The sequence below is a fragment of the Pipistrellus hanaki genome (genome assembly GCF_964339955.1).
Source record: "Pipistrellus hanaki genome assembly, chromosome: 3".
Classification (NCBI taxonomy): domain Eukaryota; kingdom Metazoa; phylum Chordata; class Mammalia; order Chiroptera; family Vespertilionidae; genus Pipistrellus; species Pipistrellus hanaki.
Window position 1 is genome coordinate 25452663 of NC_140505.1, and position 144179 is coordinate 25596841.

Sequence of the window (144179 nt, forward strand, 5' to 3'; positions counted from 1 at the left end):
CTGCCCGGTATTCTATCCATTATTGAAAGTGGGGTATTGAAGTCTCATATTGTTGCAGAGCTGCTTGTTTCTTTCTTCGATTCTGTCAATGTTTGCTTCATATATTTAGAAGCTCTGATGTTTAGTATACACAGCTGACCCTTGAACAATGTAGGGGTTTGGAGTGCTGACCATGTGCACAGCCAAAAATGGACATACAACTTAAGTTAGCTCTCTACTTATGAGGATTCCCAACTACTGAGTTGAACTTTGAACAACATTGGTTTGAACTATGCAGGTCAATTGAACTGTACAGTCAAATAAAATAAAAATCCATGTAAAAGTGGACCAGGGCAGTTCAAAGCCAAAAAGAAGACAAACAATCCAATTTAAAAATGGGTAGCCTAGCCCTGACTAGTTTGGCTCAGTGGATAGAGTGTTGGCCTGCGGACTGAAGGTTTGATTCCAGTCAAAGGCATATGCCTAGGTTGTGGGCTCAATCTCCAGTAGGGGGTATGCAGGAGGCAGCTGATCAATGATTCTCTCTCATCATTGATCTTTTAATCTCTCTTTCTCTTTCCCTTTGTCTCTGAAATCAATATATAAATGAGTAGAGGACCTGAACAGACACTTATCCAAAGAGGCCAAGAGACAAAAGAAAAAAGGCTCAACATCACTAATCATCCAAGAGATGTAAGTCAAAACGACAATGAGGTTTCACCCCACACCTGCCAGATTGGCTACCATCAATAAATCTATGAACAATAAGTGCTGCCGAGGATGTGGAGAAAAAGTAACTTTAGTATATTGCTGGTGGGAATGCAAACTGGTACAACTACTGTAGAAAACAGTGTGGAGTTTGCTCAAAATCTTAAAAAATGGAACTGCCATTTGACCCGGTGTTCCCACTTCTAGGAATATATCCTAAGAAGCCTGAAACACCTATTGGAAACAATATATGCACCCCTATGTTCATAGCAGTGTTATTTACAACTAGAGACCCAGTGCATGGACTCTTGCAGTCCAGGAGGGGATGCCTGACTGGCAGCTTGGGCCCACATTCTTTTTTTTTTTTTTTTCTTTTTTAAATATATTTTATTGATTTTGTACAGAGAGGAAGGGAGAGAGATAGAGAGTTAATCGATGAGAGAGAGTCATCAATCAGCTGCCTCTTGCATACCCCCTACTGGGGATATGCCCGCAACCAAGGTACATGCCCTTGACCAGAATTGAACCCTGGACCTTTCAGTCCCCAAGCTGACGCTCTATCCATTGAGCCAAACCGGTTTTGGCATGGCCCACATTCTTAGTGGTGTTGTGGAGGCAAGAGAGACTCCCTAGCCATAAGCCCAGCTCAGGGCTTCTGGCTGAGCAGCTTTCCCTCTGTGGGAATGCACTGACTACCAGGGGGCAGCTCCTGCATTGAGCACCTGCTCCCTGTGGTCAGTGCACATCATAGCGACTGGTTGTTCCAATGTTCTGTCAATTTTCATTAGTCTTTTATTATATAGGACTAGAGGCCCGGCACACGAAATTCGTGCATGGGGGCCGAGGGGAGGTGTCCCTCAGCCCAGCCTGCACCCTTTCCAATCTGGGACCCCTCGAGGGATATCTGGGCAGTCGGACATCCCTCTCACAATCCAGGACTCCTGGCTCCCAACTGCTTGTCTGCCTGCCTTCCTGATTGCCCCTAACTGCTTCTGCCTGCCAGCCTGATCACCCCCTTACCACTCCCATGCCACCCTGATTGATGTCTATCTGCTCCTCTGCCAGCCTGTTTCCCTCCTCTGCTGGCCTGGTCTCCACTGCAGGGATGATTGCCTCCAACTGCCCTCCCTTGCAGGCCTGGTGCCTCCCAACTGCCCTCCCCTGCTGGCCATCTTGTGGCAGCCATCTTGTGTCCACATGGGAGCAGGATCTTTGACCACATGGGGGCAGCCATCTTGTGTGTTGGAGTTATGGTCAATCTGCATATTACTCTTTTATTAGATAGGATAGAGGCCTGGTGCACAGGTGGGGGCCAGCTGGTTTGCCTTGAAAAGGTGTCTCAGATCAGGGTTTGGGTTCCCTTGGGGCATGAGGCAACCTGAGTGAGGGGCCTGTGGTGGTTTGCAGGCCAGCCACGCCCCCCAGTGACCCAAGCAAAGTCCCTGGTATCTGGAATTTATTTACCTTCTACAATAGAAACTTTGAGCCTGGAGTGGAGCCAAGCCTCCTGCTCACTCCCATGGCTGGCAGCCATTTCTATTGGAATTTACTTACCTTCTATAATTGAAATTTTGTAGCCTGGAGTGGAGGCCTGGGCTGGCCAGGGTGTGCGGAAAGCTTTGCTTCCTCTGCCAGGGCAACCCTAGCCTGCTCTCTCCAGCTCCGTGGCTGGTGCCATTTATGTTTGGATTTGTGTATCTTCTATAATTGAAATTTTATAGCCTTGAGGGAGGCTTAGGCTGGCAAGGGCAGGCAGAAAGCTTGGCTTCTTCTGTTGCCTGGGAAACCCAAGCCTCTCTCCTGCTCTCTGTGGCTGTAGCTATTTTGGTTGGGTTTATTTGCATACTTGCTCTGATTGGCTGTTGGGCATGGCTGGTGGGCGTGGCTGGTGGGTGTAGTGGAATGATGGTTAATTTGCATATTGCTAAGTAGGATAGCTAAGATCTGGAAAGTGCTCATCAGTAAATAAGTGGATAATAAAAGCTGTGGTACATTTACACAATGGAATACTATGCAGCTATAAAAAGAAAAATCTATTACCCTTTAAGACAATATGGAGGGACCTGGGGATTATTATGCTAAGTGAAATAGACCAGTCAGAGAAAAACAAGTATCACGTATCACATAATCTTATTTATATGTGGAATCTGATGAACAAAATAAACTGATAGCTCATTTCTTTTTAGCAATGAATAATATTCAATATCTAGATGTACCACAATTTACTCATCCATTCATCTACTGAAGGATATCTTAGTTGCTTCCAAATTCTGATGATTACAAACAAAACTGCTATAAATATATATATATGCATATTTTTGTGTGGACATGTTTTCAACTCATTTGGGTAGATATCAAGAAGCATGATCACTGCGTTGTAAGATAAGAGTGCTCATACAACTCAAAGTGGCTGTACCATTTTTCATTTCCACCAACAATGGATGAGAGTTCCTGTTGGTCCATATCTAAACCAGCATTTGTCAGCATTTTGGATTTTCACCATTCTATTAAGAGTGTCATGATATTTCATTATTGTTTTAATTTTCTAATGTCATATGCTTATTTGTTATCTGGGTATCATCTTTGATGAGGTGTCTGTACAGTTCTTTTACCTACTTTTAAAATTGAATTTATTTTATTGAGGTGGCATTAGTTAATAACATTATATACGTTGTAGGTGTACAATTCTATAATACATTATTTGTATATTTTATTGTGTGTTTACCACCCCAAGTCAAGTTTCCTTCGCTCACCACTTAGCCCTCCTTTACTCTCTTCTACCTTCTCCCAGCCCCCTTCTTTTGCTCATTTTTAAAAATATATATTTTATTGATTTTTTTTTTTATAGAGAGGAAGGTAGAGGGATAGAATCAGGAACATCAATGAGAGAGAGACATCGATCAGCTGCCTCCTGCACACTCCCTACTGGGGATGTGCCTGCAACCAAGGTACATGCCCTTGGCCAGAATAGAACCTGGGACATTTCAGTCCGCAGGTTGATGCTCTATCCACTGAGCCAAACCAGTTTCGGCATATGGTCTTTTTTAATCCTCACCTGAGGATATTTTTTCCATTGATATTTATTTATTTGTTTGTTTGTTTGTTTGTTTGTTTGTTTATATTTTTATTGATTTCAGAGAGGAAGGGAGAGTGAGGGAGAGAGAAACACCAATGATGAGAGGGAATCATTGATTGTCTGCCTCCTGCACGCCCCCCACTGGGGATCAAGCTCACAACCCGGGCATGTGCCCTTGACTAGAATCAAACCCGGGACCCTTCAGCCCCTAAGCTGATGCTCTATCCACTGAGCCAAACCAGCCAGGGCTCCATTAATTTTTAGAGAGTGAAAGAAAGAGGGAAAGACAGAGAGAAATATCCGCCTGAGAGAAACATATCAATTGGTTGGCTCTTGCACGTACCCTAAACAGGGTTTGGGCTTGGGAGGAGTCTGCAACCGAGGTATGTACCCTGACTGGAATCGAACCTAGGATCCTTCCATCTGCAGCCGAGACTCTATCCACTGAGCCAAACAGGCTGGACCATATGGTCTTGATTACTGAAGATTATAGTAGGTCTTGAAGTTGACTAGTGTCAGTCCTCTGACTTTGTTAGCCTTTAGTTTTGTATTGGCTTTTCTGTGTCTTTTGTCTTTCCATGTAAACTTTAAAATCAGTTTGTTAATATCTCCACCAGGTCTTGCTGGGATTTTCACTGGGATGGCACTGAGTCTATACATCAAGTTAGGAAGAACTACCATCTTGGCATAATGCTTCCTATTCATGAATATGAACTGTCTCTCCATTTATTTAGTTTTTCTTTGATATCTTTCATCATAGTTCTGTAGTTTTCTTTATGTACATATTTTGTTGGGTTTATATTTAACTATTACACATATTTTGTTGGATTTATATTTACCTACTTAGTGTTAGGGATATTGATGCAAATGGTATTATGTTTTTAAATTCAAATTCTAGTTGGTCATTTCTGGTATATAGGTAAGCGATTGACTTTTGTACAGGGTGGGACAAGAGTAGCTTTACAGCCAAAACCGGTTTGGCTCAGTGGATAGAGCGTCACGTCAGCCTACGGACTGAAGGGTCCCGGATTCGATTCCGGTCAAGGGCATGTGCCTTGGTTGTGGGCACATCCCCAGTAGGGGTTATGCAAGAGGCAGCTGATCGATGATTCTCTCTCATTGATGTTTCTAACTCTCTATCCCTCTCTCTTCCTCTCTGTAAAAAATTAATAAAATATATATTTTTAAAAAATAGATCATATTTTTTAAAAAAATGAAGAGTAGCTTTACAGTTGTGAGTACCCAAAACGATTTTCCATACAAGCAACTGTAAACCTACTTTTGCCCTACCTTGTATATTAATCTTGCTAAGATATCCTGAAAACTTGCTATAATTATTAGTCCCAGAGGGTTTTATTTGGCAGTTCTGTTGGATTTTCTCCATGCACAATCATGTAATCTGCAAACAATGATACTTTTATTTCCTTCTTATCAATTTAGTACCCATTTAAAAAAATATATTTTATTGATTTTTCACAGAGAGGAAGGGAGAAATAGAGAGAGTCAGAAACATCGATGAGAGAGAAACATCAATCAGTTGCCTCCTGTACATCCCCCACCGAGGATTTGCCCGCAATCAAGGTACATGCCTCTGATGGGAATTGAACCCCAGACCCTTGAGTCCACAGGCCGACATTCTATCCACTGAGCCAAACCGGTCAGGGCTTTAGTGCCCTTTTTAAAAATTTAAATTCTTTATTATTGAAAGTATTACGTATGTCCTCTTTTCCCCGCATTGACCTCTCCGTGTCATTCTCCCCCTCCCCCAGCACATGTCCCGCCCCCCTACTGTTTATGTCCTTTGGTTATGCTAATATGCATGCTTTATTTCCTTTTTTTTTTTGTCTTATTACATTAGCTTTGACTTCCAGCATAATGATGAAAAGGTTGAAAAGGAGTGGTGAGAGAGGACATTTTTGCCTTGTCGCTGATCTTAACAAGAAAGCTTTGAGTTTCTCACCATTAGGTACAATGTTTACTGTACATTTTTGTAGTTGTTCTTTATTAAGTTGAGCAAATTCTCTTCTATCACTAGTTTGCTGAGTTTTTTTTAAAATCATGAACGAGTGTTGAATTTTAGAAAATGCTTTTTTCTGTGTCTATTGAAATGCTACTGTGATTTTTCTTCTATAGCCTGTTGTAGCTTTTAATACAATTTCTTCCTAGAATGTTTGGTAGAATTCACCGGTGAACCAATATGAGCCTTGTGCTTTCTGTTGTACGAAGTTATTTATTATTGATTCCGTTTTACATATAGGCTTACTAGGAATACCTATTCCTTCTGAGTGAGCTTTGGCAGATTGCATCTGTTATGTCACACCCAGTTTATGGGCAGTGATGCTCTCAGTTAGAAATGGGAGGCACGCCCTTGAGCCCATATGACTCATAATAAGCCCACAGGAACATTTTTCTCACCGGGGCCAATATTGAGGCTGAACTGACACTTGTGTCTTATTATGGTCACAGGATACAGTTCAGCAATAATCATTAGGGAATTTTGAGAAACAAGAGTTCTTAACTCACAATCCCTGGAATGTACATGGCATATGCAAGATCCACACAGCAAGGTCACAGGTAGAGAGCATGAATCTGGGGCTCTTTCCTAGGTTCCCAGGGTGGGGTGTGAGCCCAGGGGTGAGAGGCAACCCCCATGCTGTTTGGTGGGGCAACAGGGGGTACACCGTATGAACTGTGAGCAATGACAGTGCAGAAGTATCTTGACATTTGTGCTGTCAGCCAAGGGCTGGACGTCAGAGTGATATCCAAGGAGTTCTAGGGAGCAGGATGTCCCAAGTCCGAGGTATCAGAGCAGCCACCCATTTGCAGAACCCGTTCACTCTGCCTCTCCCCTTCAGCCCCTTCACCTGCCTGCTTCTGGAATACCTGCCACTGCTTGTTTTCTTTTTCTTTTTTTTTTAATTAAAAAAATATATATTATTATTGATTTTTTTTTTACAGAGATGAAGGGAGAGGGATAGAAAGCTAGAAACATCAATGAGGGAGAAACATGGACCAGCTGCCTCTTGCATACCCACTACTGGGGATGTGCCTGCAACCAAGGTACATGCCCTTGACCGGAATCGAACCTGGGACCTTTCAGTCCACAGACCGACGCTCTATCCACTGAGCCAAACCGGTTCGGGCACTGCTTGTCTTCTTGAAGAGCCATCTGCACCTGCCTGGTGGGGTCTGCCCTCATGGTAATCACACCTGGCTCCACACACATCCCTGCAGGTGAGCCTGAGTCTGTCTCATCTTCACCCCTCCTGGATTCTGACACACCTCAATTGGTGTTTTAAAATATTTTTATTGATTTTTTTTTTTTCCAGAGAGAGGGGCTGCCTCCTGCACGCCCCCTACCAGGGATGGAGCTACAACTTAGGCATGTGTCCCAACTGGGAATCAAACCGGCAATCTTTCGTTGCACAGAGGACGCCCAACCTGGCCACACCAGCCAAGGCTGGACTGTTTTCAATGCAGGAAATGTGTCCGAAGCAGAGGTAGCTGTCACCTCCATGCCCTGTCTCTGGAGAACTCTCACCGCCAGGGAATGTGTCCCGCCGCACTGCTGCTGTCTTCACTGTCACACTACGGATTAGCACTCAGAGGAAGACTCGGCTCAAGGGGCCCCTTCAGGCCCTCTGCTTTGTTCACTTCTCTCACCTGCTGCCCTGACACAGCAGAGCCGCACCCCTGCAGTGCCATGGCTCTTCTCAGGCCCATGTGTTGTTGGCAACGCCCTTCCCGCTCACTTCCACACTGACCTCTGACCACTGCAAATCCAGCCCACACGCCTCTCCCAGGAGGCCTTGAAGACCACAGTCAGCATTTAACGCCTCCTGCCTGCTCCCTGGCTCTCCCGGTCTACCCGGTTTTGGCTTCTGAGCAGGTCCCTTTTGCTCCATTCATTCATGAGTCTGCTACACCAGATCACGGGTTCCTAGAGGCAGTAACTCTCTTCTTCGCTTCTACACACCCCTCCCCTGTTTTGTGCATAAGCAACGATGCGTTAATGTTTGATTTTATATCTGCTCCTTAAATAAATCAGGCAAGCCGAAGCCGGTTTAGCTCAGTGGATAGAGCGTCAGCCTGCGGACTGAAAGCTCCCAGGTTTGATTCCGGTCAAGGGCATGTACCTTGGTTGCGGGCAGTTCCCCAGTAGGGAGTGTGCAAGAGGCAGCTGATCGATGATTCTCTCTCGATATTTCTAACTCTCTTCCTCTCTATAAAAAAAAATCAATAAAATATATTTTTTAAAAATAAAAAATAAATCAGGCAAGTTTCTTTCCTGACCTCCCATGAAAGATTTGCTCTAATAGCTGCTACTCCCACCTTAATCTTCTACTGTGTAAGTAGGTAGCTACCTGGTATTTGACATTCTCCTCTTTGATTCCTTTAGGCCTGAGTCAAGTTCCATAACACGTGGAGTGCGATGCTCCAAGCTGTGTGAACCAGGGAGCTGACTTGCTGTGAGCCTGCTCTCCGCACCCTCAGCAAAGCTTTAGACCCACAGGAGGGGATGGCCCTGCCGTCAGAAGTGTAGGAGATGGAATTCTGACCCATGAGACAAGGAGCACCACAGGTGGATGCTGACAGGTGTGACAAGTGTGGGGACTTGCCACAGGAGAGCTGGGGCATGCGGTGGTTGTGGAGGTTTCAGGTTAGCGCTCCAGGTAACCTGGTGACCTGACCACCCAGATGAAGGGCTTGGGGGACATCTGTCAAAGGCACTCGCGGTCAGCTAGTACTGCTCAGTTTTTGTTGGTGTTAAGGCCGACACACCCTTCTCCCATCTGTCTTTAGAATTCTCAGGGCTGGAAGTTCAATTCTCCAAGCATGTCAGTCTCGTAGGAATGGAATCAAACCTCTAGACACGATTTTAAATTCAAGATGATGATGTCACCACCGAGCTGGTCAGCAAGCACACGTTTCCTTTGGCAGACATATCTACAATAGGATTCACTCTACACACTTGTCACACACACACACACACACACACAGGAAATGCTAGAGAAGCCAGGCCTATGGAGGGTGGGGGAGGGGGGGGAAGGTTCGGTTTGGTTCAATGTTGGTATCTGAGAGGCAGGTGGTCTGCAGCTCCCAGGTGCAGGGGTTTGAAGGGGTGGAGACGAATTCCCTGAGCCTTCTGCAAGTCTGGACGAAAAGGGGCGTCAGGATGGGATTGAGAGAGGGCTTTGTGAGTTCAGTATGGGGTAGACTGAAGCAAATTTATAGATGCAGAAGACACAGCCGTGCAGGTGAAGACACAGGTGAGTAAAAGGTAAAGAATCCAAGTCCTGGGGCTGGCAGAGGGTGGGCCCAGGTAGGTATTGAGGAAGGAGGGTGGGCCCTGGTGAGAGTGAAGGTAGAGCTGTCCATGGCTTCATGGTGACCTGATGACTTAGGACTCTCCAAGGAGCATTCTCCACAGGCAGAGTCTTCTAAGGGCATTCCCTCTTGTCATTAAGTGTGTATTTTTATTTATTTACTAGAGGCCCGGTGCATGAAATTTGTGCACGGGGGGGGGGGGGGGGAGGGCTCAGTGCAGCCTGCACCCTCTCCAATCTGGGACACCTTGAGGGATGTCAAACTGCCTGTTTAGTTCCGGGATCAGAATACCATAAATCTTTTATGGGAGGTCAGGACAGATACTTGCCTCAACAGGCAGTCAGACATCCCTCTCACAATCCTGGACTGTTGGCTCTCAACTGCTTGCTTGCCTACCTGCCAGCCTGATCACCCCCTAACCACACCCCTGCCAGCCTGATCGATGCCTAACTGTTCCCCTGCTGGCCTGGTTGCCCCTAACTGCCTTCCCCTGTCAGCCTGGTTTCCCTTAACTGCCCTCCCCTGCCAGCCTAGTTACCTCCAACTGCCCTCCCCTGCAGGTCTCGTTCCCCGCCAAACTGCCCTCCCCTGCAGGCCTGGTCCCCCCAACTGTCCTCTCCTGTAGACCTGATCACCCCCAATTGCCCTCCCTTGCAGGCCTGGTCCTGCCCAACTGTCCTCCCCTGCTGGCCATGTTGTGTCCACATGGGAGCGGCCATCTTGTGTCCATATGGGAGCAGCCATCTTGTGTGTTGGAGTGATGGTCAATTTGCATACCACTCTTTTATTAGATATATTTTTAATATATTTTTATTTATTTCAGAGAGGAAGAAAGAGGGATATAGAAACATCAATGATGAGAGGATCATGATCAGTTGTTTCCTGCACTCCCCACACAGGAGATCGAGCCACAACCAGGGCATGTGCCCTGACTGGGAATTGAACTGTGACCTCCTGGTTTATAGGTCACCATCCAACCACAGCCATGCTGGCGGGGCAGTGTGCATCTTTATTTACTTCATTTTCAGAGTGATGTGAACTCCATTCTTTGTTAAAAACTTGATGTAAGCACATCAAATGGGTTTCACTCAGTTCAACAAAAAATGAACTTCTGGATCTGTTGGGGTGCTGGCGATACAAAACAAAATGTATCTCAGAAGCCGTCAGCCTGTTCCAGCTTGCTGGATGGAATAAGGTAGTGTTACAGATGGGATAGGAAGGCCTCAGCATCATTACATGAGGGCCAAGCCAGGATGTCTAGCACACTGCTGTGTATACACCCAATGACTCAAAGGGAATGGGCAGGACCATCTGTATAATTTATTGTAGAAATGAATATGACCAATGCTATTTTCTAAAAGTAAACACATGTTTGTATCATTTCTCCATGGACTTACTTCAGACTAGATGCAATTTATTTCATTTTAAAGTGTTTTAATTTATATTACTGCAATCCATAATTTATATCTGCAATACATAATTCCACCTAACATGTCTGTCCAAATATTTTGGTCAAATATTTAGGCTCTTAAAGCCAATATTTATAGAAAAACTGTAGCTTAACGTAACCCCTAGGGAAATCTTTATAAGGATCAGTTCGTCATCCATGTGGTTTTCTAAAATGGGGCACATAATCACCAAAATACACTTTTAAAATTGAAAGTTAAAACTTAGGTTTTGCAAATAGCACTACATTAATTTGGCCTCTTGAAGAATAGGGTGGTAATATTCAAATCACAATAACAACAAATTGATAAAGATTAGTAAAACACAAAAATCTTATTAAAATAATTTTCAATAAGTTTCAATTAGTTATATTTTGATCATAAAGGATCTTTATTAAAGAATCCCAAAACCAAATATTTTAAACGAATTATATAACCTAAAAAACTGACATGAAAAGTGTTTTATTTAAAATTGTTATAATAAAAAAACAAACACATCTCATTTTAGAAAACATAGGCTTTAAGGATTAAAAGCAACTTTTCAAACACATTGCCAGAATTAAAACGTCACATCACAGAAATGTTTTAATAACAAATACTGACCAACAGATTACAACACCAAAGTTGTACAATAAATAAAAAAGCTTTCTAATTTTTTTTTTTACCAAGGTATCATGAACTGATAAAATAACAATAGAAAGTTAACATTAATTTCCGAAAAAAAGGCACATCCAGGCAAAATAGTCAAGGCGACTTATAAAATGCAGCGTAATGTTTATATTGTGCATGATCAATTGAACGCAATAAATTACTCTGGAAGATTCTAAAATATGGCAGTAATAGATTGGAAAGCTGGGCAAATAAGACACCCCACTCCTTAGTAGCATATTTTGCTCCCCAAAGTGCAGTCACAGAACTGTCTAAGTATCAGGCTTCCCTGCACACAGGCTTCGCTTTGCAAAGCTGTTGATCGTCTTGATGCCCTCAGAGACTTGAACGCCGGTCTGGCCGTGGCACGCACTTTGTGATTGCAGCTCTCCACAGCACCGGGGCCAGTAAGAGGCTGAGCGTGGTCACGCTCAGGATCAGGAGGTACACCTGCAACAGGTAAAATTGAGCATCATCTCAGGATTAAGAGGTGCACCCGTGCCGAAACCGGTTTGGTTCAGTGGATAGAGCGTCGGTCTGCGGACTGAAGGGTCCCAGTCAGGGACATGTACATTGGTTGCGGGCACATCCCTGGTGTGGGGTGTGCAGGAGGCAGCTGGTCGATGTCTCTCTCTCATCAATGTTTCTAGCTCTCTATCTCTCTCCTCTCCCTTCCTCTCTGTAAAAAATCAATAAAATATATTAAAAAAAAAAAAAAGAGGTGCACCCGTAACAGGTAAGTCTATGTCCAACTCAAACCACAGATACTCTCTCAGGTACACCCCTATACAGGTGCCTCTACATTTGGATGTGAGGCTGACAGTGGTTGGCAAACTGCGGCTCACGAGCCACATGCGGCTTTCGAGCCACGGTTTGCCACTCTGCTGACTGACTTGGCCTACCACTGACCTAGACTCTCGATTCCAATAATTACAGGCTGTTATTATTCCTTGTGATTAAGCCCCTGAGCATCAGTGGAAACTAGTCAGGGCGATGTATCACTGGTGCACACACTGGAGTCTGTGCAATCATAGTCACCAGTTACCGCTTGGGCTCACTAGGCAGTCAGACTGACCCCTTGGGCATCACTCAGAGTGAGGATACAGCCTCAGGGCAGGTCTCAGATGGAGCTCAGGCACAGATTCCATTTTTCCGCAATTGTTTGAAGTGCTCTTTAGTAGTAGGACTTACTTTCCTCACACGTGTGGACATAAGGAGACAACCACTTAATTTTGAATGCCTACCAGCATTTCACGTGAACCAATTAGAACTTTTATATTCATCCAGTCCACATTTATTAGGGAGCAGGTGTGCAGGTCCAAACACCCACAGTGTCACTTGGCTGGGTGGACTTTACTGACACCATCACAACTCAGGGAGGGACGCTGTCAGGAGAGGCAGTCAGGAGTTCCCTTTTGCCCTGAGGAGCGGAATGAGAGCAGGGCAAACCCCCTCAGGCCCAGAAGTTCAACTGTGCTGACACAGACATCAAAAGGGGCAAAGAGTGACACCTAGATTGCAGAAGAGGGCTATAGAGTAAAAAATGATTATAAATAGAAGTTACTATTAGGAACTTATGTGTCTGCAAATCCATGACTTAAAAACATCCTGAAGTTAACTGTTTCTACCTATTTATTGAAGAGAACAAAAACAGCTGATTTCTACAGTCTACATGGTACGCAGTTTTCCAGCCCGGCACACATGTGATTTCTTAAGTGAGCTAGCAGTTCAAAATCAGGGAATTCAAATTCCTATACTATTACCCAACATTTTATACATTCAACAACAAAAAAACTCCCTTTGATCTCCATCTTGTTTTCACTGAAACAGTAATGCTCTACTTTTAGTTATGAAATGCTTTCTATAGTTACAGCATCAATTTGCCCTTAGCTCACTCAGGGCTAATACTCAACTCAGTTATCTGGTCCTGGAAGCATATTCAGGTTTTAAACATTAAACTTTTAACACAGGGAAGCACAGAGTGCGGCGTATTTACCCATGGGATTGGGAGTCCTTTTTTCATTTTAGAGCCACACCCCACCACCCATCACAAAAAAAACCCCAAATCTCCTTCTTATCAAATGTAGTGACAATTATGGATCATCAAATAATACTTATCAACTTCTAGTTCACAGCCAGTTAAAAAAGGACAAATGATAGAGGTGGAAAATGCAGAGGGAAAATGTAAGTGCAAACTCACCTGCGCACACACGATACTCACACATCAGCAAGAGGGGAGTCTAACAGGACACTGACGAAGCACCTGCCTGATCAGAACACTTATAGGAAGTGGGTGGAGACTCACCTCCCGAGAAATGATGCCGGCTCTGCGCGCTCTGCTCCCCAGGACAAAAGAGAACTCGCTGACTTGGGCCAGCCCCGCGGCCACGATCCACTTGATGTACTGGCTGGTTTTCGGCAAGAGGAGAGACAAGACCAGTGCTGCCAGAACAAACTGCGAGAGGGCCCATGTTATTGCTTCATCAGAGCCCCGGCGGCCAAGCACCCAGGACATGGAAGACACAAATGCCGAGGCAGCCCTCGAATAACACACAGAGGCACTTCTATGCTGAAGGCACCAAATAAGCACAAATTTGTCTGAAATAAAACCACACAGAACACCAAGGCCAAATCCAGGGCTTGGGTTCAGTTGCAGAAAACAAAACCTCCCCAGCCCCCAGAACTAAATGAACAGCATTAGATGTTATATAGCGTTCCAATAGGAATTTTATTTTTAATAAGAGAGAATGTATTTCTCTCATGTAAGCAATCTCCAGAGGGGTAAGCAGCCTGGAGCCAATAGGGCAGCTGGACAATCATCGGGGATTCTGGCTCCTTCCAGTGGAAATATTTTAAGTCAATTTCTATAACCCATAAAGCCAGATAGCTACAGAGCAGGTCAGGGCATTAAAAGTTAATAGAGGCAACGCAATGATTTGTAGTCTTGGAGGACAGACACAGGAGAGTGGGGAAATAATTCTTGTGACCGGGAAGATGTGTATCTGCAGGCATCACAAGAGCAGGTTCTATGGTTCTTCAGACTCATTTAGAATTAAAGTCAAATTCTACTGCAAGGACTTCTCTGGAAGATCAGAGAGCTATTTCTCCCATTCCAGCTTTCTAACTCACACTTTTAAACATACTCAGTTCTGATCAAACAAAGGAAGACAAACCCAAACCACCTGTATCCTAACCCAGACCTGTCCCCAGGCGGTGGGGTAGCAGGAGGGGGAGGAGGGGCGTCTCACTGACGTTGTTCCAGGTAAGTGGCCCTGCTGGGGGCTCACAGACTCGGCATCCATCTCTGTGGGCAGGCTCTCAGGCCCAGGAGGAAGTATGTGTGCTGTGTGACATGCAAACCCCAAGACAACCAGAATTTTACCAATCACCAATGACTGAGAGGCTCCGTACCTTCATGATCACCACCGCCAACGTGAGGACCATCAGGATGGTGAGCTCGTACACCACGAAAGTGGGAAACACGTGGAGGCCTGTGAGGAAGAAGACGGGCACGAGAATTCTTTCAGGATCACACAGCCGGTCTCCGAACAAATTCACACCAGTTTCTCAATGATAAACCTATTCACTCTCAAACTCCTCAGATGTGTTTCAGTAGAAGGAAGAGTTCTTGTAAGCACCGTCCTGTTGTGCTGTCTGTTTAAGCGCTCTTCAAGCATTTGCCGTGGGTGGCTCCTGGGCCCCCAGAGTCCCTCACCGGCCCAACCACCAGTGGGGTGCTCGGCACAGGCCAGATGGCAGAGGCCTTTGCTCTGAGGGTGGAGGCTGCTCACGCCCCTGACTTCTGGCCGTGAGCAGGGCCCTGTGCGGAGAGGAACGCTGACACCAAACAACTGGAGCCAGTGCTTAGTGACATGAACAAAGCGGAGTGAGATGAAGCCCATGTTACAATGTCTTTGCCACACAGAACTGTGACAGGAGAGCTAGCAAGCTATGCTACAGTTTTTCCACTCAAAGCCACTCATTCTTGCAACAAATACCAAGTGCATACCTGGAATAGCACAAAAGTAAACAGTACAGGCTCCGGGCTAAAATCCCGGATCTACCACTAACCAATTGTAGATGCTGGCATGCCTATTAACCTCTCTCTGCCTCAGCTTCCTCGCGTGTAGTTGTGGATTTGGGCAGTGAGTGAACACAGCATGACATGTAAAGCAGGTGCCCGTGTTTATAAACAATTGTTCTCACGGTCACTGTGAATACACACCAGGCCACAGATATGAAAGTGAGCAAGGGTCCAGGGCTGCAAGGTGCTAGGTAACACTGACATGTGACACCTGCCTCAGGGCACCTTCAAATTGGGATTCTTGATTATCAAGAGCCATGCTTTGTAACAATAACCATTTTACATATTTTTGCTTTGGTTATTCACACTCAATATATATTCACCTCTTTGGAGTGATGGATTGTGGGACTCCCCTACTGTGACAGGGCACAGGCCAGGCTGCCCCCCCCCCTCCCCCCCCCCCCCCCCCCCCCCGTGCACTGGGCCACTAGTAAGTATATAGAGATTATAGAGGTAATCTGCAAGTGTTTAACAAACACAATTTAAACATTCTGATGTAAAGCAGAAAATTACCTATGGATGCAAAGAAAATGATAGCCAGGAAGTCGCGAATCGGCTCGATGTAAGACACAATCTCCTCGGTGACCATGTGGCCTTGGGAAGAGATGAGCGCTCCGGCCAGGAAGCAGCCCAGCTCCATAGAGACATCCAGCAGCTCTGTGACCTGGGGAGGAGGGAAAGACCACGTCACACACACAGTGCCACCAGTTACCACCGGCTTCTACCAAAGTAGGATTCACACCCAAAGACAGCCTTGTTAGGTCTAGCAGAACCATCACAATAAAGCTGTGAAAATCAAATCTTGCTGTACATCTGTGAGATCCCCAGCGGTGCCTCTGAGAGGATGACCCAGAGAGACGACATGAGAAAGCTAACATGAGTTGAATTAACCATACAGGGAGAAAAAATTAATTTAAAACATTTAAAACAATTCATGTAGATAGCTGTGAAATTTTTGAATTAGAGTATTTTCCAAATTTTATTTTAAATATTTGTGATACATTTTCTTTACCCTGAATCAAGGAAGAGCCTTACTCTGGCTTAAAAAATGTATTATAGCCCTAGCCAGTTTGGCTCAGTGGATAGAGCATTGGTCCTCGAATTGAAGGGTCCCAGATTCAATTCCAGTCAAGGGCACGACCTTGCTCACAGGCTTGATCCCCGGCCCTGGTCAGTGTCCTGCAGGAAGCAACCAATCGATGTCTCTCAAAGCAATGTCTCTCTCTCTCTCTCCTTCCTACTCTTTAAAAATCAATGGAGGATTAACAGCAACAAAAGTATTGTAGTCCTGGCCAATGTGGCTCATTTGGTTGGGGCATCATCTCATGCACCAGAAGGTTGGGGTTGGATTCCCAGCCAGGGTACATACCTAGGTTGCAGGTTTGATTCCTGGTCTGGGTCCATATAGGAGACTACTGATCAATGTGTTGGTGAGGATACTAAGAAACTGAACCCTAACACAACTCTGGTAAGGGTATAAACCAGTATAACTACTTGGGGAAAACTAGCATGGAAAATTACTAGAGATAAACACATGTATACTCTACAACCCAGCGACTCCACTCCTAGACATATATTCATCAGACGTGAAATCACATGTCCAACAAAGAACACATATGAGAATATACAGCAGCTTTATTCATTAACAGCCCTAAATGGAAACAAACCATAGTAGCTAACAACAGAAAGGATGAACTGTGAAATATATGATGGAATATCACCCAGCAATAAATGAGGAGTCTCACAGAGAATAAATACCTAATATGCAAAATGTTCAACACCTAACACCATGCCTGGCAACTATAGCAGGTGCTCAGTAATTATAGTCAAATGAAGAAAACAAAACAAACACTAAGAACCAATGACTGAGGAAACAGTAAGGAAGTCATCCAGGTAAGACAAATGTGCTGGATGCTATTTTCAAAGAGAAAAATATTCTGGAATGGATAAACCAATGAAAAGAAAATTTCACAAGTCATATACTTGAGCAGCTTTGAGCAGAAGCAAATCATAGTCTTCTCACAAGATTACGAAATACTAGCAGGCAATTAAATCATATATAAGGAAGTAATTTTTGCTAATTTCCTCTTTAAAATTAAACTTTTTATTTTGAGATAATCATAGATTTCAAGTACAGTTTCCCTAATGGCAATATCTTAACAAATCATAGCACTAGGTCACAGCCAGGATACTGATGAGACACAGTGAAGAGAGGTAGAACGTTCTGTCCCCATGAGGATCAATCCCACCCACACTCCTTCCTTAATACCTGGCAACCAGCAATCTTCCCTCCGTTCTGAAATTTTGTCGTCATAAATCTCACAGAAATGGAATCATACCTTATGCAACCTTTGGGGTTGGCTTTTCTCATCCAACACAATTCTCTGGTAAATCATGTACCAATAGTTTTAAAACCGGGTAGTCTTCCTTCATGTGGATGGACCATAGTGACCATAGCTGGTTGAAACATTCACCTGCTGAAGGACACCTGGGCAGTTGCTGTAAACATTAGCACGTACGTTTCTGTGTGAACCTAGTCTTTATTTCTCTGGGATACAGGCCAAGGAGAGCAAATGCTGGTAGTGTAGTGATGCCATTAGTACTTAAGCCACTTAGGAGGGGGTCTCCCAGCATTTCCCCCATTCTCATGTGATACTTATCCTTTAAATAAGGAGAAGGCTGCCTCCAAAACAAACCTTTTGTTTTTTAAAAATATATATTTTATTGATTTTTTTATAGAGAGGAAGGGAGAGGGATAGTTAGAAAGATCAATCAGCTGCCTCCTGCACACCTCCTACTGAGTGTGCAGGAGGCAGCTGTCTGGAATTATAGTCTTCATTTGACTATAATTACTGAGCATGTACCACAACCAAGGTACATGCCCCTGACCAGAATCAAACTCGGGACCCTTCAGTCTACAGGCCAACGTTCTATCCACTGAGTCAAATTGGCCAGGGCATAAGCCTTTTGTTTATAACCTTTCCCATTTATGGCAAAAGAAGTTCTTTTGACTATCTTGTCATTATGGAACAGAACTAAAATTTGTTTTTAAATTGTTAATCTTTTTTTCAGGTACAAAGCTGTTTAAAAGGGCATGAGTGGGGGGGATAAGAGGGGTTGTGGGGGAATAAGGACATATATGTAACACATTAATCAATAAAGAAATTAAAATTTTAAAAAAGAAACCCTAAAAAAATAGTTTAAGACAAAGTAAGGTATTTGACACTGGTGGCTTTTCATTCTCACAGGTTTGCTTTTTGTTATTTCTCATTTGAAGATACTGTTTATATTGATTTTTTTGAGAGAGTGGAAGGGATGAAGAGAAAGAGAGAGAAAGAGAGTAAGACAGAGAGACAGAGAGGAAGAGAGAGAGAGAGGAAGAGAGAGATCGGTTGCTTCCTGAACGCATCCTATGGGGCATGGGCTGGTGCTCTAACAGACCAACCAGGGCTAGATTTGTGTGTGTGTGTTTGGCAGAGCAGTGTTTCCCAAACTTTTGACATATGTGTACCCCTTCTATAATTTTCGTAACGCTGAGTACCCCTCGTACTTATGAGAACGTAGAATTAGGCGCAGCTAAGCACGGTGCAGTGCATATCCCCACCAAACTCCGGTGCAACGCGTACCCCCACCAAACTCTTCCCGTACCCCTGGGGGTACGCGTACCACACTTTGGGAAACATTGGCGTACAGGATGATGCTCCAACTAACTGAGCAGCCCGGCTAGGGTTAGATTTGTTTTTTAATGCAGCACTCCACAAATACATTTTTAGCAAAATGCTTAAGATATGAGTTAAAACAGTTAAATAGGTTTAACTTATATTAATATTGATGTGTAGCATGATAACTATGTATAAAATAAAAAAATACTAATAAGTGTTTAAATATTTTAACTATTATTAAAATAAAAAGAAACTGATCACAAGCTTTCAGTGAACAGGTTATATAAGTCAAATTACATAAATAACAAATATGAGAATTACCGTTAACATTAAAAAGATGAAAGCCGAGATTCCTAAGATAAGGATTTCTTTGTTCCCTTTGCTTTCCATATGTAGCTTTCGATAATATGGTCCTATAAGGTAAGTCTTTATAACAAGACATAACAGAAAAACAGCAGCCAGCGAAAAAAGAATCTGACCAATCAAAAGCAGTATTCGTAGTATTTCCATGACAATGCTGGGAAAGGAAAAAAAAAAGAGACAAGTTATTTCACCTCTAAACATATTTTTCTAAAACCCAATAAAATGATCTTCCACTATTTTCTAGCATGTGGTAAAATAAAGGACCCAAATCACATACATTTTCATTTCCAAATATTAAGATAAAAACAATCAATCATATTAATCTCAGACATTTTTATTTGAATCAATAAAGAAGCTCGATTGCAATCAATTCTTTGAAGCAAATGCATTTTATAGGATGTAATGATTCTTAACTGACAGCTTGTATATCTCAGCGATAGATAATAAAATTCTTTCTCAGAAAATAACCCCCATTTGAAATTCTTTATAAGGCCATAGTCACCCTGTAATATTACACTGCAGGCTCACATGAGAAGTGTAACTAAAGAATTCCAGTGACTTTCAGCAAAATATTCTCTTATCCCAAGTCAGAATTCTGAATTTTATATCTATTACTTAGTCATAAAGAAAAGGATTCTGTACTAAGCTCACAAAAAGGCACTACTGTATATAGGATGTCCCCAAAAATGTCTGCACACTTTGAATAATTATAAAGTTAGTATTTACTAACAGTTCATTTTCAAAATTTAATGTGATCTACAGAAGTGAATAATTTTTTTTGGTCAACACCTGTTTTCAAACTGATGACTCTTAATGTTTCAGGCACTGCTGATAATGTGAAACAATGGAATCACAAGCATTAAGAATATTTATGTTTGGTATTTGTGTGCCCTCAATTCATCAACTGTTACCATTTTTTTTTTTTTTTTTTTGCCATAAACTTTATGTATCCCCATAAAAATGTCTTGTGGATAAATTTTCTTTGTTCAAAGCTTAGTCTGGCTTTATCCATTATTTCAAATCAGACCTGGAAAAGAGTGAAAATTAAGTGAGTTATCAGCTGTTAAAGTGTGTATCCTTTTTTGGGACAGTCTGTGTCCCAAAAAAACGTATACACACTTTGAATAATTATAAAGGCAGTGTTTGTATTTCAACTGCATTTTCAAACTTCCAGTAGCATTTTAGGATGAATTTCCTTTGTTCATTTCCTTTGTTTTTCAGCTTAGTATGGCTAAAAAGAAAGAAACATCCACTGAGTTATCAGCTGTCAACATGTGTATATATGTGTTGGGACACCTTGAATTTCTAGCATTTACAATAATATACATATTTTGGTTTTTTAATATTTTATTTTTATTTATTGATTTCAGAGAGGGGAAGAGAGATAGAAAAAGAGAGAAACATAAGTCAGTTGTTCCAGTTATTTATGCATTCCATTGGTTGATTCTTGTATGTGCCCTGACCCAGGGATGGAACCCAACACCCAACATCTTTTTTTTTTTTTTTAATAATGTATTTTATTGACTTTTTTTTTTTTTTTTTTTTTTAAACAGAGAGAAAGGGAGAGGAATACAGAGTTAGAAATATGGATGGGAGAGAAACATTGATCAGCTGCCTCCTGCACACCTCCCACTGGGGATGTGCCTGCAACCAACGTACATACATGCCCTTGACCAGAATCGAACTGGGGACCCTTCAGTCCACAGGCCAACGCTCTATCCACTGAGCCAAACCGGTTAGTGTAGAACCCAACATCTTGACATATCAGGGCAACAGCTAACCCACTGAGCTAGGGCTACATATTTTCTGAAACTTGGCCCTCCACCATATTTAGGAAACCATTCAGTCCAAAGTTCCTGTTTAGAAGGTCTCAATGGAAGAATACAAATCTTATTTTTGTAGTCCCCCCTCCCCCTTATTTGTGGCTTCCTTTTATTGGTTTCAGTTTCCCTACCGTCACCCATGGCCTGAAAATATTATATGGAAAATTCCAAAAACAACAACAATATAATTCATAAGGTTTATGTGCATTGTTCTGAATAGCATAATGAAATCCCTCACCATCCTGCTCTGTCCCGCATGGTATATGAATCATCTTTATCCAGTGTCTCCACACAGTATACATTACTGTTAGTCTCTTAGTAGCTATCTTGGTGATCAGATCAACTGTTGGGGTATTATAGCCAATGTAACCCTTATTTTACTTAATTATGATCCCAAAGTGCAAGAGTAGTGATGCTGGCAATTCAGATATGCCAAACAGAAGCTGTAAAATACTCCCTTTAAGTAAAAAGATATGTATGCATAGGAAAAAATATAGCATACATAGGGTTCAACACTATCTGTGTTTTCTGGTATCCACTAAGGGTCTTGAATTGTATCCTACAGATAAGCAGGGTCTATTGTACTATGAGAGAATTCATTATAGCAGTCAGGCTTAAAATAGCAGCACGGGACACAAATCTCAAGTTGCACATGATTACTTAGGGGAATCTGAACAGAGCTGGGATGGCAGCAAAGAAGCAAAGTCACTGTGAATGACTCCACGTCTTTGAAGTGGGGGAGCCAGGGTGAGAAACCAGGGTCTGCAGCCCAGGCAGGAATGGAAATGTGCTCTCTGTGACAGTCTACCTCAAATTCCTGACCAGCCTTCCACGTTACATCAGTGATAATATCCCTGCAAAACTGTGATGACACCCTCCTAACTTATCTCGTTCATGCTTCGGAGGCCTAAACAGCATGCTGGGAACATCAATCAGAGGTCCAAAGCTCCTGTGACATTCAGATGAGCCCAGACTCCTTCACCCAGCAGCACCTTCCATTCTCCCTCACCTGCAAAATAGCTTACACCGGCCTTTGCTGATGCTGCTGCTGCTTCTTCTTCTTCTTCTTCTTTTTTTTTTTTCCAATGTCTGTATAGCCAAAGTTACTGCACCAATTGTTACTTTATCAAGACATCACATGTGGTATGACCTTTTTTGGGGAAGTCATTATTATTATTATCTTATTGGTTTCAGAGAAAAAAGGAGAGGAAAAGAGAGATAGAAACATAAGTGATGAGAGAGAATCATTGATTAGCTGTCTCCTGCATGCCCCCCACTGGGAATCCAGCCTGTAACCTGGCATGTGCCCTTGACCAGAATCAAACCTGGGGCCCTTCAGTCTGAGGCTGATACTCTATCTACTGAGGAAACCAGACACGGCCGGCCTTTGCTTCTTGACAAGCCATACTCTCCCCAGCTGTGGGGCCAGTGCACCCCACCTCACCCCAGGTTCTCCTCGCTGACTGGCTCAGCTGTGTCTTTCAGAGTTCAGCCTCAGTCAACTGCTCAGATGCCTTGCCAATCTGAAGTGGTCATCGTTGTTTGCGGACTTATCACCCCATTATAATTCTTTGCATAGCACTTACCTATACTAGTCATTTTCTTGTTGACCATTTACTTGTTCATCATTCATTCAGTATCTTCCCCAGACATCATGGCAACTCCCTAAGAGCGGCCATCCTCCCCTGTGCATGGCATGTTACAAGTGTTCTAATCTCAGTCCAGTTTATTTAGCTGATAAAGAGATTGCAGCCACTTTAGAGATTGCAGCTACAGCCAGACAAGCACTGTCACCATCCCTATCTTACTGACAAGAAAGTGGAGGCAAAGGCCAAGCTATCACTCCAGGTCATGTGCCAGGTGTCTGGCACCAGGACCTGTGCTCTTAGTTGCTGCACAGGCTCTGCAATCACCACGTCCAGAGCCTGCATCCAGATCCACCTCCAAACTGTCCAGTAAATGCATGATGGTGCGGATAAAATAGTCAAACAGCTCAGAAAGGTACTATTCTGCATCTTCATTCCTCTGTTTATCAGGTTTTGGCAAAGTTTCTATGCACAAGCCTCACTCATTTCAAAGTTGAGTCAGCATTCCATCACGTATCTATGTCATCATTTTCTCAGCCAGGCACCTGAGCTGCTCTAGGTTCTTGATGTGCTGAATGATGAGCTTCTGGGAGCATATTCATGTGCAACAGTCTGCACTTGACAAACACTGCCAAATAGGCTGACAGGAAGGCTGCTCCAATTTCCACCCCCAACCAAGACCCCAGAGTGCCGTTCTGCAATCCTGCGCATCATCCCACTTCTAAAAGTTTGCAATCTGACAGGTAAAAGAGCCATTCCTTTTCCATTGTATGAAGGGAACAGCTTCCATTTACTCATTTCTACATTAGCTGCTTATATTACCTATTTTTCACATTGGGTTATTCAGAAATTCATTAATTTGTAGGAGATTTTGATGAAATAAGAAACTTAACACCCTGTCTTTAATATGTGTACAAACATATTTTTCCCATTTGTCTTTGGCCCGCTTACCAAATGAGTATATGTACATAAGCGTGTGAGTATATGTGCACATATGTGTATGGGTGTTTACATGTATATGTGTGTCTTTAAACAACTTTAATGCAGTAATACTTATCACTTTTCTTGTCCTTTATGGCTTCTAGAATTTGTGTTCTTCTTGAAGCAGAAAGGTCCTCCCATCTTCAATATTATAAATTTATCCATACTTTTTTCTAGAACTTCCATGGTTTTGCAAGATTTTAATTCTAATAGGTCAAATCACTTTGTTTTTAAAAAGTATTCTTTATCATAGTCTCTGTGCTCTGCTCATTACCCATTAAATATTTGGGGTATAGAAGTTAATTCTTCCCTTTAGGGTGGCTCAGTTGCTTAGAGTACTGTCCCATACACAAAAGGTAGCATGTTCAGTTCCCAGACAGGGCACAGACCTAGGCTTCGGGTTCAATATTGTTTGGGCATATATAGGAGGCAAATGATCAATGTTCCTTTCTCACATTGATGTTTCTCTCTCCCCCTCTCTCTAAAAATCAATGAACATTTCCTTGGATAAGGATTTTAAAAAAGATTAATTCTGAATAAAGCCTCCTAAAGAGGCAAAGTTTATATTAATATTAAAACTGATTTTATTTAAATTTTTTACTGTAAATTTTCTCTGGTTATCAAAATTGGAAAAGAGGTTTTTCCCAAATTATATAAGAATGTATGTATAGTAAACAATAAAAGTACCATACTCTATTACTCTACTCATTAATACCTTGTTATATACTTGTTATTCATATATATATATATATATATATATATATATATATATATATATATATATATATATATCATACACACACACACACACACACACACACACACACATATATATATATATATATATATATATATATATATTTATGGTCTCTTCATGCAGTTTTCTTTATGTAGTTTAAATAATATTGCAGCCAAAACCGGTTTGGCTCAATGGATAGAGCGTCGGCTTGGGGACTGAAGGACCCGGGTTCGATTCCGGTCAAGGGCATGTGCCTTGGTTGCGGGCATATCCCCAGTAGGGGGTGTGCAAGAGGCAGCTGATCAATGACTCTCTCTCATTGATGTTTCTAACTCTCTATCTCTCTCACTTCCTCTCTGTACAAAATCAATAAAATATATTATTAAAAAAATAATAATAATATTGCATATAATTTTAATAGTTTTGAGATATAATTCTCATTCCATACAATTTACCAATTTAAAGTGTACAATTCAATGGTTTCCTGGTATATTCACAAAGTTGTGCAACCACCACCACAATCAATTTTAGAATATATTTCCACCTAAAAAAGAAACCCTGAATCCACTCCTTCTTCCTCTGGCTTGGCAACACCTCATCATCTCCTTTCTGTCCCTATGGATTTACCTATTCTGGATGCTTCATAAAGATTGAATCCTACAATATATGGCCTTTTGTCACTGGCTTCTTTCCCTTAGCATAATGTCTTCAAGCGAAAATGACCTCAATAAACGATCTTTAATAGTTACATATACCAGCGACTGTTCTAACTGCTTTATGGGATCCTCTCCTGCAGCCCTCACACGGTGCAAGGGATAAGTCCTATTTCCATATTGTCCCATTTTATAGGTGAGAAAAGCTGAAGCCCAGAGAGGTTTGGTAAGTTTCCAAAGCTGGCAAGTGGCTGAGCTAGAACTCTAGGGAGGTCTTGCTCTAGGACATGAGCCTTGACCTCTGGAAATCTCAGTTAAAAGGCATTCATTTTTAACATAGCTGAGTTATCTGAGAGCAGAAAAGAGATCTTAATCATTCTGGGATTCCTGAAACTTATTGTAATATCTGGCAAAGGTAAATACTAAAAAACACAAAATAATTCTAACCAACCCATGTGCAATTAGGTAGGTTTGTCAGTTTGGGTAAAACCTAGCAGGCAATAAACACACATATACAATGTCACATCATACCTCAATGGGGGACTGCTTGTTTTAAAAAGTATGATGAATAGGATCTAGATACTCATACTAAATGTCCAGGATACAACTGAAAATCATTTATCACCACAACAATTTAAAAAACTACACCACAACTTGAATGAGAAAAGATAATAAAGATTCCAACATAGAGATGAATCACTGTTAGAAATATCTGACAAAGAATTTAAAGCAGCTATCATACCTATACTAAGCATTTTCTTGAAATAAATGAAAAAAAGAAAATCTCAGAAAAGAAATAGAAGTTAGAAAAAGAAGAGCCAAATGTTAGATAAGCTAAATAGTAGAGTGGAGATGACAGAGGACAGAATCAGTAAACTTGAGGACAAATCAAAAAAAATTTACTCAGTCGGAACAGAAAAAAAATAAACTGGGGGGAAAAAGGAAAAGTCTCAGAGGACTGTGGGACAAAAACAGACAAACAAATCACTGGAGTCCCAGAAGGAGGAAAGCAAATGAAACTAAAAAATTACATGAGGAAATAATGGCTGAAATTCCTTAATTAGGCAAGAGACATAAATCTACAGATTCAAGCAGCTTAGCGAACACCAAATATGATAAATCCAAAAAGTGTTATGGACTGAATATTTGTGTCCCTCCAAATTCATATGTTGAACCCCAATGTGACAGTACTTGGAGGTGGGCCTTTGGGAAGTGATTAGGTTTAGGTGAAGTCATACAGATTAGTACAGAAGAAATAAAGTAAATGAGAAAGATTTTAGCATTTCAAAGTGGTTCTAATAGAAATTTCAAAATCTACTAATTTTTGACCAATAGTATCATTATTGTAAGAGGTAAAAAAATGTATCCTCTGGAAATATTTAAAGCACAATATTTATATGCATATAGTATATTTGCTTAAACAAATTCAAGTTTATAATCCTAACCCACATGCAACGTACCTTGAAATTGTACAGGGCACCCTATATTTTGCAAGTGTATTTATTTTCTGGCAGGTATTCTTATACTATACTAGAGGCCTGATGCACGGAATTTGTGCATGGGTAAAGTCCATAGGCCTGGCCAGCGATCAAGGCCAATCTGTGGGGTGACCGGTGGTGTCCCCCTCTGGCACCCACCTTGGCTGGCCTAGCACTGCCCCCTCCTCAGTCACTTCCTGGCGCCAGTCACCTCCTTACTGGCTGGGCCATCGGGGGTCAGCACTGGCCCCACCCCTGAATCACTCCATCACTGTTGCCTGTCACCTCCCTCTGTGGGGTGACCAGCAGGGCAATTGTGGGGGCCCCTGCTGGCACCTGCCTTGGCTGGTCTGGGGGTAGCTCCTTCATTGAGCATCTGCACATCATAGCAACTGATCATTCCATTGGTCCTTCTGCTGTTTGGTTGATTTGCATATTAGGCTTTTATCATATAGCATTATATGTGCAACCCAACCTACAACTTTTTGAGTAAATTTATTTTTCCCATTTGGCTTTCCCAACCAAAATGAACCTAAGCAAGTACAGTTTGGGTTCTGGTATTATTTTATTAGAAGACTAGGAAGAAGGATCAGGGAAAATGGTAATGAAGATGACAATGACAATGATAATCACTAATGATAGTGTGGACACACATACACACACACCACTATGTTCCAAGCATTTTATATTTTAATTCTTTTAATCCTAACTATTCCATGAAGTAAGTACTGATATTATCCTCACGTTCTATATGAAAAACCTAAGGAAGAGTGAGGTTAAATAACTGGCCCAATCAATGTCCATACATAGAGCTAGGGTTTGAGTCTGGTTATTCCTGAGCCTGTGCTATACAAGCTCCGAACATATCTCTGGAAAACGTATCAAATAACATTTTTATAAACAAATGATATGAAACCAGAAAAACAAACCATGAAATAAAATAATATAAAAATGTACCTAGAGTATGTACTGGCTCCTGCTTGGATAAGAGTTGGCATGACAGCTATGAATAACCCCAGCTGTACATCCTGCATCACCAGCATTCCAAGCAACACAGCACTATAGTCAAGGTCACCTGTTTACGAAAACAAAACATGAAAAGCAAATCTTTCCAGTATTTTAAATTGTCCCAAATCAAAATAAAGTCATCATGCATATTTCCAGAATAATTAAAATAATTTTGATCCTTTAAATGAGAATACAAACTTCAAAATTTCTTTGAGAGCAAACACTGTAACATTTTTAAGATTAAAAAATTTTGTAAAGAAAATCTCCCAAATATTTCCATGTTACTGCTTAATTATAAAATTACAGAAAAATGACATTATGACAAGATGGCATGGCAAATAATATGATAGGCCTGGATAATCATACCAATTTCACTGTGACCCAGAAACACATGCAGCAGCAGTCTCCATCTCTGATCTTTATTGCTTCCCTAAGCTATTCAAGAGAGACCTGGCCCCATCCTTTTCTGGTCACATATGCTGAGCAGAGCCTGGTGGCATGGGTCACTTTCCTTTAAACTCACCATCATCACCACACTGAAGATCCCTTCCCTTTGAGAATAATGCAGATTTGGTATAGAAATACTGACTCATGTGGACAGAATAGGAAAGCAGTAACCAGCACTGGCTTAAGGGACTACACAACTTCTCTGGAGAGAAAATGATGCAGCTTTGGGGAATGCAATTCTTCACATAGGCCTCATTTTCAACCAACAGCTCTTAGCTTTGGAACTTTCTATGTTTTCTTAAAAAAAAGATTAAAAAAATGGTGTTTTTTCATTTGTGGTTGAATGTTTCAAACATGATTATTTTAAAGACTTTATTAGATTTTCCCACAAATAAAGAGATTTCATATTCTGATAATTGAGTTTGTTAATTGTCTTTTCTAGCCACTGATGTCTTCATAGGTACTGGTATTATAGTATACTAGAAGACTGGTGCATGAAAAAGTTTAACTGCACGACAGTGCCATCAAACCACACCTCAGAATGTTCATTCCTAAGCGTCCTACCAGGTCTGACATCACTATACACAACAATGATTTTGAGATGTGAGCTATCATACACACAGATGATACTAACACCAAAGTAGAAGAGGTGAAAGTACCTTTAATTACCAAAGTACCTCATATATTTTATAGAAGAAGGTATCAAACTTACATCAATTCCCAATACTTGCCAGAATCAAAGCAATGTACATCAATCACATTGTTTTTTAGGTTGCATGTAACACCAGTAGTGTAGTCAATAAGCACAGTGAATTAGAATTCTGGAGCTGGGTGATTTCAGGTTGGGTGCAGCACACTAACCTTTTAACTCACCAATTCCACAGTATCTTGTTCAATGTAGATTCCTCTCTCTTAAAATGCTCCTCAAACTATTCTCAATTTGTGAGCATATAAAAAGACATTTTTCTTTTCTTTTCTTTTTTTTTGAAAGAATAGGAACTGTTTTATTTTATTTTATTGATTTATGTCCCATTTTTATTTTATTTTATTGATTATGGTCTCGCATAATTGTCCTTATTCCCCCATTCCCATCCCAAACCCCTTCCTAGATATGCCCCTCTCCCAACCCCCGTTGTCCATGGCCACTGGTTAGGCCCATATGTATGCACACAAGTCCTTTGGTTGATCTCTTCCCCTTACCCCCATCCTCCCTTACTTTCCCTCTGAGGTTTGAGAGTCTGATCGCTGCTTTTCTTTCTCTGGGTCTGTTTATGTTGTTCATTATTTCCTCTAGATGTGTGAGATCATGTGATCCAAGAAATACCCTTGTAAGAACCTAAACTGCAACAAGCCATAATGGTTATGCTGAGAGGCAAATGAATCAGTCTGTAGTGAGTTCCTTTCTGGGCCAACAGTTCTTTTGAGTCCCAATTTCAATGCCAGATAGTTCATTAAAAGACATTTTTCTTAATCAAATGGAGGATTGGAGAAGCTGAGATTACAGGGACAATAATTCCTAAGGGAATGTCCATAACTATTAGGAAAGCCCCAAGGAGAGAATACGAGTTGTAATTTTTTTCTAACAGGCCTTCGGAGTGAATTAAATATGTACTGCTTCAACACATATTTAAAAGAGATCATCACCTACCTTCTTTTTCACCCCGGGCACTGCCCACGAGGAATCTGGATACTAAGGGTGTGCTTGATAAAGACAAACAAGTAGAAATGAAAACGCTCTGAGTGGGTCTGATCTGTAAAAGGTGTCCCCATAGTAAGCCAAATGCAATCATTAATAGTGTCATATAACATGGTCCTTGTAAGGATATCTTCCACACCTTAAAGAGAACACATTTATTTATACATTTTAGTGATGCATGTGCATACATACTGTCCAGTAATGGGGCAGGCCTGAAATTCTGCAGTAGATACTTCAGCACAAATCCAACATCGTAATGTTAACACAACAGAGACAATAAACACTAACTTAAGGCTTCCCCAGGTCTAGAAATTGTTATAGGAACTAAATAAACATGTCTCTGTGTATATACATATGTGCGTGCATATAATTTAATCCTCAGGACACATCTCAGAGGTAGATATCATTGTCTCCCCTATTTCTAGATGAAAACACCAGACCACAGAGGTTAGGTCATTTGACCGGGTCCCATGGAAGACAATGTGAGGACATAAACCCAGGCAGCATATAATCAAACACAAATTGATTAGACACCTCGGCATGCACTTAACATAATAGAAAATGTGAAAGAAATCAAGTTTGATTCTAACCCTTTGGGATTTTCAATCTAGTTAAAGAGACAACATAATAAAAATTGTCTGACATTATACAAATGTGAATATTACATATTAACAAAAGAAATTAACCCAAAACTCATCCTAGTCTACGTTAAAGGACTTGTTTTGTTCTCCTCACAGCACCCTCCCAATTAAAACTGATTCCCTCTGCTCAGAAAACTCATGGATGCCCAGAAGAACGGGCAGGCCGAGACTGGTTTGGCTCAGTGGACAGAGCGTCGGCCTGCGGACTGAAGGGTCCCAGGTTCGATTCCGGTCAAGGACATGTACATTGGTTGCAGCCACATCCCCAGTAGGGCGTGTGCAGGAGGCAGCTGATCGATCATTCGCTCTCATCGATGTTTCTAACTCTCTATCCCTCTCTCTTCCTCTCTATAAAAAATCAATAAAATATATATTAAAAAAAAAAAAAAAGAATGGGCAGGAGAGGCATGGCTCAGCACAGCTCTGGAACAGTGAAGTCAAAGGCAAACGCTGAGGCCCCACCAGCTGGCCAACCTCATCTGTGTCTCAACACATCTACTCCCCTTTGGGTGCCCTAGAGCATGTGAGCTTTTCCTTCCCCTGCTCTGGTTCGTGGTCAAAGCAATACTTCTTGCAAAACCAACGACATTTTCTTTGGGAATCAGGGAAGCTGGGAGGCTCTTCTTAGGCTGGTATTGATTTCCTGCTGTGGCCAAACAAGCAGAAGCCAACGCTGGCCCTCACCACAGCCATGACCAGCTGCCAGTCTGCTGGTCCACCTGTTCAGGAAATCAATTACAGGAGCCTCCCAACTCCATAAAGTCCCAACTGGAGGAGACCAAAAGAGGAAACTGAACTGAATGCTCACTGGATTGAGTGCTCGGCCCTCCATGCAGAGCCACATCTATCTCCTGCTGTGTGATCCTGGTCCCCAGGCCCCACTCTCTCCTCCAGAAAGGCACAAGTTACCCTCACAATGGCTGTTCCTCAAAAGTTCATATTTCATGTTCTTGACTTTTTTATATTTGGCAGCGTGTTATCATAAAACAAATCTCTTCCAAATCTTTCTTCCTCTTCATGTATATTACAGCTAAGGAGCAATGAAGGACCAGAGCAGACCCACACAGCCATTTGCAGCAACTAAGGAGGCTGAGTATGTTGGATTGTAGGGTTCACAGGTATTAGGTATCCCCTTCTGTACGTAGTGTTAGCCCTCAGTTAGAGTATTCCTGCCCACGCAGGACACCTGGAGTTCAGGCTTGAACCTGTCGCTAACTGGCTGTACACCTCAAATAGGTAATAATCTCTCTTCTTTAGTTTCCACATCTGTAGAGAAAAGTGAGACAAAATAATTCCTGAGGTCCAGAGCGAACTTTTGACTTTATTGTCCGGTGTCTTGCTACACCTTGGTCTAGAAGTTGGGATCTATTTAGCCTGAGGAGCAAGGTATGGAGGGAACGACAGAAAATACCCAAGGGAACATCCTTCAGGAACTTCCTGTCCAACGGGGCACCCTGCCCTCACAGAAATGCAGGCCCTCAGGCTGCCCACATCTGTAGCTCTAGGTCAGCAAGAGCCCCAGGCCACTCCTCGGACATCAGAGTCTAAGAAGCACTGACAAGAACCCTCTCAGCCAAGACCCTGCTCCCTGTGCTTCGGGACCACACACCCAGATGCACACATCAGCCTAAACTGCCCTCTCCAGTTCTTCTTCCTCTTTCTTTTCCTAAGACTTCTGTTCACAACTCACCAAAGGACAGGGATCATGTTGACTGTATACAATGCCTTACACTCAGAAGCTACCAAAGGTCTGGAACATCACACTCAAGAAGTGTTTGTTGAGAGAACAAATAAGAAATAAAGGAGAAGAAAATACAACTCTTGCCTCCATTATTTTATAATCTATTGTATTTAGAGACGAAAGCTGGTGAACTATCTATACTAATAAAAGGGTATTATGCTTATTGGACCAGGAGACCTTCCAGACAAAGCCATGGTGGCAGGGCTGAGGCAGAGGTGGTTAGGAGTGATTAGGCCAGGAGGGGAGGGCAGTTGGGGGCGATCAGGCCGATGGGGGTGGAGGGGCAGTTAGGGGAGAGCAGGCTGGCAAGGGGGGGGCAGTTGGGGATGAGAAGGCGGGCAGGCAGAGTGGTTAGGGGCAATCAGGCAGGCAGGCAGATAAGCAGTTAGGAGCCAGCGGTCCCAGATTGCGAGAGGGATGTCCGACTGCCCATTTAGGCCCAATTCCACAGGCAGTGGGCCTAAACCAGCAGTTGGACACCCCCTGAGGGGTCCCAGATTGGAGAGGGTGCAGGTCGGGCTGAGGGACACCCCCTCCCCATGCACGAATTTTGTGCACTGGGCCACTAGTTATGATATAAAGTAAGAGAACAATTTAAGTGAAGCTAGAAGAATGAAGTAAGGCAATGGATGATGACTTACTAATAAATGATTCAACCAATGGTACCAGTGGGTAGAACAGAAAGACCACAGCTTTCCTCAGCAACAAGGAATAAGTCATTTTCAGACTTCCATGTTTTTGAATAGTTTCTAGTCAGATCTTTAAGAGATTTCACTGAAGACCTCAGAGGGCCCTTCCAGCAATTATTATTTAGAAAACCCTATTCAGTAATTTTCTACCATTACAGGAACACCTGGGCAATCAACCCACACAGCAGAAGCACTATCAATTGAGAACGACTACACTAGTCACTTCAGATGCTCTAGCATTTTGCCAGTTACTTATATCTGAGAAATAAAAAATAAAAAAATGTGTTAATTAATAATGTAGTTGATTAAGAAGATATCAATCTTCTGCAATCCGAGCCCAAGGGCCTAGAAAGGGATAGGATGCCTTCCTGGGGAATGTCAGGTTTCAGGGGTAGCACACGGGGGACTTGGGGACTGGTAAGTGAGGATCCATGTCAGAGCTGAAGGGACATTACAAACCCCAGCTCATAAGACACAAGAACACTGCCCAAAGTCACATGCTCAGTTGCTAGATATTAGCGGGGAGGATAGATGAAGAGGTGGAATACAGAGGATTTTTAGGACAGTGCAACTGTTCTGTGTGATAGCAGAATCAGAAAATGGGCAAATGGAGTTTTTAATAGAAAAAAATGAGGCCAAAGAAAACAAGGTGAAAGAATAACAGGATGAACTAAGGAGACACATGGGAAAAGAGGTCAGCAAAATGATAGCCAAGTCATGAACAAATGTTAATAGTAAATAAACAAAACCATATTATGTTAAATTGGGGGCAATAACATGGATTGATAAATCCTTACCTTTCTCAGCTTTTCTGGGGAAAATTCTAAGCCAACAAGAAAAAGAGTGAAAAACACACCAAATTCTCCTAATGTTTCCACTTGCACAATAGACTGAAAAACAAGAAAATTTTCAAAACATGGAATTTAATATATTTAACACATTAAGTATATTTACCAGAACATCTTGTACTAACATAGGGACTATGACCAAATAAATATATTTTTAAAACAAGTAATTCTTTGAATTCCCTCTATCTGAAATAACCTGGACTTCCAGATTATATTGGGTATTTTTTTTTTTTTTCCTAATTATCTGGAGGAATTGTTTTATTTTTAAGAACTAGCTCATGAATTCACCTGTTTTAAAGTTCATTAACTGGTGATCTGTTATCTTCATTAGTTCCTTTCTTTAGCTTTTTCTGGGGGATGGGGAGGCATTAAACTTGAGTTTCAGGATGAAGTAATTTAGAGTGGTTCACTCTCATTTGGGTTTCAGCATGACTAAGTGTATGAATTTTTTCCTGAGTACCACATTTGGTCACATCCCACAGGTTTTTAAAAATATATATATATTTTAGTGATTTTTTACAGAGAGGAAGGGAGAGAGATAGAGAATTAGAAACATCAATCAGCTGCCTCCTGCACACCCCACACTGGGGATGTGTCCGCAACCAAGGTACATGGTCTTGAATGGAATCGAACCTGGGACCCTTCAGTCCACAGGCCGACGCTCTATCCACTGAGCCAAACCAGGTTTTGATATACAGTGTTCTTAGGTTCTATATTTGTTTTGGTCCTTCATTTGCTATTTATTTTTAATATTATTACACTATAGTAGATAATGTTTATATTACTATATTTGGTACTATTTATATTATGTATTTACATTTGAGATTTTCATTGTTCCATTTTTTTTAAAATGTTCCCTGAACATCTTATAATAAAGTACAGGCTCTCAAGTATCTGTATGCTGTCCTGATCCCAGCACACTTACTCAATCAGCTATAACTGAATCCTGCCCTCTTTATTGGCATCTCTCCTCCTTTCAATTTTTATTTCTTAGTTGCTTTTTTTTCTTTATTGATTAAGGTATTACATATGTGTCCTTATCCCCACATTGTCCTCCCCAACCCCCCACTCATGCCCTCATCCCCATGGTGTCTGTGTCCATTGTTTAGGTTTATATGCATGCATACAAGTCGTTTGGTTGATCTCTCCCCCTTACCTCCACCCTCCCCTACCTTCCCTCTGAGGTTCAACTGTCTGATCGATGCTTCCCTGTCTCTGGTTCTGTTTTTGTTCATCAGTTTATGTTGTTCATTGTATTCCACAAATGAGTGAGATTATGTGATATTTATTTTTCTCTGACTGGCTTATTTTGCTTAGCATAATGCTTTCCAGTTCCATCCATGCTATTGCAAAGGGTATTATTATTTTTTTACAGCAGCGTATTATTTCGTTGTGTAGATGTACCCCAGTTTTTTAACCCTATCACCTGCTGATGGCCACTTAGGCTGTTTCCAAATCTTAGCTATGGTAAATTGTGCTGCTATGAACATAAGGGTACATATATCCTTTTTTATTGATGTTTCTAGTTTCTTGGGATATATTCCTAGAAGTGGGATCAAATGGGCATTCCACTTTTAGTCTTTTGAGGAAACTCCATACTGTTCTCCACAGTGGCTGCACCAGTCTGCATTCCCATCAGCAGTGCATGAGGGTTTCTTTTTCTTCACATCCTCGCCAGCACTTTATTTTGACTTAATCTTTATTGTACTCTCCTCCATATTATCTGCAGACCTATATCTTTTAATAGGAAAGTTTATTCTATTTACATTTATTGTTAAAACAGATACTTTTTTTTTTACTTCTTTCATGTCTTCTGATTTTTATGTTTCCTGACTGCTATTTTTAATTTTAATTTTCTTCCCTTTTAAAAATTAGGCTGTAACCTACAACTTCAAAGTAACATACTTAAACCTGTACTTCTCAACTTAATAAATGAAAGCCTATCAACTTCCTCCTAGGAAAAGATACCTATTTTAGTAATTATACTTTCTCTTACCCACCTTCCATTTTTGACTCGTGTGCTCTTGCATTTTTATCTTGGACTACTGTAATTACATTATTTTTCCATGGTATAGCTGATTTATTAAGAATTATAATAACCCTAGCCAGCTTGGCTTAGTGGATAGAGCGTCAGCCTGCAGACTGAAGGATCCCAGGTTCGACTCCAGCCAAGGGCACATGCCTGGGTTTCAGGCTCAATGCCCAGTGAAGAGGGGGAGGGGGCGGTGCAGGAGGCAGCCGATAAATGATTCTCTCTCATTGATGTTTCTATCTCTCTCTCCTTCTCCCTTCCTCTCTGAAATCAATAAAAATATATTAAAATAAGTAAATAAGTAAAAATAATTAGTCTGGTGTGATGATTTCTTTGCACCTTCTTCTGCTGTTTTCCAGTCTGAGTACATCACAGAGGTCCTTTTGACCCGATACACATGTTAATCAGCAGTGAGGAACTGAGGCTGCAAGTGGAGCATTCCACAACTCTCCCCCATTTGTCTACTCCTATTCTATCCAACTGGGAAGCATCAGTGAGGTCTGCAAATTCTGTTGCCTATTTTTCACCGTCCTATATTGTTCCTTCAGTGTGGGCTCATGGCACCTATCCTTGGCGCACTCTTTCCATTTTGTCCAAATTGTGCGTATTTAAGTGAGAAATTTTGAAACCCCCAAAATGCTGGGACCTCCTTACTATAAAAAATGCTGTCAGTGTAAGATGACGCTCACTTCGATTTGTTCATCAAACAGCCTCTAGCAAAAGCAACTTCAGTGCCTCACTCTCTTGGGGTTCTCACAATACCTTACATTTATGATTAATAATTCCTCACTACTTTATCAGTTTTCAATGTACTAAGAATTTTAAGAAATACATTTAATCTTACATTTTTAGTTGCTTTTAATCTCTGAATAATCTAGTCCATCAACTACTAGACATAGAATCTTTAGAACTACAATAATATAATTTAAAGACATGATCAGGGTTATTTTCGCTAGTCTATTCACCCTTTCCTTAACGAACAAAATTATTTTCTTATGGTATAGAGCTTTCTTATGAAACTTTAAAGGGCATCTTCTTTACTATGATTCGTAAGAAATTGTTATCTTCATTAATTCAAGTTCAAAACTTTTTATGAATGTTTTCATGGATGTTTCTTTTGGACTGTTAAACAAACACTGCGATGGTTAAATTGTGTTCTTACCTTAATACTATTTAGTCCTGAAGGTCCCAGAAGAACACCACAAATAATATAGCCAAACATTGTAGGCAATCCTATTGTTGTGCATAGCCAGCCACAGGGTAAAGACAACATTCCTATGGTAACAATGTCCTAATGCAAGAATAAACAAGAAATAAAAAAATTTAAGATAATAGTTGGCAAGAAAGGCTGGTTAATGGAGAAAGTAGGCTGGGATAGTATCATGATTTCACTGAATGAGAATAAAGGACAGATGATGAAACTAAGGGAAGAAATTTTTTTCTACTACAGTGTACTACAGAGAAGTTGAAAACATGCAGAATCTATTCTGGGAATAGACGACATTAGCTCCTAATGGTTTAACAATTATAGCAAAATTTGTCTGTTTTGCTTAAATCCTGTAATAGTATTCTAAAAATTCGGAACTAAATAGCTCTATTTAGTTTTCTCATCTGGGAAATCTTCAGAGCTGGTGTCCTAGTTTAACTACTTACCTTCTCCATTGGTTTTCCCACCACATAAAGTCAATATAACCATCACAGTCGTAAATGTGATGTTATTATGTCAATTAACACAAACTTAGGCAAGAATCATCAGTCACTGCTATAACTACTGGTGAAAGTTTGACAATGAGCGGGATAGTTATAGTCTCAAAATATTTCCCCAGAAATTATGTATTACCTTTAAGAGTAACTTATAGAGGAGACCGCACCCATTTAGAGGACACTAATGTGTTCATTTTGCAGACTCAGCCCTTCCCAGCTGCTATTCCAGCCACAACCAAAGAAAGCAATACATCTGCTGAGTTTTATCTAATGATTCAAGTCTATTTATATAGGGGTCTGCCCCTCACAGTAGCCCCGATTTTCCTCTCAGCCTGTGTTGACACCATCTCTAAGAGTAGGTAATTTGCCTGGGTTTCTTTTCCTGTGTCGGGGAGCTCTGCTTGAGACCTGACAGTTTATCTAGACCCTGCCAGCCTTCCCTGAGCAGGCTGAACCATGTCACTCATATCTATTCCCTATTTCTGTCCAAACCCAAACAGTGATCTTGAACCATAACACCATCAACTTTAAGCCTTTACATAATTCTATATTCTAGAATGGTTTCCCTAGAGTTCAGAGGTCTGTACCTAACTCAGTCTGGAATGCCAGTCACGGGTAGAGGAGAGAGTTCTCACACTACAACCCAACGCCCAGTCCAAAGAAAGCCATATGCGATTATTAGCCAAAACTTCTCTGCTTCATAAGAATGTTCTATTTTAGTGAATTTCGGTTTTAGATAGCTGAAGCTTTAATCCCATTATATAATTCAAAAAGTCTTCCAAACTCTCCAAAACAAAATTAATTTTCATTTTAAACATTTAAAATGCTTCATTCTTTTGGGGGCAAATAAAAAGTTAAAAGTAAATGTTTTAAATTACAGAAAACATAGGAAATTCTAGTAGACTCTCTCTACTAGGAAGAGGGCTGCATACACTAATATAATGCTCAGAAAATAGAGCTTGATCTTATTTGACACGTATACCAGGAGCTGGGAGGGGAGTTGTGGAAATTAAGCCCAGCACACAATTTTGAGAGGAGAACAAGCAGACAGACAGACTACCTTTATGAAGTGGTGATCGGCACGTGGGATTGTTGAATCTCTGGGCTTGGTCAAAATATACTGGTTGTTCTGGGAGTCAATCAGCATGCTAAGACCTAAGTCATCCTCCACTTCCTGTTTTGTGCGATTTTGCTTGGAGTTGGCCTCTTCTTCCTCCACCCTCAGCACTGCCTCAAAGTTGACCCCTTTGACCTGTAAGATTAACCAATATTATGTAATAAAAATCAATAAAGTGTTTTCAAGTTCAATATCTAGAGAATAAATTCTACACAGAAGAATAATAGTTACGTTTTTAGTATTTTGTCAAGTGTGAAGATCAATAAATGTTCATTAGCATTAACTTGAAAATTTTCAATTACAAAAAGTGATTTTAAGGATGGAAGTGTTTAAGATTTCTATTACTTCTAAATATCTACTTTACCTAATTCTGCAGGTGACATTGTGATGTGTAAAAATACAGGGGTAGGCAAAAGTAGGTTTACAGTTGTGAGTACATGAGTTTATTCTTGTATTATCATAATCATAGCCTGCATGACTTTTGCCATATGAACTGTAGACCTACTTTTGCCTGTTCCATGGGTCTTCATCCCCTTTCTTGGCTTATAGCTCCGCAAACACATATAATTCTCTAAGTGATAATGAGTGATGGAAACATCTCTTGTTATAGTTGTGTCCTTGGTTCCTAAAATAGCTCCCGAGCAAGGTGAAAGAAGTATCTAATTATTAAGCACAAGCCCTAGCAACCTTACACGAGTTTATATTTGTGAGGTGCTATTTGGAAAGCCCTTAGGTAACCACAGGACTGGGCTGGTCATCAGAGGAACTGAGCATATGACGAGAGGGTTGACCTTTCAGCCCTATCTAGACCTCCAAGAGGGGAGAGGGTCTGGAGACTGAATTAATCACAAACTTATATAATGAAACTTCCATGAAAATCCTTCAAGAACGGGGTTCAGAGGGCATGAGAACGCTATACTCTTTCCTCACACTTTGCCCCATGAACCTCTTCCATCTGGCTCTTCCTGAGTTGTATCCTTTAACTGGCAATCTAGTAAGTAAACTGCTTTCTTGAGTTCTGTGAGCTGCTCTAGCAAAGTATGGAACTCATGGAGAAGGGCTGTGGGATCCTCCAAGGTGCTTGGGCTTGGTGTCTTACATTGAGAAGATAGTCTTGGACTGAGCCCTTATCTGTGGAGTCTATACTAAGCCCAGGTAGAGTCAGAACTTGAGAACTGTTTGGTGTGGGGAAAACCCCGATGCCCTAGGAGTACAGAAGTGTTTAGGGAGCAGTGATTAGAGGGAACGAGTGTTTTACTTTCAAGGGCATATTCTTTCAAAAATTGATAGCCCTTAAAATGCTATGAGTTCTCCTCCTGTAATTAGAAAATTTTAAAAACACCCCATTCCTTTCACTCAATTTTCATTCTGCCATCTTTTTCTTCTGATCTTGTTCTAATTTGTTGGGTTTTTATGTGTACTTTGTTTTTTTGTTTGTTTGTTTGTTTTTTTATTACCTAACCCATTTCTGAGTCCATTCCAAGACTCACAATTTTCAACACTAATCTCATTTATTCCCCTCCTGAACATGTAACAGTGAGCAGTCTAAAATCTTGCTTTTGATATGGAGATCATTTCCTATAAGGAGTTTATTGCTCCCGTGGCCAGTCAGCATTGAAACCAAACTGTCCAGAGCAAGCCTTCTTGAAACCAGTCCCAATCCTACTGAGAGCACAACTGGGAAACAAAGATGAGCCACTGAGGGGGGACTGACAAAACATGAGGAAATAAAGGATAACTAGTATACCTCTGCAGCACCAAGCCAAATTATTTTTATATTTTAGTTTTCTTTGTTTTCAACCTACACTAAACATATACATGCAAACCATTTCAACAACACATCTTTCAGGAAGTAGCTCAGTCTCAGCAGGCAAAGAAGGACTTTTTCTGGAATGTTACTTACTGATTTATTGTCATCAAAAGCATGTTCTTCTATTTCCTCCTCTAAACGATCAGCTGCCTTTCTTACATCTTCAAGAATTTCATCAAGCATGGATAAACTTTTGTTTTGATGTTGCATATTTTTAAGGGCTTCAACTTGATGTTTTTCTGCTGCCAGAAGTTCCACATATTCTGTCTCTTCCTATTCATTTTAAGAAATAAAGAATGGGGTTTATTAAAAAATAAACCAGAATATCACTTCGATGCAGGTACCTGGTCCAACCACACCAACACACTCTATCCAATATTCCTGCTCATAAATGTATAATTCTAGCTCCCGTCAATTACGGAAAGTCAAGGACCACCATCATATATATTCAGTCCATCACTGAAGAGAACACTGTTATGTGGCATCTGACTGTATTTCTACCCAAAATGCCATACTTTGGTAAAGAAAGTTTAATAAATCTGTATCTTCTCTACTTTTTAAGCTATGTAATAATACCATAGCCTTTCTATGAAGATGAAATTATATTTTACATATTTTAAGTTTGGCTTAAATGATGGCTATAAGAAATTACATAATAAATATCATATCTGTTACAGTAATGGTATCTTCTCATTTTAAAAGTATCCTTTTAAAATCCTTAAAGAAAGCCAACCTTCACACAGAAAGGAATTCTTGTTAGAAACTCAAAATGTTGACTGCAGTTACAAATACATTTATTTCCACATCAGTTTATGGGATAACTTCAGTTAAGTATTTTAATAACCCAAGTATTTCACAATATTAAAAAAGCATGAGAATGACTCCTTCTAGAAGTGATGAAATGTAACTACGCTAAGACATTATGCAAAAGGGATTTTCTCTGGGCGTGATTATCATGAACAGGTGCCCCTAACAGATGACCCCTACTGAAGCTTCAGCCCACTCTGCATTTCCCCTTCCCCTCTACTTCCCAGCTCAGAGTGTGAATGGCTCTTTGGGTTAATGAGCAAGATGGCTAACCTTTATGGCAGCTTCTCTCAAGGCCTCCAGGCGCTGCCGGCTGCTCTCTTTCATGTTCACCACGTCTTTGTAATCTCCCTGCAGGGCTCTTTGGAGTCCATAGATGGCCTGAAAGACGGAATTTTCACTCTCATTCAGCTCTTTTTGAAAGATTTCAAATGTGTGCACCTGGAACAGCTTCTCTTCATCCGACAGGCCCGCGTCTTTCTCCACCGCTCTGATTGCATTTTTCAGCTTGTTGAGAACCACAGTCTTCTGGCGAAGAAGCCCGGAGAGCTTTCTGCAGCTGTCTAGGAGCCACTGCTTCCTCTGCGTGGTGGCTGCCCCTTTGCCGCGGTGTAACTTGATGGCGTGTTTCGCTACCCCTTCATGTTCCGCAGCATTTGCTATCAAATGAAGCAATGGGAGCAACATCCACAAGTAATTTTTTTCCAATACCTTCATGATCCGATTTTAGACGACAGGGCAAGGCAGTCCAAAGATTTTTGCTAAGCTGAGTTTGCATTTTAGATACACATTTTCAGCTGGGGGAAAAAAAAAAGATTTAGTACCACATCTAGTTGAATGATGATTCATCATTACTGAAATCAGGGTTAAAGTATTAAATAAAATAATTATATCCAGAAAACTATCACTGTTCTGAAAAAAAGTTATTTTTTCCTATATTAATATTAACATCTGAACTATTTATTGCACTGAGGTTAAGTTCAAATACTGAATGCTAAAAGGTATGTGCCTTGCCGAAACTGGTTTGGCTCAGTGGATAGAGCGTCGGCCTGCGGACTGAGGGGTCCCAGGTTCGATTCCGGTCAGGGGCATGTGCATTGGTTGCGGGCACATCCCCAGTGGGGGGTGTGCAGGAGGCGGCTGGTAGATGATTCTCTCTCATTGATGTTTCTAGCTGTCTGTCCCTCTCCCTTCCTCTCTGGGAAAAATCAATAAAAATATATTTTTAAAAAATAAAATAAAAGGTATGTGCCTGGTAAGAACTGAGACTAGAGATTATGTCTGAATTTAAAGGAAATGTTTTTAAAGAAAAAAACTCAGCCTCATATATCTACTAAGTCTACCAAGCGCAAAAGACAAAACCACTTCTATGTAAAAGGCTTCACGTATCAAAGGCCAGACACTTTACAAGTCAGTGAACCACCTGGGGGAAGCATGCTCCAGATCATTCCAGACATGATACGTTTTGAGGTACTATTAGCTTGCTTTGCCATATCGTTTGCTTTCCCAAATCAGCTGGAACTTTTGCTAAATTTTCAAAGTCAGTCTATTAAGTGCTAGTGAAATAGCAAGGATACACAATAAAATCTCCAAATATAATCACATCTGGGTCTCCGGGGCTTTATAAAACATTGAAACATTTCCAATCATCCAAACTCAAGCTCCATCCCCTCAGGAAGGCCTCCAGCAATGAGTATGGTTTTATCTGGCAACTGAAGCACAGACAGGGCCCTGGACACGACAAGGTGAAGGTTTCAGTGCAGGCAGCAGAGGGCGCTGCAGCTGTGGTGTCCAGATTACAGGGCAGGAAAGCTTTATCAAGGAGCAGGAGGCAGCTGTGGCAGCTGGGTCACTAAGAAAAAAATGACCTCAGAGGTCGTAGAATAGACTAAAGGAGGAAGGAGTAACAAATGCAAGAAAGGCCAGTAAGATACACCCTAAAAACTTCACCTGGCAACTAGGAGCTCACTGGACACAAGAGCATAGGCCAAAAAAGAAAACAAAACACAACTTTACACAGGAAATAAAACATTCACATACACCATCTAATCATTCTTAATAGTAGCATCCAGAGGATTATCATGCCAAGAATTCTTACTCAACTGCAAAATAAACCAGTATTTCCCCTACCTGGGGATCTGTTTACTAAAATGTTTCTTCATACTTTAAAATATATATATATATATATATATATATATATATATATATATATATTATTAATTTTTTACAGAGAGGAAGGGAAAGAAATAGAGAACTAGAAACGACGATGAGAGAGACATCGACCAGCTGCCTCTTGCACACCCCCTTCCGGGGATGTGCCCGCAACCAATGTACATGCCCTTGACCGGAATTGAACCTGGGACCTTTCAGTCTGCAGGCCGACGCTCTACCACTGAGCCAAACTGGTTTCAGCTGTTTCTTCATACTTTAATTTTCCTGATAATCCTAACGCTAATCAATTTAATGTGGTTTCCCAGGCAAAGCAGATTAAATGCAGCAAATATAAAAGTGTGTTATTTCTACAGCTAGAATTCTGACCAAACCCGGAAATGATAGCCAATAGAGAGTGAAGACAAAAACAGAGCTTAGGAAAAAGAACTCAGCAAAGACTAGCAGCCTAGGTGACCTGGTGAGGGCCGAACTGTTCTATGCACTTCAGCAGATCCTAAAAATACCACTCCTGGAGGCTAGCAGAGCCACCAACGTTCAGAATGACAATGAAAAGTCACCAAAAAAAGGACTATATTCTGGTTAAAAAGTCAGGAGATTATTCAATTTCAATACATTTTTAGATGCTTCAACTCCTAATGTTACAAGAATTCACTTACCTAGAACAGTTCACTTCTTAAGAAGATAGGATAAGTGAGAACCTACTGTTTGTTACAGTTTTAATACTCTAAGTAAATGTTCCCACCTTAAAAATAAATAAACGATTAACCAATCACAGTAATACCTACAATACAGTTGATCTGTTAGTTTAATGACTCATTTAATTGCTAAGCTTCTATTGTCCAAAGGGAGAGCAAGAATTGAATCGTTACTTCAGAAGTGTACACTTTAGTATATTTCAGAACCAAGACAGAAATGTCAGATGCTTCATTAATGCCCCCCATTTCCCCACCGAAGTGATTTTTATGGATTTCAAACTTCAGAAAAATAACCCGCTGCACAGTTTGTGTGTGAATGAATATCCCTTTTTTAATTCCCAGTTCCTTCTTTCAACAAGTCCCTGGAATTAATTAACTATTCCTCTACACACCATGATACCAGAGGGAGCTATTAATTTTTATGAGAAATGTTTGAGAATTTTAGTTGTAATCAAACTAATATTTCCACTGAAACAAGCTTAAATTATCAACATAAAACTAAAATTTTTTTTAGACCCTTAAAATATGAATCACTCCTTTTTCATAAACTCATTTTCCCTTAAAACTTGGCTACCAAATCCTATGGACTACTAAATTGTAACATGTTTATTCCTGAGTGAATAGTAAACATTTTTAGCTCCAGTGTTATTTTGTTATTATTATATTTCATTACTAAAAAGACACGTTTGGGATTTGTTATGTTTTTATAACAAACTAGTGGCCAGGCGCATGAAATTTGTGCATGGGGATGGGTGTGAAAGTGTCCTTCAGCCCAGCCTGTACCCTCTCCAATCTGGGACCCCTCAGGGGGGCATCCCTCTGGAAATCCAAGACTACTGGTTCCTAACTACTCACCTGCCTGTCTGCCTGATGGCCTCTAACCACTCTGCCTGCTGGCCTGCTTGCCCCCAAATGCCTCCCCTCTGCTGGCCTGCTCATCCCCAACTGCCCTCCCCCCCACCAGCCTGATCACCCCCAATTGCCCTCCCCTCTTAGCCTGATCACCCTTAATTGCCTCTGCCGCGGCCCTATCACCATGGCTTTGTCCAGAAGATCTCTCAGTCTAATTAACATATTACCCTTTTATTAGTATAGATTCTTCAAGTTTCTATACAGTGGTGCCTCACACAACGAACTTAATTCGTTCCAGGAGCAAGTTTGTTATGCGAAAAGTTCGTTATGTGAAACGCGTTTTCCCATAACAATACATGTTAAAAAAAATAATTCGTTCTGTATCATAAAATATGCTAAGATGACATAAAAAAAGATAAATTTTTTGTTATTATTTTTATTTAGATACATCTAAAAACATAATTTTTTTTAAAAAAAACACACATTTTTTAAATTTTAAGACAGACTAAGTAGAGTCTACCGAATCTTGCACATCTTCATCCATTTTCTGCTTTTTGGCCGATGGTTTCATGAAAAACCTGTCCAAAGTCGTTTGTTTTTCTCTTTTCTCCAACATCTGCCGGAAATAACGGACAAGAGTATCGGAGTAAAGATCGTTGATCCTGTTTGCTTCAGCTGAATCCGGATACAGTGTATTGAGTTTAACTTAAAAGGACAACTGCCGTGATACGTGCGTGATTTAATTCGTAATGAAGAACGATTGCCGCGATACGTACTTAAGTTAAGCGCAGTGACTAACGACTGGCTGCAGTGCCTGCGCGGAAGGATGCAATACATCGGCAGCGATCATGGAAGCTCGGGCGAAGCAGTCGTGGAAGCTCGGGCAAAGCGGTCGTGGAAGCTCGGGCGACTTCGTTGTGTGAAACGAAGTTCGTTGTATGAATCATGAAATGAAGTTCGTTGTGTGCAGCGTTCGCTGTGCGAGGCGTTCTTTATGCGAGGCACCACTGTATCTTGGAACTACTGATACATACAACCTGGGTCAGACCTCAAGCCTGTCACACACACTGCACGATTCCATTTACACAACATTCTTGAATGACAACCTGTAGAGCTGGAGAACAGATTGTGGTTGTCAGGGAAGGGTGAGAAAATGGTTGTGACTATAATAAGGTAGCAGGAGGGACCTGTGGGACAGAAATGTTCTGTATCTTGACAGTGGTGTGGCCACACAAATCTACGCATGTGATAGAATTGTACAAATCGTGATACACACACACATGCATGTGATACTGGTGCAATTTGAATAAGGGGGTGGATTATATCAGTGCAATTTCCTGCTTATGCTAGCTTTGTAAGGAGCTACCATTGGGAAAAACTGGGCAAAGGGTCTACAGGATTTCTCTGCGTTATTTCTTACAACTACATGTGAATCTACAATCACCTCAGAAGAGTTTTAAGAATCCTATATAAATGTTTATTTTTTCCCTCTAAATCTTTATTACATGTAATGACCACCTTTTACATTGCAGAGCAAGAAACCAAGCCCATGACATTTTTTTATCTTTAAAAAGCTAGAAAATGCCCTAAAACAGAGCCAGAGTCATTATTTTCAGGAAGACTCAGCTACAGTAAAACCCTAGGTTGTTTTTCACTCAGAGCAATAGTAAAATCAATACTTTGAGCACAACCTCTCCCCCAAAGTTTGTATTTGAAAAAGTTTCTATTCTAACATTAATTAAAATATATCTCCCCACCCAGCCTGAGTGGCTCAGTTGGTTGAGCATCCATCCTCCTGTGCACTGAAGGGTTGATGGTTCAATTCCTGGTCAGAGCATATATTTGGATTGTGGGTTTGATCCCCAGTTAAGAAGAGTACGGAAGGCAACCGATCAATGTTTCTCTCTCTTCCTTTTTTAAGCATGTCCTCAAGTTAGGATTAAAATAAATAAAAATACACACACACACACCACACACACACACATTTCCCTAACTTACCCAATTTCTAACGAGTTTTGCTTGTTTTTCTAAGTGTAGAACAGGTATCTCAAAACTTTTAAATTGATAAGGTCATTTGGTTAAGAAGAAAAATATTTGTAATAAATGTCTAAAATTATTTAAAATAAAAGGGCAGCCAAAACCGGTTTGGCTCAGTGGTGGAGCATCGGTCTGCGGACTGAAGGGTCCCAGGTTCAATTCCGGTCAAGGGCATGTACATCAGTTGCGGGCACATCCCCTGGTAGGGGGTGTGCAAGGGGCAGCTGGCCGATGTTTCTCTCTCATCGACGTTTCTAGCTCTCTATCTCTCTCCCTTCCTCTCTGTAAGAAATCAATAAAATATATTTAAAAAAATAAAATAAAATAAAATAAAAGGGCAAATGGGTTCATCAATAAGCCTGCTCAAAAGAACTTCTGATACTTTTAATTTATTGTCATTTTACCTTAAAATCCCATTACTCTTATTCTACAGAAAAGCAAAGCATAATAATGTAATCTCAGATTAGGCTTTTTCAGAACAAAGTCACTAAAGTTAAAGATTTCTCCCACACACCTCTAACCGTGAGCCCCATCACGACTACAGAGTATCTGAGGGAACTTCTACTTACACATCTGCTGCTCCGGCCCCCAGAGCCCAGAGCCCTAGGGTATGGAGTCCCTTTAGGGAAAGGGGAGGCCAGCAGAGGGGAGCAGAAGCAGTTAGTCTTTTTTCAATTCTTTATAATGGGCTAAAACTTGAAAACCTTGTAGCTCTGCTGCCCAGCCTCTGGCTCCTGTGCAGTCACAAGATCCCCCTTCCCTTCTCTTCATTGGAACCTTCCAGACCACTCAGATTTACCAGATCAACTGCTGAAAAAGAGTCTAATTTAGCTGAAACCGGTTTGGCTCAATGGATAGAGCGTCAGCCTGTGGACTGAAAGGTTCCAGGTTCAATGGATAGAGCGTCAGCCTGTGGAGTGAAAGGTTCCAGGTCCGATTCCCGTCAAGGGCATGTACCTTGGTTGCAGGCACATCCCCAGTGGGGGGTGTGCAAGAGGCAGTGGGGGATGCAAGAGGCAGCTGGTCAATGTTTCTCATCGATGTTTCTAACTCTCTATCCCTCTCCCTTCCTCTCTGAAAAAATCAATAAAATATATTTTTTTTAAAAAAGAGTCTAACTTACTCACTGCACAGCACTGTCTGCCTGGCACAGGCCACCTGCAGCCCACAGTTCACAGGACAGCCCAAGCGGGGATGCTAGCTTCACCCACCCAGCTGAGCCTGGCCCCAGCGGTGGGGGGCACTGACCTGGAGCTTGGGTTATGTGCAGAAAATTCTGGAGCAAGCAGTGTGGGTGTGGCAAGAACAGGGGGTCCAGTACCAGTTATTTAGCTTCCTCTGAAAAACTAAAATATGAAGAATATTTTTATTTCATGGTTTAAAATCAGAATTTCCTCATGATACCACTAACACTTCCAGGTTCAGCAAAACAAACAAAAACAAACAAACAAACAAAAACCAGGAACTGAACAGGTAACAAAGGAGGAGCTTGTGGAAAGATCTAGGGAAGAAACTCCCCCACACAATCTTCCGCAATCTAATTTATGGAGGATTCAACTTTAAAAGCTTATTTTAAAATTTAACAAATTGAAGGATGTAAAGTGTATTTATTTAAAAAAAAATAAAGCACCTTAAATAAATAAATAAAAAGTTAAAAAATAAATAAATAAAGCACTTATCCTGAAAATACAATCTATGGTTATTCATATCGGATTAATAAAAGAACTGGAAAATTAGTTAAGAAAGGGAGAAAGAAAATTCTTATGGACATTAAAAATCTTTAAGGTGTTTAATTGTTAATTAAACTCTACAAAAACGAAACAGTCCATGGAGTAATCCAATCACTGAGACACTACTTTAAAAAAAAAAAATCAATATTGCAGGAGAAATTTGGAACCCTGTAAGATGCTCTGATCCAAAGAATAACCAGAAGAAGAAGAAAAAAAAGCATAACTATGAAAAGGCTGGGCTATCGTATACCTAGGTCATCATACGATCTAACATCACGTGAACGTCAGAGCGTGTGTTCCAAAGGGGCGGCGTTTAGAATAGCCATCACATTAACTCAGGTGCTTTCAGGTGAGATGCAAAAAGCATTGAGACCCAGGGCCTGCGAGGGGGGTTGGAGGTCAGCGACCTGCGTCTGCTCTTCCTTTAGAGCCGGGAAAGCGGACGAGGGGGCAGAAGAAGGGAACTGCAGGAGTCCTGGGGAAGGGGGAAGTGACCCATACCGGCACCCCTGCACCCCCCTCCCCCCCGCTTTCCGGCGCGGGGAGATGCGCTGGGCGCTGAATCCCAGCCCTCGCTGGGTCCCCCCCGGCGGGTCCCCCCGTCTTTCCTGGGTGATGGCCCAGAACGGCCAGTTGGCAGGAGGCGTTAGGTCTTCCGTGTGACCCTGCTAGTAGACCCGCTATGGCAACAGGAACCTGACACCCAAGTTAGGGTGCAGCCGGCTGAGGGACTGCACGCCCACCGGTCCTGGATCTGCAGCCTCGGGCGGCTCCCCCCGCTTTACGCATCAAGACTGCACTTCGCGCCTCGGCCCCATCGCACCCCCGGAACGCAATCCCGGGTCCACCGCCGGGGCCCCGGTCTGCCCGGGCGGCTGTGAGGAAGGCTGGACGAGCCTCCTCTCTCTCCGCAGGCCCCCCGCGCAGGAGGCGGAAGGAAGAGCGGGGCGCTGGGGGCAGAAAGGCCCTCGTCCGAGGGACCCTCGGAGAGGAGAGAAGAGAGGAGAGGAAGGGAGACCCGCCCCGAGGGAAGCCCCGGGAAGGGAAGACTCCCGGGAGGAGAGACCCAGGGAGGGAGCCCCGAGGGCCGGAACTTCGGGCAGGACCGGAGGCTCCGAGCCTCTCGCCCGAGCCCCGTGCGGCGCTCACCTGGATGCTCCGGACGCCGCACATCCTGGGACCGGCTCTCCGGCGCCGGGTGGCGAAGGGTGGTCAGCGACGCGGCTTCCCCGCATCCCTTCGCAGGCGGCGGGGCTGCCTCTGGTGCAGGGACAGAGACCCGGACCGGGTCCGGTCACGGGGACACCCCGAGCCGCCCGACCCCCTCTCGCGATCGCCGTCTCCACAGACACGGTCACGAGGGAGTAGCTGCCCCTTTAAGGGGGTGGGCACCCTTGTCGGCTCCCGGGCGGCGCGGTGCTCGCTGGGATTTGTAGGAAGGAGCGGGATCCGGGTACCTTGGGCCTCTGGGTGGCGCAGTGCACGTCGGGATTTGTAGGAAGGGCGGGCCTGAGGACTGTCGGCACCGGGCGCACTAGCCCTAAGGAGTCGGAGTTTGGGGCGGGGCGGGCGGGCTGAGAGGGGCGAGGCCCGGGCCGGCCGGCTCCCGGGCGGATGGTGCACGCCGGGAGTTGTAGTTCGCTCCGCGGGACCTGTCACCGCCTCCCCTGTGCGCCTCCCCTGCGCCCCTCCCCGGGCGGGTGTCCAGGGAGCCCGGGAAGAGGAAGGAGCGGCTGGGGCTGGGGCGGAGCGGGAGGGAGGCGGCGGCCGCGGCTCCTGCGCAGACGGCGGGGCCGGCGAGCAGCGGGGAGCGGGGAGCGCCGGGGAGAATGGTAAGTGGCCCGCGGCGTCGCTTTCTCCCCGGCCCCTCCGCACTCCCGGGGCGGGGAGCGGGAGGACGGGAGGGGAGAGGGGAGGATCCGGGGTCGGAGGGCCCGGGAGCGCCGGGCTCGAAGGTCACCGGAGCGGCGGGTCGCGGTGCGCCCTCCTGCGCCCTGGGCGCCGCTGGAGCTGGAGGGGCGCGCAGGTGGGAACCGCAGGACCTGGGGCGAGACGTGCGCGGTGACCTCGGTGCAGGGATGGGGTTTGATGGGATGGAGGCACCGGGCAAGAGTGGGGGCTCGGACCGGTGCTTCCCCCGAAGCACCAGCAGCCGGGTGACCGAGGAGGGGCGACCTTTCGTGCCTACGCAGCATCCTCTCGGAGATGAAACGGACAAGACGGAGCCGTTGAGCGTTGCCAGTAATTAATTTGTGGCTGGAGCGTGGAGTTCAGGGTCGACCATAGCGGGGCCTCTCTTGGACGCTGAGTGTAGAGTTTAGGAGATAACCGAGCCCTAGGAGATTTTTAAAGAAGTGGGGTCGTGTGTGATTTGATCATGTTCGTATTTTATTAAAAATAAATTTTAAAAAAGCCTTTGGCAAAGAGGATAGGTTGGATCGGTGGTGGTCAGGACTGCGGGGAGACGAGTTAGGAAGTTGTAATAATTTAGAGCAGAAAGAAGTGAGGACTTGAGCCAAAGATTGTCTGTAGGAATGAGGGGGAGGAGAAAAAAGAAGGGGGGGGCGGGGGAGACTTTTAGGGAACTATTCAGAAAGGGAGAATAAAGGAAAGAAAGGACTCAGCAGTTTCTGGCTTTGGGCATCTGAGCAGCTGGTGATATCATTGACCAAAACAGAGAATATAGAGGGAAGAACTGATTCGTGTGGGAAGACACTCTAGTAACGAGGGGGAAATAAGAAAGGTCAGACACTATGTTCGTTGGAAATATAGATCTGGAGCTCAGAAAAGACGTTTCAGGAAATGTCCGATTACTTGGGAATGTAGTAGAAACCATGGCAATCGATGGGTTTCATCAGTCATTCAGTAAAAGTCAGTGATTTATGTTTGCAAGGAAGGTGGTGTGCAAAATGTTGGGGGTTTGATGGTGAGCAAGTCAGACATGGGTTTGGTATTCTGACCCACGTCTGGCTAGCAGGGGAGCTGAGCACTAAGCATGCAACTATTTATTACAGTTGGGATAAGTGGTAGGGAGTGGCACAGGTTCCAGGAACCCTTGTGGTGGGGTGGGTGAGTGGTGTCCGATGCCAAGGCAAGGAAGGCTTAGCCAGAGTGTGAGCCGAGCTCTCGGATATGAGTGGGCTGCGAGGCATAGCCAGAGGCGTGCGGTCCTCCGGGTGGAAAGAACAGAATAGGTGGTAGGAGGTCTGCCGGGCTTCAGCACAAAGAGCCAGGGAAAGGGGATCCAGCTGGAAGCGTGTAAGGGGATGGGAACCAGATTGTGCCGTCTTCCAGGGCACAGGAAGAAAGTGTTAGTCGTGGTCCTAAGGGGACTGGGAGGCCAGTGAGAAGGTTTCAAGCAGGAGAGAACTAGTCCCGGAGGAATGTGCAGTGGGAAGAGTGGAAGCTGAGACAGACCCTCCCATTGGGAAGATGGGCCAAGAAGGAGGTGGAGACGGTCATGTCAGAAGCAGGAAGACTGGAGAGAGTGGTCATAGAAACCAAGGGGGGCGGTGGTCAGCAGTGCAGCCAGGAGGCACTTGAGGACTTAGGCAGGATGTGCCCCGCCCCCCCGCAGGCAGAGACCACTCTCCCCAGCTCTTAAGGGGAACGAAGGCTTAATTTACAGAAGAGGACTGTGCAACCACTGCCCAGGCTGGAGATCCAAGAGTGTGCAGGACACACTTGAGTTTACCACCACCCCCAGCCTGAAACAGAGTCTCAGTGACCAAGTTTATATAATTAATTTGATCATTATGGTTGCCCTGACAGCCCCTAGTAAGTGGACCCTAAGAGAAAATTTGTTGTATTAAGTGGAAGGGCATTCATTGTAAGAATCACTTTTTGTTTTCATTTTTTTTTTCTTTTCATTTTATGAGTGGTTAAAAGTCTTGATGCCCAGATTTTGTAAATGACTTTTTTTCACAAGGTCACAGTTAAAATACGTGAGACTTTTTCCATAGGTTAGAGATTTTATTTGACGTTTCTGCTGGATTATCCAAGTTTTTATTTCAAGAATTTTGTACATTTAATATTCTAAAACAATGAAACATAGAAAATGTCCCTCCCCCCCTTAAAAGCTACCATTAGTATAATTCTCTTGACAGGATAAGCTCTGGTCCTGCCAGTTTATGGACTTTTGTTAGTTTTACATGGATTTAGTTCTGTTCAAATAGCCCAGAGCCGCCTTCTTTCCCCTATAATAAATTCGTTTATGAGGCTTTTTCCTCTAGACAGCTTTATGCCAGTTCCCTTTTTTACAAATTGCAACTTGCAGTTTGCAAATTTAGCATACGATCTTTAGACTTAGCTTAATGATTTTTGTTTTTAATTGCTATTATTTTGTGAAGAACTTGTAATGGGTAACATCAAATTGTTGCAACTTTAATGACAGTTCCCTTCCTTTTCATTCTAACCAGAGACTTATGGGCTATTCTTAGACCCATGGCTACTGATGTTCATTAATAACTAGTATCTTTATACCACTTAGAGGTACAAGGTTGTAGGATCTGTCTTATGACATAGCAGTCACTTGGAATAAATGGAAGAGGGATCTATTTATTTCTCCTAACTGCAGGTTTACCCATTTTGTAACTTCACATAGTAACATTTCAGACCACTTTGTGGGCCTGGGTCCACATACTCCTGCATCTCTCTTCCAGGGTTTTCAGAAAGCATTCTCCTTTACACGTTGATATAATTTTTTGTTGCATATTAGGAAAAGCTTCAAGAGCTGATTATCAAGAAAAGTGCCTTGAGATCAGGCATCATCATATCTTTCAGCTGTCTGTCAACATTTACTTGGTATGGATCTACCAATTATATAAACTGGTTAAATAATTAAGTTACCTGACAGTATGTTACTCTGTTGATTAATCTAGAAGGTTCCAAGGGTACTACTCTGAATTTTCTTTTGAAGTGGTATCTATATTACATAAAATTAACCATTAAAAAGTACAGAGTTTTAGTTGCATTTAGTACCGTTTAGTACATTCACAGTGTTCTACTACCACCAGCTCTGTATATTTCCAAACATTCTTATCACCCCCGAGAAAATCCCGCATTTATTAACACTCACTCCCCGTTCCCCTCACTCCAGCCCCTAGCAATCACCAGTCTGCTCCATTCAGTCTCTATGGACTTGTCTCTTCTGGATATTTCATAAAAATGGAATTATTCAGTATATGAACTTTTGTGACTGACTTCTTTCACTCAGCATATTGTCAAGGTTCATATACATCATATCATCAATACTTTATTTCTTTTTATGACTATGCTTCATGGTGTGTATATACTGAAGTTTGTTTTACAACCATGACAAAGTTTTTAAATCTAGCATTGATGGCAATTTCCATAATAAATATATCATGGTTATTTTTAATGGTGTGCCATTTTGAGATTGAACATCTGTTTCTATCTTAAGCTTTCTGAGGTAACGCTTGGCTTTGCCCACCCTCCCTGGGGGGAGACTATCATAAAAAGATGCTAGCTTTATTTTTATCAGCTTACTATCAGAACGTATGGGATCTGCCCTAATTTAGATAAATTTGATCTTACCAGAGAATATACCTGCAACTCTTTTTTTCTAGTTCTTTCCAAAGGCTCAATTTCTGGAAATAATGTGTAGAATACATATTCCATGTATAAACCCTAGGATATAGATCAAGATTATAAACTACAGACCACAAGCTAGTAGCCTGTTTTTTGTAAATATATATTTTTTAATCTTCACCGGAGGATGTATTTATATTGATTTGAGAAAGAGAAAGAGAGAGAGAGAGAGAGAGGGAACATCTATTGGTTGCCTCTTGTACACACTCTGACCAGGAATCCAACCCACAACCTTTTGGTGTAGGGAATGATGCTCCAACCAACCGAGCCATCTGGCCTTGGCTGTAAATAAAGTTTTATTGGTACACAGCATGTGCACTTATTTGCATGTTGTATAAGGCTGCTTTCATTGCAATGGAAAAGTTAAGTAGCTGCAATAGAGACAAATCAGCTCCTGATCTTGCTCATCAGTTCTTTTTTTTCTTTTTTTTAAGTGCATTTATCTTCATTTTAAAAAATTGATTTCAGAGAGAGGAAAGGAGAGGGAGAGAAGGAAACATCAATGATTAGAAAGAATTATTCATCAGCTGCCTCCTGCATACCCCCTACTGGGGGTTGAGTCTGAAACCCAGGCATGTGCTCTGACCAGGAATCAAACCATGACCTCCTGGTTCATGAATTGATACTCAACCACTGAATTACACTAGCCGGGCATCAGTTCTTAATCGGAGTTCCACCATCCCCTATCCTCTGAGGAACCAATAGATGGGCTTAAGTGTTCTATGAAAACCCTGAAATTACATGCAAAACTGCATGCACATGTGTGCACCACATGTACCACATATGTTTTCCTGGAGGAAGTTCTGTGACTTTCATCAGACTCCAAATGGGACCCAACACCCAAAATGATCAACATTGTTCCTAGTAGCCAACTCGTTTATTTTCTGTGTTACCATAGATCAGTTCTCAAATGTTTTAGTCCCACATCCCCTATACGCTTTAAAAAAATTATGGGGACCCCAAAGAGCTTTTGTTTAATGGGGGTTGTATGTGCCATATTAGAAATGGAAATGGAAAGTTTAAAAACATTTATATTCTTAATAATACTACTAATAATAACAATAACAATAAAACCATTATGTATTTGCATTGCATTACCTTTTTGCGAATTATCTTTAATGTCCAGCTTAATAAAAGATAGGTACTCAAGGGTTCTGCACTCACTCTGTTGTGGTATCACAGTTGTGCAGCCTCTGGAAGCATTAGTGTACACCATTGGGAGTGAGAAGGCCGGAGAGTGGCTTGGAATCGTTATGAAGATGGTTGTGTTGTCATGGATCCTGGGGGTCCTCAGATCCAAGTGGGGAGCAGTGTACTGGACTGCATTGGCTGTGCTCCTGCTGAATTGCGTACACTGTGCTCCCTCGGCTTCCGCACGCACGCACGGAGGGTGCCTTAAGAAAAGCTCTGGAAGCCTGCCCCGCTGCTTGTGGTTGGCATTTTGTGAGGAGTCGGCCTGGTACGGAGGGGACACTGCTCACTGCCCTTTCGTGAGCAGCCGCAGGGTTTCAGTGACAGGAGGAGCTGTGTCTCTTCTGGGCCCCCGGTAGGTTTTTCAATCTTATAAAAATAGGTTTTCCAACCAGTCCTCTTTTCTTCCCTGCTTTGGCAACTGGGAAGCTTGGAGCTTAATTTCCAGCTCTTGTATAGGGTGTGCATGTCTGTATCGTGTCCTTGGCTTTCTTAGTTTCCTTTTTCCCTCCTATCAGTTTCTTCATCTGTAGCTTGTTTTCCATTTACATATTTTTGTACGTTATATTCTATTTTGTGTTTCTGTAAAAAGTCTCATCTTTTTTAAAACAAGATTGAGTTTAAATTCTCAAGTAAAAATTTCCCCCTTATGAGTAAAGTATTAGCATCTAGTAGATTGAGTCCATTTTGATTTACAGAAATCAGTGTATTACTTTTCTCTCTAGTGTCATTTTCATCGAGTTACCTTAGATAAATGGAAACTTTACCATCCTATATCTGGAAGTATTAAGATGTTATTTTGTTTCATTATATACTATATATAGTACAGTTACTTGGCAGTTTTGCTGTTTACTGCCTCACAGCCTCTGCCCTATTTTTCTATTTTATTTCTGTCTCACGTACACAGACATTCTTGCTATTAGTATCATATCCATTTAACTGTAACAAGCTTTTTGTGCCTGCTTTTGGAACTTCCGTAAATTTTTTTCACACTATGCTTAATTGTGTGTGAATGTGTTGATTAATGTGGCTCTGCCGATTTTAAACTGGGAAAAACTTTTAAAAAGATGTTTTCACTCACTACAAATTGATTCATATGCCTTTCAGCATAACGATTATTGCTTGTCTCATTTTTGATTCTTATATTTCTAGTAGGACATGATCTCACTCATCTAGGGGAAATGGTGAACATAGACTGATGAACAAGAACAGACCCAGAGATAAGGAGCCAAGGGTCAGACTGTTGGACCTCAGAGGGAGGGTGGAGATAAAAGGGAGAGATCAACCAAAGGACTTATGTGCACACATATGAGCCTAACCAGTGGTCAGGGACAATAGGGGGTTGGGGGCATGAGTGGGGAAGGGTGGGGGATTGGAATGGGGGGTGAGGACAAATATGTGATACCTTAATCAATAAAAGAATTTAAAAAAATAAAAATAAAAAGTTGTTTTCAAACTGGGAAGCCTTCCTCCATCCATTAGAGCCTGAAATCAATTGTAGCCAAAGAGAACAGTTGGGTGGCAGTGACATGGTCAGGCCTTGGGTCACATACCCAGCTTCATTTCATCGGGGGCCTTGTGTGTCATAAAGAGGGATTTACTGAGACTTAGGGGGGGGAAATAAGGGGCTTCACGCAAATTGAAGTGGGTAGAGATCAAAATGTGTTTTGTATAAGATACTGATTCTCATAATGCTTTGAAGATTAGACTTTGCCTATCTGTTGCTATATAGATGCTGTCGTTTCAATTTTCAGAAGACTGTGCAGTCTTTTTAACTGATGAAGAACAAGCCTTTGTCTTCCTGTAATTCTGAAGTGAAGTTGAGTCACCCAACAAGAAAAACAAAACAAAACTAAGTCCAGTTAAACTATAGGCCTTAGGAATAGAATGGTGAAACAAACCTCTGGATTGGCTTCATGGGCTTTCCTGCTTCTTTTGCATCCCAAAGCATAAGCTTAAGTCATCTCAGAAGGACAAGGTCCGCCAGTTTATGGCATTTACTCAGGCTGGCGAAAGAACCGCCATCTACTGCTTAACACAGAATGAGTGGAAACTAGACGTGGCCACCGACAACTTCTTCCAGAACCCAGACTCGTTCCACAAGGAATCCATGAAAAACACGGTGGACAAGAAGAAGCTGGAGCAGCTGTATAACAGGTACAAAGGTAAGGGGTGTCGGTGACCACAGGGCGGACAGCAAAGAACTCCCTCCATGCTAGGGAACAGACGAATGTTGTTTGTTGAATTTCTGATGCTGTGTCCAAAAGACCTTCATGATGCTGTTGATACTCAGCTGCAAAATCCAGTTTAAAGGGAACTGTGACTATTCAGCGATGTAGATCATGGGTGGGATGAGAAGAGAGGAGTCTAAAGACTGATTGGCAGTCAGCTCTCCCTGCTGGGATCACTAGTGGCAGGGGAGCCATCAATGGTATAGTGTTGTGGCCAGGTGACTACACCTGTGAATAGAGTGTTTTTCAACCTAAGCAGACCATCCAGGCTGAATATTGGTAGTAGAAAGTTGTTTAAAAACAGTACCAAAAATGCCTTGCCAGGCATGGCTCAGGGGTTGAGCATTGACCTATGAACCAGAAGGTCATAGTTTGATTCCAGTCAGGGGACATGCCCCGGTTGTGGACTTGATCCCCAGTGGGGGGTGTATAGGAGGCAGCCAATGAATGATTCTCTCTCATCATGGATGTTTTTATCTCTTTTCTCTTCCCTTCCTCTTTGAAATAAATTAAAATACATATGAAAATAAACAAACAAATAAACAGTACCAAATCATAAAAATAGTTCTGATGTGTCAGGAAAAGTCATCCATCTCTTAACACAGTTAGCAATGTTGTAACACTGAAACAACTCCCGTTATTGCATGAGCTTTGGGGAAAGCTCTTACTAAAGAAACCTGTTGGAACTTGGGAACAGTTGTTATTTTTATTGAAAGCAGCACCAAGAATGGAGCTTTCCACATCAAAATACAGCCATACTGCGCCCTGGCCGATTCGGTTCAGTGGTCAGAGAGCAGGCCCGCACCCAAGGGCCCCAGATTCCATTCCATTCAAGGGCACATACTTCAGTTGTGGGCTCGATCCCTGGCCCCAGTTGGGGTGCATGCTGGAGGCAACCAATTGGTCTCTTTCAATTTCTCTAAAAATCAATGGGGAAAAAATCCTTGAATGAGGATTAACAACAACAACAACAAAAATATAGTCATACTGCACAAATAAGTCTGTATTAAAAGAAAAAAAGTCTGCATGTTGAGTGTATACAGATTCAAATCACTCGGCAGGCTTTTAGATTCGTATGAAATGTCACATCTCTGCTGTGATGGGAGAGGCAGCAAGATTCAAGAGTTTACTATGTTTTTTTTCCCCTAGGAGTTTCTAAGGCAAATCCCTTTATTTCCCAAATGTAAAACAAAACAAAACAAAACACCCCACTAATTTAAGCAAGTATTAACTCAAACAGTATAACTCCTGTGGCTTTAGATTCTTGTTTATTATTTTCATGTTTTACTTTTGATAATACTGTGTGTATATTTTAATCTGTCTAGACCTGAAGAATGGATTGAGAATTGCATTTTTAAAAAAATCTTGGTTCAGAAACATATTCTATGGCTAAAAGAAGATTTGTACTTGTAGTTCTTGAAAAAAATGAACATTATTTTTAATTAAGCTTTAGTATGCTTTAAATTTTTTGGCTGTTAATTGTTGAGCTAATTTTGTAAATCAGATGCTATGCAGATTTTTAAAATTATTCAAATATGTGCAGCTGCCTTTGAAAAAATACAGTTATGTAAGTGAAAATTGTCATTTTTCTTTAGTTTAAACTTCATCCCTTCATTTAATATTATTCACATAATTTTAGTTATTTAAAGTAGATATATGATATAATCATTTGGGGTTCTAAAAATAAATATACAGTGTTGTTCAAGGACAAATATAATGTTGGTTATTGCATTAATATATACAATGAATAAGTGCTTCTAAAGTTACTTTAAAATATTCAATATTATTGTATATGACATTTATTAAGATCGCTTATGAGGTGAGAGCATTGTAGACCAGTTTTTCTACTATCCTAAAAATCTATACTGTTAGGAGCATAGAAATGAAAGAAAGACAAGTGAGAATGTTTTAAAGAACCTTTATCCTGTAAACCCACGACAGCAGTTATTCTGTCACTAATACTTTTGAAATAGTATTACAAGAATAGAGGTGGGTGGAAGGATATTTGTGGTTTCATTCATTTAATCATGCTTTTCGTTTATATATTTAAAATGTAATACATAGTACTTAAGTGACCAAAATTAAACCTTGTATGACAAAAGTTTATCATTTAAAAAAAATAATCTTTATTTAAGTAAAGGAGCTACAAGTTCTGTTTTCACCTTCTAAACCAGGGCGGGGAAAGTCCAGACCAAGATCATTTGGTCTGGCCCTGCCAAGGCATTAGGGGTGAGTTAAGGAAATGTTTGACCAAATAGAGCAGGCTAATTTTTAAGTTGATGATTTTGTATGACCCATAAATGATATAAATAAAAAAATGCCCCTTGGTAAAAAAAAAGGTTCCCTATCCCTGTTCTAACGAACAGAATTAACACATATATTATGATAATATATTATGATACACACAGTCTGTCTGAAATTACTACAGTAGATCTAGTTTGATGAGATCTTGCTAGGATTCTTCTTTTAAGAGATTTTACTTTTTGAATTTCTGGTAATTTTTGTTTTTATTCCATGCTAAGTTTCTTAATTTTATTTATAAACCAGAAATGAAAGGTGGGGGAAACCTGAATTTCCAAGCTGTTAAATCTGGATGCATAAACTAAATGATTTTGAAAATAGGTATTGTATAGTAGCATTAGAACTATAGCAAATGAAATCACTTTTAAAAGAAAAGCAGCAATCTTGAGGTGAGGTTGTGATAAAAACTTAAAATATTATGAATAACAATGCAGTATTTTGTAACAATTTGCTGTTAGATGAACTAAAATTTTATAAACTTGAATTTTATTTTATTTTATTTTAAGGTAATTACACTTTTTGTTAATGATGAAATCTTCTCAAAGACATTTCAATGATTTTTTTTTTCCACTAAAGCCCAGAAACTTAGACTTTAAAAATAGGAGTATTTGCTAGATAAATCATTATTTGTTGCTATCTTTCTCATAGGGTAGAAAATTACAGTCTGCTGATATATTTGAAACAAGCTTTCTAAGAACTATGTAGTAGATGTGTGATTCTAATATTTCAGTAATACTTTCCGAAATAGTATAACTTTTTTCCTTAATTTTAACTATAGACCCACAAGATGAAAATAAAATTGGAATTGATGGGATTCAACAGTTTTGTGATGATTTAAGCCTAGATCCTGCCAGTATCAGCGTTTTGGTTATAGCATGGAAATTCAGGGCAGCAACTCAATGTGAATTTAGCAAAAAGGAATTTGTAGATGGCATGACCGAGCTTGGGTAAGTAAATTGGTCTCAGTTTAAATTTTTCATAAAGGAAAATACTTTCAACATTAATTCTTTTTCAGTCTGTAAATAATAATTTCATATTAATTTATTTTATTTGTGTACCTTATATTATTATTGGATGTTTCTTATGCAGCTACACTATATGAAGCCTTTGGTGTCCCTTTAAATTCCAATTTAAGTTTTATTTAATAATCTTTTCTCAGATTAATCCCTTTTGTAACTTATTTTTCTACTTTTTAATTTTTTCCCCCAGTTTTAAATTGACAGTAAGCATCGGGGTGTTTTTGTTTGTTTTCAGCTCTTCAGCTTATTTCATAATACTGTGTACTAAATGTATAGTTTAGTGTGTTGCTATATTAAACACTAATAAAATGTCATTTTTATTTTTGCTTGTAGTATTTCTCTGTTCCACCTACAAGGTTGGGATTAAAGCTTCATTAATAGCTTAAGATGTTTCTCACTTGTCAGATAAATCCAAGAAGTAAATGAAAGCACATAACAAATGTCTTTTAATCATTAAACTTATTGAATTATTTCATGAGGCCATGTAAAAGTTGACTTGCTGATGTTCTGATATTTCAGTGTTGACAATTTAAACTAGCCTTTTTTTAGCTGCTCAAAGAGCTTGAAAGCCTAAAGTAAACATGTTCTTAAGGCATGTGCTTCAGCATTCCAGCGCAGGTGGGGGAATAGAGCATTTGCCTTTTTCCCGTTAAACTGATGAAACTGTGATGTTTGTCAGCCTTATCTGTTTAAATGATAAGCTGTACAAGACTTTGATTTGTGGTGTTATCTTACCACATTTCTGGTGGTTTTGTAAAACCAAAAAACAAAAGAGAACGTTGGTGCAATAGTGTATTTCTTCATGTTCTTTGCACTAGGAAAGCTTAGATGAATTACTAGTACTGTTAGAATGAAAAACAACCTATTAAAGAAGTATTCCATGAGCATGATACTATACAATATCTGATCTGTTAAAAATTTCCCCAAAATGAGAGATTTGGAAATAAGTGCTTCTTATAGAAACACTTACTGGCATTTCTAAGACAATGTCTAGAAATGTATTGTACAAGTAAATGTTTTAAATTCTTGCCTGTTATCTTGTTAAGTGTCATAACTTTTAAAACATACTTTAAAGATTTGAGTTTGAATCTTTGCAAAATGTGTTAGATATTTCATGCCCTCTTATAAGGAGCATACAGTGTAATTTAAGATTACCAGTTAATGATTGTTAATGGTACTGCTCTCCTCATTTCACAGGGAAGTTAAAGTTGAAAGCATTTTGTAAATATTAAAGTGTTATGTACCAAGCAAAAGTATCATTCATGTGTTCAAAAGTGTATTATAAAGACAATCTCAATGCTTTTGCCAGTAGGGATGCAGAAACTGTTGGCTTCCAGTCTAAATAGCACTAAGCTTTAAAATATACTTTGCTTTTTGTGTCTGCTCTGTTTTGTTCCTCCCCTCCCCCCTTTTTCCTGGTTGTTAACTGTTGACTGTGGCTAGAGTACCTGCCTTTAACAGTTCATCTTACATACTTTAATTGGGGGCTTGAGGATTCTTGAGTAGGCTGAGTAAACCTTATGAAGTACCTTGACATCTTTGTAAAAACAAAAAAATCGACTGTGTTGCTCTATTTCTGGGTTCTCTATTGTATTCCATGGTCTGTTTGTCCTTCACCCAACACCACACAGTTTTGATTTACCTCAAGCTTGAGTTTAACCAGACTACAGGACACAAGGTCAGCAAACAAAAATTGATATTTCAAAACAATGAATGTAATAATGAAACAAAATAAAACAAATTTTTAAAAATATCATTTCCAGTAGCATCAAAAATACAAAACACTTAGGGTAAATCTAATTTATTTGTTTGTTTGTTTGTTTAATAAATCTAATTTAATATGTGTGCTGCCTCCATAGAGAAAACTCACTCAGAGATAGGAAACCTGAATAAATGAAGAAATATACCTCATTTATAGGTTGTAACACTTTTTGTTTGATCCCTAAATTTATCTATACATTTAATATGATCTCTAATAAATAGGAGGTTTATGTGTGTGTAATTTGATAAGCAGATTTTAAATATATATGAATATGCATGGTCGAGATTAGCCAACAATTCTTCAAGAAAAAAAGAACAAGGTGAGAAGGTTTGCTCTATCAGCTAGTCAGGACTTCAAACTATAGTAAGACTGTATTGAGTACCAGAATAGATAAATATACCAGTGGAACAGAATGGAGGGCCCAGAAACAAATCCATGTGTACAGGTACATTTGATTATGGCAAAGGCAGCACTTTAGGTCGTGGGAGAATTGGCATATGGGGGGGGGGGGGGGAATTCATCTGATCCCTACCTCACACCACACATAAAATGTAATGGAATGTTATATGACAATGGAAATGAACCAACAATCCAAGTGGATTGTAGATCTCCATTTGAAAGGCTAAAGGCAGAAGCCTCTAGAAAATAATGTAGGAGAATAGCTTTATGATTATTCAGTTGGGAAAGTTTAAAATATCACCAAGTAAACACTATAAAGAAAATGGATAGAGTGTTCTATACTAAAAATAACAGCTGATCAAGACACACCATCAAGGAAGTGGACAGGCATCCCATATTCTGAAGTACTTTGAAAATACTTAAAAATCTATAAAACAATAAGGAAAGGATAACCTAATTGAAAATGGGCAACAGACTTGAACAGGCACTTCACAAAAGAGAATTTCCAAATGACCAGTGAAAATACAAGAATGTGCTCAATCTCATTCATTGGGGAAGTACAATTAAAACTGCAATGAAATAGAACCTCACAACCCACTCTTTAGAGTGGCGAGAATAAGACAGTCACAAATACTAGTGAGAATGTGAGGCAACAGGAACTCTAGTGTTCTGCTGGTGGAGTGTGAAATGGGGTGATCACGTTGGAAAATTGTTTGACGTTACTTATTAAACTGAAGGTGCACAGACCCTGTGAACCCAGCTGTTGTACTCTTGGGTGTGTCTAACATAACATGTATATATGTGAGCCAGGACGCATGTACAGAACATTTTAAGCAACATTTTTTGTAGCCAGGAAACTAGAAGCAACCAAAATATTTATCATCAGTAGAATATATAAATTATAAAATAGGAATTTAAGCCAAAACCGGTTTGGCTCAGTGAATAGAGCGTTGGTCTGCGGACTGAAAGGTCCCAGGTTTGATTCCAGTCAAGGGCATTTACATTGGTTGCGGGCACATCCCCGGTAGGGGCGTGCAAGAGGCAGCTGGTCGATGTTTCTCTCTCAGCGATGCTTCTAGCTCTCTATCCCTTTCCCTTCCTCTCTGTAAAAAAATCAATTAAAAATATTAAAATAAAATAAAATAGGAATTTAATGGAATGCTATATGACAATGGAAATGAACCAACCTCAGCCACACTGTCAGTACAAATGAGCCTTACAAACATAATGTTGGCACAGAAAGCCTGAGACAGAATAATACTTACCGTGAGGTCCCATTTAAAAGGTTCAGACGCAGGAATAACTAGCACACTGTCAAGGATGCTTGTTGGAGTGATGGGGGCCTAAAGAAGAGCGAGGCAGTGGCCACGTGGAGGAAAGGGGTTGAAATGGGGAAGGACACACAGCCACGCCCCAGGTGCTGCTGCCTGCTGGTTCTTGACTGGCTGTGGGCAGGGCTGGGGGCTGTCATGGACTTGCTGGTCTGGATAGTTCCCGCCCCTCCAGGACTTGCTCAGTTGTCTTTCCTCAGCCCTGCTCTGCTCGGGTGTGTGGATAAATGAAGTGTTGCTTTTGTTCTCTTCCTTGCTGTGCAATCAAGATAAAAAGGACAAACTGTATGGTTTGCTATTCTAGCTTACGCTTTACATGCTTTTTAATATCTTAACTGTTATTGACTTTGGAAGGCAAATTCAATTTTAAAACAATAGAGTTGTGTTTCGTTATACTGGGATGTTTTAAATCTAATCCACTGTAGTGCAGAAACCCCGTGATGCAGTAGCTAAAGTGCCACAAGTTTATTTTCCTTCTGTAGGGAACAGTATGGTGCTGGCAGAGTAACTCAGTTCCACGACTTCACTGAGGAAGTGGGAGGTGTCACTCTGTCATCTCCGGGCATTGGCCTCTGTGATTGAAGCTGCAGCGTTAAAACATGTTCCTATTTCAGCTCACACAGAGGAGAGCAAGCAGTTTTGTATTTTTCTTTTAATGACAGCTTTAAGACATTATTCACATGCTGTACAATTCACCCATTGACTGGTTTTGGTGTATTCAAAGAACTGTGTGCAATCATCACCATAATCAGTTTTAGAACATTTCAAGGCTTTTTAAAAGGCTTTTTAGCTAGAGAAAGAGGCTCATGAGAATTCCACCTACCCACCCCGCTTTGACCCAAGCCTCAGGCTGCACCACATCACAGTGAAGCTGAGAATTTCTGGGGATTGGGGAGACTGGTCTCCTCCCCTTGACAAAGCACCCTCTTTCTCTCCCCCCACTCCCCCCCATCACAGGTGTGACAGCACAGAAAAGCTGAAAACTCTTCTACCAAGATTGGAGCAGGAGCTTAAGGACACTGTGAAGTTTAAGGATTTCTATCAGTTTACTTTTACCTTTGCTAAGAACCCTGGGCAAAAAGGCTTAGGTGAGTATAAAATCCAAATGTGTAAAAAGCCACATCTTGAGACTAAGTGAACCTGATCAACAAGATGTCAGTCCCGCCTGCTGTAATGTTATTATCCCTTTTTGCGTCTTCCGCCCTTTCCCTTGATCTGCTCCATGTGCAGGTAGACCGGTTTGTAGTACCATACACTTGAATACCTCAACCAATATTACTCTCAAATTCTGGGTTTGAATTTTAAAATGTAAATGAATTTGCAAATGCTCTATGTTCTCTCATATTGATATCTAGTTGACTAATGAGTTAGAGAGATCAGTAATTAATGTCGGCAATGGGCACGTTTGTACTGGCCAGGTGTGTGATCCCGCCTATGGCGTTGCTAAGATTGCCAGGTGACATTAGTCTTGTCCTGGTTTGGAGATTTAAACTAACTTACTTGAAACCGATTCTGATGTGCATTGGATTGCTTTAGTATAGGCCCACCTCGTCCTATTATACTTCACAGACACTGTGTTTTTAGTAACATCGAGGCAGGACCCTTCACCAGCAAAGTGATTATGACTCTCTGGGGGCTCAGATGTTGATTAGCATTTTGTAGCAATAAAGTATTTTTAAGCTAAGGTATGTACATTGTTTTGTGGGATCATACTGTTATTGCACACTTAATAGACTGTAGTGTATTGTAAACGTAAATTTTATGTGCACTGAAAAACCAAACAACTTGTGTTACTCACTTTATTGTGATATTGGCTTTATCACGGTGGTCTGGAACCGAACCTGCAACACCGTTCAGAGGTGTATGATTTTGTTATAACTTGTGTTATTACCGTGTATGGTGCATTCGGAAATGTGTTAACTTAAAATTTTAGTTTAATTTTTTGTTTATTTGAAGATTTTATTCTGCTTATTTTTTTTATTTTTTTTTTCCCTTTTCTTTTTTTTTGTTAATCCTTACCTGAGGATATGTTCCCCGTTGATTTTTAGAAAGAGTGGAAGTGAGGGGGAGAGATTGAGAGAGAGAAACATTGATGTGACAGGCACGCATAAATTGATTGTTTCTAGTTTGTGCTCAACAGAGGCCAGAGATAGAACCTGAAGCCAAGGTATGTGCCTTGACCGGAATCAAACCCAGGACTCTTCAAGGGCCGAATCTAACTGAGCCAAACCGGCCAGGGCTATTCTGCTTATTTGAATTTGTTTGGCCCCTAAGCACTATATAGTTTATTTTTATCTCTTCTCTTTATAAAAATAAATCTATATTGACCTACATTTTGCTGCCTATTATAACAAACTTATTTATGTCTCATTCATTAAAATCTCTTATAAGTTTGGAAGGGAAAATTATATAGGGATTAAGCTGGTATATTGGAAAGTACATTTTTAAGAAAAATTTTTATAAATAAAAGCATTATTATAAGACTAGTAGCCCTGCGCATGAATTTGTGCACCAGTAGCTCACCAGTAGTTCACTGCTGCCTTCCAGTAGTTCTCCACCTGCTGCCCAGCCCTCCTATAGTTCCCACTGCCCCCTCCCCCCATAGCTTGCTGCCCTCTCCCATAGCTCTCCCGCCGCCTGCTTGTAGCTCGCTGCCCCACCCTCCGGCTGATCCGTGATCCGGTCATTAGGCTTCATGGTGTAACAACCATTTGCATATTACATCTTTATCATATAAGATGATGAAAATTAGGTATAAAACCAGAAAGGGACTTGAAAATTTATAGAAAAATCAATTGTAAGCATTTGGTCTCAGGTCCTGATTTTCACTCATGAATGTTTGCAGGTGTGTGTAGTAGACATTCTTACCCTCGGTCTGACATTCTTTCTTTCCTTCTATCAACAGATCCAGGGCAGGTGCAGATTTAGGCAGCAAGCTTTTCTGTGTTAGATGAGGAAGATGGACAGGAATGGGATACTAAGAACTGTTCCTCAGTAGAAAGCGGCACTGAGGACTGTGCTCAGAGCAGGAAGGAGCACTGAGGACTGTGCTCAGAGCAGGAAGGGACACTGAGGACTGTGCTCAGAGCAGGAAGGGACACTGAGGACTGTGCTCAGAGCAGGAAGGAGCACTGAGGACTGTGCTCAGAGCAGGAAGGGGCACTGAGGACTGTGCTCAGAGCAGGAAGGAGCACTGAGGACTGTGCTCAGAGCAGGAAGGAGCACTGAGGACTGTGCTCAGCAGGAAGGGACACTGAGGACTGTGCTCAGAGCAGGAAGGAGCACTGAGGACTGTGCCTCAGCAGGAAGGGACACTGAGGACTGTGCTCAGAGCAGGAAGGGGCACTGAGGACTGTGCTCAGCAGGAAGGGGCACTGAGGACTGTGCTCAGCAGGAAGGAGCACTGAGGACTGTGCCTCAGCAGGAAGGAGCACTGAGGACTGTGCTCAGAGCAGGAAGGAGCACTGAGGACTGTGCTCAGCAGGAAGGAGCACTGAGGACTGTGCTCAGCAGGAAGGGGCACTGAGGACTGTGCCTCAGCAGGAAGGAGCACTGAGGACTGTGCTCAGAGCAGGAAGGAGCACTGAGGACTGTGCTCATCAGGAAGGGGCACTGAGGACTGTGCTCAGCAGGAAGGAGCACTGAGGACTGTGCTCAGCAGGAAGGAGCACTGAGGACTGTGCTCAACAGGAAGGAGCACTGAGGACTGTGCTCAACAGGAAGGAGCACTGAGGACTGTGCTCAGCAGGAAGGAGCACTGAGGACTGTGCTCAACAGGAAGGAGCACTGAGGACTGTGCTCAGCAGGAAGGAGCTCTGAGGACTGTGCTCAGCAGGAAGGAGCTCTGAGGACTGTGCTCAGCAGGAAGGAGCACTGAGGACTGTGCTCAGCAGGAAGGAGCACTGAGGACTGTGCTCAACAGGAAGGAGCACTGAGGACTGTGCTCAGAGCAGGAAGGAGCACTGAGGACTGTGCTCAGCAGGAAGGAGCACTGAGGACTGTGCTCAGAGCAGGAAGGGGCACTGAGGACTGTGCTCAGCAGGAAGGAGCACTGAGGACTGTGCTCAGCAGGAAGGAGCACTGAGGACTGTGCTCAGCAGGAAGGAGCACTGAGGACTGTGCTCAACAGGAAGGAGCACTGAGGACTGTGCTCAGCAGGAAGGAGCTCTGAGGACTGTGCTCAGCAGGAAGGAGCTCTGAGGACTGTGCTCAGCAGGAAGGAGCACTGAGGACTGTGCTCAGCAGGAAGGAGCACTGAGGACTGTGCTCAACAGGAAGGAGCACTGAGGACTGTGCTCAAAGCAGGAAGGAGCACTGAGGACTGTGCTCAGCAGGAAGGAGCACTGAGGACTGTGCTCAGAGCAGGAAGGGGCACTGAGGACTGTGCTCAGCAGGAAGGAGCACTGAGGACTGTGCTCAGCAGGAAGGAGCACTGAGGACTGTGCTCAACAGGAAGGAGCACTGAGGACTGTGCTCAAAGCAGGAAGGAGCACTGAGGACTGTGCTCAGCAGGAAGGAGCACTGAGGACTGTGCTCAGCAGGAAGGGGCACTGAGGACTGTGCTCAGAGCAGGAAGGGGCACTGAGGACTGTGCTCAGCAGGAAGGAGCACTGAGGACTGTGCCTCAACAGGAAGGAGCACTGAGGACTGTGCTCAGCAGGAAGGAGCACTGAGGACTGAGCTCAGCAGGAAGGAGCACTGAGGACTGTGCTCAGAGCAGGAAGGGGCACTGAGGACTGTGCTCAGCAGGAAGGGGCACTGAGGACTGTGCTCAACAGGAAGGAGCACTGAGGACTGTGCTCAGCAGGAAGGAGCACTGAGGACTGTGCTCAGCAGGAAGGAGCACTGAGGACTGTGCTCAGCAGGAAGGGGCACTGAGGACTGTGCTCAGCAGGAAGGAGCACTGAGGACTGTGCTCAGCAGGAAGGAGCACTGAGGACTGTGCCTCAGCAGGAAGGAGCACTGAGGACTGTGCTCAGCAGGAAGGGGCACTGAGGACTGTGCTCAGAGCAGGAAGGAGCACTGAGGACTGTGCTCAACAGGAAGGAGCACTGAGGACTGTGCTCAGCAGGAAGGGGCACTGAGGACTGTGCCTCAGCAGGAAGGAGCACTGAGGACTGTGCTCAACAGGAAGGAGCACTGAGGACTGTGCTCAGCAGGAAGTGGCACTGAGGACTGTGCTCAGAGCAGGAAGGAGCACTGAGGACTGTGCTCAGCAGGAAGGAGCACTGAGGACTGTGCTCAGAGCAGGAAGGAGCACTGAGGACTGTGCCTCAGCAGGAAGGGGCACTGAGGACTGTGCTCAGAGCAGGAAGGAGCACTGAGGACTGTGCTCAGAGCAGGAAGGAGCACTGAGGACTGTGCTCAGCAGGAAGGGGCACTGAGGACTGTGCTCAGAGCAGGAAGGAGCACTGAGGACTGTGCTCAGAGCAGGAAGGGACACTGAGGACTGTGCTCAGAGCAGGAAGGAGCACTGAGGACTGTGCTCAGAGCAGGAAGGAGCACTGAGGACTGTGCTCAGAGCAGGAAGGAGCACTGAGGACTGTGCTCAGAGCAGGAAGGGACACTGAGGACTGTGCTCAGAGCAGGAAGGAGCACTGAGGACTGTGCTCAGAGCAGGAAGGAGCACTGAGGACTGTGCTCAGAGCAGGAAGGGACACTGAGGACTGTGCTCAGAGCAGGAAGGAGCACTGAGGACTGTGCTCAGAGCAGGAAGGAGCACTGAGGACTGTGCTCAGCAGGAAGGGGCACTGAGGACTGTGCTCAGAGCAGGAAGGTGCACTGAGGACTGTGCTCAGCAGGAAGGAGCACTGAGGACTGTGCTCAGAGCAGGAAGGTGCACTGAGGACTGTGCTCAGAGCAGGAAGGGGCACTGAGGACTGTGCTCAGAGCAGGAAGGAGCACTGAGGACTGTGCTCAGCAGGAAGGAGCACTGAGGACTGTGCTCAGAGCAGGAAGGAGCACTGAGGACTGTGCTCAGAGCAGGAAGGAGCACTGAGGACTGTGCTCAGAGCAGGAAGGGACACTGAGGACTGTGCTCAGCAGGAAGGGGCACTGAGGACTGTGCTCAGCAGGAAGGAGCACTGAGGACTGTGCTCAACAGGAAGGAGCACTGAGGACTGTGCTCAGCAGGAAGGAGCTCTGAGGACTGTGCTCAGCAGGAAGGAGCTCTGAGGACTGTGCTCAGCAGGAAGGAGCACTGAGGACTGTGCTCAGCAGGAAGGAGCACTGAGGACTGTGCTCAACAGGAAGGAGCACTGAGGACTGTGCTCAGAGCAGGAAGGGACACTGAGGACTGTGCTCAGCAGGAAGGAGCACTGAGGACTGTGCTCAGAGCAGGAAGGGGCACTGAGGACTGTGCTCAGCAGGAAGGAGCACTGAGGACTGTGCTCAACAGGAAGGAGCACTGAGGACTGTGCTCAGCAGGAAGGAGCTCTGAGGACTGTGCTCAGCAGGAAGGAGCTCTGAGGACTGTGCTCAGCAGGAAGGAGCACTGAGGACTGTGCTCAGCAGGAAGGAGCACTGAGGACTGTGCTCAACAGGAAGGAGCACTGAGGACTGTGCTCAAAGCAGGAAGGAGCACTGAGGACTGTGCTCAGCAGGAAGGAGCACTGAGGACTGTGCTCAGAGCAGGAAGGGGCACTGAGGACTGTGCTCAGCAGGAAGGAGCACTGAGGACTGTGCTCAGCAGGAAGGAGCACTGAGGACTCTGCTCAACAGGAAGGAGCACTGAGGACTGTGCTCAAAGCAGGAAGGAGCACTGAGGACTGTGCTCAGCAGGAAGGAGCACTGAGGACTGTGCTCAGCAGGAAGGGGCACTGAGGACTGTGCTCAGAGCAGGAAGGGGCACAAGACCATGCTCCACTCTGCACTAACACAACTGGAAGTATTTTAAAATCTAATTTAATCAGGGCCTACTACTAATGCCTCATAGTCTTGCCTCCTTGCGGTCCTTCTGGAGGCATTAGGAAAGCTCTTCTCCAGGTGTACCCCTGTGAGCCACAGAGAGTGCAGGGGCACGTCAGGGCTCGGGCCCGCAGTGGCCCCTTAGCTCAGTCAGCTGGCCCAGGCCGGTCTCTGTGAGGGGTGAGGACAGACAAACCCAGCTTCTGCTTCTCCTGATGCTCAACCGTCAACCTGGTTCTGCCGTGGACTCTTTTCCATTCAGTCTGTGCACTTGGTTATGAAACCACATCCTCACTGATGTCAGGCCAAACTGGAAATCGATAATTTTCTTCCCAAACAAATGTGTCAGAACCCTCTCTTCCTGTGAGATCCCACAATGTGCCTCTTCCTGCTGTATTTCCATTCTACCTGCATCTTGCATTTGATATTATTTGGTTTCAATTTACTTGTTTTATACTATGCATATATATTGTATGAGCATATTACAATTCTAAATTTCCTAAAATGTCCACAGTTCTGTTTTAGCATAAATGACTTCACCTCAAATTTTAAAAGCCACAGACATTGCCAAAGAGCACAGTGATTTCCTCATGCAGTGTTGCCTCATCTGCTTATACCAGGGCTGGAGCCATTTAAAAATAATTGCTGCTCATTCCCTCCTGGGTGTGGACAGAAGGTTTCTTGCTCTCTCAGAAAGCTGCTGCAGCGTGTGCTGACTGAGGAGGGCATGTCACCTGGTGTGTGTGCAGTCCTGACTGAGGGCATGTCACCTGGTGTGTGTGCAGTCCTGACTGAGGGCATGTCACCTGGTGTGTGTGCAGTCCTGACTGAGGGCATGTCACCTGGTGTGTGTGCAGTGCTGACTGAGGACATGTAACATAGTGTGCAGTCCTGAGGACATGTCACCTGGTGTGTGTGCAGTCCTGACTGAGGGCATGTCACCTGGTGTGTGTGCAGTGCTGACTGAGGGCATGTCACCTGGTGTGTGTGCAGTGCTGACTGAGGACATGTAACATAGTGTGCAGTCCTGAGGACATGTCACATGGTGTGTGTGCAGTCCCAACTGAGGGCATGTCACATGGTGTGTGTGCAGTGCTGACTGAGGACATGTAACATAGTGTGCAGTCCTGAGGACATGTCACATGGTGTGTGTGCAGTCCCAACTGAGGGCATGTCACATGGTGTGTGTGCAGTGCTGACTGAGGACATGTAACATAGTGTGCAGTCCTGAGGACATGTCACATGGTGTGTGTGCAGCAGTCCTAACTGAGGACATGGGGAAAATAGCCTCCCTCCCACGTGAGGATTTAAAAAATAATAATTCACTAGAGAATTAGAACAGTTACTGGTTTTGTTTCTTTGCTTTCTGAGGCTAATTAAGAGAATATGCCACTAGCCGGTTTGGCTCAGTGGACCAAAGGATCCCGGGTTCAGTTCCAGTCAAGGGCATGTAACCTTGGCTGCAGGCTCCTCCCCAGCCTGAGCTCTGATCAGGGCGTGTGCAGGAGGCAACCAATCAATGTGTTTCTTTCAAATTATTATTTCTCTCTGTCTTTCCCTTTCCCACTCTCTAAAAATCAGTGGGAAAATATCCTCTGTTGAGGATTAAAAAAGAGAGAGAGAGTATGAAATTGTATTAAGGAAAATAATAGCCTCTTCAGGAAATAATTTTATTATTTGAACATTTCAAATACATTAGAATCTCTGTTTTAGAAGATTTTGAAGAATTTTTTTAAAAAAGAAATAAAGCAAGACAAATACTTTTATGACTACACACCCTAAACAGAACAATTTAATTTATGATTTCCAAAGTATATTATATGGTCTGCCTTCTAACAGATTCAGTATAAATTAAAGAGATTGATAGAGGTGTTCCTGTAGTTTCTAGAAAAAGCATCAATGCCAGTGGAAAAGGGTAATAAAAAGGGATTTATCTTTCATTTCCTTCATGTTTGTGTGTCTGATTATGAGTATTGTTTTATTTTTTTAATTTCTTTATTGATTAAGGTGTTATATATTTGTCCTCATCCCCCCATTACCTTCCCAAGCCCCTTATTCCCCCACCCCCCCTGTTGTACTGGTTAGGCTTGTATGCATGCATACAAGTCCTTTGGTTGATCTCTTACCCTTACCTGCACCCTCCCCTACCTTCCCTTTGAGGTTTGACAGTCTGATCAATGCTTCCCTGTCTCTGGATCTGTTTTTGTTCATCAGTTTATGTTGTTGATTATTTCAAGTATTGTTTTATATATGATTATTCTTTAGCCTATACTTAACTGATAGTCAACATAATAAAGAAGATAATTAAAGCTACTTGATTCTTAGTTTTAATGTAAGAAGCTTGGCAAAGTTTCATACTGTCTAGAGTCTGGAATTAGTTGGCTTTGGGAACTTGATTTTTTAAAGGAATAGTCCCATGGTTAGCTAATTTTTATATCTGCTCAAAGATTTTTTTTTTTCTTTTTGAGAGAAGGGTAATTTTTATTATCTAATTCTAAATGGAGCATCACAAACATAGATTTAAAATAGTAACACCTTCATCTAAACATTTTCTTACTCAGGAGATGAGACTTTTCAGAGATTATTGGAAAGAATCTAGGTACTATAAAAATTATTTTTATAGCCACTGAAGTAGTTGTTGTTCATGATTTCAGCTCTCGAGTTTTATCATTTTGAGTTTTGTTGTTATCTTGTAAATAGCTGGATAATATTAAACATTTTTACATAGGCAGTACTAAATATTGAAAATGCCTACGTTTACTTTTGGTTGTGTGGTTTACAAACATACAAATCAGGAACTTTATAAGGGATTTCTAGGACCAAACTCCTCCAGAAGTAACTAGATTAAATGTCTGCCATAAAATTATTTTTCTTTCCTTCCCAGGTTTACCTCCATTTCTCAGTGTGAGACTTTTCATCATTAAGATGAGTTGAGTATAGATTTCAATTAACGTTCTTCCTAAGTGATAAGGATGTAGACTTAGCTGGACAAGACTAACCATCTTAGCATTATACTGCGGGCCCCATAGGTAAGGTTCAGCGAGCCTTTCCATGCTATTGATTCACTGACACTTTCTGACCATTTATTTCTTTCTGATTAAGACTCCAGGATATTTAAGACTGAGAAAGTCTATCATGGACTTCAAACACATAGAAAATATGGGCATGTTATTTCAGGTTGATGGCCGTTCATACACCTCTTTTTAATAATGAGCTATCCTGGAAATCTCAGGTTAGAGCTGTAACTTTAATAATTTTTGTCCAAGTGGGACCAAACAAGATTTAAATGAAAATCTTTTAATATTTTGCATTTAAAATGTTACCTTAAATATTTATTCACCTGCTCTTCACATTAGTTTTATCTGACATACATGTAAATATATAATTAGGAAATTATTGCATTATAATTCTTCTTTTACTATCTAAAAGTGGTGAGCACTATTCAACATGATTAAAGGTTATCAATTTTTTAAGAAGTAAACTTCTTGGCCTCTTTTTGTACTTTCTATGTCAAGCAAATAAAAAGTAAAGATATTAAACTTCTGGTGAGCAGAGAATTAATCTCAATATTCCAAAAACTATGAATTAGGGGTAACATAACAGTCCTAAAAGTTAGCATTCATATTACATTAAGATGTCATCTTAAGATTGAGCTCTACAACATAGTATTGCATAGAAGTGGTGAAATGATCACTACCTTCCAATCAAGGGTAAATGAGGACATTGACTTTGATTAATAACTGTCTAGATTTTTAACTCAACTTACATCAGTGAAAGTGCTTTCCCTAAACCTCTTATTTATCTTAACTATGTCTTAAGGAATTCAAAGTCCTTACAAAGCTTGTATGATTTACTTTGGAATCAGATTCTGTTTTAGTTTTTATAGTAGCAAGGCAAGTCAGTTTGAAAAACACTGTCACTTTATTTCTAAAGTTGTTTAACTTGTAGTTCATCACTTAGAAAGCACATTGGTCTACTTAAAAAAAACCACCATATGCATTAATAGTATCCAGGTTAGCTCAGGTTTAAATGAAAACCGATGCATATGAAAATGAGAGTCTCCAAAAATTATTGATTAGGGGATAATTATTTATTATACATGTTCAAATAACATAAAATACAGATTCTTTTTTGAAGATATTTGTCTAGAGTTATAAAATTAGATTATAAATTAGATTGGCCATAATTTTAAGAACATTTCTGGCCCAGCTGGCATGGCTCAGTGGTTGATCATTGACCTATGAACCAGGAGATCAAGGTTCAATTCCCAGTCAGGGAACATGCCCGAGTTGAGGGCTCAATCCCTAGTAGGTGCATGCATTCTTATCATTAATGTTTATATCTCTCTCTCCCTCTCCCTTCCTCTCTGATATCAATAAAAATATATATATTTTTTAAAGAATACTTCTATAAGGATTAAGCCTCATATTATTCTTGGGTAAGACTACTCTTTTGTTTGAATATCATTGTGCTAAGAAGTGATTGTTTTTGTGCAATAGAAAAAGAAATTGGGATTTACTAACTGCTCTTTCTCTCTTCTTGCCAGATTTAGAAATGGCTGTGGCATATTGGAATTTAGTATTATCTGGAAGGTTTAAGTTTTTAGATCTTTGGAACACCTTTTTATTGGTAAGTGCCCTCCTGCTTCTTGCCATGTGAGCCAGTGTGGAGCGCGTCAGCAGGTTGTGTGGCTGTGCATTTTATCTCACCTAAGTATTACACGTGGGCATTGAGGTAAATCAAAGCCCTATGCTAAGATCACCAGGTAGCTGACGGGCTGCCACATAGTTTAGCCACCTGTGGAGTGTGGCAGCCCCTGAGTTTCAGGCAGGGCTGCTCCAATGCTGATTGCGAAAGTGACTCCTGGGCTGGGGTTTCAGATGCGGGATTGTATCGTCCAGTGGAACCCTGCCACTGTGTGTGGGTTCATAGTCTGATGCCATTTTAAGATGTATTTTAGGATGCCTAGAAGGGAAGGAGGGCATAGCTGGCCCCTTTAGGAGAGAGTCCACCTGTGCTGGAGGCAGACATTCCAGTCATCTGGGCCTTCTTAGTGAGGGCTCCTTTCAGTGAGAAACAAGGGAAGCTGGGGTCGCTCTGGGCTGTTGGGAGTGTGTGGAGTACAAGGACACTCCAGACCCCAAAACAGACAATGTGATACCAGATGTGGCCAGATCTCCCTTGTCAGCTCCATCGGTGATGTGAGAGGAGCACCTGGCTGAGGACACATCCCTCCACTGAGAACAGTTGAATTTTAAGACCCTCCTTGAAGTAGCATGATGATGCCTACATTCAACTTAACAACAGATCACATTTTCTCATTTTGTGGCCAGTAACCTCAGTTGCAGACATTCCCCTGAGAATCTGCACCCATATTTAAAATAAAATAAAATAAAATAAAATAAAATAAAATAAAATAAAATAAAATAACTTTTTATATGTTTTTATTGATTTCAGAGAGGAAGGGGGAGAGAGAGAGAAACATCAGCGATGAGAGAGAATCTTTGATCAGCTGCCTTCTGCACACCCCACACTGGGGATCGAGCCCGCAGCCCAGGCATGTGCCCTGACCAGGAATCAAACCGTGACCTCCTGGTTCATACGTCGACCCTTAACTATAATACTAAGCCATGCCGGCCCACCTCCTCTCACATCTTTTTAACAGCAACACTGGGAACAGCCAAGTGTCCATAAGCAGCAGAGGGGGCAAAAACTGAGTGTAAATGCATAGAATACAACTGAAGAGAATGAAAACGAATTAATCTAGATTTATATGCAATAGGCTGGATACATTTCAAACAGTGTTGGTGAAACAAAAACAAGTTGCAGAAGACTACATAGGATTTGGTAGTAGTTACATAAATGTTTTAAAATGTAAGACAGCCCTAGTTGGTTTGGCTAAGTGGAAAGAGCATCAGCCTGCAGACTGAATTGTCCCGGGTTTGATTCCAGTCAAGTGCACATGCCTGGGTTGTAGGCTCAATCCCCACTAGGGGGTGTGCAGGAGGCAGCCGATCAATGATTCTCATCATTGATGTTTCTCTCCCTCTCCCTTCCTCTCAAATCAATAAAAATATATTATAAAAAAAAAAAAGTAAAACAAGCATCTAAGTTGTTATGAATACATTTGCATGTACTATATGTACAAAGACAGGCATGAGAATGATAAATGTTAACCAGGGGATGAGTACCTCTGTAAGAAGAAAGCAGGATGAAAGAAGTGCTGGGGTTGCAGGTTTGCCCCTGCAGCTGGCTGGTGAGCCATAGAACATGGTGCTATATTCCTCTCCATATCTGTGGTAGATCTGGAATATAGAATGACGAAGATACTTATAGAGAATTGTCCCGATACACTGCAAAACCTATCCAGTGTATAAAAATTTAATGTATCAAAATACAACTTGCCAATTGCCCTGCATTCTTTCTGACTTGGTTCTGGGTGAGACAAAGAGATTAAAAATGCTACCCTTGTATTTGACTGTAACAGGAGCTTATAATCTTTGTATTTTACATGTTTTGTTTTTAAATAAGTTTACTTTCTATATTTGTGCATCGGTATTATGTAAGTCTTAACATTTATCTATTTTTAACTTTTAACAGTTTTCTTATGATACTCATTCCTCATCCAATTATGCACTGAGATCACTAGCGCATCTGAGTTATGGTTCTGTCTTAAGTCTGGTGGTTTTCTTCTCTTCTGTATTAGGAACATCACAAAAGGTCAATCCCAAGGGACACTTGGAACCTGCTTCTGGATTTTGGGAATATGATTGCAGATGACATGTCTAACTATGACGAAGAAGGTACAAGAAGTTGAAGTTGTAGTGCTTTAGTGATCACCACAAATGTTGATATGTATGTTAACTTCTCCTGCCCTAGAGCACAGGATGGCGATGGTGACACAGACGCTGGGGTCAGACAAATCAGAGAATAGAGAACAGTGATGGTGACACAGACAGTGGGGTCAGATGAACCCTAGAATAGACAACAGTGATGGTGACATAGACATTGGGGTCAGATGAACCTGAGAACAGAGGACAGTGATGGTGACACAGACACTGGGGTCAGATAGATCCAGTTGACTCCAGGCTTTACCCCATTGCTGAAATGGAGGTGGTGATGAAAATAATATCCAGTTCATTGTATCTTGTAAATCACACACAAGAAAAATAGGGTTTATTTAATCAAGAAGACAGTTCTCTAAAGCATTTAAAATATGGGCATGCAGAGAGCCCCTGGCAGAACTGTAGAACCAGACAGGTGTTTGGAAAAAGCTGTTCCAAGATGTAATCCCATTTGGTGCCTCATGTCCTTAGGCTGGTTAAGCTAATTTGAATAGTCCAGCTTACATTTACCTACATGAACATAACCACACACTTAGTAGCCCCTGCCCCCACCTGGCCCTGGTGCCACTGTTGTCAGGGAGGGCCATGCCTACATGAGCACAGCAGGATCTGCCGGCCCAGGTCCGGCTAGAGCAGACAAAGTGGATAACTTCAGCAGTTACGTGAAGCACAAGCTGTGGAAATTAAAAATCATTTGAGTTTTTATTAACTGTAAGTGTTAGATTATGAAAACAGTGCTTTGAATAAAAAATACTGCTCTAGCCGAAGCCGGTTTGGCTCAGTGGATAGAGCGTCGGTTTGCGGACTGAAAGGTCCCTGGTTCGATTCCCGTCAAGGGCATGTACATTGGTTGCAGGCACATCCCCAGTAGGGGGTGTGCAAGAGGCAGCTGGTCGATGTTTCTCTCTCATCAACGTTTCTAGCTCTCTCTCTCCCTTCCTCTCTGTAAAAAATCAATAAAATATATTTTAAAAAAATTTTTTTTAAAAAAACACTGCTCTAAAATGTACATTTAAAAAAACATATTTTTGCTTGTTTTTAGGAGCATGGCCTGTTCTTATAGATGACTTCGTAGAATATGCACGGCCCGTAGTCACAGGTGGCAAACACAGCCCTTTCTAGGCAGAAAATGAACATGGATTAGGATTGTAAAAGGAACTGCCACCGGCAAGGAGACATTTTGGTCCGTTTCTGTGCACACGTGTCACTGATTTCAGAAGCCACGGAACTGGAATGACCATCTCACTCTGCCTGAAGGACACGGTGGCGGAGCTTGGACACCGTGGGAGACCCTCAGAGAGAGCTGCTGAGGAATGTCCGCAGAGGGGTCGCATAGCTGTTGCTTTAGGAGATTTCTGCATGATTTTTATATTTATGAACAAAGTACTAGAGCCTATTAGCAGGACTGCAGAGCATGCCGATAATTCATGATTTCAGGTGAACACCAGCAGTTACCACAGTCCGCTGAATTATATTGTAATTACACTTAAAAAAAAAGGATTTGTGTCCTTGGTAGGATATTGTATTTTTATAAAGTCAAAGCTAACGTGTGTGCCCAGAAGGAAATGATCTTGTGGAATCTAACATTTTTTTTTAAACTTGGTGCCAGGAATTCAAGATTTATATTTTTTGAATTATCAAATATCTAGATTTCCCAGATCTATTTTTGTTTTAATTTTCTCTAGATGTTCATCTGAAAATCATTTTGTAGTTTTTAATAGCTATTAGTTTCCAAAGCGATGGCACATGTATGCGGTAATTCCAGGAAAGTTTTATTTTAAACAGCTTGCAAGTCAGCGGGTCTATTTTACTTCCAATAATGTCATTTGAACTTCCTACGAAGTTTCGTAAAGTATGTTTTCTTAAAGAAATGTATTTTATTATACTTAAAAAGACATTTTTCCATGAAGAATATTTATTTTATGAGTGATGAATTATAGATTTAAAAATCAAGTGAGTCGGTTCCTTTCACATACCTGTAATCTCCATAATGTCCTCTCCAGCCCTTCGTATGGTTGTACACATTGGAAACTAACATACACATTGTCAAAGAAAACCCAAAAACCAAACCAGAAACCTTCATCTCATTGGTGAGCTGCAGTCTTGTCTTCGCCTCACATTGCCTTCCGATTTTTCTGGTGTTTGCCTTGTCAAAGAGGACCGTCCGTGGCACAGGGATAGATGGGCGTTTTGTCTGTAGTTCTGAAAAATCACTGAGTGGATCCTACCTCCTACTTCAGAAGATCTTCCACCAGAGTGTGCCTGCTGCCCGGCCCACAACCTGGTTTAGGAGAAAGTGAATTGGGGTTATTTCAGGACAGGAAATTCACTCAGATTTCCTGTGAACAGAAGGTGTGCCCAAAATGTGTCATTTTGATTTGACTTCCAAAAGTGTGACTCACTGTGTTTTAGGAAGTGCCCGTGTGCAACACAAGGTTTGCGTGTACTTACTCTATGTGAACTATGTATACTTTTGAATAGAAGTCTTTCAAAGAGGGCAGCAGGCAGTGGAGGATTGGAAAAGGGGCTGAATCCTGGAGACCACAGGCTAAGCTGGGGTCACCCACCCATGATTAGGTGCGGGGCCCAGGTAAGTCACCCCATCTCTCCCCAGCTGCCACTTCCATGTCTGTAAAAGAAAAAGCAAGGCCAGCTCTATCTGTAAGTCTGTGATTCTCAGAGAGCATCTATTTTATATAATGAAAGCTAGCTTTAATAAAAACTTCAACAACATATAAAGCATCCTTCAGGCTTCATACATTCTTGACATGTTAAGTGTTCTGCTCAGAGACTTATTCTTAAGATTTAAAGTTACATGAGGAAAAAACGTTCTATGGCCTCAGTAGCTATCAAAACATTAGTAATCGGACTGAGGGTCTTCAAAAGATGGTGGGTTTCTTTTTCTCCTATGATATACATTTAAGTCATGCATGCCATGGAAGTGCTAAGAACTTTGGAAACATTAAAAATAAATTATTTTCTCTGGTGTGGTCTACATTTAATTCTACCCTCGGTTATTCCAGTACTCACCACTAGATGTCAGCCTCTTGATCAGTCATGGGGTGGCTACCTACAGGAAAGCCACCTCCATAGCCCAGTGACAGGGACATTCCCAACTGTGCCGAGCCTGCCACCCTAGTTAAATGGTCGTGTCCCAACATTGGCAGCTGCAGTCATTTAGGTTTTTTTAAGTGTCACATAGTGGCACTTAATATGATTTTCATGTGAACAATTACAGATCTCATATATAACCCAGAATACACTGAAATGCAAGCTATAGATATATTGAAAAGACACAAATTAACCAAATATAATAGGTTTAATTAGTACTATATATTATTAGTGCCTTCCTACAGTGTCTGCCAAGAATTTTTGGAATAGATGTTGCTTTTTTTTGTCCTGGTGGCATGATACATGGACACATGCCGTTGTGTTACTTTCACTCAGTAAGTTTAAGTGTAATATACCTTGGAGGCAGAGTCGATTTTTTTGTTGTTGTTTTTTGTTTTGTTTTTTGTTAGTTGCTTCATCCACACAGTTGGGGCTCAGTAAATGTTGCACAAACAAATCAGTGAACTCATCTCACCTCTTCCTATTTGCTGACATAGGCCACATAGTATGGATTTCCTTCTAGCAGCTGTGATAAAGGTTTCCATGGCCTCAGAATTGGCAAATGAATCTCACCCCAGGCTAGACCTCTGCCCTCAACAATAAATGTTCCTGCCAATGGTGCTGGTCTACCTGCAGTGGGAGTTGTCTAAAATAGGACTGCTGTCGTCTGTCTGGTCCTGGTGGATAAGAAATCTGCATACCCAGAAACCCAGGGCCACCTGTACCAGCTTTTAAAGGACTGTTTGCTTCAGGATCTCTCAGAACTGTGCTAGCTGGAATCATGTTCTAGAACCTCATTTTTAACATGGGCTGTTACAGTGCTATGTGTTCATTTAAGTGCATCCTGGCATCCTCTTATTGTTGGAAGAAATTCCATTTTTAGCAGGTGTGTTTCTGAGGTCCAGGTGTGAAACCCTCCCTCTCTGGTATGATGTGCCCAGGTCCTAGGGACAAGGGGGAAGCACGGTCCCAGAGGGCCTGGAACAGTGAAATGACTGCTTTCCTAACATCTTGTTTCAAATCAAGATTCCTGGTTTAGACATCCCATCTACCTCTCCCCCCACCCCCCCCGGCCTCTTCATATCTTTGAACGTTCTTGAGAATGGACAGGGTGCTGATGGCATCATCACAGATGCCACGGCGAGGCTCTGCTCTGTGCCCACATGAATTGCCATCTGAAGCCTGGTGATTTGGAGCCTTTTGTTGAGCATTGAATTGTGAGAACACTTTGTGATCTTTCCCACTTTCCCACTGGATGGAGCCGGGTATGCTTTGTCCTAAACACTTTGCATTTTCTCAGTGTTCTATCAGAAACTCGTTTTATAATCCAAAAAGTTTTCCCCCCAAAAAATGGGATCATGATGGATAAATCTCAACATTATGCTAAGTCAAAGAAGCCAGACACAAAAGGCTGCATAATGCGTAACTCTATTTAAAAAATCTGGAAAAGGCAAAACTAGAGAGACAGAAAGCAGGAAAGTGGATGCCTGGGGATGGGATGCGGGGGAACAGAGGGGGGCAACTGGGACTTGGGGGTGACAGAAGTGTCCTAAAGCTGGACTGCGGTGTGATGCACAGCAGTGTCCCTTTAAATGAGCTCATCAGGCTGTGCCTGGGACATGAGTGAGTTTCCTGGTGTGTCAATTACACTTTCGAGCATTTAGAAATGAGTGCATTTCTTCAAGGATGAAAGACTCACTGCTGGAAAGTCACTGCCTGTGAGAGAGCGCCTGGAGGTGCTCTGGATGCTGCCTAGATGCTCTGGGTAAGCCGGCAGGCTCCTCTGTTGAAGGGCTAGTGTCTGTCCGGACGCTGAAGGAAGCTGACACTTCCACGTGGCTCTTCAGCAGGCGCTGTGAGCTGCGGGGACCAGAGAGGTTTTCTCATTGGTGCCACCTGCAGACAGGAAAGCAGCGCTTGGCCATTTGAGGAGGCTCCTGACAGTGACACAATGGCCAGAAGGGAGGTCAGTGGGGTGGACTGAGGGCTGCCCCCGCCGCGAAGCAACAGAGGCTGGACGTGCTCAGCAGCTGGTGGGCGGGCAGAGGAGCCACTCGCAATGGAGAAGTTTCAGGCTGCGATGCTGCTGGGGAGTGTCGGGGACGCTCTGGGCTACAGAAACGCCCGCAAGGAGAACAGTGCCACCGGCACAAAGATCCAGGAGGACCTGCAGAAACTCGGGGGGCTGGACCACCTGGTGCTCTCCCCAGAGAAGTGGCCTGTGAGTGACAACACCATCATGCACCTGGCGACGGCCAGGGCCCTCACCACAGGTAAGGCTCGGCCCTGGCCCCTGCCCCTGCCCCTCAGTGTGTCCGCTGGACCCGAGCTCTTGTGATAAGCACTGGAGCTTTGAAGGCGAAGTGGCCTTTCAGCCGTGGTGTCACCCAACGCCGCTGCTAAAAGTGGCAATTTAATATACACCCGTGTCCCTCTGCAAACCGGGCGTGCCACCGATCCTGTTTCTCATGCAGTCTTTTGGATGATAATATGATTTTTCTCTGCTTATCTGCAGAGTCGGGGTCTCAGACAATGGCTTTCTATTTGCAAAGTGTTACTCAGCGGAGCTCTCTGCCTTCAGAATTCAATTCAATTCCATCTGGCTTTGGGGCTTTCCTGGTGAGGGCTCAACTTTTCCCCGCAGACAGTAAGCTTTCTTCTGAGTTTATTTCAAAAGAATATAAGGTAATACGCCAGTGTTGAAATTTGGACAACTGAAGGTAATATTGTTTGGGGGTTAGTTCTGAATCCCACTAAACTAGGGTTAAAACACCAGCTACCAAAATAGGATTTAGCTTGGCTCGTTGCTTATATATACGGTAAGTATGTCCCTAAGGATATGCTATAAAACTGGTTGAATTTGGGGGAATGTGGAAACAAAGTTTAGTGAAATATTCTTTAAACAACAGGTTGATTTTAGGATCAACAAGTTTTTATATGAATTTCAGATAAGTTTCAGGTGTATAAATGCGTAGCACAATTTTTCTACATGTGATTTGCTCTTTAAAACCCTGTGTTGTTAGTATGTCGCCGCAAAAATTAAAACCTGAGAGCGACTGTTGAGTCAATGAAATCTCAGTTATGAGCTCACCTCACCATTCCCTGGGTCTGCTGTGAGCACGCTTGATTTAGTGTTGTGGTCATTGGACAAGAATGCCATCTACTCTGTGACCGGTTCCTAAATAGCTAGGGGCCGAGCGAAAGCACTGCTGATAAGATAAAGTGTCACCGCGTGTTGAAAACGGGGAAGTGTCTTTCTGAGTCTACGCAGCTGTGGCATCCAAATGGTGCCTGCCTTCTGTTTTCCGGAAGATCCCAGGGGCTTGGTGTGTAACAGTACTCAGTAACATTCCAGCAACCCAGCGCAACAATGCCCACCCCCGGGCACCTGTTGGAGAGCACGGCTTTCCAAACAAAAGCCTGGCTTGTTTCAGGCGCACGCAGCTGGTCCTTACGCTTAAACTTTGCTTCCTTCATTTGTGTCTGACGGATGCTGTGTGCACACAGTCCATATGTCCTGCCGTGTTTGCCCTCATCTCCACGAGCCCTTCAGTAAGTTTTTGTGAATGGCAGAATCCACAGTGTGTCTCTGTCCTGTGGGGTACCCCTGGGACGGTACCTGGCACAGGTCGGGGCACCTCTGACCGTAACCTGCTCTCTGAGGTTAGATGGGGTCAAGTCCTGTTGGCAGAAATAGGACCTGACTTACCCTGCATGTGAAATGTATGCAATTAAGAGGGTTGTGAATGTTTGGGACATTGCTTTTAAGGAGGAAGGTGAGTTCACACTACATGGGAAGTGGGGAGTTGCTATACATGGCAGCACCCTCTGGCTTGAGGGTCCTGAGAGAAAAGGCGAGAAGTCTGCTGCCTGGAATTGTTCTCCTTCAAAAACCCAAACAAGCATTTTTTCCCCCAGTTGAAATCCATGTTGAAATTTCATTTACATTTAGTTTTCAAACAGCTCATTTAAAAAACATATTTTTAGCTGAAACCAGTTTGGCTCAGTGGATAGAGCGTCGGCCTGTGGACTGAAGGGTCCCTGGTTCGATTCGGGTCAAGGGCATGTACCTTGGTTGCGGGCACATCCCCAGTGGGGGGGTGTGAGAGGTGGCTGATGAATGATTCTCTCTCATCGAAGGAGAAGGAGAGAGAAACATCAATGATGAGAGAGAATCATCAATTGGCTGCTTCCTGCACGTCCCACACCGGGTATATGCCCTGACCGGGAATTGAAGCATGACCTCCTGGTTCATAGGTCGACGCTCACCACTGAGCACACTGGCCGGGCTATTTTCACAGTTTTACAGATGAGGGAACCAATACATAGACAGGTTAAGTAGCTGACACAATGCTACACAGCCCAGTGAGCGTCAGGTCAGGGATTGGAACCCAAGCAACCTGGCTCCAAAGCCTAGCTTCTCGGTAAAGCTCTGTCCTGACCACCTGAGGCTACTGGACATGCAAATATTTCAAGGATCCCAGTGAACAGTGGTTTTCCAGCATGTTTTCGAAAGGCAGGCAGACTTTCACAAAGTGGAACTACATCTTGGCAGACTTACGTTTCGCCAGCAAGTGCCTTAAGCCCATAAGCCTTGTAGCCGTGTGGTCTGGTGAGCCACTGCTGTGCTGGAGCGTGAACGGGATGAGAAAGGTCAGGTGCAGCCTGTGCGATGTCCTACTTTTGGGTGTGTCTCTAAAAGGGGCAGTGTTGAATTTAAAGCAGATACTGACCAGATATAGGACGTAGCTAATCCTCCACGAGGGAGGTAGGCAACCCAGGATACACAGCTGATGAGCAATGAGCTGCTCCCTTGTGGCCTCACCCAAGGATGGAGGCTCCCCTTGAGCAGCTCTGGAGCATGACACTCCTGGTTCTCTATCACTCACTGGTCAGAAACCCGCTTCCCCTCTCTGAGCTTACTTCTGGATGTAATACCTTCGTCATAGGTTATGTGACAGCTTAGGTTATATGGGAAGGTGACTCATGGCAATTAATTACTGTCGGTATTTTTACAATGTCTTGTGTGTCTAAGGGTCAGCAGCTCCAGCAGTCATGGCCAAGCCAAGTAGCCCTGTCACTGTTGGTGCAGGGAGAATGGGGGGGGGGGGGGGTCATTTGCCCACTGGGGACAGCAGCAAGTAAGTGCCACCTGTGGGTCTATGACCACCAGAGAAATATGGGGCCTGCCCCAAGGAAGAGCAGATGAGGCCTGTCCAGACTCAGCTCCGGATTTCTCTTCCTCCACCAATGTCTCCCCAAGTACAACATGTTGAAAAGTTGTCATTTTTCTTTCCAAGGAACCTGGTATTTGGTATTGTGACTTGTCTTTATGGTGAGATCAGTTACGGATGATGCTATAAGCTGGTTTGTCTTTTAGGAGACTGGGTGGGTAAGAGAGAGAAGAAATGAGTTGAGGATCCGTGTTTTCACAAAGTAGAGAAATTAAGGCGATGGCGTCTGAGGCTCTGCAGCTTTTGGGGGGGGGCGGGGGGGCGGGGTGTCTGTTTTTACTTTAAGTTCCAGCCTGAAACCAGCACACGGCTTTTACTTGCCATTTTGTTTTTAGGGACTATTTTTCCTTAAAAAGCTATGCGATTCCAGAATAAAAAGGAATTATTTGGGAGAACTCTGGAAGGGCCAGGCTTATTAACGCTGGACCTGAGTTAATCCAGGATTGAGTTAATTACGAACGGCTGTCTGTAACTGATAGTGCTGGCTCCAGGGCCTGGACCGATCCCAGTGGCTCGCACCTCCAGCCAGGGGTTAATTTTATTCTAGTGGCGTTGTGACCAGCAGAACTCATTTCTCCCCAGCCAAGGTCTGGCCGCATCCCCTCTGTTCCCTACTCAAGACTGAGGCAATGCCAAGTATCAGAGCTGTGGGCTGGGCCTCCTGGGCCTCCCTTTGCTGTTAAGAGATTGGAGAATGGCAAAAAAGGACTCAGAGCCACTCTTTTCCCAGGTCCCATCTCCAACGGGTCACAACTCTAGGATACGGGGTACCATCTGCCATGGCCACTGCCAGGCCTGAGGCTTCGTCCTGGACCAGGGAGGATTTTGTTTTGCCAAGAGCACTTCTGATATTGCTCGCCCTCTGGGCTGGGCCCTGGCTCTGAGGTGGCCTGATGAGGATCTGGTTGGACCCCGGGAAATGGCCATGGGTTTTCATGTCCTTGTTTGGTCTCTCACCCCCTCCCCCACCAGCCACCAGAGATGGGAAATCCACCCCCACAGACAGGAGGGGCAGTAGCTGGCTCCTGATATCAGCCCACATGTTATAGCACAGGCGAATTTGTGGAGGCTGTAAAAACACACGGGCAGGGGCACCCTATACCTGCCTGCCACACCTGGCATTGCAACCCCTCCACCGACCCCCAGGGCCTGCTCTCCCACGTGACCAACCCACTGCTCTGTGGGTTAATGTAGTGACTGAAATGCTCAGGCTTTGCAATCGAAACCTATTTACCAGCCCTGGCCTTGGGCAAGTCACATCACCTCCCAACACCTTATCTGGAAGAACAGTGTGACCCACGCATATCAAACTCAAAGGCCAAATAAACAAGATTTAAGTTTAAGTGGGCTGCAAAGAAACTAAAGCTTCAATTTTCACAGAAACGTAGGTTTATTTCAATAGAGAAATGCTGAATACAAACAGCTGAAATAAGTGAGTTATCATTAACATAAAATAATAGAACATTTTAATAAAAATTAATGTTTTTTTCTTGAACATTAACTTACCAGACACTGAATAAACTGCACAAATTAATAAGCGTAACACAAATAAGCCTATTTTTCTTGTTCTCCAGAAGCAAAATATTTCCTGTTGTGCACACCAAACAAGTCAGTCCAAGACTAATGAGGTGGCAATCGGCTGCTGAAATGTTTGCTGATAGTACCCCTGTTTCCCCGAAAATAAGACAGTGTCTTATATTAATTTTTTCTCCCAAAGTTGCGCTAGGTCATATTTTCAGGGGATGTCTTATCTTTCCATGAGCTAGGTCTTATTTTCGGAGGATGTCTTATTTTTCGGGGAAACACGGTATTAGTGGATAGAAATGGTGCGCCTGTGCATAAGACACATAAGGGAAACGAATGCAACACGATTATAGTAATCAGTCATTATCACATGTTGTTTGTTACTAATAATTATGTATCACAGAAAACTGTAAAAATTAATACAAAATTAATCACAAATTTTCTACTTAAATGTTTCCTACATACTGTTATATTGGCTGGGCCGCATGGGGCCTGTAGACCGCGAGTTTGACATGCTTGGTGTGAAGTAGGAGTCTAACAGGGTCCTGGAGGACCGTATGGGGACATCGAAGGTGACCTGTGGAACAGACAGCAGGCGGTCTGTGTGTGCTGGCCCCTCTGTCCTCCTGCCCTGTGATCTGCTAGGGTCTGAGGCCACACTTGTTCCCAGAACGCCTTCACGCAGCGGGGTGCAGTTTGGGACAGTGCCTGGGGAGCACTGGCTGCTTCATGGGTGTGAGAAGAAGGGAACTGAAGATGGGAGAGACTCGCTCCCAGTGCGTTCAACGTGGGTCCTACAAACCCCAGGAACAGGCAGATGTCGGTCTAGCTTTTCCTCGTGTGAGTTGTTAGCATATGGGCATCTTGGTTTTTTCTAGGGTCCTGTGTGTAACTGGAATAATAAGCACAACCATAAACTAGGATGTCTGAATTCTGGTGAACTCTAAAGCGATTTATTTGTCTGCATGTCCAATTTCTCTGGGTAGCCCGGGCAATGTGAGATGGGTCACTAAAATCTCCCTCCTCTTCCACCGACTCGCTGCCCTTCTGTTGTCACTGCTGTGTGGGGGATTACCCGGCAGATGTGTCTCCCACTCACTCTGACTCCCCCCTTCCCCTTCCTCCCCCAGACTACTGGTGCCTGGACGACCTGTACCGGGAGATGGTGAAGCACTACGTGGAGGTGCTTGAGAAGCTTCCAGAACATCGAGCAGACCCCGCTACCCTTGACGGCTGCTCGGCGCTGAAGCCGGATAACTACCTCCTGGCCTGGCACACGCCTTTCAACGAGAAGGGTGAGGGAAGGCTTGCTTCTGCCTCTAAAGCTGCACGCTGGAAAACCGCCCCGGGCACTGCCATCTGTCTTCCCACTAGCCGGCTGCCCGGCCGCCCGGCCGCCTTGTGAGGGTGGAGAGGGATTTGCCAGGATTTGCAGGGCAGCATGCCGCCTGGGGAGCCAGCTTGCAGCATGGGCGTCTATTTAGAGGACGCCAGCTTCCCCGGCAGTTTTGTTATCCATCCGTGGTTTATTTTAAGAAATATTTGCCACTGGTTTCTCGTTAAGTTTGTAAAAAAAATTTTTTTTGCTAAAACATCAAGGGAAGCATACACCACCTGCAGAAATGTCTGACTTCATGAAGATGCCACGTGTTTATGGGTGATGTATTTAGGTAGCCACAGTCTGCCTCGAGGGTCTCAGCTCCTGGGGTTCTGGACCTGCCCCTCTGGGTTTATATTGAAGATGAGACCTGGGTTTATACTGAAGGTGGGATGCAATCCTTTACATTAAAGGATGGCATCCAATCAAATAAAGCCAATTAAAAAGAGAAAAATCAATACATTAAACTTCATGAAACCTCACAGCGTTGGACTTATCCGACAAGGATATAAAAGGTTAGGTAGACACTGGGAGGTATAATAAAAGACCTAAATTACACTTCTAGAGAAAAACACTGCAATGTCTGAATTTAAAAACACATTGGTCGAGATGAACAGTTTAGACATTTCAGAGGAAATTATTAGTGAGTTTGAGGAAACTATCCAAAATGGGTCAGGCAGAGAAAAAAGAATCTGAAAATAAGAAAAGGACACTTAGTGAGCCACGGCACAACTTAAGCAACCAAACACACCTGAAACTGGAAACCTTTGCAGAGTGAAGGAGAACAAATGAAAAAGATTTGGAAAAACAGGGACCAAATATTTCCAAATTTAATGAAACTGTAAACTCACAGATCCAAGAAAGTCAATAAATTCCAAGCAAATACAAAAAGACACAAAGAAAACTACAACCAGGCATATAGTGGTCAAACTGCTCAAAACTGATGCTCAAGAGAAAAACGCACATCCTATATACTAGTGTATAGTCGAGGTGAGGACAACAGCAGCAACGTAAGAGAGGAGCTAGCCAAGCAACATCATTAAGGTGTGAAAAGAAACAACTTCAACCTAGAATCCTATACCCAGAAAAACTATCTTTCAGAACCAAGCCCTACTGGCCTTTTCCAGGTGAATAAATCTGAAGAAATCATCACCAGCAGTCACACTGCCAGAATGCTAATGAAGTCACTCAAGCAAAAGAGGAAAAAAAACAGTATGGAAATAGGGATCCACACAAAGGCATGGGACTGATGGAAACACTCACCACATGGGTAAATACGAACAATTACTTAACTTGTTATTTCAATGAATTTAAAAGAGAATGGACTTTAACAAGTAATAACAATGTACTCAAGGTTTATAAATTATGTATTAGCAAATGCATGGCCCAACAGCACAAAGACAGGGAGGAAAGAGATGAAGGTGTGCAGCCTAAGGTTCTTTTTTTTTTTTTTTTTTTTTTAATATATTTTATTGATTTTGTACAGAGAGGAAGGGAGAGAGATAGAGAGTTAGAAACATCGATGAGAGAGAGTCATTGATCAGCTGCCTCTTGCACACTCCCTACTGGGGATATGCCCGCAACCAAGGCACATGCCCTTGACCGGAATTGAACCCGGGACCCTTCAGTCCCCAAGCTGACGCTCTATCCATTGAGCCAAACCGGTCTCGGCAAGCCTAAGGTTCTTATAGGAGATGTGAAGTGGTACCAAATCATGTGAAGGCAGACTGTTCTAGGTTAAAAATCTAGACCAGCGGTCACCAATCTTTCGGACCTCACGGACCACTAGTGGTCCATGGATCACTGGTTGGAAACTGCTGATCTAGACTATGAGCCCAAAGCAACCACCAAAAGAACAAAATAGTTTTAACTAATAAGCCAACAAAAGAGGTGAAATGGAACCATTTTAACAGTATTTGGTGGGGAAGCAGAAATCGCAAGGCCCCTGCCATCCCTCAACTTGCCCAGTCAGTACACCTGACCAGGAGACCAGCTGTAGAGCTGTCACTCGACTAAAAATTCTTTTCCTTATTAAGAGAACTCTCTTGTTTGGGTTCACAGGGAATGGCCTGTATTGCTTAGGCGTGAGCATCATATGGCACTCAACCAGCCCCACCAGTACATCTGCCCTGTGGGGAGAGAGTGAGGTTTCACCTGCAGTGTGAGGGTGCATGCGGTCCACTGCCCTGCCCTGGCTTCAGGAGGGACCCCCAGCCTGGGAGACACAGCGTGCTACAATTCGGGTCTTGCTGTGTGTCTTCTCCTTTCTGTTCCAGACCAGGCTGTGTGTTGAGTCCTCCTTGGTGACTCTGAACCCATTGACGGCAAAGTAGGAGTAGGTCTGTAGGCTTCTCCTTGTAGTGGTGGCACTATCTTTACCATCCTCCACACAGTGGTAATCTTTAACTGGGGTTGGTAGGGGAATCTTCAATAATATTCAATACAAAAAAAATGCAGAAAAATAGAGAAAGGCATACAAATAATAGATGGAACAAGTTGAAAATAAATAATAAGATGATAGACTTAAAGCTAATCATACCACTAATCACATCAAATATAAGTGTTCTCAAGACCCCAAATAAAAGCAGAGATTCAGAGGGGATAAAGAAGTAAGTCCCAACTATATTATGCTTATTAAAAAAAATGCACTTTAAACATAAAGACACACATAGGTTAGATGGGAAAAGATATACCATGTAACATTAATGAAAGGAAAGCTGGATTGATTCTATTAATAATGCATAAAGTAAGTTTTGTAGCAAAGAATATTGTGTGTGGGAGTGGATTTCATTATAACAAATGCATCCATTCATCAGGAAGACATAACTAACATGTATCTAATAACAAACCTTCAAAGTATACAAAGCAAAAATTAATAGAACTGCAGGGAGAAGTAGAGAAAGCCACAATTATAGGCAGAGATTTTAATGTTAAGGTTTTAAATCAGTGACTTCCATTTTCACCTTAAGGAACTAAAAAAAGAGCAAATTAAACTCAAAGAAAACAGAAGAAAGGAGACAATGAAAATCAGGGTGAAAATCTTTGACCTGGAAAACAGAGAAAAACAACAGAGAAACTCCACATAAGCTGATTTTTTTAGATAAAAAATTGATAATCCTCTAGGCAGATGATCAGGCAAAAAAAAAAAGATACAAGTGACCAATATCAACAATGAAAGAAGTGACATCACTACAGTTTCTACAGAAATTAAAAGGGGAAAAGAGGGTTTCTCTTCAGATCGTATAAAGCTTTCACCATTCACTAAAAGGGGAAAAGGAAATATTATGAAGATTTTTATGCTGGTAAATTTAACAAACTAGATGAAAGGGACAAATCCCTTTAAAGACACAAACTACCAAAGGGCACTCAAGAATAAATAACCACCTAAATTGCATTATATCTGTGAAAGACATTACAAAGAATGCTCCTCACTGAGGAGTTCTACCAAGCAGCTAAAAAGGAATAATACCAACTGTACACAACTCTTCCAGGAAATTGAAGAAAACAAATACTTCCAAAATTCATTCTTCTGCTCCCCAGAAGAGTCTGTCAAAAGAATGAAAGGCTTCTATATCACACCTGTTTCTGAGATAGAATGAAAAGAAAATCAGTTCTAAACTAAACCTGAAAATGGAGAACCAGCAAATACCCAGCTGCATATAACTTTAATAAATGTGCCTAACTCTATGTTCTGTCCACCTGAAAACATGGATAAAATAAAATTAAGGTTAACAAGTGTTTTTATCAATAATTACAAATTTACAACACCATCTGTTTTAGGTGGATCCATTTTAAATAATCATTGTAAGTACTATATCTCCTTGGAACAGCAAATCCTGTATAATAAAAGCCTAATATGCACGAGCTCACACACACACACACACACACACACACACACACACACACAAAAGAATTATAAGCTGCCCAACTGATGTGGCTCAATGGTTGAGCTTTGACTATGAACCAGGAGATCATGGTTTGATTCCTATCAGGGCACATGCCTGGATTGCAGACTCGGTCCCCAGCAGGGGGCATGTAGGAGGCAGCAGATCAATGATTCTCTCTCATTGTTGATACTTCTTTCTCTCTCTCTCTCTCTCTCTCTCTCTCTCTCTCTCTCTCTCTCTCTCTCTCTCTCTCTCTCCCCCTCTTTCCCTCTCTCCCTTTCTCCTTTCCTCTCTGAAATCAATAAAAAAATTTTTTTAAAGAATGAGAAGGCAAGCCACATATTGGGAAGAAATATTTGCAAAGCATATATCTGACAAAATATTTCAATCCAGAGTGTATAAAGAAGTCTTAAAAATAACAAGAAAGCAAGCAATACAATGCAAACATGGGAGAACTATTTACATGAACACTTCACCAAAGAAGAGATATGGATGGCAAATAAGTGGGTGAAAACACAGTCAACATCCTTAGTCATTACAAAAATGCAAATTAAAACCATAATGAGAAACTACTGCATACCTAAGAGAATGGCTGAAGTTAAAGGTTGACCATAGCAAATGTGGTCAAAGACATGGAGGAGCTGCTGATGGGATGTAGAATGGGACATCCACTTTGGAAACCTGTTTGTCAGTTTCTAAAAAGTTACACATTCATCTACCATGTGAGCAACATACTTCACTCAGAGGTAAAGCATATGTCCACATGAAGATCTGGTTATGAATGTTCATAACATCTTATCTGTAATAGCCTCAAACCGGAAACAACCCAAATGTTCATCAGTAGATAAATGGATAAATCAGTTGTGGTACATCCATACAGTGGAGTTCTATTCAGTAACAAAAGGAGGTCAGCTATTGTTACACATCAGTGGTGTATCTCAAAGTAGTTATGCTGAGTAAAAAAAGTCAGGAAAAAAAGAATATGTTTTGTATGATCCTGTTTATATAAATTTCTAGAAAATGCAAACTAATTGGTAGTGCCAGATCAGTGGTTGATGGGCATGGCAGGAGGGACAGGGAAAACTTTTTGGGGTAATGGATAAGTTCATTTTTTTAAGGAGCTGGTTTCATGGGAATATGATATGTCAAAAACCATCAACTTGCATACTCCAAATATATGCAGTTGGTTATGTGTCCGTTATAACTCATGAAGTTGTTTTTGAAAAGAGGAAATATATGCAATTGAAAGCACACTGTGTACACAATTCTGTCTTCTGCATTGTCCCCAGAAGTATAGTGTGAGCACTTTTCCGCATGCCATGAAAAATTCTGTTTTTAATGCCTAAATAACATTCCAACACATGGATGCTTTGCAATTTATTCAATCTCTTCTTTGTCAGGCATTTGGATGATGTGTCTATTTTTCACTCATCCAAATGACACTATGATAAACATGTCATTACATCAATTTTTATGCATTTTTTGAGATTATTTATGAAAACCAGATTGCCTGAAGTGGAATTATTGGAGCAAACGTCTACAATGAGGTATTTTGTGGTCCATGCAGGCTCGGGGTTTGGAGCTGCCACCAAAGCGATGTGCATCGGCATGCGGTACTGGAAGCCCGAGCGGCTGGAGACCCTGATTGAAGTCAGCATCGAGTGCGGCAGGATGACGCACAACCACCCCACAGGTAACACTGGCGTCGGGGCAGGTGCCTGCTGTGTCCTTCTCAGTCCAGCAGCAGACGAGGCTGGAACCTTAGGTGGTCCCATCCACTATTTGGTTTGCTATTTGTTGGCAGACTTGGGTTTTTACATCTTCAGTTCTGCTTAAATTCTGTTTTCAACGTAAAAGAGCTGACACCTGAGATCTGGGTTGAAGTCCTGAGAGCTAGCGTTTATGTTCTGCTGTCAGGACAGAAGCCAGCCCAGTCAGCAGGCGTCCTTCGCTGCCACGACCTGCCCTCCGGGTTCAAGGTCCACTGGCTTTGCCAGCTGGACCAAGTCACTTAATGACCTGTGCCTCTGTTTCCTCACCTGCAACAGGAATGATTGTGGGGCTAGGAGATTTTATTATTCTACTCACTTCATCCTCCACACACGCTCACGGCACGGTGTGCACAGTGGGGCCAGCTGTGTGCTGGGATCCCCCCCACCTGTCCATCACACAGAGGGAGGGCAGGTGGGGCAGCCCCGGAGCCTGACTGTGTGATGTGATTAGAAAGCAATCAACTTGCCGAAACTGGTTTGGCTCAGTGGATAGAGCATCGGCCTGCGGACTGAAGGGTCCCGAGTTCGATTCCGGCCAAGGGCATGTACATTGGTTGCGGGCACATCCCTGGTGGGGGGTGTGCAGGAGGCAGCTGGTCGATGTTTCTCTCTATCGATGTTTCTAGCTTTCTATCCCTCTCCCTTCCTCTCTGTAAAAAGTCAATAAAATATATTTTATAAAAATAAAAAAGAAAGAAAGAAAGCAATCAGCTCCTGGTGAAGAAGAAAGAAGAAGAGGAAGAGGAAGAGGAGGAAGAGGAAGAGGAAGAGGAAGAGGAAGAGGAAGAAGAAGAAGAAGAAGAAGAAGAAGAAGAAGAAGAAGAAGAAGAAGAAGGAGAATGGCTTGAAACTCTTGTACCTGTGGCTAGCCCTTAATCATGGCAGTGCAGGTGGTATGCCCCAGTCCCACCCCACAGAAGTCCTGAGGCTGCCAGCTGCTCTCCGGTGACTGTAGTCCTTTTGCAAGGTCACCTTGAAGGGCTATCCCGTGTCTTTCTGGAAAGTACTCTTTCATGGGTGTGACTGCAGTGGGCGATGTGACCCCTTGCTAAGTGGATGTGGCAAAACATGCCAATGAGTTCACCAAAGGCAGTGACAGGCTAAGCCGTAACGTCTTCAGATAAGTTTCTTAGATCTTTAAAGTTTACACAGAAAGGCCTATCATTCAGACAGTTGGCAGCATCTGGGATGACTGAAAAGGAGTTAACGCTGGGCATCTGGTAACTAAGTTAAGTAAGTTAAACGTTAAAAAACCTTCACACGTGAAAATGTTGAGCATGTGGAAACAATGAGTACAAGAATCTGGGTTGACACCCGGTTCCCCTTCAGAAGGGGAAAGTGGGAGGCTGGAGGATGGCTTTGGGCCAGGTGGGGGGCCAGCTGCCCGGGGAAGCCACTCTGCAGACAGGTCCCCTCTGGTGGCCGCACCGCGCAGGCCTAGCCCCCCAGGGGTAGGATGTCAGCACAGACTCGGTGCTCAGGGCATTCCAGAAGATGGGGTGGAGGTGAGGGCAGGAGGGGTGGGGTGCCCACCTGGTGTCTGCACCCCTCTGTTTAAGGGGTCAACCCACCAGCCCCTCCCAAACTGGTTTGAGGACCCTAGGGCTGCAGGCAGGACCTGGGAGACTAGTGACCGGCGGGGGCCTGGGCTCAGCAGGCCCCTGGAGCTGCAGAGGAGCGCTGAGGGTGCTGTGCCCTGGTGAGAAATGCTGTGATTGAACCCTGGGTTTGAGAACTAGGGAATGAGAGGCTGCCACAGAGGTCGGGTGATATCGGGGACTTGGACCAGGCAGCACTGGGGGGCAGAGCCACGTCTCACAGAGCGAATGCAGGGAGTCAGCCGGTTTGCAGCGCCTGAAACAATTTCTTTTCGAGATAAAACAAAATCTGCCAGGGGAGGCAGGTGGTGGAAGCCAGGCACAAGAAAAATAAAGATACTTTGTCATCTACGCCACAGATGGGGAGGGGGAGGGCGGTGTTTGCCACACAAGGCCTTCACCCCAATGTAGCGGGACTCCACCAAGGTTACCTCCGGACTCCCCTCTGGTGGCCGCACTGCGCAGGCAGGCCATCCAGGGGTAGGATGTCAGCACAGACTCCGTGCTCAGGGCATTCCAGGAGATGGGAGGGACCGCGGGACAAAGAGAGCAGCCGCCCAGAGGCACTGGTGCAATGACAGACCCCTGTCCGCTGGGGATGGAGGAAGGTGGGGGAAAGGTGAAGCCCATCAGAGCAAATGAGGGGCCGTTAACCAAGAGGTCACAGGTAAAGGAGACACAGGCTGTGGGCAGCCCAGGGTTCCATTTTTAGCTCTGCCCTTTCACTGCTGTGTGCCCTCAAGGAAGTTGCTCGCCTTCTCTGTGCTGCAATAGCCTTCTCGCCTGTACAATGGGTTCGCCTTCTCTGTGCTGCAGTAGCCTCCTCACCTGTACAATGGGCTACAGCTGCTTCTCAAAGGAGTGTGGGGTGATTGTGTATGTACCCCGCTTGTGTGTTCCACTCCCTAGTCAGCACCCCACCTCAGCACCCTTCCCTCCCCCAGCCTTCCAGGGACTGCACAGGCCCCTCTGGACCTCATGCATGGACTCTGGACGAGCCACTGCTCTCCTGTCTCCTTCTCAATCCCAACTGTCACAGTCCCAGGAGGAAAGAGGTGGCACACTCAAACGATTTTCGGGAAGGACTTTGGCAAAGGGACTGTTGACAGGTGTGAGAGCAGGGCAGACAGCCAACCAGGGAGGTTGGCACCCCTGAAACAGAGACCATCACAGGTCTCTAGGGAATGGGGTCACATGAATTCACAAGCATAGGCAAGTGGACAAGTGGGTGGGGTCACATGATCGACCAGAAGTGGTCACGTGGACAAGGGGGCAGGGCCACGTGATCAGCCAGAAGTGGGCGCATGAACAAGGGGTTGGGGCCACGTGATCACGCAAGAATGGGCACGTGAACAAGGTGGTGGGGACGTGCGTGGGAGAAATCACGTGAGGATGGAGGAGGGGCCACGTGACGACGAAGGGATGCCGCCAGGAGCCTCCAGAAGCTGAAGAGGCAGGAAGGACCCTCTCCTGGATCCTCCCTCCGAGGCAGCCCAGCCCCAGACACCCTGGTTTCAGATTCTGGCCCCAGAACGGGGAGAGCACGTGTTCCTCTTGGTTTAGGCCAGTCTGTAGTCATGGGAGCAGCAGCCCCAGAAAGTAGACCCCTCCTTGTGGGGCTTTGACCAGTTCTGGGGACAGCAGAGCCCTGTGCTCTGACAAGGGAAACCCCTTAGACCTTTCTCTGTAGGCCTCACAGAGAGGTTCATCCCTGTGTCTGTGCTCGGCCCTGCCTCCCTTCCCTAAGAGCTCCTCGGCAGTGACAATGCAGTGGGCACAGCAGGCAGGCTGCTTGGTGGGAAGTGCAGGCTATGTGGCTCAGGGACTCCTCGCTGCCCTGCTGAGCCCCCAGCTGCAGGATGAGGCAGGGTCCTCCCCAGCCCTGTCCTTACCTCCCCGGCCTTCCCCCTAATGAGCCCAGCCTGGGCCTCTGCTTCTTGGAGCACCTGGGTTGACAGAAGCCACCAGCTGGGTTGTCCTGCACATATTCTAGATGCCAAAACTGAGGCCACTACCCCAGTCCATGCCTCCCCAACTCATGCCTGCTCACAGGTGGCTCCCCCAGCTGCCATTTGATTGCCATGGTGTCAAAAGAGGAGAAAGAGGAGGAGGAGGAGGAGGAGGAGGAGGAATGGATTTCTGAGAAGCAACCCAAAATACCCAGCAGCTGGCCCCTCCTTCTTCACTCCCTCCAGCTTCACAGCCCCCTTTTGTGCAGGCAGATGAGGGCCTTTTCCTGGCCAGGCAGCCGGGAGCAAAGGAGGCCAAGGAGGCAGAGGGTCCAGGTGTGGGTTCTGGGCCCCCAATCTCACCCAGCAGATTTCCTGGACCTGGGCTCCCTCACCCTCCCACAGTTCCCAGGCCAGGCAGGCTGTTTCCTGCCTCCCTGCCTTCGCACATGCAGTTCCCCAGTTCCCTCCACTGGGATGCCCTCCCTCATCCTTCAATCCCAGCTCGGCTTTCACTCCACCGGAGAACCCTCCCTGAGTCGCCTGGGGCTCCCCCTGCATCCTGCACCCACCCCAGTCCCAGCCGCTTTCTGGATGATGCTCTCACGGGGTGGTGAGGTCTTGGGGATGCTAGCTTTGCCTTTGTACCCCAGCTCCTGGCACAGACAGGTGCTCAGTAAATCCGGAAGGAAGGGAGGGAGGGAAGGAGGGAGGGAGGGAAGGGAGCAAAGAAACACCTCTCACAGGATTGGAGGGGATCGGGACCGTGAGCGCCTGGCACGGGGCTGGGCACGGAGCAAAGCCCACTCCCTTCCTGCCGCCTCCGCTCAAGCCTGGGCTCCAGCACCTTCTGCCTCATCCGATTTGGGGCCGGCTCAGGGGCAGTCTCTACACCCACAGGCCTGTGTCTGTTGCCCATTTAGAAGCACAGTAATTACATCAGGATGCAGACGTGCACTGACTTCCTAAGGAGCTAGTGTGTTTGGGAGAAAGGCCTGCCTCCACTCTCAGAAATCCCCGGACTGTGCAACCTTCAAGGGCCTGAGGGCTGACCTTGAGCAGGAGTTTTCCCACTGAATACTTTCAGCAAAGAGAGCCTTACCTGACAGCCGTTATGTAAAACAGATGGAAACTAAGCTGCTTGGGCCGAAGTGGTGGGTATTGGAGGCACCTGGGAGTGGGGACCAGAGTCCCCTTTTCCCTGTAGCTCTGGTCCCAGAGATGGGGGTTGGGGTTGGTCCTGGCGGTGGGTGGGGCAGCCAGGAGAGGGGAGAGCCCTGGGCAGAGTCAGTGGCTGATATTTACTAACTGGTACAGAAGGGCTCAATGTTTTCAGAATTGCGTGTTCATGCCAGTGTGGCTGGGCCAATGGACTCATCTTTCACAGCAAGAAGTCAGTCTATACACACAAAAAGGGAAATATGTCCTCGGGAAAAATCATAAAGACTTCAACCTCCAATGTTCTCACAGTTTCTTTCTTTTTTTTTTTTTTTTTAATCTTGAAGGAACATTTTAGGGGAAATATCTCTTGTCTAGAGGAAATATTTATATTAGTTCAATAATTTCATCAACTTTCTTTTTCTTTTGTGAAATTCAAGTAAAATTAAATTTAAAATTGTATCCAAAAAAAGAATCTGGGTTGAGAATTTAAACACCTAAAACATTGGCTAATATATTACCCAATCTTATTAAAGAAATGTTGTTTTCCATGTTTAATAGCGAATTCATTTATGTATTTCTAGAATGATGACTGAAAATGTTTTAAAGGGTTAGTTGTACTCAATTAACACTAAGATGTGCATTCTCCTTTTCAATTAAGTCTACTCTCCTTTACAAATTTTTTGTGTTAATCCACACCAGAGGATATTTTTTTCATTGACTATTTATTTATTTATTTTTAGAGAGAGTGGAAGAGAGTGGGAGAGACACAGAGAGAGGATCATCGATGTGAGAAACATCGATTGGTTGCCTCCTGCACTCGCCCCAGGCCCTGACCAGGGTGGGGATGGAGGCTGCAACCAAGATACATACCCTCGACTCAAATCGAACCCGGAACTTTACAGTTCTTGAGCCAATGCTCTAACACAGTAGTTGGCCAACTGCGGCTCTTTGGCCCCTTGAGATTTTAGCAAAGGCCATCTTCGGAGGACCCTAATTAAGTTAATAACAATGTACCTACATATTATATATATTATAGTTTAAGTTTAAAAATTTGGTTCTCAAAAGAAATTTCAATCATTGTACTATTGATATTTGGCTCTGTTGACTAATGAGTTTGCCGACCACTGCTCTAACATGTAGCCTAACCAGCTGGGGCTCCTTTTCAATTTTTGAACCACCTTTGACAGCAAGTGTCAGAATTTCTATTACAGTGTGCATTATCCCAGATGCAAGCTGAAACACTCCATGAGAAGAGGGGGAGAGATGGCAGGACAGTAATTGAACCCTGGGTTTGAGGATGAGATGCTTATCCCCTGCCCTTGAAACGATCCCTAACTGATGCCTCGAGGAGTCGCCAAAGAGCCACCAAGAGTGTCTCAGCAAGATGGCAGTGCCCTGCCCTGGCTGGTTTGGCTCAGTGGACAGAGCGCCGACCTGCAGACTGAAGGGTCCCAGGTTCGATTCCAGTCAAGGGCACATGCCTGGGTTGTGGGCTCGATCCTCAGTGGGGGGCGTGCAGGAGGCAGCCAATTGGTGATTCTCTCTCATCATTGATGTTTCTATCTGTGTGTGTGTGTGTGTGTGTGTGTGTGTGTGTGTCTCTCTCCCTTCCTCTCTGAAATCAATAAGAAAAACAAAAAGATGGCTGTGCCCTTCCTCTGATGGGCACAGTCTTGGTGTGGCCATCACTACAAGTTGGCAAGCACTCATTTGTGATTAGAATCATCTGCCCCACAAGCCCTTGAAGGATGGGTACTGTGCCTTTATGTGCTGAGAGTACACAAAAGGTCATAAAGGTCCAAATGCATGAAGCCACTGCCCGTGGTCCTACCTCTGTTAGCACACACCCCGCATCCCAGAGCAGGGGCGTGGCTCCGGTGCCATTGTTGTCCTCTCCCCTCCGCCCTGCAGGCTTCCTAGGGGCCCTGTGCACAGCCCTGTTTGCATCTTACGCCATACAAGGCAAGCCGCTGGAGCAGTGGGGGAGAGACATGATGAAGACGGTCCCACTGGCTGAAGAATACTGTAAGAAGACCATCCGGCACCTGGCAGGTGAGCCTGGCCTCCTTTCCTGCCGCTGATAGGAAAGGAGGCAGAGTTTGGTCTCAACTCACACTCAGTGCAAATTTGCACAGACCTGGCTCCCAAAGAGGTCAAGGTCCATTTGCCCCACATGAAACCAAGAGCATCCCCGTAGGGTCCACGTGAGCAGGTGGGTCCCACCAAGAAGCCCACAGGGATTCGCATAGGTACCAGGAAGAATGGGGTGCATACCGCAGATCCTTGAAGTCTGTGTTTCAATGACATTTTGTTAAATCACTGATGAGGAACTTGAGTCTTGTTGATACCAATTAGCCTACAGTAAAATTGGTTTCCTTAATACATCATTTCTCTTAAAGTCACAGAACCCATTGAAGATGTTAAGTGAGAACTTACTGTAGTTAGATTTACTTTTCCAAACTATCCTTAAGTAGCCCATGTCTCAGAGGGGAATGAGAGATGCTAGTTGACACTAATCCAAGGACCTAATGGACAGCTGTGCCTAACCCAGGGGACTTAAAGTCTCTCAGATGAAAGCCAGACAGAGGTCTGTGCCCGCTTATGACATTCAGTCCCAGGAAGCTCCATCTGTCCCGGTTGACTCATTACATGCTTCACTCTTTTTTGGCCATGAGGACGGTCAACCCAGCCAAATGCAGCCAGCCCAGCGAAGGTCCTCGGGGATCACGGTGCTGCTGGCGTTTTGGCCTCTGAGCTCCTCTCAGCTCTCTTCCCGTTCCCCATGGGCCCATGGGATCCGAGGGAGAGCGGGCACAGGACCAGGCGGCGGACCCACAGAGGGCACGGGCTGCATGAGGAACACAGACAGCTTCCTGTGGCCTTTGACAGTCTAAAATTGTGGGGGAGAACTTCTAGAATAAAGTGTCCAATGTGTCCTGGAGGGGAGAGAGATGAAAGGTGTGAATGTAGGAGCAGGGTGGTTGATTTTTTCAGAAAAGCCTGAGGCTGATGTCCTGAAACACAAAACCAACACATCACTTTACTGCCACCCTCCAAGCCCCAGGTACTATATTCTAGAAGGCCGAGGAGGGAGCTTTACAACAACTTTTGCACTTATTCCTGCCTGGACCCAATGCCAGGAAACACTTCTCCACAAGGTCCCTGTTCCAGTGAGAAATAGGAAGCCTCCATGTTCACAGCAGTCAAAGCATCCCTAGGCAGTCACCCTCTATAAGCTTAATTATAGAACACAGTAGGCAACCCCACATTGTTTATTTTCATCTGGTCTAAGTCATTGTTATCCCTGGCTTCTCTCCCGCCCTGGGGAGATTGGTCTGTGGTCACTGGGTTAGTCATCCCTCCCCCGCCCCCGCCCCCTCAAGAAGGTTCACCTTAAACCATCTGAAAGAGGTAAATAGCATGAGTGTATTAAACTACAGTCATTGCATTATTCACATTATATTCATCTAGATTTCCCCAGACTCTAGTATCAAATGGTCTTCCCCAGTGTTTTCTGAAGAGCAAATAGTCAAAGATGTTCCATGAACAGAAACGAGAAGAGTCATTGGTCAGATAATTTTGAGACTTTATTCTTTCTGTTTAATTTTAAATTTGTTTAACTTGGAGTTTTATGAACCTCTATGGCAGAACCCTTTTTCGATTTTATTTTTTTATCTGTCAATCACAGTTAACAGTCAGTATTAGTTTATTTTTGTTTCCGGTATACCAGCATAGTGGTTAGCTTCCCCCCATAAGTCTACTACCCACCTGGCCCCATACATAATTATGATATTATTATTGACCATATTCCCTATGTTGTCCTTTACATCCTCATGACTATTTTGTAAGGACTCCTTTATACTTTTTTCCCCTCCATTCTTCTTAATCCCTTTTTAACAAAATACCTCAAATCATCTAGAAAAATAATGTTCTATAGAGCAGCGTTTTTCAACCGCTGTTCCGCGGCACACTAGTGTGCCGCGAGATGTTGCCTGGTGTGCTGTAGGTGCAGACAAGACAAGAATTTTATAATTTTTCACTATTTTGTTTACTTAATATTTCATAATAAAGTAATTATAAAATACTTTCTTTGTGTTTATTTGATTCCTATTCAAGAGAATTACTTTATATATAGTCAATATAGGCACAGAGTTAAATTTTTTAACATTTTCTAATGGTGGTGTGCCTCGTGATTTTTTTCATGAAACAAGTGTGCCTTTGCCCAAAAAAGGTTGAAAAACACTGCTATAGAGCAGCCCCAGAAAATATTCAGCTAAGTCTAGGACAACATCCATTGGCAGCAAGGACAGCTAGCAAGTAAGTTCCATGCTTTTGTGTTTGAAGATCTACTTCCAAAGGTGACTGGCCATTTGCTTGGGAAGGAGGCTCTGTCTGAGCTTGCACCCACACCAGCATGAGCTCTCTGTTAGAAATACAAATAGTCTCTGTAGGGCTAATGGGATTTGTGGATTCTGGTCCTCGTCCTGTTGCTTCTGTCTTTCACTTTTAATCTTATTTCACTGAAATAGACCTTAAATGGGCCTCACCTTTAGTTTTGTAAAACAGAATGTCATCTGGAATGTCATTCCATGACCCACCCCAGGCACCTCCTGCTGTCCCCATGGTTAGAAGGGCAGAGGAACACTACTTTCCTCTGCAGCCCCTGACCACCTAGCCCCTTTCTGGTCAGCCCTCTATTCCCCAGCTTCCCAACCATAAGCAGACACGGCAGAATCTGTGTTTCCTCTTGAGTCGGTTGATTCCCTCGGGCCTCACTGACCACTTCACTACTCCACTCAGTTGGCATCCTGGGTGTACCATAGAGCTGTGGTTCTGCCTGCTCTCAAGGAGGACAAGGTCAAGTGTGTTGTTCCAGCACACTTTGTGGGGGAACAGCGAAGCCTTCATGACTTCCTAGGAGCTCTGAGACTCAGAGAGCCATCTCCTCTCTGCTACCAGCAAGCGTAGCTGCTGCTCCAGCTCATTTCTGATCAACGTCCTCTTCACCAGATGACCTCAGAAAACTTGCTTCACCCCCTCTGGGGTTTAGATGTCAAGCTGGCGGTCATTAGGATAGTAAAACATTCTCTCTCCCTACCTTGCAGGCAGTGTTGAATTAATAAAAATACCCAGGTTCAGAATTTTCAAAGAACCACTTAGAAATACTGCCGTCGCTGTCTAGTTTCAGAAGAGAGTTAAGCAATTCTTTGAATGGCCTTTGTTCCCCATCACCATCTCCCTTGCTTTTGTTTCAGAATAGTTACAAATAGAAGCATGTTGAATGTCTAGAGCCATCGCGAAGGCCAGATGCCAGGTCTCCTCCCGTCCCCTTGTCCCCACCTGGGATAAAGGGCATTGCCCTGTGTCTTCTGTTCCCTCCGGCTCACTGCCCACAACGTCCTGAGCCAGCCCCTCTGCCCCGGGCCCCATTCACCCCTGCCCCCTGGTCCCCACACACCTGCTGATGGCCATGGCACCCTGACACTCTGTTCTCTGAGTTTAGAGTACCAGGAGCACTGGTTTTACTTTGAAGCTAAATGGCAGTTTTACTTGGAGGAGAGAAAGCTCAGTGAAGACAGTGGCAGGAAAGCCGCCTTCCCTGACCGTTACGACGCAGAGGAGAGGGACAAGGTAAGCCTTGCTGTGTCCCAGAGATGGGGACCGGGAGCTTCCAGGGTCCCACTGCCCACGGGGTCCACCTGCACCTGGGCTGTTATTGTAAAGTGACCAGACGTCCCGCTTTTGGCGGGACAGTCCCGATTTTTAACAATTAGTCCCACATCCTGCGGCGTTTTTTAAGTCCCGATTTTTAAAACATCTCGGGACATGAGACAAATTGTTAAAAATCGGGACTGTCCCGCCAAAAGCGGGATGTCTGGTCACTTTATGTTATTGCCATCTTAGTCCCAAGCAGTACGTACAGTCTGAGGGAACAGCTGCCTGTGGGAGGGGTCATGGAAGATCCCATTGTCCCTTTGCTTTCCTCAGACTCAATGTCACCACAAGCGGCTTCCTGGATGTGGTGTCGTAACGCCTGTCACAGCACCTCCGCCCCTTTGCCCGGCTCTATTTCTCCTCGTGGGCCTTGGGGCTGCCTGACACGCTGTTGTGCTTGTTTATCTGTGAATGTCCATGTCAGAATGGCTGCCGTGTAGGAGCCATGAGGAGTGAGCCTTCCCTGCTCGCTGCCCCTCCCCAGCCCCGGGCAGCGCCTGGCACACGGTGGTACTCCCTCAGTGCTCAGTGGGTACACGAACAGCCCACTGGACGGACCCGGGGAGCTCAGGTTCTGACACGGTTCTGCTTTGGGCTCATGCCTCTGACCCCCGGCTCTCTCCTCAGACCTACAAGAAATGGAGCTCAGAAGGCCGAGGCGGCCGGCGGGGCCACGATGCCCCCATGATTGCCTACGACGCTCTCTTAGGAGCCGGGAACAATTGGACGGAGCTCTGCCACCGGGCCATGTTTCACGGAGGTGAGATTTCCTTCTTCGGTGGCCTTGGACTTCCAGGAGGCAGCACCCCACCCCTCTCCCTGTGCATTCTGTCAGGATGTCTGAGGTTTCAGGCGTGAGGGAGCTCCAGACTGCGGGTTCTTCTCTGGGCAGGGCGCTGGCTCCGGCATACTCGTGCACAGACATCACAGACGGCAGGCGGGTTGCTGCGCAGCCTTGGGCGGCCTCGTGGGTCTGAGCTTAGAGAGACGTAGGGTTTGGGTCACTGGGGTGCAGGGTCCTGTCCCTCGTGGCTGCTGGTCGAAGAGCACACAGATTCCACTGGTGCTGGCCGGGCAGCATGCTGACCTCTGCAATCACCATCATCTTGTCCCTCACCTCTGCAGGCTCTGCAGTCACAGAGAGGTTGCACTTTAGAATCAGGCAGTCCTGGGCTGGAAGGCAGTTCCAGGCCGGTCTCTCTGTGAGGTCAGAGGATCAAACCCAACCTATAGGTCTGGGAGGCAGCTGGGTGTACGGTGCCAGGAGTTCCCCCCTGCAGCAGTGATGGTTGCTGCAGCACTGGGAGCCTTGCCTCACTCTCCGGTGCCATTTTCTCCTGTGGGTGTAAAGAGGGTACCTGTATACATTACCCCCCGGTGGGCATGGATTCTATCACTATCAGAGTGGCTGTTGTCAGGCAGAGGGCTGCTCCTGGTACTGAGATGATTGAGAAGTTTGTACTTCCCGGAGGCCAACAGGGGGCTTCTTTGAGAGCCTGGAGGCTCCCACTGGGGGAGGAGGAGCCCAAGAGAGAGTGATGGGAGCCAAGGGCAGCAGGGTGGCCATCAACGTGGGAGAAGGGGACTTTCCAAGGGGCACAGTGACCCACACAACCCAGCACCCCTAGCTGAGAGCAGGGGGGAAGGCACACAGGAGTCTTCGTGAGGTGCAGACAGCTCATGAGGGAGCCACCTGCAGAGCCTGGAGGGGAGGACTTCCTGGGCGCCCAGCACCCATGACAACAAAGGCATTTGCACACATTGTGTGTTGTCAGGGTGTTTGGGGAGGGACATAGGGGGAACACCTACCCCCTTAATTGGGAGTAGCAAAAGCCACCCAGGGCCCAGGGTTCGGCACAAGGGGGGGAGAGGAGACTGAGAAACCCCTGGTGCTGCCTGCTATAGAGCCATCAGCCCAATAGCATCTCTGAGACAGGCCCTTGCCAAGAGGCCCTGGTTAGCATCAAGTTCACCGTGGTGTGCCCCTTCCCACTCTGTCCCCGGGATCCCTGAGGACCTGTGTTTCCGTTCCAGGTGAGAGTGGGGCCACGGGGACCATCGCGGGCTGCCTGTTCGGACTGCTCCACGGCCTGGGCGCCGTGCCCGCAGGCCTGCACCAGGAGCTGGAGCACAGGGCGGAGCTGCTGCGCCTGGGCGAGGCGCTCCACCGCCTGTCCACGGAGGAGAAGTAAAGCCATCTCCCCGCGGGGGGCCCTCCCAGCCCCGGGCCCCGGGGAGCCCACCCGCAGCTCCCTCCACTCGCCGCGCGCTGAGGGCCCATGCCCAATGGACCATGCTTATAAAATACACTATTTGTCCTACAAGAGTATGTTCCTATCCTGGCCCAAACCCAGTGCCTGCTGGAGGTCACACTGCACCTGCTACCCTCAAACCTCCACGTACAGCGGTCGCAAATAGTCTCTTGGACAACTGGTGTATTTTATTCTGCTGCACAGCTAATGCTATTGGCTCACTCACTCACTCTAACTACAACGGCTCTGCTCAGAAGGGCCTCCTCCACCTGCAGAACCTTCCACCACCGTCTGCATCGAGCCCTTACACACGCTTTCAGCTACTGCCCACTGCTCCCCTGCCCCAGCCATGCCGTCCCTCACCGGCGCCTGCTGCGTTTGCATTTCCCCATCAGCACAGTCAGTATGGGTGCCTTCGGGCTGCAGCCAAAAAGCACTGCATTTAACCTGCCAGCCCACGTTTTTAATCACACTAGATCGTAAAGCCAACCTTTTGGGACAACTAAGTGAGGCAACCAGGCAACCACGTTCTCACGCCGGCACCCGCATCCCTCTCCTCCGGGCCTGCAGCTGCCACCCGTGCGTGGGTGAGGCCCACGCTGCAGAGAGGGCCTGTGGCCAGCTCCCCCGGATTTGCTGAAGGAAACAGAGCTGCTCCCTGTGGCCCGTGTTTCTCTCTCTATCTCTGTCTCTGAGAATCTTGAAAAAGGAGATAACCTGCTCTTGTTAAAAATAACCTTGGACGCTATCTTTTCCAAGTGGCATCTGGTGTGAATAAAACAGCAGTTGGTGACTGATGTTTAACATGGCGCTTTGGCGGCTTAGCTGGGGCTCTATCTTGTGGACGGTGACATCTTTTCATCGAACGTTTGCCTCGGGATCCCGGTATTCAGGGATGCTTGCTCGCAGACACTCAGAGGACACTTAGACGTGTAGGTTTCCTGAGACCACCTGGTCTCCCCCAGGCACCCTGCCTCCCCTCCCGGGGCACCCTGGTGTCCTGAGCTGTGGAACAGGAGAGGATAGTTTTCGATAGAACACACCTCTTTCCATTTCTTAGGAAAGAGTGAAGGCCTCCCTCTATGTTGGTGAAAGAACCTGTGGGCCATTGTCTACCAAGCATATTGCACCGAAGTGTTTTTCACATCAGGTTTCTGAATAACTGAACTAACTTTTGCTGCTACTGATGCTTTTCAATCAAAAGAGGCAGAAAGGCAGATAGAGTGGGTGAAGGGTTCTCCTATCACTCCAGGGTCAAGCAGGGGTGAGCCGGTGTGCAGAAATTAACTGAGAGTTATCTTCCAGGAAGAGAAACCCAATTAAGGTAAGTTGACACTTTTCCTAGAGGTACATAACACAGCGGCTTACTGTGTTAAAGGGATATCTGGTTTTACCAGCTTGCCTTAAAAGTGGCCCTTTCGACTCTGCTGTGCAACAGAGAAGGTTGAGTGCAAATGGTTTAGAAGGAAGTCACTCGGTCTCCACCTTATTGACAATTAGGAGAATTCAAAACACCCTTAAGAATTAGGGAGAGGCCCTGGCCAGATTGTTCAGTGATTAGAGTGTTGGCCCGTGGACTGAAGGGTTGTGGGCTTGATTCCTGTCTAGGGAATGTACTACAGTTGTGGGTTCACTCTCTGCCCCTGATGGGGGCCCATAGGAAAGGCAGCCAGTTGATGTGTCTCTTCCACATCAATGTCTTCTCTCTCTTCCTCTCCCCTTCCTCGTCCCTCCTTTTCACTCTGAAAATTAATGGGAAAAATATCCCCGGGTGATGACTTTTAGGAAATATAAGAATCAGGGCATGAGTCTATTTTCAGATTAATTATAAATTAAAACATATAAGGAAAAAAGTATAAGCATCACAAATGGGTGAAGCGGCTTCCCCATTGCATTTTCCTATTACAGGAAAATGCAAAAGTTGAAAAGTAAAACAAAACTACCAAAAGTAATGAATACTGCACCTCCTTGAGTTTTTAGAAATTTGACACTTGTTTATTGCTTTTTTATGATAAAAGTGGTACACAGGCACAACTTCAGAAACTCAAATGTCATTAATGGCACATATAGAGAGTAGGATTCTTCCAAACCTCAGCCCGACTCCATCACCAGGCCCCCGAGAAAGCCGCAGGTGATGATGCCTGTGTCTCCTTCCAGAAATCTCCTCTACACAGACAATCAGAGGTTTGTGTGTGTTGCACACTTGTATCTGTGTGCTTTGCATACACACACACACACACACACACACACACAAGCACACACACACATATGATTACTTTCCACAAGTAAGATTATAGTATTCATAGTGGTTTCCTTTGGATTTGTTCACTTACTGGGTTTTTTAATATTTTTCAGTATCTATATATATATATACATGCATGTTGCTTTTTATTCCATTTACGTAAGGACCACAATGACACCTATTGCAAAAGAGAAGTGGTTGTTTTCATTTTCCAAGGGGCATTTTAAAACACTGCTCCATATGTTTACTTCAAAATGTTGCTTCCCCATCTCCTCTGGAAAAGAAATTAAATGTAACCAATAGCACAGTAATTTCTTAATTCCAGAATGCAATTTTTTGCATTGAATATTTTTAAAATTGAGAGGCAGTGTATATTTTACTGTGCCTAAGCATTTAATTGGCAGAGTTTATTTTTCTTTTCCTGAGATTTACAAAGTAACAGCCCTCTGACAATCCATAGCATGTTAGATCCAAGAAGGCTAATGTTAAACACCACGTGAAATCACAGCCTGTGAACATCAGATGAGGGGGTATTACAATATTACCTCTATTCCCAGGTGACAAGTAAGGATGACTCAGTGGCAGATGTGTGTCCTGAGATGTGACTGACCACACCGTGTTTTCCTCCTATCCCTACAGCCCACACCCCCTTATTCATGGCCCCATGGCTGACACAGCACAGGGAGGTGAGGTCTGAGCCTGGGACTCTGGGTGGACAGGGGCCGTGGCTGGGAAATGGCCATCAGGAAGGGTTTGCCCTCTGGCAGCATGTGTCCCATGGGGAGGCACAGGGCTCCTGTGGCTCCAGTGTAGGAGCAGGCTCCCTGCGCTGCTCACAAGTTTTCCGACTTCAGGCTGGTTTTGATGAATTCGTGTCCCCAAACTCTTTGGTTTGGGGTTTATATTTCACGGGGTTGGAGCCGGCAGTGAACGGAGAGTGGAAATTTAAATCCAGCCTGTCTGACAACCCAACTCCTACCTCTCAATCTCCGGCTGGCCACCCTAATTCAGCGAGACTTGACCACTGTGCTGAATCCCCCAGGGAAACCCTCAGTGAGTTATGAAACCCCAGCACGCCTAGCAGACAGAACTGGAAAAATCGATCAGATGTCAACTGATGGAACTGCCCAAATTACTGTCCCCTCCAAACATCCGGGTTTGACACACTTCATCCCAAAGCTCCTTCAAGTGGGGATAACTTTTAAGTAACAGTGCAGGCACTGTGACCACTTGAGTTAAGAATCCTTCCCATGTTGACTAATTTTCAGTTTTCAAGTAGAAATAAAGGGTAAGCTCCCACAGAATATTATGGGGGAAATCAACACGGGAAGAAAAATGTCGGCCTTGAGCCTCCCAGTGGGTTCCGGTGCCCCAGCACTGAACGAGATGGCAAGCCCGAAAATGGGAGCTTACACACGTGCAGCAGCTCTGGCACCAAGTACTTGACCCCACTTCATCTGCATGGGCACAGCAGGTGCCCAAGCTGCAGGCAAAAAGGTGGGCTCACAGCCCATCACACAGCCCAAGGGCAGCATTTCAGCCTCAACAACCACCCTCATCCAACCACCACCCTCATTTCACCCCACCACCACCCTCATCACCACGGGGACATCCCACAGGAGGGTAACTTCTGAGCCCGAAGCTCCCTGGTGTAGACAGCCTCATGTCCCTCACTCCTGAGAAAACCCAGAGTCCTCCCCTGGCGCCAGGCCTATGGTGTCAGTGCACTGCCGGTCCCCAGGGTCCCCGCGGACCAGGGCTTATCTGTGCTCTCAGGCCCCTGGAATGCACTTGTCTCCCAAGGCTTTGCTTTCTCCTGTCCATCCTAATTGTTTGTTTTTAAGTACTTCAGATACACAGAAGTTACCAAAATAGCTCCAAGAACTCCCATGTTCCCTTCACCCAGCTTCACCAACTGTTAACACTGAGCTACATTTGCCTTATCACTCTATTTCCCTCTCACTAAACACACAGACACACATAGACACACATACAAACACACACACACACACGCAGGTACACACTATAGACACACAAAGAGGTGTATCATACAGATACACACACAAAGGTATATACTTACAAAAAGACACACAAATAAAAGTGTACACACACAGACACACACAGAGGTATACACTCACACAGATACACAAAAAGAGGTGTATATACACATACACACACAGATACATACACTGACACAAACACAGAGATATACATACCACACACACACACCCACGCACACACACACAGCAGTAGTTGTAAGTAAGTGTGAGAGGAGTGTTTTAAGAATGCTTGCTCACTTATTAAATCTCAGGGCCTGGAAAAGTATTCAAGACTCAGGGGCCTCAGTCAGCTGGGTTGGACAGGCATCCCTCTGTCCACCACAGCCAAAGCCATGCCTGTGAGGTTCAGGTGCATGGCCATGGGGTACCCCAGCCCAGAAGGCCACCCACCAATCTGTAGCCAGATTTATTTCAAGAAAAACGCAGAGGTTCAGTTCTCTGACTGGTTCATTGGCACAGTTTCACCTGTGAGCTCCTTAGTCACTAACGAAAAATAGGGAATGGTCAACAGACATTGGTTATGGTGCTTTATTAGAAAAATAGTTACTGTTAAAATGAGCTTACAGATTATGATTTGGCCTTACGAGCACACCACTGTAATAGCCACATGGGCTGGCTTTCATCCACCCACCCCAGGCTGCTGTCTGGTCCCTGATGAATGATGTGGGTGCCCCAAAATAGGGATCTCCTTCACCCTCCCACACTCTGATTCAATGTCTTTGTTGGGTCCAGACATCCATACTGTCACCCCACGGTTGGGAGTTGGTGGCTGGCACAGCTGGGCCACTGGAAAAGGCTCCACTAACAGGGGCATCTGAACTAGATTGTGAAGGATGAATAGGAGCTCGTCGGGCGTGCTGCTCTTCCAGGCCAGAAGGCTCAGCACTGGCAAAGTCTGGCAATGGGAAAGAGCACAGGCTGGTCAGGTCACAGACGCTCGGGAGGCTGGCAGGCACTCTAGGAACAGAGTGAGGCAGGGGAGGGAGCCTGGAAGAAGGTCCGGGGAGGGTGAGAGGTACCTGCTGCTACTCGAAGCTTCAGGCACATTTGGCAGTGACCTGTGGAGTGAACCAAAGCCTTCAAACAAGGCCCTTCCACAGGCGTTTGCTGAGTGCCTGCGCTGGCCAGGCCTTGCTGACAGCCCTGGAGGAAAGTGGGGAACAAAATGAGTTCCTGCCCATGTGGTGCCCTCAGGGGAGCAGACAAAAACATGCATGGTGTATTTGTATTCAGAGAGTTAAAAATGCTCCAGGGACAGTTATGCCGGGGATGTGCCGGAGAGCATTGTGGGCTGTGCGCTCAGAGTGACCTCGGGAGGGGATGTGAGGCCCGAGGGCAGAGGAATATTCGAGCAAAGACCCTGGGGTAAGAATGAGCTGGGAACATTTGAAGGCCAGTGCAGCTGGAGCGTAGTACAAGGTGAGGTCAAAGGGCCAGATGCCTGAGCTCCTGGGCCTGAAGAGCAGGTAGGGCGTCCCTGCAGGGAACGCGGAGCCCAGCTCAGTAATGACTTATGGAAGGAGGTCATGCCGTGCCCCTTCTCTTGTCACAGTCCCTGGATGCCGTCCTGCATCTGACATTCTTCAGATGGCTCATGGGCGAGGCCACCTTGGCAAGGCGGGGCTCACCTAAAAAAGAACTTTATGGTCCTGGTGACGCTCCTATTCCTTGGCCTATAAATCTTAGAAAAGCATCCTGACCTTCTCCGGGAGAGAAGACGCTTCTTAGCTGATCATGACAGCATGTCCGAATGTTTTGAAACTCTACCCGTGGGCTGGTAGAGAAAGCCAGTTGTGATATATACCTGGGGCTCTCCTAGGCAGCTAGGAGCATCTCTGAGACATGGAGTTTTGGGGGGCCGTTCGCTTAGTGGATGCTGACCAATGTCTTGATAACACAATCAACCTCATAACTGGCTCACAAATGTACGTGTGATGTGGAAGCCCTGAGCTGGCTGGAACAGTGAACTGGCGTGGGATAAGATTTGTCCAGATAAGTCTGGCACCATAAGGACATACGGCAAGTCCAACCGGGTACGTGTCATTGTCATCATGCACCGCTGTCCTTCTCAGAGGAGACGGATGCTCAGCATCAAAACCATGGCGTGGAGCACAAGGAAGCTGGGGTCTGGTCACTGAGATGTGCTGCAGGCGGACGAGAGAGGAACGGATAAAACCAGCATCAAGCTTCACGTACTCCCAATTCGCCTCCTAAGACAGGAGGCCAACAGGAGTGTGCCGTCAGCTGCATTCTTCATCTTTCTATTTGGGCCATGGGACTCAGAACCTGCTGGCAAGGTACACGAATGAGCTCAGACACGGCTGACCCTCGGGGCCGTTATTCAGACATCTGAATGTCCCCAAAGGACGCTGTCAGTGTAACTATTTCAGTTATCTGAATGACTCAACCTGCGAAGCCATAAAGATGATTGAAATGACCAAGTGAGCAAATGACTCCAAGCTGGGAGTCCGCCCGGCAACGTGACTCGGGAGGCCCGGAAGCTTGGTCCCACCCGGCACCAGGCCAGGCTGCTTCTGGGCCGCTCCTGGAAACTGAGTCCCAGACCCAGAGGCTCCGCCGTGGTGTGTGGACAGCCGACGCTGGTGCAGAATTCGCTGTCGCTGCTGCTGTAACCCTTCCCCATTTAGGTAGGCTCCGCAGGTCACAGTCAGCGCGGGAGGCTCGTTGACAGAAGGGAATGACGATGATGCAGGAGGCCCTCAGCATATTGCTTAGTCACAGGTGTGTTATTCAGTCCATAAAAGCCCACGGAGGACCCTGCATGTGCCAGGCACTGAGCTACGTGTCTCACTCTGTGTGAAGACTCTCACGTAATGTAGCGGAGATAGATGATAGGTAATTAGGCCAAGAATTCGGTATGACTGTGAGAGGGCTGCCAAAGAAACGCTCTCGAGCCTGGCCTGCATGGCTCAGCGGAGCATCGACCCACGAAGCCAGTCCGATTCCCGGTCAGGGCATGCTTATGCCTGGCTGCGATCCCCAGTAGGGGACGTGTGGGAGGCAGCTGATCAATGATTCTCTCTCAACACGGACACTTCTATCTCTCTCTCCCTCTCCCTTCCTCTCGCTGAAATCAATTTAAAAACACACATATTTTTGCCCTAGCTGGTTTTGCTCAGTGGTTAGAGTGTAGGCCTGGGGATTGAAGGGTCACGGGTTCAATTCCTATCAAAAGCATGAACCTCAGTTGCAGGCCCAATCTTTGGTCGGGGCCTGTGCGGAAGGTAACCAATTGATGTTCTCTCTGTGTGTCTCTCTCCCTCCCTTCCACTCTCTCTAAAAGTCAATGGGGAAAAACATATCCTTGGGTGAGGATTAACAAAACAAAGCAAAACAAGAGGGGTCCGGGAGGACTTCCTTGAACGGTGGCACTTATGCCAAGACCTGAGCAAGATGAGGACGGTGGGGTTGAGTCTCAGGAAGAAAGAGGAACACTTAGGCAGGGCAGAGCAGCTCAGGCCCAGTAAATGGGAGGAACTGGCACAAAATGAGACTTGGGTCCTGCAGGCCTCGCTGGCAGTTCTCGTTCAGTTCTAAAGTCAGAGGCAGCCACTGTCTAGAGGCATCCTTTACTGGTGTGATCCAGAGAAAACAGCAGGCGAGAGCGGAGCCAGAGCAAATAGAGGTTTCTGTGTTGTCGGCGAGGGTGGCAGAGACCATTCCTCCATCCTCAGGCCATAGGACTGCAGAGCTCAGCCACGCGTGGGTGTGGGTGTGGGAGCCAAGGATGACTGGTGTTTCTGGGGGCAGCGGGAGCCCTTTGCCAAGGCAGGAAAAACGGGAGGAGGGATTGGGGTGCAGGGAGGTCAGTTCAGCCACGTGTGATGTGCCTGTGAGGCCCCAGATGTCCACCAGGCACTGAGACCTGGGCAGTGCCCAGGGGTGATCCCCATGATGTTCCACGAAGCTGGACACCCACCTCATCCCAGTTCTGCACTCCGTCAGCCCTGTGAACTCCAGCAAGCCACTGACCATCTCCAGCTCTGAGTTCCCAGATGCAGAAGGGGTGACAACCATTCCTAAGAGACAGCGGCATACAGGGAGACCTCCGGTGTGAGGAGCAGGAGCGCTCACCAGCAGGCACTGGAAAAGCACAGGGAGCTAGTGGCAGAGCATCATGGTGAGTTCCACTGAGCCAACCCAGAGATGCCCACGGCCCATGTGCCTCTGGGAAAGAAGAAATGCCACCAACCAATCAAGCTACCCACCAGGCCATGATGCCACCGGTGACTACGTTCATTCGTTTCAGAGATGTGAGACGTGACAACTCTCAGATCGCAGATGGAGCACCTGCACTGAGCAGGGCTTTCCCCTGGTGCCCCAGCACTCGGCCACAGGGACCAGCTTCCCCCGCTCCCCCTTCCCTACGGCTCCTGGGCCAGGTCTTCTCAGGCTGCCTTTGTGAGATTGACAGAGATGCATTGAGAGCTATGGAGGAAGCCCCTGAAATGCTTTGGTCTGGACCACTGAGTCCCTGGTGTTGGCTGCTGTTCTCAGGTTAAAGGAGGTCTCAGGGAACCTGGTGCGGCCCTTGGCGAGCTAATCCTATAGGGGAGAGGCCGTCCCGGCCGACCACCCAAGAATTCAGGGAAAGTGAGCAATGTGGCAATGATGCCGGGGCCACAGACAGATAAGGTGTGATGCCAACCTTCTCAGGCACAGCAGGAGGTACCAACGGCTGAAACAGCACAGAACTGGGCTGCTCCTCTGTCTTCCTTGATCCCTGACACTGGTCCAGGACCTTCAGTGGCCTGGGGGGTGGAGGGGAGGGGGTAGACAGTTTCGAGGACACAGCCAGGCACCATCCCAGGTGGGCTGGCCCCTCCTGCCAATTCTCAGTGAGCATCAGGCCTCTCAGCCTCGTGGGTGCTGGTGGGCGGCCGTGTCCCTGGGATTTCTGTGCAGTGGTTACTCCCAGACTGTGCTGGCTCGCACCACAGCGTGGATTAGGACTGGGTTCAAATATTGTTCTGTTTTAGGAGCCTAATCCACTGCTTTCGTTCTCCAAATCCCCAGTTGTCTGAGGTTGAGAAAGATCTCAGTCTAATCCGGGGGTTCTCAAACTGGGGTTCCCTGGACAGCTGCATCGGCCACGCAGGGAACTTGTTTGAAATGCAAGTTCTTGGCCCCTCAAAGACAGACTGAGTCAGAATTGTGGTGGAGCCGCCCAGCGCTCTGGGTTTTAAGGAGTCTTCTCAGGGCTCTGATGTTTTTGAGGGTCTGAGACATCAGACATGTTCTGTTTGAACTCACTGCATGGAGGTGAATTTGAGGTGGCCAGGGAGGCTACGGAGGCAGAACTCCAAGGTTATGTTTGCCTTGAAATTCTCTGTACTGAGATCCATCCCCCGGCATTGGGTGATCCATGGGCTCACCCAGTGGGCGGGGTCAGATCGCCCGGGGAGGACTCATCCCTGTCCGTGAGGTGGGCCATCGAAGGGGAGGGCTGCTGGTGCTCCCCCCTAAGTGATCAGGACAGTTTTTTTTTTAAAGGACGTTTGTGAGTGGCTTCTAAAAATAGAATTCTCTATTTTTGGAAAAAATGCATGGAAGGACAAAAAGGAAAACGTGTTAGTGTACTTCCTTCCCATCTGCTTTCCGTCTCTGTGTGTCTACACAATTTTTTAACAACACAGTTTGGCCAAAGTCCACATACAGCTTTGCAACTTGCACTTCTAGCTAACTTTACACCACAAGCACTTTCCTGCACCAGATTATTTTCCTGTAACTATGCACGTTATTTAAGCAGCTTGGTGTTAGACATGTTGGGTATTTCCAATTATTTTTGTATTCTAAAGAGCTGTGAAGACTTTCCCACGCACTACGTAATCTCCACTCTACGTCCTGATCATGTCCGTGGAGTCCTGGTGAGGGACCTGATCCTATGGGACCGTGTCATAGCTAGGCTATAATTCCGGGTGCAACTTGACAAAATACCGTTTGAAGAGGCTGGAGGTGGTTCTCCCCACCAGGAAGGACACTCTGACTCTGACAGGGTAGTTGGCAGGTGCACCCCTGGGTGCCAGACCTCAAGAAAAGCCCGGATGCTGAGAAACCTGGTCATAGATCAAAGACCCTTAAAGTGAGAGATAGGCACAGATCCACACAGAGAATATAAGTTCTTTATGCTTGCTTTCCCTCCCATATATTCAAGTTATGATATTGTCCATTATAAACATATTAAATACCTTTCACATGCAAAGTCATTTTCAAAATGGCTTTCACAAAACTATTTAATGTCAACTAGCCAAAGCTGCTGGGAGGACATTAGGTCAGAAATGATCGCTCTTTCACAGAAAAGGGAGCAGCAACCCAGGGAGACCCTGAAATCTCTGAGCTGTGGGCAGAGATGCACTAGAATACAAGCCTCTTGCCTCCCACTCTTCCGTTCTTCCCCCTGGACCCCCTGGGAGTTTTAAATGGGGTTGTGGTCCAGCTGGTGTGGCTCAGCCGTTGAGTGTCAACCTATGAACCAGGAGGTCATGGTTTGATTCCCAGTCAGGGCTCAATCCCCAGTGTGGGGTGTGTAGGAGGCAGCCAATCAATAATTCTCTCTCATCATTGGTGTTTCTATCTCTCTCTCCCTCTCCATTCCTCTCTGAAATCAATAAAAATATATATTTTAAAATTTTTTTAATATATTTTATTGATTTTCCACAGAGAGGAAGGAGGAGGGATAGAGAGCTAGAAACGTCGATGAGAGAGAAACATCGACCAGCTGCCTCCTGCACATCCCCTACCAGGGATGTGCCTGCAACCAAGGTACATGCTCTTGACCAGAATCGAACCTGGGACCTTTCAGTCTGCAGACCGACACTCTATCCACTGAGCCAAACCGGTTTCAGCTTAAAATTTTTTTTTTAATAAAAAAGAAATGTTCTATAGAGTCACCTTGGAAAAAAATGATAATATCTGTGATGATTGTGTGTGTGTTTCCCCTACAGCCCCAAGAGTGCCAAGATCTGCAGCAGTAACACACCTGTTGATGCCCAAGCCCTGAAGAAGAAGCTCAGCAAGGCGACCTGCGACCCCGCGGTCCACGCCATCCTCAGAAGCCTGCTGCTCTACGTCACCCACCGTGGGGACGGGCCCCAGGCGCTGCCTCCCGCCAAGAGGGCAGAGCGCAGAGACAGCCAGGGGGGCCGGAAGCCGGAGCCCCAAGACGCCAACCGGCGGCCCACGCGTTTCCAGCTCCTGCAGGCCAAGTTCATGGGCCCTGGCCGGGAGCCCTGGCTCAACAAGACCCGGGAGGTGGGCAGGCTGATCATCAAGGACAAGCAAGGCCCCGGCAGGAGCGTGGTGGCCACCACCATCAACAAGCTCCTGGAGAAGACCAGGGAGGGGGCCGGCGGTTCCGCGAGGGGCCAGGAGCCCCTCTGCGGCGGCGATAAGCCCCGGTGGGGCCTGCCCGCCGGGAGGAACACCGTGAAAAACATCCTGAAGAAGTTCCTGGCCGCGGAGGAGAAGGAGGCGGAGGAGAAGAAGCTCCGGGAGCAGCCTCTTGCGCAGCAGCCCAGAGCCGCCCGGGGCCTCCTGCCCAAGATCGTCGGCAGGAAGGGCTCGGTCCTGGCCAAGCTGCGGGAGAGGTTTGAGCAGAGCGGGGGCCTCTGCTCGGAGGCCGGCGTGCTGCCGCTCCGCACGGAGGAGCGGAAGAAGAAGAACCTGCAGAGGAAGAAGATGCACCGGCCGGAGGCCCGCGTGCTCTGCACGGCCACCGTGGCCAGCTCCTGCCTCCGGATGCCCCCCGCCCGCTTCCTGGCCTGCTCGGCCGAGCCCGTGCCAGCCTTCAGCATCGCCGCCGTCGTCTGCGGCCCCCGGAGCTGGCTGACCCACTGCGCCAAGATCAGACACTCGGAGCTGAGGCGCATGCCCCCAAAGGACACCGGCAGGCCCCCCGATGCGGGGGAGAGGGTGCCTGATGGGAACCAAACACCAGCAGAGGAACTGCTGGCTGGGAGGCCCCCACAGGCCTTGGCAGGGCAGGCCATGGCTCCCAGCCTGCAAGCAGCCGCCCTGAGGGCAGGGCCTGAGAGCCTCCCTGAGCCCGTCCCCTCGCCCGCCTCCCCGAGCTGGGAAGCCCCTCCTGGCCTGGAACCCAAGCTCTCCTGGCTCACACCGGCCAGCCCAGGGCAGGCCAGTGTGTCGGGAGGTGTGTCGGGAGGTGATAGGACGGAGGGCCCCCCAGCAGGGATCACCTCAGATGACACCCAGGGGGCAGAGGGGCCCAGGGCAGGCCCCCACCCTGCACCCCCAGGGGAGGTGGCCGAGGAGGCCCCGCAGGTGGACCTCATGGTTTGCAGCTCAGAGGATGAACTGACGGAAAGAGTCATTTCAGACTCAGAGCAAGACCCTCTCTTCGCCGTCCAGGAGACTTTTCCGGAACAGCCAGTCCCAGGGCAGATCCCGCCGCTCAGCGTGCCGGCCGCCCAGGCCGCCCGGCGCACCCAGCGGGCCTGCGAGCCTCCGCAGATCACCGTGCGGCTCCCTGTGGTCCATGAGATGCCGCTGTCTCCCGCAGCACTGCAGGCTGCAGCGGGTCACGCAGCCCCACCTTCTCCTGTGCCGGGAGGGGAGGGCAAGGTTGGACAGGCACCCGCGCTCCTTCCCACCACGACAGGGAGGAAGAGCCCCGAGGTGGCCCCGGTGGGAGCCAGCCAGCCTGCGGGGACGCGAGGGGGACTCGGCACCCTTTCTTGGCGGGACTCCTGGGCAGACCTGGCTCTCCTGCCCCTAAGGGGTGCTGCCGGCACTGACGGGGACACCCCAGAGGCAGCTCCAACGCTGAAACCTCCGACGAGTCCTGCCGACGGAAAGGAAGACTGTGGGAGTTCAAACCAACTCAAGGACCACACGTGTATTTCAGGACAGGAAGTTTCTGAGCTCGGGAACGAGAAGCATCCGCTGCCGGAATCAGGGGAAATGCCAGTCCGTGACGAGGGCAACCCAGCCCATCCCTCCACAGCTCCGGGGAATCGTCCCAGGGGGAACGGCCGCTCTGCCCTGTGTGGTCAGCAAGTGGCCCCTCCCCATGAGGGAGACTCGACAGACGCCCCAACTCTGCTGGCGGCACCGGCCGAGGGCTGGGCCAGGTCTGAGCATGTGACCACCGTGGGTCAGAAAGTCCTGCGTGAGCAGGCAGAACGCAGGGGGCCACCACTGACTGAGTCCACTCAGCCCCTGCTGATGGCCGACAGGGGCGCCAGCCAGGACGTTGGTGAGAATAGGCCAACCTCCTTACACGAAGGCCCCACACGAAGGACCAAAGCCCCCGGGCGAGGGGCAGCCACAGGGGTCACCAAGAGTCACACAGCGCCAGCACCGGGGAACACCGTGGACCCCGAAATCAGGTCTCCTGAACCGGGGAGCCCTGAGCACAAGAGAGAATCTGGCTCCTCACCACCAGGTCACAGTCTTGTAGCAGAGGATCGCGGTCATGCACCCAACAGCCACCTCTGCTTGGCACCAGGAGGGCCCTGGAAGCCGCCCAGAGGCAGAGCCGCAGAGGGCCACGGCTGCGGAGACTCAGGGCAGCGCCTGCCCGAGACCTCGCAATCACTGACCGCGCTCCCACAGACGGCTGCGAGCCCCCCGTTCACGCCTGACGAACCCGGCTTGGGGGTTTCAAAGGAATGGGCAGCCAACAAAGCGAATGCCGCAGCAGGAAGCGGAAACACTGCGGCTGCTCAAGCAGGTCCTCGGGGGAATAACACGAAGTCTGCGGTTCCACCCTCACATCGCCCTGCACCGCAGGGAGGTGGCGTAGAGGGGCCTCCGCGCCACGGTTTGGACGGGCCCCCAGCGCCTTCTGAGGGGCAGCGGGCCGGGGATGAGGAGCATGTCGTGTCTGAAAAACGGCTTCCTCTGGCTGCTGGGGTTTCCCCTCCGTTCCCCTCAGTGCCACCGACAGGAGCAGAAGCGGGGCCCCAGACGTGTCCCAGCCTCCAGGCACACCTGCCGCCTGCATCCCGCACACACGCTGGTGTCCGGCTGGACAGAGAGGTCAGAGAGGGGCCAGGGTCACAGGCAGGCCCTGGGGGTGGAGAGGAGGGAGTCTCAGGGCCTGTGGGGCCTAAGGGTCCTGGTCAGAAGGGAGTTGTTCCTTTGGACCCAGGGAAAATCAAGGTTGGAGAGAGGCCAGGGCCACAAGCAGGCCTGGGGGGTGGGGAGGAGAGGGTGTCAGGGCCTGTGGGGCCGAAGGGTCCTGGTCAGAAGGGAGTCCCTCCTCCAAACCAGAAGACCCCCGTGTGTGGCTCTGAAGAGGCGCAGACACAGCCCCAGGATGACGTGATGGGCAGTGACAGGGCGACCCCTCATGTGGAGACCCCTTGCCGACACGCTGAGAAAGGTCCAGATTGCCCCCCAGGGCAGTGGGTGCAGGCCATCGAGGACCCCTCAGGGCAACACGGCGTCCACACTGAGGAGCGGCAGGGGCGCCCGGCCCAGGCCCAGGCCGGCAGGATGGCGCCCCACCACTCGGTGCAGCCCACAGGCAACTCATCGGCTGTGGCACCTGCACCGACCACAGGTGCACGTGGGCAGTCCCCGAGGCCAGCCCCCACGGGTGGCCAGGGGCCACCTGGAGTGCCACAGGAGGCGGGAGAACACCGTCTGCAGGCGGCCCAGAGCCAGACGCCCGTCCGACCGGAGCCAGCACAAGGCTCTGCTGCAGTGCCCACGCCCAAGGCTGGGGGCGGCCAGACGCCCGGCGCCCCAGCCCAGGAGGGGCCCCCAGACATCTCCTGGGCAGGAAGGAGCGCACTGGACCGCGAGCATCAGAGGAGGTTTGCAAAGTACAAAGCTCAAAGCTTCGGCGACCAGAGGTCCTTTGACTTGTCCTTTAGAGCCAAAGTTATCAAGGCCAATGACACGTTCGAACTTCCAAAGTGAAGCCCCCTCACCCCCACCCCCCTGCATTGGGACCACCGGCATGTCTGATGCCTCCGTTTCCGCTCCTCACTCAGGTTGCAGGCTGTTTCCCGGCCTCCCAAGGAGCTTTGAACGGCCCCCTGGATAGTGGTTTCCTTTCACTCTCACAGTAACCGACCCCACAGCTACAGACGTGTTGCCTGCACGTGCTGTCTTGCTCCATGTTGTCAGTGAACCTGAGCTTCCAGGAGCTGTGCTCAGTGAGGACAAGGGGAGTGCCAGGCACACCAGGCCTCTGTGCCCTGTGGGTCTGTTTCCTTATGTCACTTGAGGCATCTCTACTTGGAGTTCGTCCAAGCACACACTTCTACCTTTCCACAGAGCCGTCCTGCTTTTGGCACTTTAAGGTTTGGTGCTGGACTTGGTGTGTGTCTGTCCTGGCTGCTCTGAGGGGGCTCCGCCAGCTTTGGCCTTTGGGGGCACCGTCTCCTTGCAGGTCATCGGCAGGCCTGATGTGGCGGGCCTCAGACTGTGGCCGCGGCCTCACTCAGACACAGCCAGTGCGAGTGACGTGGGCAAGAGAGTCGCACACAGAGTGCCCCGACCAAGGGGCCGTGACTCCAACGCAGACACCTGTCCTGACACATTCTGGGATGAGGGCTAAGAGCTTCGGTTTGTCTCAGCTTCTCCCCGAGGGAAGCTGATCTATCTTTACCTTCTTGGTGACGGTCGGGAAGGTGGAGTGAGGACACCGGGATCCGGGCTCTGGCACATCCTGTTCCTGCCCCTGGGCTCTGCTGGGCCGGAGCAGAACCGATCCTGGGAAATACTCGAGTCAAATTACAGAGGAAGGTGAGGATGCAGAGTGGTCGGAAGGTCGTTTTCAGCACCGAGCTTCCAGGTGCACGAGTCCAAGGAGGCTTTTGTTTAGAAACCTCTGTGATGAAGAAAGTACAATGTCACACCATCTCCATCTTTCACAGTCATCACAGCAGCCTCCTGGGGTCCCATATTGGAGAGGTGCAGGCGGGGCTGAGGGAGACACACACACACACACACACACACACACACACACACACACACACACGGTGCACAAATTTCGTGCACCGGGCCTCAAAACAATATAAGGACGGAAATAAAAATCACCCATAACCACGTTACCTTAAGAGGATTTTTGGAACTACCTTGGACTGTTTTTCCTGCCGACTTTTCCCTCGGCTATTTTTTCTAGAACACAGATGCACGAGGAGCCACATCGTGTGTCCAGTTTTAAGACTGAATGTTACAGGGAACGCACTCTCAGGGTCCGCAGAGTGTCTCTGAAACCTAACGCGTGTGCGTCTCAGGTTCTGTGGACACACGTGGGCCCCAGGCTTTCGGCAGAAGCTCACGCTGTGAGTCCTCCCTGCCCAGCACACTCTTGTCGGTGCTATTCTCTTGCAGAAGATGGATTTCTGTGTTTTGAAGACTTCTTGATGTTTGCTGCCTTTGCCGCTGAGCAATTTTCTAGACTTTTCTTCCCGGAGAAGCTTCCTTGATGTGTGCTACAACCTCCTTTTATTTTCTGACTTGAATGTTCATTTACAGGAGGATTTTCTATTTTATTTTGTTGTTGTTGTCGTCGTCAATCCTCACCTGAGGATATTTTTTTCATTGATTTTTAAAGAGATTAGAAATAAGGGAAGGATAAAGGGAGGGAGGGAGGAGAGAGAGAGAGAAAGAGAGAGAGAGAGAGAAGACATCGATTGGTTGCCTCCCCCATGCACCCAGACTGGGACTGGGGATTGAACCTGCAACCCAGTATGTGCCCTTGACCGGAAAGTGAACCTGAGACCCTTCGGTAGGCGAACCGATGCTCTAACCACTGAGCACACTGGCCAGGGCAAGAAGGGATTTTTTTAATTTAAGCTTTGGTTGGGTGCTTGGGAAGAGCTGGGTTTGTCAGTTTTCACCCTGTCCATGGTGAGGTCCAGGTCGCTGTGACGTCTTCTCTCAGGACAGGTCAGCCAGATGTGACGTGAGCTCGGTGAGGCTAAGCAGGAAGTGTGAGGTCCGTGCACACAGCTCATTTCCTGGCAGTCTCCTCTCTCCAATCAGGCAATTAATTTAAAATCAGGCTGATTAGAGGCTCCTGGTGAGCTGAGAGCCCCATGGGAGCTGAGGCAGACTAGGGTGCCGGTCCCCCTCTGCCACCCCTCAGAGGGCTGTTTGGGTTGCTCCTATGTACAGCAGGGCCAGTGCCCTGAGTTTAACCAGGAGGGGGCAGTGCCCTGGGTTTAACCAGAAGGGGGTGTGCCTGGTTTGCTAGACGTTAGCAGCAGGAAGTGGTGTGTGAGACAGTTACCTACATGGGTGGCGCTGCCCCCTGTCTAGTGTCTGGGCATCTGGATGAGGATCCCAACCTCTGTGTTGGGGAGCCTTGGGGATACACCTCACTGCCTTTTACTTCCACTTGGCATGGAGGGCTGGCCATGCACCTCTGTCTCTGTGCCATTCCACCTCCACTGGGCCGTTGGGTGCCCATTGTCTCAAAGAGCACAGGCTGCCGAGACCCAAGGTGTCCCCACCCGGGGAAGGCTGCATTTAGACTTGGGTTCAGCTTCTCGGAGCTGTAGATCCAAGAGGCTCATGAGACAAATAAATGCTCAGGGTCCCTGCAGAGACCCACCGATGCTGGGGCTTTTTTCCAGTCCCATGGCCCACGCCTGCTCACACCCAGCCAGGGGCATCTGTGCTAGAGCGGGGAAGGTGACTTCCGCTAACGCACCTGGTGGGGCACCATCTTATTTATTTTCTTTCTTTACTTGTCCTTTGTTCCACAAAGGATTTAAAGCAGTGTTTGGCAAAGAACTTGGTGACTGACAGAGGAGATAAAAATATTTTATTTACTGGGTGTTCCCTTTTTAAAATAAGAAGCAGTGGAGTTTGGACGCTATTTTTAAATAGGCCAGAAAGCCCATTGGAGAATGGACTGAGCGGTATCGTTTTAAGTGGTGGGGGAAAAAACGATCAGAATCTCCTCCTGGGCTGCGGCTCCTCAGAAGTCGTACACCGAGTTCCTCTGGACAACTGGCAGGCCCTGGGCGAGGCTCTGACCCGGCCGGCGGGAGGGGCCTGGCTCTGCTTTTACCAAATACGGCTGCAGGTTAGGCTGCCGTCCGTGCCACTGCTGGAGGCACTCCGTGGGAAAGAACCAAGAGTGGTTTTTTCATCAGGACTTCCTGGTGGTCAGTGTGCATTCACAATGCCCATGAAGTACGAGTTTACAGTGCAGACGTGACGGCCGTTTCAGCCAAAGAAAGACCCGGGAGGCCTCCTGGGTTGAAGTGATTATTATTTTTTTAATATTTTTTTAAATATATTTTATTGTTTTTGTACAGAGAGGAAGGGAGAGAGATAGAGAGCTAGAAACATCGATGAGAGAGAGTCATCGATCAGCTGCCTCTTGCACACCTCCCACTGGGGATATACCCGCAACCAAGGTACGTGCCCTTGACCGGAATCAAACCCGGGTCCCTTCAGTCCCCAAGCCGACGCTCTATCCATTGAGCCAAACCGGTTTCGGCTATTTTTTTAATATATTTTATTGATTTTTTACAGAGAGGAGGAGAGAGGGATAAAGAGCTAGAAACATCGATGAGAAAGAATCATCGACCAGCTGCCTCTTGCACCACCGCTATTGGGGATGTGCCCGAAAACAATGTACATGCTCTTTACCGGAATCGAACCCGGGACCTTTCAGTCTGCAGGCCGATGCTCATCCACTGAGCCAAACCGGTCTCGGCTGAAGTGATTATCGCAGAAGGGTGGGGGGCATCTTAAATGAAACCCACAGGACACATCTGTGAACTTTTCAGCTCACCCACTTGATTTTGCACATCTGAGCAGCTTGTCAACTGACACCTCGCTTCAGATTTTTACAGCTTCTTCTGCTGTTTACAGACTCCTGTGTGAGCCACGCCTGTGGTGTGTGCCTGCAGGGGAGGGGTGGCTCCCGGAGGAGACTCCCATGATGAAGAATCAGAGTATTTTAGACGCTCCATCCGGAATGTCACTGTTTAGAATTTTACGAATTCAGCACCACTTCCTTATTTTTTTTTTTTTTTTTAAAACAAGGGCATCTTTGCCGTTTGAGTTACAATCGTTTCATTATTGAATTATGGATTAACCCGCAGCTCAACGTTCTTTGTTTTATTCTCTTTTTATACAAACTCTAAAATGGATTCATTAGAAGAAGAAAAAAATACCAAATATATTTTGTTGTATTCTCTTTTGAATTATTACTAACTTTTATCCAGCTGGAAATAATATCAATAAAAGAAAATGAAGTAGATCACCCATTCCAGAGCTCTTTCTTGCCTCGTTGAGGAACTGCCTGAAGGAGGGGGGATTTCACATCAGAAAGCAGCTGGGGGGCCAGGGGCAAGCACTGGAGCGCTGACCACAGTGTGGGGAGATTTGGTCAGCAAAGGGAGGCCCCAGACTTGGGAGGAGAATCCCTGTGGGCAAGTTTAGCAAAAACAAGCAGGACTCCCAGGACACCCCTGCGTCCAGGAGAGAATAAACAAGCCTGCTCCCCAGGCCAGGCCAAGTGGAGGCGGAGCTCAGGTGCCAGCCAAGCCGCCCCACCCCGGGGAGATGGCCGGGACAGACTGCACAGAGAGGAGCGTGGGAGGCCAGGGGTCAGGGGACAGTAATTCGAGCTTCACTTCCCTCCAGGACCTTCAGAAAAACTGCGGTGCCCTGAGCGGGGCCTGCGAGTTCATGGTGGGAGAGGAAGAACTCCTTCGTCCATGGTGGGGAGCACGAAGGCTGTCCAACCTGGTCAGGGGGTTCCCATAACCCCCTCCTCGGGGTGAGCCTGTGCCCCTGCCCTCCCCAGGGCAACTTGGCCCAAGGGGTTACTGAGTGCTAATCTGGAAGACCAAGGTCCTGAAATGTCCCTTAACATCAGGAGCTACCTGAGATGGGATCACCCAGTCCCCTCTCCTCCTGCTGGGGACGGATTTCGGATTAGGACCGGCAACGGGCCCACGGCTAACTCATTTCTCTGAGGACAGAGAACTGATTCGGCTGGGGTTCGTGGCCCCTGGCTGGTGGGCAGGATTCAGTCCAAGGTCAGGAAGGTACTGGACACTCAATTTGTGAATCTTCTTAAACCTGTGGAAGTTCTAGGAATCTTCCCTAAAAGAACAAAGGGACCTACAGGAAAACTGCTTTGATACTCAAGGCATTTCTGTTGGTTTTTCCACTCAAATAATTCTCCCATTCTCTGAGACACCAGCTGGGTGTCCTACTATTCAGTTCAATTCTGACACCATCTGCCCGGGGTGGGTGCTCAGCCCCAGTTGCAGCATTGGGCCCCAGGTTTCCACATGTCTGTCCAACCTGGCTACAAATCAGGGGTTCCCATGACCCCCTCCTTAGGTTTGATCATTTGCTGTAGCAGCTCCCAGAACTCAGAGAATTGCTGTTAGCAGTTTATTGTAAAGGGTGTTATAAAGTTCCAAATGAACAGGCGGATGAAGAGGTCCATAGAGCCTGGTTGGGCAGGCAGGGGGAGAAGATGGGGCCTGTGGTGCAGGAGCTTCTGTCCCCCTGGATTTGGGGTGTGCCACCCTCCACACAAGATTATTCAGTCCAGAAGTTCTCCAAACCCCTGGCTCAGTGGATAGAGCATTGGCCTGCGGACTCAAGGGTCCCAGGTTCGATTCTGGTCGATGGCATGTACCTTGGTTGTGGGCACATCCCCAGTAGGGAGTGTGAAGGAGGCAGCTGATCCACTTTTCTCTCTAATAGATGTTTCTAACTCTCTATCCCTCTCCCTTCCTCTCTGTAAAAAAAAACAAAAACCCAGAATGGGGGCTTAGGGTATTTGGCAGGTGCTGATTGGTGGTTCAGAGCTCAGGAATGTCTGGCCGCAGGTGGGGTTTACGTCTGTCCATCAACTGGAGGAAGGGAGGATCTATCAACAACAAAATATATATATATTTTTTAAGTTCTCCAAACCCAGTCGTTTAAAATTTTTATGAAGGTCCCATTAGGTAGGCATGGTTGATTAAATCATTGGCCATTGGTGATGAATTTAATTTCCAGTGCCCTGTCCCCCTACCTTTCCCCAGAGCTAGTGTGGGGCTAAAAGTTCAAACCCTCTAGTCACGTAATCAGTCTCCCAGGCAACCAGCCTCCCTCCTCCCAGGGTAACCTGGTTGGCATAAACTCAAGTAGGGTTGAAAGGGCTTATTATGAATAACAAAAGATGCCCTCCTCACCCCAACACTCAGGAAATACCCAAGGTTTTAGGAGCTCTGAGCCAGGAACTGGGGACAAAGACCAAATGCCTATTTCTCATGAATTATGTTGGGGAGGAAAAATTATCCTCTACTTTTCAAGGTTCTTCTGGCTGGACCAATAATCAAATTAACATGAGACAGGCTAGCAGAAAAACACATTAAAGTTTAATAACGTGCATGCCTCCTGTATCCATGGGAGACACCCTGGGAAATTGGCGTTAGCAATCACCTTAAACACCACCTTCAGCCACAGACAAAAGCCGTTGACGGTGCAGATTCTGTTACCGTTGGTGACCAGGAAAAATATAATGTACAAGGTAAGCTGGTTATGCAGATTGAAAAGTCCAAGCCTTCTCCTTTGATGGTGAAGGTAGGCCTGGTTCACCCTTACAGACGGAGGTTTCCCTGACAAATGTAACTGTCCTTTACAAAGGGGCCCTTCTTCTTGGTTTTCGCAGCTTCTCCCTTGTCTGCTCTTTTTTTTTTTTTTTTTTTTTTTAATTAACCAGCCTAAAATAATCAATATCCCAAAGAGGCATATTTTGGGGTAGCAAACTCTGCTCCCCTTCAGTCACAATACTACAGGGCCACAGGTTAGTGTTGTCCTGATGTACAGAGAGGGAACTACCTTATTATTTTTCTACATTTCCCAGTCCCCATCAGGCAAACCCTGGCTCCTTTGCACAGGTCAAACCCCCCAGTGGCTCACAGGCCTTCTTACACTCCCACGCACGAACCTTTGGCTACTTCGTACCACTTGCTGCCTCCCCTTCTGCTGACATTTGCTGGAGCGGATTCGGCTCCAATAGCAGGGCCCCAGCAACACCCAATAGAACACACGTGCAGACAGGGCCTAACTCAGGATAGGCTGATGGGCCTGAGCACGCAAGGATGGAATAGGACACTGGGCTGGCAAACCCGGCAAACCTTCTCCGCCATCTTCCCCCGCCCTGCCCCATTTTTTTTTTTTTTTTTTTTTTTCAAGGAAACATTAACACTCATTACTTTGGAGAATGCGCTGAGACAGGCATTTCTAGTGGGTCCCAAATTGGTGCCGCCCTTTGTAAAGCGATATGGTAATCAGTATCCGGAGCCTCTGGAGAGTGTGGATCCTTAGCCCAGTAACTCCGCCTTTTTAGGGATCTCATTAAGGACGCATTCTCTTTTTTTTTTCTTTCTTTCTTTCTTTTCCATAGAAATGTAAGATATTATTCAAAACAGAGACAAGCATGACCTAAATGTCTGCCCCCCATAGAGATGGATTAAATGAATTATTGCATAATCTACTTAGTGAGATATATGCAGTCACCTAAAATCATGCTTAGAAATCATTTTGGGAAATGGATAATAGTTTACCATTTAATGTTTTTAAAAATATTTTTATTGATTTCAGAGAAAGGGAGAGGGAGAGGAATAATGAGAATTATTAATTGGCTGCCTCCTGCACGCCCCCTACTGGGGATTGAGCCTGCAACTGGGGCATGTGCCTTGACCAGAATCAAACCCAGGACCCTTCAGTTCCCAGACCAACACTATTTATTGAGCCAAACCGGGTAGGGCTGTGTGTGTGTGTGTGTAGGTGTGTATACATATATATACATACATGTGTGTATATGTATATATATATATATATATATATATATATATATATATATATATATATTTAAAATTCAATACAAAAACAGTAGATCTACACATGTAAACTACATGTAAAGGTGTTGTAGGCGGCGGGAATGGCACCAGGTGTCTGACTCATGGGGTCACACCAAACCTGGGCTCAGCAACCTTGGTGCTTAGGTTCTGGCTAGGAAAGAATTCAGAGCTAAGACCCAGACTGTAAGAGAACCTTTATTTGGTAAATCACAGAAGTAGAAGACGTAATGGGCTTAGGAAACAAGCTATGAAGGCAGAGGAGTGGGAAGCTAAGGGTAACAGCCTGGTGGGGGGGAGGGGAAAGGCACTGTGCTCCGGGAGGGGGAGCTCACTTAAGGCTCTAAGGGCGGAGATTTTAGGGAAGGTCCCAGGGGAAGATCTTAATAGAATAGTCAGCAGTTTTCCAGGTGTGTCTTTTCAGGGTTGTGGTCTCCATTGATTGATTGGCCGGCACCAGGGTCATTATTTAATGCAGTTGGTCCTGAAAGTCAGCCTTGGCTTAGCTTATCTGGTTTTATTGCTTTTCTGGGCCTGGAGCTGAAATACAACTGAAGCCTAGATATTATCTCTAGGGTGGAAAGGTCAGGGGATCTAAGCCTTAGGACCAGCGATATGATGCTAGGGGAGGAAAAGTCACCCTGAGGGGGGGGTTCCACCCTACAATTGTCCTTTGCTAGATTCCTGGGGGTTTCCACCCAGGTGACCTCTGTACCTGGCTCTGTTTATGTGTGTCTAACTGCCTATCAAATGGAGAAGAAAACAAAACAAAAAAATAAATAAACAGAAAAGCAGGCATTGGATATTGTGGGTGGTGAATCTACTGGTACTTTCTTTCTCTTGTCTTTGTATTTGTCATTGTTTTCCAAGTTAATTTAAATGTAGGGAGACATTTTATGACCAGAAATTAAGTCCCTATGTTTTCAGGTGTCCCGGGACCCAGGTCAGCGCTGCATGCGTAACCCAGCGCCTTTGTTACAGCTGCGTGAACTTCCAGATCTTGGCTTCCCTGCTTCTTCGTTGGGATAGTAACCAGTCCTGCCCGTCAGGTTCTGGATGGTCATGGGGTCACTGGGTTCAGGGTTTGTCAAGTGGGGTCTGTGATAGCGTGAAGGCACCTTAGACAGAAGGTGGGTCCAGCTGACTTTCCAGCCCTGTCCTGGCCCACACTCCTGAGGTGGGCTGTCCTGTGCCTTCACCCACGCTCCGTGCCCACTCTTCCAGGGAACGCATGGGAGCAGTTCAGGGACAGGACTCATGGCGGTCATCGCCCACAGGTCCTTCAGCCAGGACCTCCTCAGAAACCCTAGTTCTGGAAATGACAGAACCACAGCGGGCTCCATGGCCACCAGAGGGCACTGTGGGCTCCTGTGAGTCCAGTCCTGAGATCTGGGGCCGATGGGGTTTTCCCGACACAGGCTAGAAAGGAGTGAGTGCATGGGGGTTGGAGCACATGAGCCCTGCACCGCTTGGGTGACCCCCGCTTTCAGCGGTGCACCCCGAGAGGGCCCGTTCGCATGGATCGGCATGGGCACATGCGTTCCTCCAGCCCCTCGTGGACCAGCACCCTGCCTGCACGGGGGTCCAGCCTCGGGGGCTTTCTCCTTCCCTTGGGATTCCAGGAAGGTGCAGTGGCTGTGGGACCAGGATGGAGCCCTGTAGCCAGCTGCTGGCTTTGAGCCCTGTCTTGCCACAGACGGGCTACTTGGCCGCGGGGAAAGTTCCTTGCGTGTGCATAAGTGTGTACGGGTGTGGAGGTGTATCTGAGTTGGGGGTTGGGGGAGATCCTCTTGTGGGTGCATGCTCCTCAGCTCCTCAGCTTCCTCTCCACTGAGATAAGAATTGTAGCCTCTACCCCGTGGGGCTGTGTGAGCACCAGGCTCCGTGCATTCAGCTCTGGGCACTGCCTGGCACAGCGTGGCTGTTATCGTTATTACAGCAGAGTGGGGGCCTCCCTGGCTCTGACCAGGCGTGGTCATTCGGGAGGTGCCCGTCCAGGCTCAGCACTTCCTCCCTGTGGAGGACGGGCGCTCCTGGCACTGGCCTGGCACACCTGAGCGGACCCGTGGGCCCCTCTGTGGGATACCCTCCTGCCTCTGCCCTGTGGCTCCTGACCCTGGCAGGTGTCGGTTACAGGGAGTTTGCTATGGGAGCAGGAACGTAACCTTACCCCCTTTGTCCTGTCCTCCCGTCTGTGAGCTGGTCACAGGCGCCAGATGACTCAGTCAGCATCCCCGAGGCTCAGAGATAAACAGGGTCACATGGCAGGAGGCATCGCCGAGGTCAGGGACACACAGACCAGCAGTGGCGCCCTCCCAGCAGGAGTCAGTCGCTGCTGCTCCTCTGGGTGAGCGAATGCAGGCGTGTGCCATCGGTGCTCTCTGCTGAGGACACACTCACAAATCCTACCCCTTGTGTTACCTCCTGTGACGCCGGCTCTTAGGTTCTCCCATTCTCTCTCCAGGAAACCTTAGCACCCTGGGCCTTCACTTCCCCTGAATCCTGTCAGCTCTCTCTAACCTAGGAGCCAGTTAATGTTTCCTCTCCACACCTTTTCTGAGAAAAAGACGCCCTTTCGGAGGGCAATCCACTCTAAGTCTCAAGCTTCTGACTAGGAAAATTCAATAGGTTTTATGCTGATATGCTGTTTTTATTTATTTATTTTAAAAAATATTTTTATTGATTTTAGAGAGGAAGAGAGAGAGACAGAAACATCAATGATGAGTGAGAGCCGAAACTGGTTTGGCTCAGTGGTAGAGCGTCGGTCTGCGGACTGAAAGGTCCCAGGTTCGATTCCAGTCAAGGGCATGTACATTGGTTGCGGGCACATTCCTGGTGGGAAGTGTGCAGGAGGCAGCTGGTCGATATGTCTCTCTCATCGACGTTTCTAGCTCTCTATCTCGCTCCCTTCCTCTCTGTAAAAAATCAATAAAATATATATTTTTTAAAATGATGAGTGAGAATCATTGGTTGACTGCCTCCTGCATGCCCCACTCTGGAGATCAAGCCCACAACCGGGCATGTGCCCTGACCAGGAATCAAATTGTGATCTCCTGTTTCATAGGTTGATGCTCAGCCACTGAGCCACACTGACCTGGCCTGATATTCTCTTTCTGGATATGCTTTTCTTTTCCATGGCTTTGGCAAATGGAGATTAAACTGGTCTGTTTTGGCATGCTCTGGTGGAGCCCTTTCCTTCTGACTTTCTCCAAGATTGGAGACTGACCTCTCAGAGATGTAGGACCGTCACTATTTCCTTCTCCACAAAGTGATTTCTTCTCACTGTGCCCTGACCCACCCAGCCAGAAACATGGCCAGTAGGCTCAAAGAGGAAAATAGAATCAACCGAAATTAAGTCTGTAGAAAGGTTCTGTGGGCTACAAAACTATTTGAAACCACCCTGCACCACAGTGTAGATGGATCTTGAGGACCTAATATTAAAATAAATAAGCCAGCCCTAATTGGTTTAGCTCAGTGGATAGAGCATTGCCCTGTGAACTGAAGGGTCCTGGGTTCGATTCCAGTCAAGGGTTGCGAGTTTGATTCCCAGAGTGGGCGTGCAGGAGGCAGCTGATCAATGATTGTCTCTCATCATGGATATTTCAATCTCTCTTCCCTCTCCTTTCCTCTTTCTGAAATCAATAAAAATATGTTGTTGTTGTTTTTTAAAAAAAAGATAAATAAGCCAGACACAAAAGGACAAATACTGTGTCCCACTCATATGAGGTTTCTGGAGTAGTAAAATTTGCAGAGACTGAAAGTAGAGTGGTGAGTGTCATAGGCTGGAAGAGGGGGCGATGGGAGTTGTTTGGTGGGTGCAGAGTTTTAGTTTGGGAAGAGGAGAGAGTTTTGGAAATGCACGGTGGTGATGGTGTCACAGCAATGCACATATGCTTAATGGCACTGAACTGTGCACTTAAACATGGTCGCAGTGGTCTATGTAATGTTAAGTGTAATTTACCACAATTTTGCAGTGGGGGAGCGGTCACTACATGGGCCTGGCACTGATGGGCGGGAGGGGGTGCGTCCAGGTTGGAGGGCTGGAGGGATGGCCCCTGACAGAAGGGGAGGAGCGGAGGCCGCCAGCAGGTCCCTTTCCTGGCTGGCTGTGCTTGGGAACAGCTGGGTGCCCCCACGTGTTAAGATGCAGCCCAGCCTGGAGGTGGTTGTTGAGAAATGTCAACAAGTCTCTAAAAATAAACATCCTCCTGAACTTCAGCCACTCTAGACTGTTTGTTCAATTTTTTTTCCCCCCCCAAGCAGTGCCTCCAAGCAAATCCTGGGAAAATAAGCACATTTACTTTTTTATTGATTTGGTTTCTTTGGGTCGTTGTGAACCATTTGCTTGACTGTTTACTTGAAGGAATGGGAACTGTACAAAATTAGCTTTATACTCCTTTTTTTCCCAGGCTGTTCGCCACGGTTTCAATTTATGTGGAATCCTTGAAGGAATCTGAGAAAATCGTTAGGATGTTTTGTAGAAAGCTTTAAAAACATGAAAAGCAAGCTCCTCACTTTGTCTGGTTGAACTTTTTATGACACCTTTGTTCCCAAGATTATGCAGATGATTTTATTTCATTTTTCTAAAAAAAAAGAAAAGAAAAGAAAAGAAAGTTCAAAGGGGAAAAAAGATATACCTGACTGTTAATGAAGCTGAAGCTCATGAAAATCAAATACCAGCTGCAGAAAAGCTGGTAAATACGAGGCTAATAGTATCCCACCTCTTCCCTGGAGACATACACTCATCTTTGGGTTACATGGAATTGGCAGAGGTGGAACCTTTAGTGAGAAATCGCCACCAAATACTAATTACTCTTGATATAAAAACAATAGTGGATCCAGCCAGTGTGGCTCAGTGGTTGAGCATCGACCCATGAACCAAGAGGTCACCAGTTCGATTCTGATTCCTGTTAGGGCTCATGCCTGACCCCCCAGTGGGGGGTGGGGGTGTGTGCAGGAGGCAGCCAATCAATGATGTTTCTCTTTCATCAATGTTCCTATCTCTATCCCTCTCCCTTCCTCTCTCTCTAAAAAAATTAATAAAAACATACTTAAAAAAAAAACATAGTGGAAGATGGAAACTATAATGATTACACACATGGCACCAATACAGACAAGCCCTGTGCCAACCCGTTTTTAACTTTGATTAACGGCGACATTATAGAATGCACTCAGAGATGCCCACATCGAGGCAAAATGTCATAAAATTTATCAGACATATCGTCTCTTATGGAGTGGAGCAAGTGAATTCTTCCAGGACAGCGGCCCTTGCTCCTGGTTGCAGGCTTTCCTGGGAGCTTGGCTGTGGTCTAAGCTGTTTTGAACGCGGTGGGGGTGATGGGGTCTCTGCACCCAGGACTCATGCTTCTTTCCACAGTGTGACGTCTTTGCTGGAAGCAGCCTGTCAGCCAGGCCACCTCTCCTGGCCCCCTTGGCTTCCCGGTCCTGTAACAAATGCTCCCAAGTAGGACATGAGAGAAGTCATACATGTCACAGCTGGAACGGCATGGGCCGGAAGTGGGTGTGCACTCTCTCCATGCACTACCCCACGCCTCAGGGGACAGTGGAGCCTGCAGATGGAAGGCTGCCCAGCAGACACTCCCTCTGTGAGCAAGACACAGACATCTGCTCACGGTGTGAAAACACATCAAAGGGTGTTTGTTCTGGAAGCTGGATTCTAAGGGATATAAGTGGATTTCTGATCACCAGTACTGTATTTGTTGATGACCCGTTCACGGCAACCAAAGAACCGTGGCTGATTTAGAGGGACTGATCTGCCGGATGGTGAAGTTTTCTTTAGAAGGAAGTTCTTGTGCTGAGGCTCCAGAGAAAGCTACCAGGCCCTGAAATACACACACTTGAGTAATCAACTCTGTCAAGAGAAATCCACTGGCCAACTTGGTGCAGAACACTGAGAATGCATTCTCTCTTTCTCTCTCTCTCTCTCTCTCTCTCTCTCTCTCTCTCTCTCTCTCTCTCTCTCTCTCTCATAACCAAGTGTTCCAGCCCAAGTTTCTTTCCCCACCAAGCTGTACCTTTTTTTCTATCAGTCAAGTTTTCATATATTCTTGGGTTTGTTTCTGGAATCTCTATTTGGCTCCATTGGTGTTCTGAATTGAATAGAGTCCCCCAACAATCCATATCTACCCCTAACTTCATATTGTGGCCTTATTTGGAAATAGAGTCTTTGCATATTTAATTAGTTCATGTGAAATAATGCTGGATTAGGGTGGTCCCTAAATCCAAGGACCGGTGTCCTTATAAGAAGAGCCATTTAAAGGGAAGAAGTCTGTGGGGGCCACAGAGGGAGAGGTTGGAGTGATGTATCCACAAGCCAAGGAATTCCAGAAGCAGGAAGAGGCAGGAGGACCTTCCCCTACGCAGGGGTCTTCAAACTATGGCCCACGGGCCACATGTGGCCTGCAGAGGAGTCTGATCCGGCCCACCAGGTTTTTTGGGCAGTGAGCGCAGCCGAGGTGTTACAGTAGGAATTAGTAGTTCATATAGTCCGGCCCTCCAGCTCTCTGAGGGACCGTGATCTGGCCCCCACTTTAAAAAGTTTTAGGACCCCTGCACAGGTTTCAGAAGGAGCACGGCCCTGCCAACACCTTGATGTTGGACATTTTTTCACAGTAGCTTCCAGAACTGTGAAAATATGGATTTATGTTGTCTAAGCCACCAAGTCTGTGGTTATTTGGTTAGGACAGCCACAGGGAACAATCCGTTTGGTCAGTCTGTCTATCCTAGTGAAAATGCCACACTGCCTGAATTACTGTATGTAATTACTACAAATCTGAATATCTGATTGGGATGCTCTCTTTCACTTGTCTCTTCTTCAGTATTATGCCAGTTTTGTGTAGCCCTTTATTCTGCATAGATGCAGGCCTATGGATAAAGCACCGCAGTTCATATTTTCATATTTTAAAAAATGAAGGTAAAATGTATATGCAGTGAATTGCACAGATCTCAAGTGCATAATCTAATGAGTTTTGACACACATAACACATCGAGGTCAGGCATTTTCCTTGGCCCAGAAAGTTCCCTTTGACATCGCTTCCAACCCTCTTAGCAGCTGCTGTTCCAATTCAATCACTACAGGTTAGACTCATTATTCCTGAACATCATACAAATGAATTATACTCTATATACTCTTTTGGGTCAGGCTCTTTTACTTAGCATGGTATTGTTAATTTTGAATTTTAATTTGGGTACATTGAGTGGAATTCATCCAACAACATTTATTCTTGGTCTTAGAGGTGGTAGGAAGGATGGGCTTTGGTAACTGAGTGAATGTGGGTTGAGGACTCAAGAGAGGCTCTGACATTATGTGAAATGAGGGCCCATTAGAAAGAGTGTGTGTGTGGGTGCACATGTCCCGACCCACAGGTTGAGAACCACTAGCAGGGTCGCCTAAGACCATCGGAAAACACAGATATTTACATTATGATTCATTAATTACAAAATTACAGTTATTGTGGGATCTCTTATCACATCCCATGTTGTTCAGGGTTCCTGTTCAGGGTTCCGTGTTCTGGAGAAGGCCACACTCAAATGAAAAGAGACTGGAAAAGAGTTAATTTGGGAAAATGGGGGGCCAGGCGGGAGTCCACCTCTCGGGGGAGGACTACCACTGCTCTGGCCTTTGCTACCCCTTTTATTGAGGCTATGGGAAGCACCCATATCCTTTAGGCAGGAAATTCCAATAATAGACAATCGGCAAGAATTTACATATGATTAACAGGTGAAAGTTGCTTCAGCCACCAATTAAACAATGAGTTAATAGCTCCGACCATTCAGAGCGGTTAAGGTTGGCCAGCCTTCCGGATTCCCTTTTCACATTTAACTACTAGTGATAATATTTCCGGCAAGTTATGAAGTAGCAACGAAAATAATTTTATGATTGGGGGTCACCACACCATGAGGAACTGTATTGAAAGGTCGAAGCATTAGGAAGGTTGAGGACCACTGGGACTCTAAGCAGAGACCTCACTCTCCGGGATGGGGGGCAGTGCATGGGAATCACCGTAGAGAAATTTTAACCAATCCCCAAGCCTGCACCTCAGCCTAACGAAAGTTACAACCAAATCACCTCCTAGGCCAGAAAACCTCTCCACCAAGGTAGGCGAGAAAGAAACGGTTGTGTTATTGAATGAGCAAGAAGCCTGAATATGGTGCTCATTACAGGCAGCCCAACAGGAGATGGTGAAGACAGAAAGAATCCCACCCTTTTGTGATGTGAGGCCCACATCACCCACAGTGTAATTGTCGGTTGTCTTTTTCCAAAGGAGAAATGAAACTCCTGCCTTTCGACCAGAGGAAGTTGCATTGTGCAGACAAGCTCCTGGGTTAAGGTTCTCCAGACAGGGGCCCCTCTTCCACATTCACAGTTCAAAGACAGGGCTGCACGCCCAAGAAAGACACCCTGAGACGCAAGCCTATCTGAAGGCCGCCCCAGGTTTCAGAACGTTTTACCTGCATCTCAAAGGCGGAGGAAGCATGCATGGTGATGAGTTTTCTAAAGAAAATGTTGAGAAGGAGGTGGGAGTTATCACTCCGTTTTTTGAAACTAGGGACACTTTTATATTTTTAAATATCTTTTTATTGATTTCAGAGAGGAGAGGAAAGGGAGATATAGATATAGATAGAAACATCCATGATGAGAGAATCATTGATCCGCTGCCCCCTACATTCTCCACACTGCGGATGGAGCTGGCAACATGGGCATGTGCCCTGACCAGGAATCAAACTGTGACCTCCTGGTTCATCGGTTGACACTCAACCACTGAGCCACACTGGGCATTAGGGGCATTTTTTAAATTAAAATTATTGTTTAGGTTTGCATTTACCTCGACAGTAATCACAGTGGCCTTGAATCGATTTGTTTGGCCGACTGATCACACACAGAAATCCCTCAGAAGTTTGTGCTCTTGGGTTTGAAGAATAAGATTTTGACATGACACTAATTCCAAATTCAAATATTTATTTTAAAATTCATATTCTGATGATTGGGTTCCTAGTCTAGATGTTTGATAATTACCGTATTTCCCAGCATATAAGACGACTTTTGAAACGAAAAAAAGCCTGCTCAGATTGGCCAGAGTCAGAGAGGCGGTCTATTTAAAAAAGAACTGGTGTTGTGCTCGCTTCGGCAGCACATATACTAAAAAGAACTGGTGTTGCCTCGGAAGTGGGGGGTAGTCTTATACAGCGAATATAGGCCTAAACCTATGTTTTAACTGTAAAATTAGGGGAGGTCATCTTATATGCAGGAAAATACGGTAGCTCTGTGTATTCAAAGCATTCCCCACTGGCCTTGAAGGGCCCTGCACCTCACTGCTTCCTAACCTAGTAAGTCCCAATACCTCTTTACCTGATACCCCGGGGTAAGTGCCAGAGTGAGACCTCCTCTGCATCCGAGGCGAAGGGCGCTGCCAGCTTTTCTAGAGTGACGGAGAGGCAGGTCGGTGCTCAGATTGCTAGAAAACGTCAAAATAAAAAAGCTGAGAAACAAAGGACATCGTTGTGTTTCCCGACAAATGACCTCTTAAGGAAAAACTCTCAAGGAAAAAAGATCTGACCTCTTATTTAAAGAAATCTGGGTCACCATGTCCCACATGCCTTCAGGAAAGGGTTGCCAGCTGAGATACAGAATGCCAGTCAAATTGGAAGCGCAGGCGCACATGAATACTTTGCTGGTATAAGTATGTCCCATACTGGGTGCCCTGTATGTGTATTTTTATTTGCTAAATCTGTCAGCCCTCTTTTAGAAGTAAGTGAAGTGGGTTTCTCCGGGTGTGTAACTTTCATGTCATGAATCTGCAACATTTTTTTAAAACATATTTTTTAAAATACATATTTTTATTGATTTCAGAGAAGAAAGGAGAAGGAAAGAGAGATAGAAACATCAATGATGAGAGAGAATCATTGATCAGCTGCCTCCTACATGCCCCCTACTGGGGATTGAGCCCCCAACTCGGGGGTAGCCTGTGCTATTGACCAGAATCGAACCCAGGATCCTTCAGTCTTCAGGTCTACGTTCTATCCACTGAGCCAAACCAACTAGGGCTGGAACCTTTTTTTTTTTTTTTTGTGCCTTAATTGCCAAAGTTAAGAGAATCATTCTTTTTCAACAGTAGAAATATTTTTCAATGTGACTGCATTTGGAGATAGGGCCTTTCAAGGGGTGATCAAGCTAAAAGGAGGTCATTAGGGCAGGTTCTAATCCCATATGACTGGTGGGTGAGTAGGACAGACATGCACAGAAGAAAGACCATATGAGGACACAGGGAGAGGCTGCTGTCGAGGAGCGAGGCCTCAGGAGAAACCAGCCCTGTCAATGCCCTGACTTCAGGTTTGTGGTCTCCAGGACTGTGAGAAAATAAACCCCAGTTGTTCAAGCACCCCAGGCTGTGGCACTTTGTTAGGGTGGCCTGAGCTGAATAATACAAAACGAAAACTTGGGGGTTCAATATGAAAGGAAGAAGAAGAGAAAAGATGGTGGAGACCACCACAGTGTCCGCAGAGTGTCACCTGTTGTCCTTCTGCCTTTCCTGAGGACTTGTCTGTCAGGGACGCAAGTTGAGGTAGAAGCCTACTTCCCAGGTCTCTGCAGGGCAGGCTGCCACCGGCCATTAAGGCTTGACAAGCAACACTTCCTGGGTGAGGCCTCCGTGACCTGCACGGAGGGAAGTGCCTGCTCCCTCTCATAAATTATAGTGTCTTGTACAAAATAAACTTTATTAGGGTTGTTCCATAATGTCATGCACCACAATATATATATTTTTTAATGTTCGTTTTAGCCCTAGCCAGTTTGGCTCAGTGGACAGGGTCAGCCCATGGACTGAAGGATTCCAGGTTTGATTCTGGTCAAGGGCACATATTGTTGATTGCAGGCTTGATCCCCTTGCAGAAGGCAATCAGTTGATGTGTCTCTCTCACATCGATGTTTCTCTCTGTGTGTGTCTCTTACCCTCCCTTTCACGCTCTCTAAAAATCAATGGAAAAGTATTCTTGGGTGATGACTAACAAACAAATGTTCATTTTACCTTATAAAAATAAATCTTACTTATGAGTAACACTCATAAGATTGCCTCGGGAACCTAAGTATAAGCTTCCTGTAATGCTCAGAGCCTACAAAATACCTCACATTAGAATCTGTATTGAAAGAACAAGGGAACCAAAACAAACTGTAAGAGTCTGGTTTATTAACTATACTCAAAATCCATCTCCTTGCTTTTTAACCATGCCTCTTATTTGCACAGCTCTCCCTAGCTGTAAACTACTGGGGCATAGCAGAGAGCAAGAAGACTTTGGACCTGCCATTTCCCTAAACCTGTTTTTTTTCTTTAAAGGTCTTCAGGGAAGACTCTAAGGTAGGGGTGTCGAACTCAATCAGAGAAGGGGCCAAAATCTAAAATCCAGCCTAAATCGCGGGTCGAATGGTTTACTGAACAGTCATAAACTGACAATGTCATAAACTGACAGAGGAGTGCAGTGATGACAGCGCGGTGCGGGCCACATTGCAAGGCCTGGCGGGCTGGATTTGGCCCGCGGGCCTTGTGTTTGACACATGTGCAAGGTGATTTCCTGCAGGGCACGTGGGGCATGTGGGGCCTTCAGAGCTAGGAATCTTCTCTGAGATAAAAATGCACCTGGGCAAAAACACATGCGAAACACCTGAGTTCGGGAGGATGTGTAACAGGAACAACAAAATGCCAAGCATCCACTGAGCATGATCCATGCACCAGACACCGCTAAGTTCCTTATGTGCACGAAGTGACATGACCCAGGGGCCGCACACCCAGTAGCGATGAGCTGAGACTTGAACCTGCAGTCTCCGGGTCCCCAATTTTTATTCACTGCAGTCTCAAAGAGGACGGCTCTCTCAAAAACAAGGGCTCACGTGGAGTGACCCTGTGGCCTGGTGTTTCTGGGACAGTTCTGGTTGTTGTCTGGCATCCAGCACAATTGTTTCACCCAGTTGTCTTAGCCTGGACCTCACCTAGAGATTAAGGAGAAGGGCAGGAGGGTCAGAAGGGAAATTGGTCCTTCAAGCAAAGCCTCCTCTGTTTGCTCAAGTCAGGCGCCCCGCTTAGCTCCCTCCCAGGTGAAGATGTGGGCATTTGGGTGTCATTGGAAACCTCATAGTCTCCCTACTTCGGTCATTTTTATGTTCTCCACCCCAGTTCTCAATCCTTTACTCATAACTTCTGCATGTGTTTCTGTTTGCTTTCTGGGAAGAGCAGGAGCAGGTGGGGGAGGGCCTGTGGAGGAGGAAGCCAGTTTTCTCTACCCTCGAGGTTCTTTGGGCTAATAATTAAATAGGCATGAGACAGGTTAACAAGACAGAATGACCCAGTGCTCGCTTCGGCAGCACATATACAAGACAGAATGACCCAATTTAATTACATACATGCGTGTGGGAATCCCACATACAGGAGGAGTTCAAAGGCAGGAAGAGAAGATGAGGCATGAGTGACATTCTGAGCTAAGGGTGGGATAATATTCCCTGAGGCTTTATATGGGAAGAAGGATATTGGCAGGACGATAAGAAGAGTAGATACTCAGTAATTAGCTGTTTGCCCTGCCCTATAGATAGGCCATATAAAGTTACTTCTGGGGATAATGTTCTAGGGCCTAAGGTTCAGGGGGTTAGCCCAGGATTGGCAAACTGCGGCTCGCGAGCCACATGCAGCTCTTTGGCCCCTTGACTGTGGCTCTTCCACAAAATACCACGGCCTGGGTGAGTCTATTTTGAAGAAGTGGTGGTAGGAGAAGTTTAAGTTTTAAAAATATGGCTCTCAAAAGAAATTTCAATTGTACTGTTGATATTTGACTCTGTTGACTAGTGAGTTTGCCGACCACTGTTCTAGGCAGTTAGAGGAATTGAGCAGAATGAGGACAGAAACTCACCAAGGCAGGTGCCCAGCAAGGGGAAAAACTGGGAAAACAAGGACCTCGCCCAGGCTAATCTTTCCTCTCCCAGCATATCTACGGTCATGGTTACATAGTTTAGACCACATGACCTTTCCTCCCTAAAGATAACATCTAGGCCTCAGTTGTATTTCAACTCCAGGCCCAGAAAACCAGCAAAACCAGACTAGTGATGCCATGGCTGCCTCAGGGCCAGCTGCATTGACTAATGACCCTGTGGCCTGGCTCCAATTAATCAGGGAGAGCAGGAACCTGAAAGAGAGCTGATGAATAGTTTATTAAGAACCTTCCCTGAAACCTCGCCTAAGAGTCTCACCTGCAAGAGAGAGATAAATACGCTCAGGATGAAGGACCCAGAG

The 144179-nt window shown here is 45.4% G+C and overlaps 3 protein-coding genes across 31 annotated transcripts; 2 read left to right on the top strand and 1 right to left on the bottom strand.

Moving 5' to 3' along the window:
* Nucleotides 1-9917: 9917 nt before the first annotated feature.
* Nucleotides 9918-49970, bottom strand: TMCO3 (transmembrane and coiled-coil domains 3). Of its 4 annotated transcripts, XM_084879834.1 has the most exons (13): nt 49729-49969; nt 41367-41890; nt 40380-40559; nt 38420-38611; nt 36818-36946; nt 33573-33665; nt 29657-29843; nt 27511-27628; nt 19252-19447; nt 15782-15932; nt 14596-14675; nt 13490-13639; nt 9918-11634 (listed from the first exon to the last, which is right to left on the bottom strand). In XM_084879834.1, exons 2-13 carry the CDS (start codon nt 41808-41810, stop codon nt 11521-11523), a joined length of 2034 nt encoding a protein of 677 aa, XP_084735960.1. In that variant the 5' UTR covers nt 41811-41890; nt 49729-49969; the 3' UTR covers nt 9918-11520. The 4 variants fall into 4 exon arrangements, with proteins under 4 accessions (XP_084735960.1, XP_084735963.1, XP_084735962.1 ...); XM_084879835.1 differs by lacking the exons at nt 9918-11634; nt 49729-49969 and adding an exon at nt 11984-12812 and having other exon boundaries at nt 41367-41825; XM_084879837.1 differs by lacking the exons at nt 27511-27628; nt 29657-29843 and having other exon boundaries at nt 49729-49970.
* Nucleotides 49971-50257: 287 nt separating this feature from the next.
* Nucleotides 50258-81160, top strand: DCUN1D2 (defective in cullin neddylation 1 domain containing 2). 25 transcript variants are annotated; one of them, XM_084879917.1, is made up of 8 exons: nt 50258-50411; nt 57113-57545; nt 60691-60859; nt 65381-65511; nt 74214-74258; nt 75876-75958; nt 78036-78132; nt 79217-81160. In XM_084879917.1, exons 2-8 carry the CDS (start codon nt 57371-57373, stop codon nt 79294-79296), a joined length of 780 nt encoding a protein of 259 aa, XP_084736043.1. In that variant the 5' UTR covers nt 50258-50411; nt 57113-57370; the 3' UTR covers nt 79297-81160. The 25 variants fall into 25 exon arrangements, with proteins under 25 accessions (XP_084736043.1, XP_084736035.1, XP_084736024.1 ...); XM_084879909.1 differs by having other exon boundaries at nt 57135-57545; XM_084879905.1 differs by having other exon boundaries at nt 50268-50411; nt 57329-57545.
* A 1936-nt stretch (nt 81161-83096) lies between these two features.
* Nucleotides 83097-108597, top strand: ADPRHL1 (ADP-ribosylhydrolase like 1). 2 transcript variants are annotated; one of them, XM_084879875.1, is made up of 8 exons: nt 83097-83558; nt 89174-89338; nt 94876-95001; nt 101700-101840; nt 105292-105419; nt 106131-106263; nt 107538-107691; nt 108232-108597. In XM_084879875.1, the coding sequence occupies exons 1-8, from the start codon at nt 83345-83347 to the stop codon at nt 108236-108238; spliced, it is 1068 nt and encodes a 355-aa protein (XP_084736001.1). In that variant the 5' UTR covers nt 83097-83344; the 3' UTR covers nt 108239-108597. The 2 variants fall into 2 exon arrangements, with proteins under 2 accessions (XP_084736001.1, XP_084736002.1); XM_084879876.1 differs by having other exon boundaries at nt 107538-108597.
* The last annotated feature ends 35582 nt before the right edge of the window (nt 108598-144179 follow it).

Bases quoted from the DNA above. Each gene is read 5' to 3' on its own strand.
- DCUN1D2 (XM_084879905.1), top strand. The intron at 60,860-65,380 runs GTAAGTAAATTG...CCCCCATCACAG, and splicing joins GATGGCATGACCGAGCTTGG to GTGTGACAGCACAGAAAAGC. The intron at 78,133-79,216 runs GTACAAGAAGTT...GCTTGTTTTTAG, and splicing joins GTCTAACTATGACGAAGAAG to GAGCATGGCCTGTTCTTATA.
- TMCO3 (XM_084879836.1), bottom strand. From the start codon at position 41,810: ATGAAGGTATTGGAAAAAAATTACTTGTGGATGTTGCTCCCATTGCTT. The intron at 36,947-38,419 runs GTAGTCTGTCTG...TTCTTGCATTAG, and splicing joins CCGATCACCACTTCATAAAG to GACATTGTTACCATAGGAAT. The intron at 19,448-27,510 runs GTACATTTTTAT...TTCCTTTCCCAG, and splicing joins GGAGCCAGTACATACTCTAG to CATTGTCATGGAAATACTAC.
- ADPRHL1 (XM_084879875.1), top strand. From the start codon at position 83,345: ATGGAGAAGTTTCAGGCTGCGATGCTGCTGGGGAGTGTCGGGGACGCT. The intron at 95,002-101,699 runs GTAACACTGGCG...TCCGCCCTGCAG, and splicing joins GACGCACAACCACCCCACAG to GCTTCCTAGGGGCCCTGTGC. The intron at 106,264-107,537 runs GTGAGATTTCCT...TTTCCGTTCCAG, and splicing joins CCGGGCCATGTTTCACGGAG to GTGAGAGTGGGGCCACGGGG.